This window comes from Medicago sativa, chromosome 2 (genome assembly GCF_051527215.1).
Source record: "Medicago sativa cultivar Bolivia chromosome 2, Bolivia_mono, whole genome shotgun sequence".
Lineage (NCBI taxonomy): Eukaryota > Viridiplantae > Streptophyta > Magnoliopsida > Fabales > Fabaceae > Medicago > Medicago sativa.
Window position 1 is genome coordinate 71,530,891 of NC_140750.1, and position 144,179 is coordinate 71,675,069.

At 33.1% G+C, this 144,179-nt stretch overlaps 11 protein-coding genes, 3 long non-coding RNA genes and 1 other non-coding gene across 24 annotated transcripts; 9 read left to right on the plus strand and 6 right to left on the minus strand.

Annotated features, from left to right (window-relative positions):
* Window positions 1-179: 179 nt before the first annotated feature.
* Window positions 180-841, minus strand: LOC146950357 (uncharacterized). The gene has a single exon (XM_085746275.1). It carries the CDS (start codon window positions 662-664, stop codon window positions 293-295), a length of 372 nt encoding a protein of 123 aa, XP_085602401.1. The 5' UTR covers window positions 665-841; the 3' UTR covers window positions 180-292.
* Window positions 842-24,136: 23,295 nt separating this feature from the next.
* Window positions 24,137-32,953, plus strand: LOC146950358 (aconitate hydratase, cytoplasmic-like). Its single transcript, XM_085746276.1, has 20 exons — window positions 24,137-24,433; window positions 25,485-25,589; window positions 25,768-25,928; window positions 26,030-26,122; window positions 26,386-26,571; window positions 26,675-26,836; window positions 27,031-27,175; window positions 27,258-27,400; window positions 27,482-27,538; window positions 27,633-27,712; window positions 27,806-27,881; window positions 28,493-28,678; window positions 28,843-28,910; window positions 29,049-29,167; window positions 29,318-29,439; window positions 30,740-30,838; window positions 30,935-31,414; window positions 31,935-32,033; window positions 32,148-32,390; window positions 32,568-32,953. Exons 1-20 carry the CDS (start codon window positions 24,187-24,189, stop codon window positions 32,634-32,636), a joined length of 2,940 nt encoding a protein of 979 aa, XP_085602402.1. The 5' UTR covers window positions 24,137-24,186; the 3' UTR covers window positions 32,637-32,953.
* A 471-nt stretch (window positions 32,954-33,424) lies between these two features.
* LOC146950359 (uncharacterized) lies at window positions 33,425-33,731 on the plus strand. Its single transcript, XR_015027509.1, has 2 exons — window positions 33,425-33,564; window positions 33,654-33,731. It is a non-coding gene; the product is annotated as an uncharacterized LOC146950359 (long non-coding RNA).
* Window positions 33,732-36,005: 2,274 nt separating this feature from the next.
* LOC146950360 (glucose-6-phosphate 1-dehydrogenase 2, chloroplastic-like) lies at window positions 36,006-40,351 on the plus strand (the record flags this gene model as incomplete). The annotated part of the gene is made up of 12 exons (XM_085748633.1): window positions 36,006-36,070; window positions 36,423-36,572; window positions 36,659-36,779; window positions 37,093-37,322; window positions 38,149-38,281; window positions 38,364-38,435; window positions 38,567-38,744; window positions 38,825-38,955; window positions 39,106-39,407; window positions 39,509-39,570; window positions 39,689-39,795; window positions 40,085-40,351. Coding segments are annotated over 7 exons (849 nt in total), but the record flags the coding sequence as incomplete, so codon positions are not given.
* A 6,166-nt stretch (window positions 40,352-46,517) lies between these two features.
* Window positions 46,518-47,215, minus strand: LOC146950361 (uncharacterized). Its single transcript, XM_085746277.1, has one exon. The coding sequence runs from the start codon at window positions 47,120-47,122 to the stop codon at window positions 46,715-46,717; it is 408 nt and encodes a 135-aa protein (XP_085602403.1). The 5' UTR covers window positions 47,123-47,215; the 3' UTR covers window positions 46,518-46,714.
* Window positions 47,216-49,513: 2,298 nt separating this feature from the next.
* LOC146950362 (APO protein 2, chloroplastic-like) lies at window positions 49,514-54,221 on the minus strand. 2 transcript variants are annotated; one of them, XM_085746278.1, is made up of 4 exons: window positions 54,194-54,221; window positions 53,928-54,159; window positions 50,980-51,272; window positions 49,514-50,697 (listed from the first exon to the last, which is right to left on the minus strand). In XM_085746278.1, exons 2-4 carry the CDS (start codon window positions 54,144-54,146, stop codon window positions 49,866-49,868), a joined length of 1,344 nt encoding a protein of 447 aa, XP_085602404.1. In that variant the 5' UTR covers window positions 54,147-54,159; window positions 54,194-54,221; the 3' UTR covers window positions 49,514-49,865. The 2 variants fall into 2 exon arrangements, with proteins under 2 accessions (XP_085602404.1, XP_085602405.1); XM_085746279.1 differs by having other exon boundaries at window positions 53,928-54,221.
* A 5,835-nt stretch (window positions 54,222-60,056) lies between these two features.
* Window positions 60,057-66,149, plus strand: LOC146950363 (protein DETOXIFICATION 40-like). The gene is made up of 7 exons (XM_085746282.1): window positions 60,057-60,495; window positions 61,250-61,881; window positions 63,421-63,477; window positions 63,764-64,002; window positions 64,112-64,230; window positions 65,679-65,765; window positions 65,870-66,149. The coding sequence occupies exons 1-7, from the start codon at window positions 60,169-60,171 to the stop codon at window positions 65,933-65,935; spliced, it is 1,527 nt and encodes a 508-aa protein (XP_085602408.1). The 5' UTR covers window positions 60,057-60,168; the 3' UTR covers window positions 65,936-66,149.
* Window positions 66,150-71,298: 5,149 nt separating this feature from the next.
* GLR5 (glutamate receptor 5) lies at window positions 71,299-76,604 on the plus strand. The gene is made up of 6 exons (XM_085746283.1): window positions 71,299-71,709; window positions 72,294-73,642; window positions 73,778-74,055; window positions 74,153-74,184; window positions 74,720-75,123; window positions 75,997-76,604. The coding sequence occupies exons 1-6, from the start codon at window positions 71,451-71,453 to the stop codon at window positions 76,414-76,416; spliced, it is 2,742 nt and encodes a 913-aa protein (XP_085602409.1). The 5' UTR covers window positions 71,299-71,450; the 3' UTR covers window positions 76,417-76,604.
* Window positions 76,605-77,271: 667 nt separating this feature from the next.
* LOC146950365 (uncharacterized) lies at window positions 77,272-81,213 on the plus strand. The gene is made up of 5 exons (XM_085748634.1): window positions 77,272-77,379; window positions 79,701-79,783; window positions 80,348-80,769; window positions 80,869-80,990; window positions 81,199-81,213. The coding sequence occupies exons 1-5, from the start codon at window positions 77,272-77,274 to the stop codon at window positions 81,211-81,213; spliced, it is 750 nt and encodes a 249-aa protein (XP_085604760.1).
* Window positions 81,214-89,358: 8,145 nt separating this feature from the next.
* On the plus strand, window positions 89,359-90,537 carry LOC146950366 (uncharacterized). Its single transcript, XR_015027510.1, has 5 exons — window positions 89,359-89,487; window positions 89,706-89,916; window positions 90,028-90,077; window positions 90,204-90,278; window positions 90,421-90,537. It is a non-coding gene; the product is annotated as an uncharacterized LOC146950366 (long non-coding RNA).
* A 9,083-nt stretch (window positions 90,538-99,620) lies between these two features.
* On the plus strand, window positions 99,621-104,113 carry LOC146950367 (glutamate receptor 3.4-like). 6 transcript variants are annotated; one of them, XM_085746285.1, is made up of 7 exons: window positions 99,621-99,816; window positions 100,195-100,544; window positions 101,020-102,359; window positions 102,533-102,810; window positions 102,929-102,960; window positions 103,053-103,462; window positions 103,658-104,113. In XM_085746285.1, the coding sequence occupies exons 2-7, from the start codon at window positions 100,262-100,264 to the stop codon at window positions 104,111-104,113; spliced, it is 2,799 nt and encodes a 932-aa protein (XP_085602411.1). In that variant the 5' UTR covers window positions 99,621-99,816; window positions 100,195-100,261. The 6 variants fall into 6 exon arrangements, with proteins under 6 accessions (XP_085602411.1, XP_085602414.1, XP_085602412.1 ...); XM_085746288.1 differs by having other exon boundaries at window positions 101,028-102,359; XM_085746286.1 differs by having other exon boundaries at window positions 99,621-99,652.
* On the minus strand, window positions 100,097-111,432 carry LOC146950368 (uncharacterized). The gene is made up of 2 exons (XR_015027511.1): window positions 110,719-111,432; window positions 100,097-104,487 (listed from the first exon to the last, which is right to left on the minus strand). It is a non-coding gene; the product is annotated as an uncharacterized LOC146950368 (long non-coding RNA).
* A 933-nt stretch (window positions 111,433-112,365) lies between these two features.
* Window positions 112,366-112,491, plus strand: LOC146950369 (U11 spliceosomal RNA). The gene has a single exon (XR_015029565.1). It is a non-coding gene; the product is annotated as a U11 spliceosomal RNA (small nuclear RNA).
* Window positions 112,492-113,754: 1,263 nt separating this feature from the next.
* LOC146950370 (hexokinase-1 protein) lies at window positions 113,755-115,300 on the minus strand. Its single transcript, XM_085746295.1, has 3 exons — window positions 115,107-115,300; window positions 114,382-114,461; window positions 113,755-114,081 (listed from the first exon to the last, which is right to left on the minus strand). Exons 1-3 carry the CDS (start codon window positions 115,221-115,223, stop codon window positions 114,003-114,005), a joined length of 276 nt encoding a protein of 91 aa, XP_085602421.1. The 5' UTR covers window positions 115,224-115,300; the 3' UTR covers window positions 113,755-114,002.
* Window positions 115,301-118,413: 3,113 nt separating this feature from the next.
* On the minus strand, window positions 118,414-125,270 carry LOC146950371 (homeobox-leucine zipper protein HDG2-like). Of its 4 annotated transcripts, none has more exons than XM_085746292.1 (13): window positions 124,897-125,270; window positions 124,138-124,399; window positions 123,356-123,597; window positions 123,089-123,206; window positions 122,807-122,995; window positions 121,889-122,329; window positions 121,631-121,732; window positions 121,291-121,491; window positions 120,996-121,170; window positions 120,584-120,855; window positions 119,760-119,855; window positions 119,053-119,441; window positions 118,414-118,950 (listed from the first exon to the last, which is right to left on the minus strand). In XM_085746292.1, exons 2-12 carry the CDS (start codon window positions 124,243-124,245, stop codon window positions 119,070-119,072), a joined length of 2,316 nt encoding a protein of 771 aa, XP_085602418.1. In that variant the 5' UTR covers window positions 124,246-124,399; window positions 124,897-125,270; the 3' UTR covers window positions 118,414-118,950; window positions 119,053-119,069. The 4 variants fall into 4 exon arrangements, with proteins under 4 accessions (XP_085602418.1, XP_085602417.1, XP_085602419.1 ...); XM_085746291.1 differs by having other exon boundaries at window positions 123,356-123,609; XM_085746293.1 differs by having other exon boundaries at window positions 123,356-123,617.
* Between the last annotated feature and the right edge of the window lie 18,909 nt (window positions 125,271-144,179).

Consider the following 144,179-nt stretch of genomic DNA (forward strand, 5'->3'; position numbering starts at 1 on the left):
ATTTCCAAACGAATTAATTAATTAATCAAACACATGTTATACCAGAGAAATTAATCAACCGCTTTTACGTTCATAAATAAAGACTTTATCATAGAATCTAACAGTATTCAAATCCAACAATAATCACGGCGCTATTAACACCACAACCATAATTAAAAACGGCAAAAACATAAAAACAATTATAAAATTGAATGCACTTTATTAATTCCACTTCTATTGCAGTAATTTTTGCACATAATTAAAACGAAAAAACAAAATTCACGCTAAATCTACAAATTTAAACAAAGAACGTTCAATTAGCAGCGATAATATCGCCGCCAAATGATTCAAGACCAAGATCTGCTGAGTCAGCAGCAGCAGGACTACCAGGAACAAAGAAAACTGACTTCGCAGCAACGAGTTTCTTCCGTTGTGGACATCGAGGACCGTAGATCCCGGAGAAGAAAGAAGGGAACCCATCGGCAGCTGCGGCGGTGGTTTGAGGCTGATCGGAGGGTGGTGGTGGTGGTGGTGAGGCTGGTGGACGGTAGATTGAGATCTGAGAGAGGGAGTTGAGACGGTGAGATCTGGCGGTTATCTTTGAGTCACGGAGGCGAGCTAGGGTTCCTGGTTTGAGGAATTTGTGGAAGTGGTTTGGTAAAGTAGGTCTTGTTCTCTGCTTCATGGTGATGGAAGAGAGAGGGAGATATTTGGGAGAGAGGTTTTAGAAAGAGAGAGAATTGGGAGAGAGAGGTTTTAGAGAGAGAGGAATGGGAAAAGAGAGAGATAGGGAAATTATTTAAGGAGGAATGAGAGAGGCGGGAAAGTGGTGAGAGCGGGGTTTGTGTGATTTTTTGGGTTTAGGTTTTGAAAGACAACAAAACTAGGGATAGAGGCGGGATCTTGATTCTTTCTTCACACCTTGTTTTTCTTCATTTTTGGCTCCTACCATCCTACTTTGTTTATATTTTCATTTTAATTTTACTTTTTTTTCCACTTTTTACTGCAATATTTTTTTAACTAGAAACTCTTACTTAGTTACAATCTCAAATTTAAAATATTTAGGCATATATCCACAAATGAAAAAAATTAAAAGAGAAAGAAATTAATCACATCACTTTTTACTTTTATCTTTGAATTTTTCGGGTGAAGATCCTCTCCATTTATTATCCTCTCCATTTCTACCATTTGAAAAGATAAAGACACATAAAAAAGTCAAAAGTAATTAATCATGGTGGGACCCACTTTATGGTAGGACCCACTACCTATTTTATGTGTCTATCTCTCTCCAAATTGCATACTTCCATTTATTTTCTAAATGGAGAGGATCTTCACCCGAATTTTTCTTATTCAAGTGTGTGCGCCTAAACATATTTTATTTTTATTTATGACCAACTTAGATTTTTCTTTTTTAACTTGATATCTGATTCAATGAACGATTAATCTAAAAAATCTAACAAGAGTTCAATTAAAATCAAAGTAAGCAGATATGATATTGGTTGGTATTTAAAAGATTCAAACTTAAAATTTAGAGCGGAGCATATTTTTAGATAGGTGTATTATTGATTAACATGCTTTGTTTGTTTACTATCTAACTTTATGAAAATGAAAATGGATTCTCACCAAAGAAAAATTGGAATGTTTATCAATTTTCACTTTGTATTATTCTCTTTCCATGTATTGTGTTTCATTCCGATCTAACTTTAATGAAAATGGATTCTAATTTCTGAATAAAAGTATGCGTGGATTTATTCCAAAAATTATTATGGTTATTCATCAACATGCCTTGTTTGTTTAATCTCGTATAATTTTAATTAAAATTGGATTTTCTCAAGTTTTACCTTTAATTATTCTCTTTAAAAAAAAAACCTTTAATTATTCTCTTTCTTTTCATCGATGTCATCCTTGCTGTAGTTTAATTGTTAATTGTCTGTTTGAAACTTCGTCCAAAGGACTTCAAATGCACGACTACAAAGAAATTTGGAAATTTTAGCTTCACAACATTCACGTTCAAAGGACGTTGAGACGCGCGAAACTTGAAGAAAACGCAAATCCAAACACAAACTTTCATAAAAAAATCAAAGTTTTCGATTGTTGGAACAAAATGTGTTTAACAATGAACCTTAAAGAGTTTTGATGATAACAAGGTATTAAAAATTGTAAATTGGACTAGCTAATATTTGTTCAAGTGTACAGGACCATAATTATAAAGTCACATCATCATTGGTTCTGAATGAGCAAATAAAAAGCAAAAGAAAATGAAGCTTAGATGATTCTGAAGGCAAAGCGCTCCTGAAGTCAAGCTGCTCCTGAAGAAATAGCGCTCCTGAAGTAAAGCTGCTCCTGAAGAATAGTGCTTCTGAAGACAAGAGGTCCAGAAGCCACATCATCAGAAGCTGCGTCATCAGAAGCTGCAGAAGTCATATCATCAGAAGCTGCCTCATCAGAAGCTATTTCACCAGAAGCTGAATTTCAACTGGATTTGCAAAGAATCAAGAATTGAAGTTTTATCAATGCAAAAGCTGTCTATTGGATTCGAAAACACAAACAAAGGATTAGTGGAATTTGCAACGGTCATTTCAAAGGTGTTTGAAGGCGTGTGCTTGCAATTTGGACGAAAGCGTTGACATTGTACTTTGTACGAATTGTACAACCACGTTCTCCACTACTCTGTTTTGTGTCCACGCTTCAAGACAAGAAAACAGCTCCAGAATACGGTCTCGCCTGCATATATGTTCCTTTGGATAAGGAATGGATTTCAAATTGGTTCTTCATAGGACAACAACCAAATCAGGCAAAAGATCATTGGTGAAAGATCAAGCTTCAACTAACGACTCTTTGGTGTGCTGGCAATTTCATAACGTCTCTTTCACACCTCTATATAAAGGAGTGAAGACCTAGAGAATTGGTAATGCAAGAACGCTAAACGAAAGACTCACAAGATTTTCACAAGTACCAAACCTCTGCTGAAATTGTTCTGCATTCACTTAGAATTTCTGTGTCTCAAAGTCATATCTTAGAAATTCTTAAGTTCATTGAGTCTGTATCTGATTTGTATTGTGAGCACCTCTGATTGTATATCAAGTGTTCAACCTTAAACAATTTTCTGTGTAATTTTGTTTAGTTAGGAAGTCTCTTGCAGTTGTGCTTGAGCAGGAAGTCTCTTGATTGTGTTCTTGAGCAAAGGAAGTCTCTAGCTTGTGTGCTTGAGCAAAGGAAGTCTCTTGCTTGTGTGCTTGAGCATTTGTAATCAGATATTACTCATAGTGAAATCTCCTTGGAAGTGCAAGGGGGACTGGACTACTTCCGGATTGTGGAAGGAACCAGTATAATTGCTTTGTGTCGTTCTTCTTCTCTCTCTCTGTTTTATTCCGCTGCATTTAGATTCTGATTATCACTTCAGAAGCTGTCTCACCTAGCTTCTGATCAGTGTGTTCAGTTTTTAGGAGAAACGAAGAATTTTTCAAAACACAATTCAACCCCCCTTCTTGTGTTTTTCTCACCTTCAATTGGTATCTAGAGCCTTGGTCTGTTGTGTAACACTTAACCGTGCAACAGTCAAAGATCTGAGAAAAACATGTCTACTCCTCCTCCTACTGGTTCTAGTGATACTAGCTATAAACATGTCTCACATGATTATAGTGATAGTAAGAAAACCAGTGTTGGAAAAGTTCCAAAGTTCAATGGAGATGCTGAAGAGTTCTCTTGGTGGAAGACCAACTTTTACAGTTACATCATGAGCCTGGATGAAGAATTATGGGATATTCTGGAAGATGGTGTTGGTGATTTAGTCCTTGATGAAGAAGGAGCTGCTGTGGATAGAAAGAAACATACTCCAGAACTGAGGAAACTTTACAAGAAGCATCATATTATCAGAGGAGCCCTTGTCACTGCCATACCCAAAGCAGAGTATATGAAGATGAGTGACAAATCCACTGCTAAAGCTATGTTTGCTTCTCTCTGTTCAAATTATGAAGGGAGCAAGAAGGTCAAAGAAGCAAAGGCTCTCCTGCTTGTACATCAGTATGAGTTATTCAAGATGAAGGATGATGAAACTATTGAGGAGATGTACTCAAGGTTTCAAACCTTAGTTTCTGGGCTACAGATTCTAAAAAAGAGCTATGTTGCTTCTGATCATGTAAGCAAGATACTCAGAAGCTTACCTGCCAGATGGAGACCAAAAGTGACTGCCATTGAGGAAGCTAAAGATTTAAACACTTTAAGTGTCGAAGATCTTGTTAGTTCTCTCAAAGTTCATGAGTTAAGTCTTAATGAACATGAGTCTACTAAGAAGAGTAAATCAATAGCTCTTCCATCCAAAGGCAAGTCATCAAAAGCTCTCAAAGTAGTTGAATCTGAAGAGGAAGAACAGTCAAGTTCAGATTCTGAACCAGATGCTGCTGAAATGGCCATGCTCTCAAACAGACTTCAATATCTGGCCAAGAAGAACAGAAAGTTTCTCTCCAGAAGGGGTAACTCCAGAAGCTCAAAGAAAGAAGATCAGAAGGGATGCTTCAACTGTAAGAAGCCTGGACACTTCATTGCTGAATGCCCTGATCTTCAAAGAGAAAAGTCAAAGGACAAGTCAAAGAGGTCTACATTCAAACCAAGCAAACTCAAGAAGCAGATTAAGCAGAGTTTAATGGCAACCTGGGATGATTTGGGTAGTGAATCTGGATCTGATAAAGAGGAAGCTGATGAAGATGCAAAGGTAGCTGTTGGGTTGGTAGCAACAGCAACTTCAGAAGCTGGATCAGATTCAGACTCAGAAGATGAAAACGAGGTATATTCCAAAATTCCCAGAGATGAACTTGTTGAGTCACTTAAAGAACTTCTTACACATTTTGAAGTAAGAACCAATGAGTTGAAGGATTTAAAAGAAAAATATGCTGATTTGGTACAACAGCAAAAATCAACTCTATTGGATCTGAAAGCTTCTGAACAAGGACTTAGGGGCTTTGATTTCATGTGTAAAACATATGAAGATCAGCTCAGGTTCTTATGTCAGAAGCTACAAGAAAAGTGTAATGAAAAACCTTTAAGTAACCATGAAATTGCTCTTGAAGATTTTATTATATCTGGCATTGACAGAAGCAGAGTAGCTTCTATGATTTATAGCATTTACAAGAACAATGGCAGAGGAATTGGTTTTCCAGAAGTGAAACTTGAGAAAACCAATCTAAAATCTTGTTGTGAATGCATCAAGGAAGGTCTGAAAACATTCTTTGTACCAGAAGGGGCTGAGTTGGAAACTGTTGTTCAATCAGAACCTGAAGCTTCTAGTCCTAAGGCTAAGATTACTTCAACGCCAAAGAACTCTAAGTCAAAGGCTATGATCAAATCTGATTCCAAGACTTCAAAGGTCAGGATCCTGAAAAGATCAGAACCTATTCCTCAGAGTCTGGTGAAACCAAAATCTGGGGTTCTGAAGTCTAAGTTTCAGAAGAAGATAGTTACTGCTTCTGAAGTACCAAAACCTAAGGTGATGGTTAATCAGAAGCAACCCAACTCACAGCACAAGGTACAAGAAGTGAAGAGTAAAGCCTTAAGTACTAACCTTCCAGGACCCATAGAACAATGGGTACCTAAATCTAAAAATGTCAATGATGCAGGTATGTCTAAGAGCAGTGCCAAAGCAAAGATCATGGTACCTAGACAGCGGTTGCTCAAGACACATGACAGGAGACAAGTCCATGTTCCTCAGCCTAACAATGAAAGAGGGAGGAAATGTGAAATTTGGGGGCAACCAGTCAGGCAAGATCATAGGTACAGGAACTATTGGTAATTCCTCTACCTCAATTAATAATGTATGGTTGGTAGATGGTCTTGAACATAACCTTTTGAGCATTAGTCAATTTTGTGATAATGGTTATGATGTGCTTTTTGAAAAACCCAACTGTACAGTAATCAACAAGAAAGACAAATCCATTGTGTTCAAGGGAAAGAGAGTTGACAATGTCTATAAAATTAATTTTTCTGAACTGGCTGATCAGAAGGTGGTTTGCCTACTATCAATGAATGATAAGAAATGGATGTGGCACAGAAGGTTGGGACATGCTAACTGGAGGTTAATCTCTAAGCTTAGTAAGTTACAACTTGTGAAAGGGCTACCAGACATTGACTATCATTCAGATGCACTCTGTGGTGCATGTCAGAGAGGGAAAATTGTGAAATCATCTTTTAAAACCAAAGACATTGTTTCAACCTCCAGACCTTTAGAATTACTCCATATTGATTTATTTGGACCAGTGAGTACTGCATCCCTATATGGAAGTAGATATGGATTAGTCATTGTTGATGATTACAGCAGATGGACTTGGGTGAAATTCATAAAGAGTAAAGATGTTGCGTGTGATGTATTCAGTAGCTTCTGCACTCAAATTCAATCTGAAAAAGAATCAAAAATTTTGAAAGTCAGAAGTGATCATGGTGGAGAATTTGAAAATGAGCCATTTGAAGCTTTTTGTGAAAAACATGGAATTTTCCATGAGTTCTCTTCTCCTAGAACACCACAACAAAATGGGGTTGTAGAGAGAAAGAATAGAACTTTACAAGAAATGGCCAGAACCATGATTCATGAAAACAATTTACCAAAACATTTTTGGGCAGAAGCAGTGAATACAGCATGCTATGTTCAGAACAGGATCTATATTAGACCTATTTTGGAGAAAACAGCATATGAACTCTTTAAAGGAAGAAAACCCAATATCTCTTACTTTCATCAATTTGGATGTACATGTTACATTCTGAACAACAAGCTCTACCTAAAGAAATTTGATGCCAAGGCCCAAAGGGGAATCTTTTTAGGTTACTCTGAAAGGTCAAAGGCATACAGAGTGTATAATTCAGAAACACTTTGTGTTGAAGAATCTATGCACGTTAAATTTGATGACAAGGAGCTTGGAGATAAAACTTCAAAGCAAGGTGAAAGTTCTGCAGAGATACAGGTTCCTGAAGCTACTCCAGAACCTGATCAGATAGCTGAGTCTGAAGACAGTCCAGAAGCTGAACCCACATCAGAAGCACAAGATGAAGCTGCTTCTGATGAAGCACAAGATGGCTCACATCAAGCAGATCCTCCCAGAAACACATTCAAACACAAGTCTTCACATCCTGAGGAGCTAATCATTGGAAACAAAGATAGTCCAAGAAGAACAAGATCACATTTCAGACAAGAGGAGTCAATGATTGGACTAATCTCAATGATTGAACCTACAACAGTTGATGAAGCACTTTCAGATGATGGATGGATCCTAGCTATGCAAGAAGAGTTGAATCAATTTCAAAGAAATGATGTGTGGGATCTGGTACCCAAACCTCAGCACAAGAACATTATTGGAACAAAATGGGTATTCAGAAACAAGCTGAATGAGCAAGGTGAAGTAACAAGAAACAAAGCCAGGCTTGTTGCACAAGGGTATAGTCAACAAGAAGGCATTGATTACACTGAAACGTTTGCTCCAGTTGCAAGATTGGAAGCAATCAGGTTACTTCTTTCCTATGCAGTTAATCATGGCATAATATTATATCAAATGGATGTCAAGAGTGCTTTTCTAAATGGTGTCATAGAAGAAGAAGTGTATGTCAAGCAACCTCCTGGATTTGAGGATATTAAATATCCTGACCATGTTTTTAAACTGAAGAAATCACTATATGGCTTGAAACAAGCTCCCAGAGCTTGGTATGATAGACTAAGTAATTTCTTAATCAAAAATGACTTTAAAAGAGGACAGGTTGATACTACACTCTTTAGAAGGACCCTTGGGAAAGATATTCTTGTTGTGCAAATATATGTTGATGATATAATATTTGGTTCTACTAATGCATCTCTTTGCAAGGAATTTTCTGAGTTGATGCAGGATGAATTTGAAATGAGCATGATGGGAGAGCTGAAGTTCTTCCTTGGCATTCAAATCAATCAATGCAAAGATGGAGTCTATGTTCATCAATCAAAGTACACAAAGGAGCTTCTGAAGAAGTTCAAACTTGAAGATTGTAAAGTGATGAACACTCCAATGCACCCTACGTGCACCTTAAGCAAAGAAGATGAAGGAGCTAAAGTAGATCAGAAGCTGTATAGAGGTATGATTGGTTCTTTGTTATACCTCACTGCATCTAGGCCAGATATTTTATTCAGTGTATGCTTGTGTGCAAGATTCCAATCAGATCCTAAAGAATCTCATATGACTGCTGTCAAGAGAATCTTCAGGTATTTGAAAGGAACAACTAATCTTGGACTCCTTTATAGGAAATCCTTAGATTATAAGCTAATTGGATTTTGTGATGCTGATTATGCTGGTGATAGGATTGAAAGAAAGTCAACCAGTGGCAATTGTCAATTTCTGGGTGATAATCTTATATCCTGGGCTAGCAAAAGACAAACAACTATTGCTATGTCTACAGCAGAAGCAGAATACATTTCAGCTGCAAGTTGTTGTACACAACTACTCTGGATGAAACATCAGTTGGAAGATTATCAGATGACTGCTAACAGTATTCCCATTTATTGTGATAATACTGCTGCTATTTGTTTGTCTAAAAATCCAATTTTGCATTCAAGAGCGAAGCACATTGAAATCAAACACCATTTTATCAGAGATTATGTTCAGAAAGGAATTTTAGATATACAATTCATTGATACTGAAAATCAATGGGCTGATATATTTACTAAGCCTTTAACTGTTGAAAGATTTGATTTTATAAAGAAAAATTTGAACATGCACTTTGTATCTGATTAAATGCTTGCTTGCTCCTGAATAGGATTTTAGGTTCTGAAGTTAGTTCAGAAGCGGTAGTCCATCAGAAGCTCTTTATTGAGGTTCTGAGGAAAACTCGCTTCTGATGATGACGTCAGCATCTGAAGTCCAGAAGCTGGATTTGTTGCTTCTGAATAGTTGAATTAGTGGAAACGTTGGAAGTTACCTTTTAAAAAGTAACTTCTGGCCCACTAACTTGGTAGTCACTCTGTGAACTTCTTACGTGGCCTGTATGTGTTGGTGTATAACTAAAAGGGCAATGATGATTTAATAGCTTTGAAAGTACTTTTCACGCGCCCCCAATTTTGTCATTAATGTTATGTTTGTTTGTCTCTTTTGAATTGCAATCGTTTTACTTTTAACACTTTGACAATTCACACACTACTCACTCACAACAAACACATTTGCTCTCATCAGAAGCTGTACAGGTATTGAAATCAGGTCAAGTATTTGTGGTATTCCAGTAAGAATTGCGGAATGGCAGATAGAAGCTGTACTCTGTAGAGAGGCCTCTGGAAAATACTCTGGAATTGATCTCTCAAATACAGCTGAAGAACGCCTCTGGAAAGAGAAAGTAAACTTGGCCCTGTACAACTCAACACAAGCAGGAAAGTATGCTGATCTAAGCATGGATAAGAAGCTGCTTCTGAAGATTCAGAATGAGGACTTACTTCCATGTGGTGGAAGTGAGAAACCCAATTTGGCACAAAAGGTCTTTCTTCAACACTTCATTAAGAAGGAGAAAGTGAACGTGCCAAAATATATGTTCAAATACTTGATAGAGTGTCTGAAACAGAGTCAGCTGCAGAATAGAACCTGGGTACCTTATGGAAGACTCTTGTCAGAAATATTCTATCAAGGAGGAGTCTTGGACAAGCTAAGCAGTGCTGAAGCCTTCACAGACGAGTTGCTTGATACTAAAACTGGAAAGTTCATTAATGCACAAACCCTCAAGAATATGAAGTTGATCCCTGCTGTCACCAAGCTTCATACAGATTTGAGTGAATCACTTGTTAAGTCTGATCTTATGAAGGACTTTCCACCCATCTGCAAGAAGGATCCCATTGAAGTGCAGATGTACTATATAAAGGAACATTTTGAGGCAACCAATGAGAGAATCAGATTGGAAGATATTCCAGAGGAAATGTATGGTGGTGCTCTGCCACGAGCCAGAGGCAGAAAGTCAAAAAGAAAGATGACTGCAGAGCAATATCTAGAGGTTGAACAATCTGCTAAAAAGGCAAAAGTTGCTACTGACAAGCTCAAGATTGGTAGTTCATCAGTACCTTCTATTGAAGAAGCCATTGAAGACATGGATTCCAGGATGATCATGGATGTTGGCATTACTCTTGATCAACCTGCATTACCAAAGAAGAAAAGGAAGCAAGCAGTAAGGAGGACCAAGAACTTCCCTCATGTTTCTAAAAAGACTGAAGCTGCTACTATTGTGTCAGAAGCTATTGGAAAAGCTATGGAGATTGCTGCTGAGCTACAAGAGTCTGTAGTTTCAGAAGCCAAGCAACTGTTGCTGATGACCAGTGAGTCTGTTAAAGAGGATTCTGATCCTGAACCAGAGAAGGTAATTAATATATCATCAGATTCCGCATCCACACCATTATCAGATTCTGATGATTCTGATGATGATATACCCTTAGCCCAACTCTTTCAAAAACCAGTAAAAAGCCAGTCAACATCAACCAAAACCAACAAAAAGCCCTCTCAGTCAACTACTTATGAACCAGTTGGTCACATAATTAATGAGAAGTTGGCTGAAATGGCTGTGCAGAGAGAAAGAGTCATTGAGACTATCTTTCGCCTTAACCCTCAACCCCTTAACATTCAACCTCTCAACATGATTCCTCCAGAAAATGTTGAGTTTACCTCAGAAAAGGCCTCTGAAGCAACTCCAGAAGCAGTTGCTTCTGAAAACGCTGTTTCAGAAAACCCCCATCAACAAACACCTGAACCACATAAACCCACAACACCCCCACAATCACCAACAGCTACCATTGACCCCCAACTCAACACTCAAACATCAACTTCACCACAACAACCACCAACTGAAATTGAACACTCCCCACAACCAACTCCCATGGATGTTGACATCTCTCTAGTCAATGTTCAAGCCTCAACCTCTACCACTCACATTGCCTCTGACCAGCCTTCATCTTCAAACACTCAAACACACTTTACCATTCCAATTCCTAACCCTGTTCAAGATCTGGAAATCAGTGATTCTGATCTTGAAATCCTTGAACAACCACCCACAAACATCCTGGAATCTGGATATATTAATTCTGAGCTTCTGACAATCCTTAGTAGATTGCATAATCTTGTGGATCAACGAAGGACAATTGATCTCACAAGTGCATATGAAGACTCCTGGGCATCTCTTCAGAACCGGGCAGCTGAGCTTATTGAAGAGATCAAGGCTAAATGCATCAGAGTCAAGCAAGCATCAGTCAGAAGGCTAATGGAAAATCTGAATCAGAGTCTTAGAGTAAGAAGTTCTACACTGCTCCTGGCAAACCAGCCTTTCTTCTTAGAAACGGATTACTTGACCAGAGAAGCAAGGTTGTGTAAGCTTCTGAAGAAACAGATGGCACAGCAGCAGCAAGAAGCTAAGGAAAGGGAACAGGCTCTTCTCCAGAGGCAACAACAGCTTGAAGAACTGTTGCAGAAGAAGATTGAAGAAATGGAGGAGATGAAGAAACAACATCAAACCAACACTTAGTTGCACACCCTTGTGTTTTTCTTTTTGTTTGTTGTTTGTTTTGAATTCCTAGTCCTTGCTTCTGAAACCATTCTGTTTTAATTCTCTTTGCTTCTGAATGCTTACTGATTCTGACTGTTTAGCTGCTTCTGATATTTTAGATATTCATGTTCATATATTTTTGATCTGATTAATTTCTTGTATACTCTCTTTTTGTCTTTTATGTTTTTTTTTATTTTTTTGATAATGACAAATGGGGGAGTATATGTGACAAGTATTTAAAGGCTCTGAGCCCCATTAATGGCATTTGAAATTTTTTGAAAAAATTCTATCATTTTTTTACCTTATTGGTATAAGCTATGAACGAACGAAGGAGTATCAAAATTCAAGTAAAATTAATTGAACCATTCTTCTTATCTATAAGTTAATTCTTTCAATGATTCAATTTTGTTTTTAAGCTCTGATATTTTTTATTGTGCGAAAAATGAATTTAATTAACCCGGATAGAACTTAGGGGGAGCTTACAAACCTCACCTTAAAGACTATCAGACTCAAGGGGAGTTTGAGCTTACAAACCTCAGATTCTGAGCTTACAAACCTTAGAACCCCAAAGTCAACTTGTTAATTAGATTAACAACAATTGATCAATTTTAAATATTTTTGTTTGTCATCATCAAAAAGGGGGAGATTGTTGGAACAAAATGTGTTTAACAATGAACCTTAAAGAGTTTTGATGATAATAAGGTATTAAAAATTGTAAATTGGACTAGCTAATATTTGTTCAAGTGTACAGGACCATAATTATAAAGTCACATCATCATTGGTTCTGAATGAGCAAATAAAGAGCAAAAGAAAATGAAGCTTAGATGATTCTGAAGGCAAAGCGCTCCTGAAGTCAAGCTGCTCCTGAAGAAATAGCGCTCCTGAAGTAAAGCTGCTCCTGAAGAATAGTGCTTCTGAAGACAAGAGGTCCAGAAGCCACATCATCAGAAGCTGCGTCATCAGAAGCTGCAGAAGTCATATCATCAGAAGCTGCCTCATCAGAAGCTATTTCACCAGAAGCTGAATTTCAACTGGATTTGCAAAGAATCAAGAATTGAAGTTTTATCAATGCAAAAGCTGTCTATTGGATTCGAAAACACAAACAAAGGATTAGTGGAATTTGCAACGGTCATTTCAAAGGTGTTTGAAGGCGTGTGCTTGCAATTTGGACGAAAGCGTTGACATTGTACTTTGTACGAATTGTACAACCACGTTCTCCACTACTCTGTTTTGTGTCCACGCTTCAAGACAAGAAAACAGCTCCAGAATACGGTCTCGCCTGCATATATGTTCCTTTGGATAAGGAATGGATTTCAAATTGGTTCTTCATAGGACAACAACCAAATCAGGCAAAAGATCATTGGTGAAAGATCAAGCTTCAACTAACGACTCTTTGGTGTGCTGGCAATTTCATAACGTCTCTTTCACACCTCTATATAAAGGAGTGAAGACCTAGAGAATTGGTAATGCAAGAACGCTAAACGAAAGACTCACAAGATTTTCACAAGTACCAAACCTCTGCTGAAATTGTTCTGCATTCACTTAGAATTTCTGTGTCTCAAAGTCATATCTTAGAAATTCTTAAGTTCATTGAGTCTGTATCTGATTTGTATTGTGAGCACCTCTGATTGTATATCAAGTGTTCAACCTTAAACAATTTTCTGTGTAATTTTGTTTAGTTAGGAAGTCTCTTGCAGTTGTGCTTGAGCAGGAAGTCTCTTGATTGTGTTCTTGAGCAAAGGAAGTCTCTAGCTTGTGTGCTTGAGCAAAGGAAGTCTCTTGCTTGTGTGCTTGAGCATTTGTAATCAGATATTACTCATAGTGAAATCTCCTTGGAAGTGCAAGGGGGACTGGACTACTTCCGGATTGTGGAAGGAACCAGTATAATTGCTTTGTGTCGTTCTTCTTCTCTCTCTCTGTTTTATTCCGCTGCATTTAGATTCTGATTATCACTTCAGAAGCTGTCTCACCTAGCTTCTGATCAGTGTGTTCAGTTTTTAGGAGAAACGAAGAATTTTTCAAAACACAATTCAACCCCCCTTCTTGTGTTTTTCTCACCTTCAATATAATAAATACATAAACTTTCATAGACAATAAACATAGTTTTGTGGTATTAAGATTGAAACCATCACATGCTCTCATAATTTTTCGTAAAAAAAAAAAAAAAAACATCTGAAATTATTGAGTTAGAGTGTGTTTGGTAAAATTAAGCTATAAGCTAGCTGATAGCTGATAGCTGAAAAGCTAGCTTATACACCCTCCGGTCACAAATATAAGCAAAAATTGACTTTTTAGATTCATTCAATAAATGATGTATGTGGTCTATTTAATAGTCCACATGCATCATTTATTGAATGAACCTAAAAAGTGAATTTTTGCTTATATATGTGACCGGAGGGTGTAGCTGATGGTTGATAGTTGAAAGCTTATAGCTGAAAAGCTAGCTGATTGAAATTAAAGTGTTTGGTAAAATTAGCTGTTGAAGTGGTTGCTAAATATAAAATGACATAAAAGAACATATTTTTTTTTTGTTTTTTCATAAATTATACATATAATAATTTTTACTTAATGTATTTCTTTTTAATTATTTAAATATATTTTTAAATATTTTCATCTCCAAAATGATAAATGTACTTTATGAATTCAATTTGACATTTTTGATTGAACAATTTTTTTTAATGAATTTTATTTAACTAAAATTGGTTTACTATTTAAAAAAAAATAGTAAAGCAATTTCTTCTCATTTCTCTCCCCCCCTCTCTCTTTTGTGAGCCATCAGCTGAAACCCTAATTTCTTCTCATTCATCCACCAAAGAGGGGTGGTTTAGGGTCAATTTTTGACTTCAAATCACCCCACGTTGTTTGTCTTTTCTCTCTTGTTTAGGTGTTTGTTCGGTTCAGATTGTCAGATCAGCTTCGTCCAGTGCAAATCCAACCAATGACTTTGGCGTCATCAACGTTGCAGATCCGGAGGCAAGGCTATTTCGGAGATTTTAATATAGTCATATTTGTAGGCTTATGTACTTTGCTGTTTTATGCTATTAACATGGATGTTGTGAGTTTGTTCAGAGATTCATCATTTTTGTTTTTAGCGAATTTGTATTGCATCGATGTACTCTATCAATTTGAATGAATGAATGTCGTTTGTTTTGTGTAAAAAAAAAAATTGCTTTACTATTTATTGTAAATTAAAAAAAAAACGAACAACAAAAATATAGGAGTAAAAAGCAGATGACATAAAAAATGTCCCCTAAAGAAAGGGATATAAAACTTCCACTAAAGAAAGTGATATCAAGCGTGGGTAGTTTACCTTGCCTATCAACGTGGTGTTTATTAAAAAAATAATAAAATTAAATTAATAAGGCTAAAATTGGAAGAGATTATAAAAAACTACCAGCTATAAGCTAAAAAGCTACTTGAAATAACTTTTCAAAAAACGCTATAAGCTAATGAGAAAAACTTTTTACTAAACACGTTTCATTCTTTCAAAACAAGCTTATAAGCTAGTCCAAAAAGCTATAAGCTAACTTTTTTGCGTTACCAAACACAGCCTTAAGCGAATAATTCTCTAAATAATTATAAGCTCTAATGTTTTATAATGTAAAAAAATATTAAATATATAATACAAAGTATTTTTTATAAATCTTTTACCTGATTACAACTTTTTATTGAGGGGTTGATTACAACTAAATATTTGTTTCCCAAAAACGAATCGACGTATTTGTGATTATTTATCTAAATATGTATGATTTTATGGCGACAAAATATATTTTTTAACTAGTTTATGATGTTTATTTTAGATGATATGTAATGATCAATGAATTTCAAGAATGGACTTATTAAAATATGTTAATTTGTCCAATGATTTTAAAAATTTTACAGGTGTTATGGGTTTTTAATTTTCTTTGGAGATTGAGCCATCTGATCTACTTAACAATTTTATTTTACAGGTTAGCAGTTGTGATCATTGACGGTGGAATTTGATCAAACAGTTGGTTACTTTGACAATGGAACTTATCAGTTGTTTGTTCAGTCAATTCCCCATGTTCATATTCATGTTGCAGATTTTCTCTGGCACAAAGACATTCTTTTGAAGGTAAATGTGTTTGCTTAATGTCTTCTCAGAAATTGGTTTTCTACCAAGGACAACATATTTAGGTGATGCATTCTTGATCAAGACTCAGCTTTTAATGAGCGGGCGTGGTGCTTCAAAATCGGCTAATCACTTGTTTTTTAATTGTGATTTCTTCAGCAGCATTTGGTGGCATGGTTGGCATTGGATTGGTTTCTCTTTGTTTGACCCTTCATGTATTTTTGATCATTTTATGCAGATCGGTTTTTTACATACAGTTCAAAAGTTCGACGATATTTTATGTATGTTATTTGGTTTTCTTGTGTTTGGGTAATATGGAAAGAGATGAATAATATAATATTTAGCCAGAAGGAAGTCTCTATCCATAGTATTTTAGATATAGTCAAGTTACTTTTCTTTTGGTGGCTGAAGGCAAAATATGTTAATTTAGCTTTCGGTTATCATGGGTGGTGGCTTAGCCTTTTTCTCTTATTTAGGCATTGGCTAACAATACTCTTTCTTTTTGTAAGACTATGATGATTCTCTTTAATACATCATGTGTTATGAGGAACACTTTTTATTGTCAAAACAATTAATTTTGGCTTGTTAAAAAAAAGGGTTATACGACCGAGTCATCTGGTTTAATCCAGTTTTGTCATGCAATTCAATCAGTGATCCAGTGGTATGATAATTGACCATTGAACAAGTGACCCCTCCGGGTCGATGACCGATCCCATTTTTTTATGCCAAGTAAACCTCCGTCCACAAAAAAGGAAGATTAAGCAATAAATTATCATCAATAAGTTTATTAAAATGATTGAAGTAATCTCGACGAGATCCTCCCTTATTCTTTATTACCTCTTATGAATGAATAACATTGAAGTTGCCACATTCTTGCGGCCATATTCACATGGAGCGTACATATTGGCGATGCAAAACTTTTTGTCACTCTTAACGAAACACCCGAGAATAATAAGAACATTTTTTTTTTGCAGTCATGATCAAAATTTTGTTACCTTAGATGTCTTACATTCATCTGGTTACAATTATCTTGATGTGAGGTAATCAACAAAGGATTGAGTTTCACCAATTTCCTTCTTCATTTGCAATTTTCAAGAGGAATGCATAACACACCCTTAAAAAGAAAAAACTCCAGTCCTTTTCTTTCTTTTGCCCCTTTGAATAGGTCAGTGGAGAAATTCAACAAATGATAACTAAAAATAGTTAAGTACACATTAAGGTGTAGCTTGCTAAAACACTCCCACATAAAAACTAGTGGGTGTGTTCTAGCAAACCCATATATATATATATATATATATATATATATATATATATATATATATATATATATATATATATATGATGTGTTCCAAATGAACAGGACGGGTGAAAATCCTGATTTTGTTAACCAAGTTGCAACAATATGTAAGAGTGAGGATCACTTAATTGTGGTAAGAACCTTTTAGCTCTCTAAAATACAAAGCAATATGCATGTATCATAAAATAGGCTGATTTTTTGCTATAATGGATTACAAATTCAGGCTTGCAATAGTGGAGGAAGATCAAGTCGAACCTGCGTTGATCTCCATAATTCAATAAGTCTATGACTATAACCAACCTCAAATTCTCAATTTTTTTTTTAAGGACAAAGTTCAAATTTCATCGAGGACAATTGTAAAATAATCGATATTTTATCATATGTTCACGAAAGAACATTGTAAAATAATCGATAGTTTCCCTCGAATTAATAATAATTGTAAAATAATCAATAGTTTCCCTCGAACTAATAATAATTTTCTCTTTCACCGATTATTTTTAAAACATCAAAAATTGAAATGTAATATCGTAAATCTATACATACATATACAAATTAACTTTTAATCTTTTTTGCATCACTTTTGTCTAAAATCTATAGTATATGTCATTTGACGTGGAAAACGCAGGGATTTAATAATATTGTTAATTAACATGAGGGGAGGCTACTCTGCGTGGGTGGACGTTGGATTTGCAGGTGATGACAAGCCTGCGGACGAGCTCAAAACAGCTTGCAAGTTCCGTCCATAATTTTATATGTATGAATGTGTATTTCTATAAATCCATGTGAACTTATGTAATATGTGAGTGTTTGTAAACTCACTTGAATTGGTGTGGTGTTGGCTTGAGTTCTTGGAATATCCTCTTAAGATTTGATGTTCGATCTTCTCCAGTGACAATTTCAACGGGCTACTCTGACATATTCAAAATAAAAATAAAAATTTGAGTGTGTGTATATTCATCTTTTCTAATTTTATGTTATGAATATTGCCTAGTATAATTTTAGGTGAGGTTTAATCTACTTTAAAAAATCGTGGATAATTTGCCAACAACTAATCAAATCTAGGTACATAAATAAATTTGCAAATAGTATCCACAAGCTAATCTTTGCCCAATTGGCAAACATACTCATGTGTTTAATTTTTATTAGTTGATCGTTAAATTATCCACATTTCTTTAAAATAATTTAACAAAAAAATGTTAAACGGTGTTATCTTTCTTTGTGGAATAAGTGGTACTCCAGTAATCAAGTTGGGCCATGAATATTTTTCTATAATAATATGAGCATTTACAATAGAGTTTCCCACTTTCATTGTTTAAATTAATCTCGTATGTATTTATAACTTATTTTACAATTTTTTTAGTGTTATTATTTAATAAACATTTGATCTCTCAAACCAGCACTTAAAAGAATTACAAAATTGGTCTTAAAAATAACTTTATATTTTTATATTTCAACAAATTTCATTTATTTTAATAGGGTTAATTGTTCAAATTGAACATGTAATATACACGATTCTAACTCTATAATATGATATATTCTTCCTATTCTTTACCTCATATTTATTCACGTAGACATAAAATCCAGAAAAGTGACTTAAAAGTTGATTTTTTAAATGATGTTTTACATGCACGTTTAGAACGATGAAATATAGTTTTCCACTACTAAAAAAAGATAATTTTCGGACGAAATTTCAGACGGTTTTGGAACGGAATTTACGGACAATTCCCACGGAATTCGGACGGAAATGTGTTTTTACATGTCCTTGTCGACAAAGACATGATTAATAATGAATTTTTAATAAGGCGTCAAAAACTCAAAGAATAAAACAACGGAAACCTCGACCTAGAAATCAAATTTTGAGCTGGTTCTTTTTTCAGAGACATCTACAAAAATATATAGAAATGATTTGAAAAGTTTCATAGCACTCTAAAGATGCCTATATATATTTTTTTGACCTAAATGTGTAAAATTGCAATTTTTCCACTCGATTTGCAGAGCTTAAATTAGTTAATTGCTTCTTGTCGTTACTATTGGATTTCTACTTCTAGTGAAGTACCAACATCATATCATGGGTTGCTTGGCTAAGTGGAGAGAAACTGATGATTTTGCCGAGTTGGTTGATAGCGTGTTGAGTGGGTTTAGACAAGTTTATATAGGTAATGGAGGAGAGTATTTTGAAGAAAAAGACAAAAAAAATGGGTCCTAACATCAAACAATGCCTTCGTAAGGTTGTTGATTGACACTTCACAACAACAGTGAAAGTGTTTGGGTCATCAGAAGTAGCCTCGTATAATGAAGATACTATTAAGATTTTGGAGGTCAAACACCTGTATAAGCCACCTCTCTCTATGCCAGCCACCATGTTTTTTGAAGCTCCCATTGCGGTTGAAGTTAGCACCATTCTCATGTGCATTAAATCGTTCCCTAAAGGGACATCTTATGGCAGAGATGTTTTACGAGCCCAACACCTATCAGATGCATTGTGTGGAGAAGGTTCAGTTGTGGCTAGATATCTTTTATGTGCTATCACTTTAGTGGCTAACTTATGGTTAAGAGGAAGATATACCTTGAGTTTGGCAGAGTTTGTAGCTTATGCACCCTTGACACCATTGTTAAAGCCTGATGGTGGAATACGCCCTATTTTAGTAGGTACTCCCTCCGGTCCTATTTACAAGAGAAAGTTGACTTTTTAGATACATAGAATAATGTATGTATCTAGTCAAGAACCTAAACCAAATACATAAATTATTTAATGTATCTAAAAAGTAAATTGTTTCTTGTAAATAAGACCGGAGGGAGTACTATTTAGAGGCATCTGGTATCCAAAGGTAATATGAAATAAGTTGGTAAAGATATGGCTAAATATTTCAATGAATTTCAGTTTGGTGTTGGCGTTTCAGGTGGGGCGGAGGCCATTTTGAACAGTGTCAATATGGTGTTAAACCTACAACATGAAGATGGTTCCTCGACTATGCTTACAGTAGATTTTTTAAATACCTTTAACTTGGTAGACAAGTCGACACTGCTACGTGAGGTGAGATTTAAATGCCTATCTATTTCTTTATGGGTTGAGTTTCTTTATGGATAGGCTGGGATGTTATACCTTGGTAATGGATATATTATGTTTGTCACTGTAGTGCAACAACCCATTAAGGCAATCCTTTTTGCTCTTGTGTTACACTCTCTTATTCATCAGCTCAGAGATAGTTGTAGGCTTCTTCTTCATGCTTGGTATCTTGATGGTGAGACTCTTGTAGGGGGATTCAGAATAGGTGGCTAAAAGCTATGGACATCATTCAGATTTTTGGGCCATAATTGGGCATGTAATTGAATATTCGTAAGACTGAGATCTTTTGACCTTCATGTGATGGTAATAACATTGTGGGGGGTTGTTCAATGTGGGTATTGGGAGGCCGACATTAGAGGTGAAATTGCTCGGAGGGGTTGTTAGCCAAGATAAAGGTTTTATTAAGGGGTTGGCTATGAAAAAAGCTTTTAGGGCTACTGAGTTAATGCATCTTCTTCCACAATTACAAGATCCTCAGATTGTATGGGTACCACCAAACTTTTCTTTGGCCTAAAGACGTGCCAACCGATTTACATGGAGAAGGCGGCTATATTATTTGATAAAGAGTTGCGTGGAGCGGTTAAGGACATTGTGGTTGGTGAAGGTCCTTTCATTGGGGACCTTCAATGGAGGTTGACTTCTTTACCAATATGTTTTGGGGGGTTGGGTTTGTACTTAGCAGTAGAGGCTTTGTCGTACACTTTTATGGCTTCTAGGGCGCATTCTTGGGTGTTGCAAGATCATATTTCGAGAGACAGTGGGATATGTGGTATGGAATCAGATTTTGATAATGCTCTGGATGGTCTTCGTGGTACGATTCCAAATTTTGACGTTAGCGGTTTTACTTGCAAGGACACCGTCCCTCCTAAAGCACAACATGTTTTGGCGAGTGCTCTTTTTAGTATAGGAGTTCAAGATATGGAAGTTAAATTTGACATGACCACTAGACAAAAGGCAATTTTAGGATGTTTACAAGCAGCACATGCTCAAGATTTTCTTCTAGCTATCCCGATGGATGAGTTAGGTCAGCATATGTTACCAGTGGAGTATTGTACTATCCTTAGATATCACCTTATGATTCCACTATTTTCTAACAATGAGGTGTGCCCTATTTGTCGTAAGGTGTGCCTGTATACTTTTGGGAACATGTCGTTCATTATATTGTAAGGAGCTTATCGACTTTAAGTACATGCACGACTTTGTTAGGGATGTACTTTTTGATATATTCAGGCGGGCAGAAGTATTAGTGAAGAAGGAGGCGCCTGTGAACTTCATGACTGAACCACTAGATAGAAGATCGACATTTAGGCCTGCAGATATTATGATGTACAAATGGGTACGACGAAAAAATACATGTGTGGACTTAATTGGGATTTCACCACTTGTGGGATTAAGAGTCAGGGCTTTTACGGTAGGACAAACAACCCTAAAAACTTCGTCAAGCAAAGTGATCAAACATGAGAAAATGTGTTCTGACAATCAACATGCTTTTATACCATTTCCTTTTGACACTTTTGACCTCCTAGCGTCAGAGGTTGTTGACCTTCTACATAAGGTTCAAAGGGACATGCATATCAATGTAATGTCTCCTAGGCAGGGGCGGACCTGGACTCCCAATATTGGTGAGGCACAACTTTTTATCAAATAATTAAATACCGAGCATGGGTTAACTACCGTTTGCAACGAGCGGCAGATAACTTGCATCACGGTTATTAGAGTAAATTTTGGGTGTAAATGAGTAATTTTCAAAGTGAGAAGATTAATTTTCAATAACATGTGCAAATATGAGGCCCAAGCCCATAACAACAAACACACCTAACCCTAAATACTTATACTCACACAGTCACATAACAACTAACAGAGTGGCTGTGCTGCTTTCTGCTTCTTCTTCAACACATTTCTTCATCCTTTTCCTTTCTTACTTGAAGGTTCCATGGTTTCTGCAAGTGATTTCTTCTTCTTTTCCACTAGTACTTTGCTTGTGATTGAGGGATTTAGTTTCAGTTTATTGTTTCAATTCATTGTCTTCATATATTAAAAAAAAAATCAGCTTGATTTGGTGTGGCACTTGCCACACCAGGACCTGTTCAGGTCCGCCCCTGCTCCTAGGTCCAGGATTGTTGTGTTTACAATGATTAATTTTGCCATACAAAAAGGCTTAGCGGCATAGCTTGTTGTCTGTTTGTCTTTTATCCATGTGTAACTATTCATTTATATAATGAAAGAGTTGTGTTATTTGAAGAACCATTTCAATGACAACTTATAAGACAACCATAATTTACAATGAAAACGAGGTATTGACACAAAAACTAATGTAATAGATAAAGAAAGTAAAAACATAAATTGAGTATGAGAGAAAAAATTGTCACAAAAATTGTCAATAAATGATTTTACAAATATAATTTTTCATAATGAAAATATAAATCAAATATTTTAACCAAAAATAAGTAATCTTTTAAAAAAAAAATATATATCCTAAAATGTAAGGACTCATCAATGTGTATGGCAGGACCTCCTATCGAATATTATTATCGGTCTAACCTCGGTGGCAGAATATAATTTGGCTTTTCAAAAACCCTTTCACATGAAGAAAGGGGACCAAAATATTATACAGTGCAGCGCAGGTACTTGACTCTCATCAACCATAGTTCCATGCCATTATGATCCTTGCACTTTCAATGGCTAGCGTAGGATGCATAGTTTGCGGCCAAGTGAGGTGGGTGATACTGACAAACGACATGAACCACATCTAGCTCACTAGCTGCGATCCTCACTCTCATTATCATTAACTGAATATGGACACGAATAATGAGCTACTAGTTCTTTTTAAACAAAAAAAATAAGTACTGGTTACTATAAAAAGAATGATTCGTTACGTTGATTAATGATAGACGTAAAATCAACGTGGTTGAAGATGCATGGCCAATGGAGCCATGAGAAGTTTCTTGGTGAAGGGATGAAAAATAAAATAATTGAACTATGTATACAACTTGAACACCCCACTTGAAGATAACATACTTTTTTGTTAGTTGTCAAAAGACTATAAAAAGTCAAAACTATAGAGTAATGATATTTTGACATCCATTTGATGACAACTTTGTTGACAACCTTGTTCTCACTTCTTATTGGTCAAAAACAATGGAGAGAGAAAAAGTAAGAGAGAGGATAACAACATCATGTGAGTATGAGAGAGAAAGTTGTCCAAAAGTTGTCAAAAAGTGGTTGTCAAAATATCATTTCTCAAACTATATTCTCTTTTAAGTTAATGTAAAATTGATTATAAAATATCAATGTTATCTTGTAATAATAAATTCATTATTCTTATGTTAAAATAAATAAATTCATTTATTCTATTATTTTGTAAAGAATATTATCATAATTTTTATTTACGTTTTAGCTGTCTATACTTTATAATTCATACGTTTTAGCTGTCTATACTTTATAATTCATATTTGTCTACAACTTTATATAATTTAAAAAGTTTTTTCTTTTTACAAAAATTTACCTAAAGATTTCACTTTTTTTCGACACACTTCAAAAATAGTTTTCTTGAAAGAAAAAAAAACTATTTTTCAAAAATAATTGTTATCTCATTCTTCCATGGTAAAATCATTAAAGCAATACAATATCGAGAGAGTTGACAACATAACTCTTATAGACAAAAAATTTGCCTCGTAGCCGACTCGAAAATCAGTTCAGTAATAGACCTAAATGACCAAACTCATGAAGAAACATTTTCTAAAGGACCAAACTCGTGGAAATACATTTTGAGCTGCTCTCTCTACAGTAGAAGATCTTAATTATTGTAAGTTATATAATTCAATTAAATAAAATAATCATTTAAATATTTTAGTGATACAATTATTTTTCATACAATTACACTAATCAATTTTTTACCTGCTAATCATTGTTTGAAAATGTAGATATGAATTTTTTTTCGTGGTTTTTTTTTTGAGGGAATTTTTTTTTTCGTGGTTAGTGTGGTAATGATTGGTCATATTATTAATTTGTTAATTAAGTGGTCAGAAAAATAGAAACATCCATTCCACGGTAGAGCGTTCCGCTCTAAATTGTCCTAACGCAGCCACTCAAACGCAAACCAAAACAAACTCAAACACTATATTTTTCTTCTAGAACTAGAACTAGAAGAAAATATAAAGCACGCTACCCTAGTTCACATTCGTTCGTTAACCACACGCCACTTCCATTTTCATTTTTACATGCGCGATTTTCATCACCATGGCTTCTCTCAGAGCAACACGTTCCAAACTCTTCCCTCTTTCTAGAACCTTCTCTTCACCTCTCTCTCGTCCTTCTCCCGTTCGATCTCCCGCTTTCACCTCGTCCGCCGCCGCTAACGCCGCCCGTTCCACCGTTAACCGATGGAGTCACGGCGTTCTTTGGAGATCTCCTGTCTCTCTCCGTCCTCAGATCAGAGCTGTCGCTCCTTTCATCGAACAGTATCACCGCAAGATCGCCACCTCCGGTATAATCTCCGATCAGTTTTGTACTTCTTTTTAATGATTTCATTGATCTAATTGAATCGATATCTCTGAATCTTTCATTTCAGTTTTTTTTTTCCGGTCAAATGTTAACCGTGTTTTGATTTTTATTTTTTAATTTAATTTTGGAATCTTACATTTCAGTATCGGTGAAGAAAATAGAAGTATAGAATTTTGGAATCTTTAATTCCGTTTTGCGTATTTAAATTTTTGAATCTTACATTTTAGTATCAGTGAGGAAAATTGAATTGATTAGGAGAATGATTAGGACGTTTATGTTATGATTTTGTAGAAAATTTTGCCGTCTATTTAATATTGAAAATTATGTTCCTTCAAAAAAAAAATATTGAAAATTATGTTTGATTGATATGAAAGGATCGTGGATTCATAGAGTTTAATTTATATTGTATTTGTATTTATAGAATTTGTGGTTTGATTTATAAGCAATGTTTGGTCATGAATTCTGTGTTTTGACTTTGAGCTCTACAGCACCGCTATATCTCATCCAAGGCGTGTCCGGTGCCGGACATGTGTTGTGTCTGACACTGACACTGACACAAAACCGACACATGCGATTAGGTTCAAATAATTATTTTTCTCAAATTATTGAAGTGTCAGCAATAGCATATTAGTGTCAGTGTCGTGTCTGGTGTTAGTGGCTATGTCAGTGCTCTTTGAGCTATGTAGCACGGACATCTCTGATCAAAGGTGTGTCTGGCGTCGGACTGTGTTGTGTTTGACCGGACACGGACACATGTGATTACGTTCAAGTAATTCATTTTCTCAAGCTATTAACGTGTCAGCATATTAGTGTCATCTATGTCAGTGCTTCATAGGTTTTGAGTGGTTATTTGATACATTTGCCACTGCAGCTGGTGAAAATCCAAAAGCATCTTGAGTGGATTTTTGATATGAAAGGGTCGTAAAGTTTGATTTATATTGTATTTGTATTTATATAATTTTGTAATTTGTAGTTTGATTTCTAATTACTAACATTTGGTGCTGAGTGGTTAATTGATATATTTGTTATTGTAGCTGGTGAAAATCCTTTCAAGGGAAACTTGACAAGTCTTCCCAAGCCTGGTGGTGGTGAATTTGGAAAGTTCTACAGCCTTCCTTCTCTCAATGATCCGAGAATTGGTAATTTTTAGCTTAATTTGGCTTTTGTTTCGTTATTTGAATTGTGTTGTTGTTTTTAGGTCACTAGAGTTTTGGTTGAAATGTGTGGTATTGGTAATTTTGTTCAATTATCATCTTTCTTATAAAGGACCAGTCTATTCTTCTTGCTGATGTTGTCAACTTTTTGGGTATATGACAGATAGGTTACCGTATTCTATCAGAATTCTCCTGGAATCTGCCATTCGTAATTGTGACAATTTCCAAGTTACTAAAGCAGATGTTGAAAAGATTATTGACTGGGAAAGCACTTCTGCAAAGCAAGTTGAGATCCCTTTCAAGCCTGCTCGTGTTCTTCTCCAGGTACCTTGTTCAATTCTGGATGCAGTGTATTGTGATTCGTGAATGGGTGTTATTAAGTGATATACATTGTTCCTTGAACCATTTCTTATTTCTTTTCCTAGGATTTTACTGGAGTCCCAGCTGTTGTTGATTTGGCTTGCATGCGTGATGCTATGAATAGGCTTGGCAGTGATTCTAATAAGATCAATCCTCTGGTATAAATCATTTTATTTCCTTTTTGTGATTTCGTTATATTGGAATTCATTTTATGGCAATCACCAAGTGAATTCAAAACTTTAGTTTTGTACCTGTAAAGAGACTCGTTCCTTTAGCTGATAGGAATGCTCTTATGAATCAGATTGAAAATATCTGTATAGTCTTTCTTTCTTTCTTTTTGATGAAGTGGTGTAGTATATTTTCTAAGTTTGTTTTTTCTTTTGTATAAGTGGCTCTGAGACTGACCAACACTTGTTGCCAGGTTCCTGTTGATCTAGTTGTTGATCATTCAGTTCAAGTTGATGTAGCAAGGTCAGAGAATGCAGTGCAGGCTAATATGGAGCTTGAGTTCCAGAGAAACAAGGAGAGGTTTTCTTTTCTTAAATGGGGGTCCACTGCTTTCCGTAATATGCTCGTTGTTCCTCCTGGTTCTGGTATTGTACACCAGGTAAGTTCAGAGTCGGGCATATAGAACATGTCATGGAGTATATTTTACATCACCGTAATTTTTCGGTTATCGATACTGGGACTTATAATGTCTTGGATGCCAGGTCAATCTTGAATATCTTGGACGAGTTGTTTTCAACAACGAGGGATTACTCTATCCTGACAGTGTGGTTGGGACTGATTCCCATACAACTATGATTGATGGGCTTGGAGTCGCTGGATGGGGTGTTGGGGGTATTGAAGCAGAGGCAGCAATGCTTGGCCAGGTACATTTACTTCTGAATTTTGATTTATCTGTAATGATTAACGAATGACTGTTGATTATATCCAAAGTAATGTAATGAATGCTGACGGTTCATTCATTAGAATTACATGTTTGTATCCTATGTGTAAAACAAGCATGTGCTGTAGTTTAGTTACAGCGATGATACTAACGTTGCGTGCTATGTGATAATGACAGCCTATGAGCATGGTGTTACCCGGTGTTGTTGGGTTCAAGTTGTCTGGAAAATTGCGCAATGGTGTTACAGCAACTGACTTGGTTCTAACTGTCACACAAATTCTTAGGAAACATGGTGTTGTAGGGAAATTCGTTGAATTTTATGGTAATCAAGATCTCTTGCATTTCCTCCTTATTATCAGCTTGTGTCTGTCTATTTACCTGGTTTCATGGTTTCTTTGCTCCAGGCAATGGTATGGGTGAATTATCGTTAGCTGACAGGGCCACTATTGCCAATATGTCTCCTGAATATGGAGCAACCATGGGTTTCTTCCCTGTAGATCATGTAACATTACAATACCTCAAGCTAACTGGAAGAAGTGACGAGACTGTGAGTACCTGATCATTATTGTTTCCCAATGGTGTGAAATGCTTGTATGACTACTTGACCTATATTTTTGGCTGAATGTAGGTGGCAATGATAGAGGCCTATCTCAGGGCAAACAAATTGTTTGTCGACTATAATGAGGTAATACCAGTTGAATACACACTCCATTTGAACAAAACGAATGTGTGCATATGTTAAGGTTATGGAATGCTGATTTGTTTTTACATTAATTCAGCCTCAACAAGACAGAGCTTATTCATCATATCTTGAATTGAATCTTGACGAAGTCGAACCATGTATCTCAGGACCAAAGAGGTAAGATACTGCCCTTTTACACACTTCCTAATAGTTTAATGTGACTATTGTATCATCTACATAATAATTCATGCTAAATTATACTCATGGCAGACCTCATGATCGGGTACCTTTGAAAGAAATGAAGTCTGATTGGCATTCTTGTCTTGATAACAAAGTGGGATTCAAGGTCAGTAATGATGTGTTAAACATTTTTTCTCATGTCTCTCAAGAAATGATGTTTTGATAGTTGGTTATTATATCTTGTGACTTGTATTTGTTCTCAGGAAAAAAAACACTATTGTCTGCTCATTTAGTCATTTGGTTGTTTTTGCTTTGCGAGAATATGCTAAACAGGATAACTTTGGTGTCACTTTCTAATTGTGTTTGTCTGCATTTACTAGCATACTAATATGTCCAAGTTAAAGTTGTTGTATCTTTATGCAAATTGGTTCACTGTTCAGAAAACTAAATGACTTTTGGCTAACTTGAATAATTCAAAAGGAAAACATTATGTCTAGGGAAAAGAAATCACCTATTTTTTAAAACAGAATATAAAGCGTTTGATGTTACTGGAAGTCAGTCCAATTTCCAGACCATTCATCTGTCTCGTCATCTTTCTCACTTCCTATGATTGTTGTAAACTTGTAATAATTAGAATGCAATGGACAAATCCTTTTTCTAATACTAGTACTTCTGATTGTTTCAATTCGTTGACCTTCAACATGAAGACACATCACTCATTTGGAAGCGCAAAACATGCATTAATGTAGTCATCCTTAATGTTTGCTTTGAATACAGGGGTTTGCTATACCAAAAGAAGCACAAGACAAAGTTGCAAAATTCGATTTCCATGGGCAGCCAGCTGAGCTAAAACATGGCAGTGTTGTGATTGCTGCAATCACAAGTTGTACAAATACATCAAACCCAAGTGTTATGCTTGGGGCTGGTCTTGTTGCAAAGAAGGCGCATGACTTAGGTTTGAAGGTTAGCCACTGATTATATTACGTAATAAAGTTATTGCTGTTTTTCAATACAACATCCTTACTCTGATGTGCTCCACATTCCTGCCACTAATAAAAAAGACATTGTCTTCCGTGTATGCTGTCCTCATCTTGATCGTAACTGTAGATGTTTTCACTGTTTCTCAGGTTAAGCCTTGGGTAAAAACAAGTCTTGCTCCTGGTTCTGGAGTTGTTACCAAGTATCTACTTCAGAGGTATTTCACGCTTATTTATATTAGATCATTAATTCTCTCATTTGTAGCATAGATTTATAATGTACTTTTCCCTCTGCAGTCTTCACAATTTTGCAGAGATGTATACTGAATTTGAATTTGTTTATTTAATTTTTGCAGTGGTCTACAAAAATATCTGAATGAGCAAGGCTTCAATATTGTTGGATTCGGCTGTACCACATGTATTGGCAATTCAGGGGATCTTGACGAATCAGTTGCTTCTGCTATCTCAGAAAATGGTATCTGAAAGATCATATGAAATACAATGTCTATATCTAAAGCTGATTTTTATGCATTCGTTACTCTTTTTTTCTTTCTTGTTTGTAAGTTGTAGATCATATTCCGCTTTAAAATGTTGTGTTGATTTAATCTTGTATGGTTTGGTGCAGACATAGTAGCATCTGCTGTGCTGTCCGGGAACCGTAATTTTGAGGGCCGAGTGCATCCCTTGACACGCGCTAACTATCTTGCCTCCCCTCCATTGGTTGTGGCTTATGCTCTTGCTGGCACGGTATGTATGCCTAATTCATTTACAATGTGTATTATATGTTATATATGAATGGTTTCCAGTTTTTGTTTTTTTCCCATATTCTCTTGTTGTCTTATTTTTATAAATGCTTCAAAGATTATTAATGCCAAGGAGTAAAGGACTTGGTCAGACAAAACAAAACTGACCAAGTGTTAAAATTATTGGAGGCTAATCACAAGAATTGATAGTTTTTTTTTGAATGGCAAATGTTAAGTATGTTAGTTAATCATGTTAGTTATTTGTTGTGGGTAGGGGTTGAACCCACAACAGCCTTATTCCTCCACTCCTTAACACCCATATCTCCCGAACTAAAGTAACATCTAAACAGGGCCACCCAGCCTTGACCATGTATTGATACTGTCTGCTAGTTATTTCATGTCCAACCTTTTCTTTTATGTAATGTATCGGACTCGAGCTGAATCCAATGCTTTCTACCACATCTACTTTTATTTTTGCGTTAAATAAATTTTAGTCCCTATAAAATTTCCAAATTTTTCTCCCTCTAAAAATTTTCTTAAATTTTTGCTCTAAATATTTCCTATCACCACTTTTGCTCCCTGCTTTTAAGTCATGTCATGTGTATCCTTCATATTTCTGAATGTTTTTTTCTTCTTCTAGGAATGTTTAGAATACTATAAGAATCTCTTCCAGAAAGTTTTAGATTTTTTAACAAAACACGAATTAAATATGAATTTTTAAGCGCAAGAAACATAAAAATTCATATTTAATTCATCATTGTTAAAATATTATACTTTTGAAAGAGAGGATTCTATAACATACTACTAAACATGACCGTAAAAAAAAAATTCAAAATTTTGAATGATACACATGATTTGACTTAAAGCAGGGACCAAAAGTGGTGACGGAAAATATTTGGAGGACCAAAAATAGAAGAAATTTTTTAGAGGGACTAGAAGCGAAATTTGAAAATTTATAGAGACCAAAAACTTCTTTAACCCTTTCTTATTTAATTTTTTAAGGTTCTCTCCTTTCAAATATTGCCTTAGTCCCAGTTGCTTTGACATTCACCTTTTTTTTCCTAAAATAATTGCTTGCTTTAATATTCTCCTTTTTTTTTTATTTTAAAAAAAAATATTGCTTGAATATTCTCCTGACTTGAAGCTTTATTATATTGAACCTTGTTGACGATGGTCGGATGCATATTTTATTTACTATTCCATTTAATGTTGATGAGATAGAGTTGAGAATATATGAAGATAATTTTTCCTCCTAGTGTTTTTAATTTTAACCTTCATCATTGGCCTTCTGGACAAATTTCCAGGTTGACATTGACTTTGAAAAGGAGCCGTTAGGGACAGGAAAGGATGGCAAGAATGTTTACTTGAGGGATATTTGGCCATCCACTGAAGAAATTGCACAGGTGAATGATGCCTGGTATTATCATTATGTTAAATTACTTATTGAGATATGATGATGTGTACAGAAAAATTAACTCTGGTTTTTGCTTGATTCCTAGACTGTCCAATCCAACGTGTTGCCTGACATGTTCAGAAGTACATATGAAGCTATTACTAAGGGTAACCCTATGTGGAACGAATTACAAGTTCCTGCTGAGAAGCTGTATTCATGGGACCCCAACTCAACATACATTCACGAGCCTCCATACTTCAAGGACATGACCATGGATCCTCCTGGACCTCATGGTGTGAAGGATGCCTATTGCCTGTTGAATTTTGGTGACAGTATAACAACTGATCACATTTCTCCAGCTGGAAATATTAACAAGGACAGTCCTGCTGCACAATACCTTATGCAGCGTGGGGTGGAAAAGAAGGACTTCAACTCTTATGGAAGCCGTCGTGGCAATGATGAAGTTATGTCTAGGGGAACTTTTGCCAACATACGAATTGTAAACAAGCTATTGAACGGCGAAGTTGGCCCCAAGACTGTGCACATTCCAACAGGGGAGAAGCTTTATGTTTTTGATGCAGCAGAGGTGAGTTATGCTCTAACCAAGAGGGACATGCTTTTTATTACTGATTTTGAGTTCTCCAAGTGTCATACATAGTTTTTTCCATATGATGCTTTGCAATGGCCTTACATAATCTGCTTTCCTAAATTTAATCTGATAATGCAACTTTTTATTTGAAGAAAACAATCTTTGCTAAATTTTCTTACACCGCGCTTTAAATTGTGATTTATTTTGTATCTGTGAATGTATCAACTATTAGGTCTTGCTTACTAAGTAGTTGATCATCAATTCATAAATTATGGCAATTGTAGCAAGGCTTGATATTTTTGCTATGGGGCTTGTGAACTTTATTTTTTGGTTTAGTGCGACCTCCTCCTTTGAGGATGTTAGGGTATTATCATATATTCCAATCCACTAGGTTCTCCAATGCATACACTGCAATTTCTGTTCCTTTTTCTCATATAAAAAAGAATTGGTGGGATAGATGCCTTTGATTTTAGCGCTGTTAAGTTTCTGATCCCTTGGGTTTATTCTCATCTGACAGAGATACAAGGCTTCAGGGCATGCCACCATTGTGCTGGCTGGAGCTGAATACGGCAGTGGAAGTTCCAGGGATTGGGCAGCCAAGGGTCCCATGCTATTGGTAAGTCCCTCCATTTGTTTTAGCATGTTATTTGATTTGCTACAACTATATGGTTTTCTTAATACATCTGGGATACCAATATTCCTGACATATCTGATGTCATTTTTTTGATAGGGAGTCAAAGCTGTGATATCCAAAAGTTTTGAGAGAATTCATCGCAGTAATTTGGTAGGAATGGGTATTATTCCCCTTTGCTTCAAATCTGGTGAGGATGCTGACACCTTGGGATTGACTGGTCATGAACGATATACCATTGACCTTCCAAATAAAATCAGCGAGATAAAGCCCGGCCAAGATGTCACCGTCACAACTGATACCGGAAAATCTTTCACATGCACAGCTCGCTTTGACACAGAGGTAATTGAAGCATGTCATTGATTAATGTGTATGTGTTTTTCTGATGCAACTTACATCCTAATGTGGTCCATCATTGGGATTTCTCAGGATAGATCATTTATTTAGCGTTTCGAAAAACTTGTCTCAGAAATTTATATCTTTCCTTTTGCCCGTTTGTTAACCTCCTCCTATTTTCAGGTGGAATTGGAGTACTTTAACCATGGAGGCATACTTCCCTATGTCATCAGGAACCTCATTAAGAAGTGAAGTCATTGTTGATTAGAAATATTAAATGCAATTGCCACTGACGTGTTCACCTTTCAAGTGGTAATAAAATGTGAGAAATGCGAATAATTTCCTATAAGTAGGAAATAATCCCTTCTTTAAGGAGGGCAATTTTTTTGACTCTTCCAGGTGTTTATATTAGGCCTGTAAACATCGAGTGCATTGATTTAGTTTTCTTATTTACAATGAGAACAGCGTGCCCATTGAACAATGGGATCAAATGTATTTTACACAAGCTGATTTGATCCCTGCTTGAGGCAGTGAATATTCTTTTTATATGCATCACCAATCCTCCCTAATCCCCGACTCAAAACACATGCACACTTCTGGAGCTTGCTTTTTAATTAACAATTCCACTTAATTTTCTTGCTACCATGGATGAGTGGAGCCAATAGGATATGATTAGTTGCTAAATAGTATGATTAGAACAGAACAAGTAGACGTATTTTGTTAGTAACTTAAAATCATCTTCAAGAACAGAACAAGTAGACGTATCTACTAAACTAAATAAGAAAATCAATGTCTGTTTTTTTGACCATTTTACCCTTATTAGGGACATTTTGGTAAATTGGTAATTGGTGAGTGTTTATACTATATATAGGCTAAACCACAATTAAGATCATTTTTCCCCTCATTTTCTCTCTCATCTCTCACGGTTTCCTCCCTCTCTTCTCTCACGGTTTCCACCTTCTTCCTCCCATCTCTCTCTCGGCCCTCTCATTCTCAACCCCAAAATTCTACAATCCTCACCCAAACCCCATGAAAATCATCATGCAAACTCATTTTTGAAACCCTCATGATGAATTAATCATCAATCAAGATTCAATCCTTTTCTCCTCTTCCAGTTCTGTCCAAACTGAACCCTAACCCCATCCTTCAATCTTTCAATTCATTCATTCCAGGTAATTAGGTTTAATTAAATTCTCTTACCTTTTGATTTGTTTTACTGAAATTGATAATTTTAGGTTTGATGCTTTTGATTTTGGTTTTTATCTGTAGAAGTAAAGTGATAGGAGAAGTTGCTGGTGGGAAATCTCTATTCATGAAGGATGAGTTGTGATAGATAGATTGTTGAAGGTATCATCTTTGCATGTTTTTATTTATGTATTTTTGTTTTGTTTTGTTTTGGATTGTGGCTGGAAATTTTATTTATGTATTTTTGTTTTGTTTTGTTTTGGATTGTGAAAAGAAAGAAAAAAAAAGGGGAGAAACGGGAACGGGAGGAAGAAGAACGGGAACGGGAAAGGGCCGTCACAACTGCGGCGAAAAACAGCGGCGCCGGTGAGGAAGAGTAAGAGAGAGACGGTTGTCTCCAATCTAAAGTCATGCATGCATAATTCTCTCTGGTTTGAGTGCTGAATCTAATTCTAATCTTGCATGTGGGTTTGATTGAAAATTTGTGATGGATTTGTGAGAAGAATGTTAAGTTTGGGTAAGAGGGATCTGAGGTCGAGAGTGAGGCAGAGGGAGAAGAGTAGAAGAAATGGAATTAGGGTTCTGAGAAAGAAGAAGTAACTAAAGAAAAATTAGGGGTTTTCAAGACTGAGTAATTGGAGATGGAAGCTAGGAACTTAAGGAAACAAGAGCACCAGAGCTTGCTGCCATCACCATAAAGAATTAAAGGTGGGTTTCCCTTTCCCTCATCCCTCATGCATAATCTAAATCAACTAATTTAGGGGTTATGAGACATGAAATTGATTGATGAAAAGTAAATTGTTCATTATGCATGTTTGATTTTAAGAATTGAAGTTATTGCATTGATTTGTTTGTGTATTTTTACTAAATTGATTTTGTGTGAATGATAGCATGATTGAAAGGTTTATTGATTTAGCCACTGGAATAATTTGATTGAATGGGTTTTATGGTGAAGTGATTCTTATTGTATATGAAAAAGGAGATTATAAAAATGAGCTAGGTTTTTCTTAAAATTACTGCAGAAAATAGCTTCAGTGCAGGATTTTTAATAATTTATTGATTTTGAATTTTTAGACGGGACCAGTTGCATAAGTTGCAGTTATAAGCTGGCTGCATACAGTAAAATAATCAGAAATGTTTGATTTCATATGAATGATTCAATCATAGGTTTTATGGACTGCTGTGCTGGAATTGGTTTCTACAGATCAGTTTTAGTGTTAGATTTTTCTGAAATTGATTACTTTGAATTTGGATATGGGACCAAATGCATTATCTTCGTGTGAGTATTGGTCACGTATAGAAAAATTTACAAAAATTTATAACTTCAATTTATATGTCTTTGTTGCTTTGAATGACAGATGATTAACTCATTTTTTTTTATGTTTCACATATATTGCTTCTACTAATTGAGTGAATTATATGTTCAGGTTCCTCCAGAACTGCAAGCTTCTTTTATTGCAGCAGTTGATAAAGGAAACATAAGAAGCATGCCAACATAGTGAATAAAAAGGTTCTAAAATATTTATCTAAGATTTGATATGTTATGGATCATGTTATTTTATAATTATATGCATGTAATATCTAAATTTCGAATCAGTTTACCTTTAAGCGTATAAACAAATATGTATTTGCGAACAAAATTATCCGAAAAAAAGCAATCCACCCCGTTGACAGTTTACAACTCAACAGGGTTAACAATCTCGCATAAACATATATGTTGGTTGATAATCTCACATAAACATATATGTTTGCGTGAATTGTTTTCATCTTTGAAAGAGTTGCTTTATGGTGTGACATTTAAAGTTATCTCATTATTATTTTCTTCCATTTCAAATATGTAAGTTATACCAAACTAAATATAAACATGGATCCGGATATTATCTTGGAAATTTTGATTGCAATGAGTTCTGCGTCTATGGCTCTTTAATTATTGCAATTACCATTCCTTCATGCTGCTCATTCTTCAATATTTCCTAATGATATGTTCCCTGTCACTTTTTTTTTATTTTGACAAAATGTTTTCTGTTACTTGACAGGGATGTTGGCAGTAATATCGCATTGAAAATTCTGAAGCGCGTAGAAAAAGGTTGGGGTCAAGGAAGTATATCGAGTTTGCTGCCTCAAAAGAATGATTTTCTTGATTACTAAGGTAGCAGTTTATGTTGGTTTGAGGTTATGAGATGGTTATTGGTTTGTTTTGTTGTTTGATTGTGGTTTTGGATACACTTTGATCATGTCTATGCGAACTGCGTGCTGCAATTTAGAACTATATGATTTGTACTAAACTTTTATTTTATTAATATGTTTTATTTGGTATGATGATTAAAGGAAACTGATAAGGTTGGTGAAGCAATATGGTGAAAGAAAATGGGCTCAAATAGCTGAGAAGTTAGAAGGAAGGGTTGGCAAGCAGTGTAGAGAGCGATGGCATAATCATTTGCGTCCTCAGCTGCTTTAACAAGATCATTCAAGCGGTATCTGACTGAGGATCAAATTTTCAGGTTTTCTAACTACACTTTGACTGTGTTTGGATATATTAAGCGCTTATACCATTCACACTTATCATATAAGTGCTTATATATAAGCTATTTCTATAACAAGATAAAAAAAAAGTCAAATTGTTTTCATATAAACTATAATCTATTTTCATAAGCTATATTGGAGAGCTTATGAAAATAAGCTGAAAACAACTTACAAACATGTCATAAATTGTTTCCTTGAGCTCCTTCAAACAATCCTAGAAGTGTTTATGGCAGTGGATAAACTCAAACAATCCAATCCAAACATGGTCTAATTATCTGTAGATTTTAATGATTGTAAAGTGCTTTATTTAAAATGGAAAATATTATATAGAATCGATCACTATCTTGGAAAAGAGCTTGTGGAAAATCTTTTTGTTCTCCGATTCTCAAATCTAATTTTTGACCCTTTGTGGTCGAGGCAATACATAAGAAATGTACAGTTGATATTCTCAGAAGATTTTGGTACTGAAGGACGTGGCAGGTAACTTCTCTTCCTTTGCAGCATTTACACTTTTTATGATCTTAAAATGGTGATTCTCATATATTTCATATCTGTTCCATGTGTAGGTACTTTGACAATTATGGTATAATTAGAGATATTATGCAGAATCATCTACTTCAAATACTAGTCCTCTTTGCAATGGAAACTCCTGTTAGTTTGGATGTAGAGGACATTAGAAATGAAAAGGTCTCATATGGTTATATACTTTTTTTATAGGCAAATATTAATTTTTAGTATATTACTCCCTCCGACCTTAAATATAAGTAGAAAGGTTCATCTATTTGATACAAATACATGTACCTTTTTCGGTCAAATATAAGGCCGGAGGATGTATATGCTAGAAGCCAGAGTTTAAAACCTGGACTTTCTTGTCAAAATCATTTGGGTGGTTTAGTTCAACCACTTGAGCTACGCCTCAGCTCATGGTTATGGACCTTTAATTCATCTGTTTTAAATAATTGTGATTTTTCATGACTTTCAATTGCTTAATGGATGTCAGGTCAAGGTTCTTCGTTCTATGAGACCGATTAAACTCGAGGATGTAGTTTTAGGCCAATATAAGAACCACACCAGAGGAGGTGTTGCATATCCAGCCTACATTGATGACAAAACTGTACCAAAGGACAGCTTAACCGAGACATTTGCCGCGGCTGCCCACTTCATAGATAATGCAAGATGGGATGGGGTACCTTTTTTGATGAAGGCTGGGAAAGCATTACACACCAAGAGGTAAGTGAAAGGAATAAGTTTTGCACAATGTTGTCAATAGCAGATCGTGAAAATTTGCGGTTTGTTGAAATTCTGCTATGCTTACAGTGTTGTAGTGCTGATATAGCTGCTATTTTACAACCTTTTGTACTAAATAAAGTATCGCCAATATATAACATCAAAGTCAATAGTAGGTATATAACTTGCCAACATCAAACCAATGTCACAATACAGAATACAATCTCAATGACTACAAAATTTTGGACTGCAGAATTTCACCTCATTTGATATAAAATAAGAATTTGTTTACAATACACTATTGTGAATCTCATCATAAACTTAAAATAGAATGTACAATTGTTTTTGCAAACTAGCACTATAACTATACTATCTACAAGTATGTGTTTTATATGTTTTGCGCCTATATGATGCATAATAACAAGTATGCAAGAGAGATTTTTAAGTATTTGAGATGGAACACTGCCAATATTTTCCCATCTCTTTTAAGCTGAGATCAAGGGAATAATATCAGCTTATGTAATGCCAGAATAAGTGTTTCTTGGTTATTTTTTTTTTTTGCTAAATTAGACGGTCAATAAGATTGATCTAGAAGACAATATTATCTTGCATTTTTATGTCAAGATGTTAAGATAACTACAAGTTTGAAAAATAATTATTTAAACTGTACTGGGTAGATTTTAGTGATAAGTTGGATGATGGCCATGGTCATTAGCCCCTATTTTGAACAATGTGTTTTGGTCATGTGACTATTTGGTGTAAGGTTTTTCACTTGGATTTTAGTTCATAAACCTGGAAACTGCAATTAACATATCTTTTCTAATTTCAGGTTTACTGATAAACAAATTATGAGGCTTCAGGAGACACCTGACGAGATACCTGAGGGAGGAACGCCTCACACTGTTAGCTTACTATTGCATGACAAACTGGTGGATACTGGAAAGCCAGGTGACAGAGTTGAGGTGAGACTATACCATGACACTCTGATAAATAGATATTCTCATGTTTGTTCAATGGTCCCATGAGTGTTTTGTTGTACATCAGGTGACTGGTATATACAGGGCTATGAATGTCAAGGTGGGACCAACTCAGAGAACTGTTAAGTCATTGTTCAAAGTATGAGTTATCTTCTCAAACTCTTTTGCATTTAGAGCTTCGCCTTTGCATTTTTCATCTTGTCTAATTGACATTTGTTTTGTTCTGTTTGGCCCTTAAAAGTTGGCATGATTCATTTCATTGTTCTAAAGGAAAAATGTGTTGCTATCATGAAGGAATCCCTGTATGATAAATATATTGATGAGCATGGGGTTGTTGATTTTGGTTGAAGCAGGGGGATCAGTCAACAGAAAGAGGCAAAACGCTTTCTAAATGCTCTTAATAAGCAATCAGAGCTGGAACAGAAAGATTTCTTTTCAGTATCTATATGTACTTTCTATTTTTCCCTGCATTTGTTGTCAATTGTTTTTGTTCTCGACAAAAGACGTATGTGTTGTTTAATTTTTCAGGAAATATACAGTCTGGCTGATACCTGATATGGATACTTTCATCGAAAATTTAAACAGCGTTGGTTATCTACTCAAAAAAGGACCAAAGACATATCAGGTGCGATGAGATTTTTACGCTCCACTCTATAGAGGTTTGTTTGATGATTTCCATCTTATTAATGTGCAACTCTTTCATACACCAAGAATCTATAATGCCTTACCTATCCCTTCCTAGCCACCTCTATAAGGGGAAGAAAGGTTTTAAAATTTTGGTGACAAGACAATCCTTTTGACACATGCAGGTATTATCCTCTTTGTACTCACGGAGCCAGTCGTCTAGGTCAAGGGGCTAAACTGAAGTTGAGTTATGTACATGTCAGTGATTAAATGTAATAGCTTTTCGTTAATTTATTGTGTTTAAGAATCCGAAAAAAGGGTGTACCTTATCTTATACCAAAGTTCCCTTTCCCGGAATACTTTAAGAATGTGCTTTGTCTTGTGATGATTGTCATCGAATATGCAATTTCAAGGGGACGAGAAAATTAATCTGATAATCTCGCATGTAATTATACGACAGTTTTGCTGTATTGTGAAATCTTTAAAGGTAGAAAGTCCTTTACCAATCAGATTTTTTTCATTCACAATAGTTAGAGTTTGAATCCTTAACCACTTATCTATTTGCTTTTATGCAAATGGTTGCTGCAGATTGGTTGAGATCTGACAGAAGGGAAGATGATCTTGGTGGCCGTCCTGGGAGCATTATGCAGGTTGACTTTGGTGTTTTGGTTCTTAATTTTGATTATATTTAGCCATCAAGTAATTACTTATATATATATTTTTATATTATGAAGAAAAATCAATTTGATGAATTTTGTTAACTTGCAGAAATATGCAGCACAGGGTGGGCCTGAGTTTTTCATTGTAAACATCTGTGGTGTTGTTCTCCCTTTGAATCCTTCTTTTCTTAAGATCATGACTCAGCCATATCTAAAGTAGGTTTCTTTTCTAATCAATGAAACTTAATCTTTATATAATGTGCATCTCATTACTTTCCTTTTTAGTAAATCATGGATTTAATCATGAAATTGCAAGTTGGCTAATCTGAGTCTTTGAAATTGGCATAATTTCGGAGACTAAATTAATAAAAGTTCTCAAGTGGCAACGGATTTTCAATTTCATAGCTATTATTATATTTGGAATACGTGATTTTCTCCATTCTAATCTTTTACTGTTAAATTATATTTACATAATCAAAACTGAAATTAATGTTGTGCCTGTCAGGGATATAACTATGGCATTTCCCAACTTTGTTTTGCACACCGAGGTGGAAGATTAGCAACAAACAATTGAAGATCAATGCACTTGAAGGATTAAAATTTGCAGCTATAGAATAGAATGTATTGTAATTGTATATAACGTGTTTAAAGCAAAATCAACCACTTCAATTTGCAGCTATAGAATAGAATGTATTGTAATTGTATATAACCTTAGGCAATTATAAGTTGCCTTTGCCTAATTAAAATCAATGGATTCACTTGATTGTATGCATGATATATATGTACCGAACCCAGTTAAGAAAAATTGATATGCCAATGAATGATCAAAGAAACTACATAAATAAATATAAAAAAAAAATTGTTTGGAAATTGTTGAGTGATTTTAAATCAACAGGCATAGATTTATTTGCATCAGCTTATAATTATTTTATTTATTGTGACATAAAATTTACTTCCTTCATGGCCGTGTCCCCCAGCTGTGATCATCGTGTTATAGATGGTAATTATTCTTAATCTGATGATGTTACTTATGCTATATAATTTATTGATCCATGACATATATTACTCTACTGTTTAGTCGAGCTAAATCCCTTTTGTAACTCAAATTTAACCTTATTTTTGTGATCATGGGTTGAATCACCATTTGTCCTTAATATTGTGATTGTCTGAGACTGACAATTTAGTCCCTCAAATATAGGAAATGACAATTTAATCCATTGAATTTAAAAACGTCAATTAATAGTCATTTTCTCAAATTTAACACCAAAATTTTAAATGTTCTATATTGTCCAACTCTCATGCATGCAAGAGAGAAGCTAATATGCAGGCATTTCATAAGTTTTGATGGATGTTTTTTAAAGTGATATTTTGTTGGAGAGACTAAATTGATTTAAGTTCTCCAATTTAAGAGCTAAATCATCCGATTCCCACAATTTTATTAACCAAAATGGTGATCCGCGCAGAGAAACATACTAACAATATGTTTATTATTTTGTTCAGTGGCGATTGGTGTCGAATGGTTGAAAGCATTCAAAGGCTGTATTGAGAATCCATAAACCATGTTGCTGTAAAAGTAAATAGAAGGCTCCGATGAAATACTCAATTCCTTTTTTCCAGTGATATTGTATGCGGGATGTAAGATTTGATCACCTGGTATTTACCCATTTGGTTGAAATTTGTAATTTTTTTATAAATGAGGGTAGATAAGGCATTGAATTTTTAGTCCTGAAATCATCTTCTTAGAAGAGAATCTGCCCTTTATACAAGCAAACGAGGATCTAAGATTTTCTTTGTTAGATGGTGTGAATAATTGAAACACTAATTTTATTTTATTGGCATCTCACCTTGTGTTGATCGAGTATGCATTTCGGTCAAGTGACGAATGTGCGAACTTGAAATCATCAACTCAATTTATGTCTAAGGTTATATGATTGTTGAACAATTACTGAAGTTTTCTATTTATTCAAACCCTAATTATAGTTTGATAGTGTAACTATTTGATATATGAGTATGAGCAGTTAAAACATATGCAATTTGTCGAAACTCATTGTGTGCTTTTCTTTGCTCATATGAATAGTGTTTATTTCAGTGACTTACATCATAAGTTATTTAATGTTGTGCATGTTTGTTTGCTTTTTTCTTTTTCAAGCTGAGATCAAGGGAATAATATCAAGATTACCGAATAACTTTAGCTTTACTTTTAAAGTTCTTTTATTAGTTTCAATTTTAAAATAGCTTTTAGTTCCAAAATAAACCTGGTAATACAGAGCCTATATTTTTTCTAGAAAGTTAATCCAAAAATGTGTCATCAATATAATGTCATGGACTTTGGCTAAAAATTCTGCAAAAGAACCATGTATTTTACCGAGCTAGATATATAACTGTTTTCTATCAAATGCAGGTGGATTGTTGAAAATAGACTAGACAAATTAAAATTTGCAAGGCACGGGTTGTACCAAAAAATAAATAAATTCAAAACTTCATGGGTACCCATGGATACCTGAATACCCACGAGTACCCGTATAGTGGGTACCCACGAGGTTAGATTGACTCTGCATAGTGCAGGGGTGGGGGATCAGATTAAGTACACAATTTACAATTATTCTACTAAATTAACTTTCCAGTTATTGAGTTGTTGAAAGCCACTACTTTTTCAATGCACGTTTAGCCTTCTCAATTGTTGTCTTCGCTGCAACTTGCTTTGTATCTCTCCACAAAAAAAGTCCTTGACGTTTTCATTTGTTACTCGTGATAAGCCGTTTTGAACATTTCATTTTCTAACGCGTGATGCAGGAGTGCTCTAAATATTGTGTTATGGTTTATAATTATCTGTCATTTTGCAATCTATCTGTCCGATATAATATTTTGTCAAAAAAGTAGCTAACCCCCGTGCGAAGCACGGGTTTGTAACTAGTTTTGTTAGTAACTTAAATCATCTTCAATACACATTCAGAATCAAATTTGTGTTGATATTTGAGCTCACTTACTCATTACTTTCAAATGTACGAATCGTGCTTTTATTCTTAATTTACTTTATGGGGTTCTATGATTGTGTTAAGAATTGTCGAACTGTAGGAATTGTTCTTACGGAGCTGTGATAAAATTAATATTATTCTTGGTAGTTTTAAAGAGAAAATGATATTTGTACAACCATTTTTGTGACAAATTTTGTGACAATTTTCATTCATACTCACAATATGTTTTTACTTTATCTCTCTATTGCTTTGGTTTTCGTGTCAATACTTACTTTTTCTTTGTAAAACTATGGTTGTTTATTAATTAAATAGTTGATCTCAGTTTTAAAAGTGAAGAATAACCCATTCTAAGAAAAAAATGTTTAGTTCATTATGCTCTCATGGCTCTGCAGACAATATTCATGTTAATAACTCTGATTTTTTTTTTTTTGACCAATGTTAATTACTGATTAATCATTAAGTATTATAACTTTCTGCAATTCCAAATTAGTTGAAAGATTATTATATATATCATCGTTTATATTGTGGTAATGTGTAAAATTACTAACAATATTTTGCATTTTTATATTGTTATAAACTATACATATATATTTTTCAATAACATCAACAATATAAAAAATATAATATAAATTCTTATCTTTTTGAATAACACAGACAAAATACATTTTTATAGTCAAACTTATTTAAAAGTATAATTGAAAGTGAAAAACGCAACCAAAACCATGTATGTATTATATAGGGAGTATATATATTTTCTCGTCAAATGAGTTTAGTTGAAAACATTAGATTTTTTAAATGAACAAAGATATTTGAACAATTATTTAATGATAATTTTGGTGACAATCATGTTTTTATCTCTTCTTGTTAGCCAAAAACAATGAAGAGAGAAATATAAAAAAGAAAGGATAAGAACATATCAGTACGAGAGAAAAATTTGTCAAAAAAATTGTCATAAAATAATTGTATAAATATAGTTTTTCTTTTTAAGTTGTCATATCAGGGAGCTTAGACCTTTTTAGCTATTTTTAATGACTTTTATTGCAAGTTAGGCTACTATAACACCCTTGTACTTGTAGTGCAGATATGTCATCATCATCTTTGAGATAGATTCCACCTTAGTCGCATTTTTTTGTCCTTCATGTTTGTAATACGAAGAATCTCTTTGAGATAGATTCCACCTTAGTCGCATCTTGGATATATTATGCTAGCTAAGAAGAGCCATTTGGCACCCTTTTATTTGGTTATAGTTATTTCCCCGTCCTTTTATTTGGTGTCCCTTTCCCAATTTATTTTGTTAATAAAATGCTTGTCTTAGAATACATCAAAATAATACAAGTCAAACATGAGACATACGTCAGTATAATAATATGTATTTTGGTTTCAATTATCACATGCAAGTAGTATATTGTTATACAACCTGTATTTTATTATGCATATGTCATATTCTCATATATATTTTGCAAATTCTGTTTTTCTAAACACAAAATAAATTAATACATGGTTTACATATAATTTAGCAGATGTGTAACTGTTTTATTTGTACCAATGCGGTAATAAAAAAAAACCGTAAAGATCATAAGTATATATTATGTTGGATGATTCAATGACTCCGGTCTCAAATATAAGAAAAAAAAAAAAAATGCACACATATTAAGAAAGTGGATTGACCACATTTAAGTCATTATAAAAAGTAGTATTATTTTTCTAATTTTACCCTTGTCTTGGAGTAGTAAAGACATTAATAAAGTGATTTTAACGAGGGTAAATTTGGAATAGTGACATTTAATAGGTTCATTTTACTATACTTTTTCTTATATTTAAGACCATCAATTTTATTTTTTTGTTTCTTACATTTGAGACCGGAGGGAGTAAGTTTTTGTGAATTAATATTGTGTATGTTAACAAATACCTCAAGACACTTATTAAAGAATTAAAAATAAAAAGAAAAGTTAAATACTGCATTGAAAAGAACGCTTTTTTAATTTTTATAAAGTAAAATATATAATTTTTAAGGTAATGTTTTCTTTTTTAATTCGTTAACAAGTGTTCCGGACAATCGTTAACATTTTCTTAGATATTTAATAAGAAACATCTAATGATTCATTTCCTCTAAAAAAATTCTGATGACACATATTTATTATTTTATCAAAAACCAAAAAATGGTGGTTTGGGTGACATGAATCTGATGGCCTTGTGGCTGACTTATATGGCAGACAAATGTTTGGGTTTCAATCTTACTCCTTGGTCTCTAATCGTAAGACCATTTACAAAAAAAATTGTTTATCTTTAAATATAAGAACCTCTACAAATTTCTAACCATAGTATTTGTTACTCTTATTTTAAATCTATCTTTTATTAATACTATTAATTTGTATTTGAATATGAAAAGTAACACAAGATTTATATATATATATATATATATATATATATATATATATATATATATATATATATATATATACGGGGTTTGTTAGGATACACCCACTAGTTTTTAATAAGGTGTGTTTTAGTAAAGATATAACTAAAAAGTTGTTAAATACACCTTAAGGTGAATGTTGCTAAAACACACCTTCTAAAAAATAAGTGGGTGTATGTTAGCAACTCCTATAGGCATTTGCTAGGATACACCCACTTATTTTTTAGAAGGTGTGTTTTAGCAAGTTATAACTAAAAAGTAGTTAAATACACCTTAAGGTGTAGCTTGCTAAAACACTCCCACATAAAAATTAGTGGGTGTGTTATAGCAAATCCCTATATATATATATATATATAGTCACGTGCATTTCAAACAAATACTATTCTTCTAACAATTTTCCTAAATCCGTTATTTTTGTTAGATATTCTTATAAAAAGGGAAGGGATGGAGTGTTTGAATGAATTTGATTTTGAAGACAAAATACTGATTTTTTTTTTAATTAAAAATAGTTTAAATATACCAAACTAAAAGTGTATATTCTTTTCCTACCCAACTAGATCTAAGCAATGATATTCTGAATCTCAAAGTTAAGGTTGGACGAACAGTAGTACTTGTGGAACCATTATTTATTTTTTTGTTACTGTACTTGTGGAACCATTCAATAAAACATTACCCGTGCTTAAAATAAATAAAAATAAATAAAAATAAATAGAGCATTACCTATGGAAAAGAAAACATAATTGAATCTGAGATAAGAAGTGTTGCTTCACAAATTCATAAGGTTGAAGAGGGAGCTTTGGAATAAGTTGTATTTCTGTACAATTTTCAAGTTTGAATAAGAAACTCTGAAACCTTAAATGGGTTTTACAGAATCCTAATAGTTTTGATGGGATTTTCTATTTATTTAAAATTATAAAATTTTAATTAGTTTTTGTTTTTGTGGTTAAAAATTATAAAATTATAATTATTTTTTGTTTTTGTGGTTTTTTTTTCACTAAAAGTTTAGTTGGACATTTCATACTTGCTCCATAACATCCAAACCATTATCGTAAAGATTGGTCAAATTCTTTACAATCATGAAAGTTGAATGACAAATTATTATTTTTTACTTATAGATTTGAACACTGCTCTTTTAATTTATTAGCCTTTTTAACCTTTAATTTAAAGCAGTTGAGTTACCCAACCTTAAAATTAAAAGAAACAAAAACTTACTTGATTAATTCTTTACAGTAAAATAACTAAAAGCACCACAATTTTTTAAAAAAAAAAAAAAAAACTAAAAGTACCGCAAGAACAATTTGCCTAAAATTAATGATATGAACTCTTTAACGTTACAAAAGCTAAATGATCTATTTAGAGAAGAAAAATAATCACAAGCTCCCTCTTCTAAAAAAGCTTGTGATTATTGGTATTTAGAGAAGAAAAATTAATGATATGAACTATTTACGTTACAAAAGCTCTTATGAAATGCTTCTAATTCATATCAATAAAATAAAGAAGAGTCTTAAGTTCATATCTTGAAGATCGTAGAAGCATTTCATAAGATCTCAATACCAATAACCACAAACTTTTTTGACTCAATGAATAATCAGAAGCTCAAGCTTCATTTTTACATATATATTACACTAGTCAAATAGATTATAGAAACCTACTTAATTCATATAGAATTCAATGCACTATCAAATAAATAAAAACATATATTGTCTTTATTTACACATATAGGATTGGTTATAACAATTACTACCTATAGCTTTATGGAGTGATCCTCAGGAATACTATCTAAAGCTGGCCTCCAAGCATCTAATCCCCCATCATCAATTTCTTCAACCCTAGACACACTTTTTTCTTTCAACTTCATATCTTCTAGCAACTCCTCCAAAGAAGTATTCTTAACACCATTCTCAATATTCTTATTGCTCAACACCCTTTTCAACTCTTCCTTGCTCACAACTAGCTTAATCCTCACAATCCCATTTGTAGAAGAATTAGCATCACTTCCTTTATTACCATCTTGTATTTTGAACCTTACCTTCTTCTTCAGGCTATCTTCTCTTCTTGATGAATTAGGTGCCTTCATCTTCTCAACTTTCTTTATTTCTTCATTCTCATATTGTGCTGATGATATTTGGTTTGTTCCAATGCAGTTTCCCATGTTACTAATCAAGAATTTAATTCAATAGGACCAATAATGAGGGTGTAATGTATGCAAAGTGAACTATATATACAAAGGAAAGAAGAAAATGCACATGGATATCCGGTAGTTACGCCGGTTACTTCAAATAAAGAAATAGAAGAGAATTATGATTTGATTCTCTTGCTTGAAACCGACACCATAATGAATTATGCTTTTGGATACTTATTTGTTTTATGCTATGTTAATATTTTATTTGCAAAGCCGTCCGTTAATTAGTAACAATATTCAAAGTTTGTTTTGATTTTTTTTTTTTTTTAACCGGGTATACTCTATGCACATCTCCATAGACTAATTTCTTGAAATAAGTAGTACCTCTCGTCAAGCTAGAAAAGATCTCTTACTATCTCATTTACGTGTTCTTAGGTAGTGTTTGCTTTGAATTGTTATAAGCTTTAGATGATTTTAATTAGATTTTTGAATAAGTCCTTAAATTAAAAAAAAATGTATTTGAGTCTCTAAATTTGTCCAAAAAAAAAAAATTAGCTCCTTAAACCCATAGAAAAAACTAAACTATATATTCTCGCGGAGCTTTAGTTTAGAGTTTAGCACCGCGGAGCTTTAATTATTAAAAATACACCCATTATGGATAAGTGGAAAATTCAGAGTTCAAACCTTCTTCTGAATTAAAATTATTTAAACTTTAAGAACAACCATAAAAAACTTTTTACTTTGAAAACATAATTTTAAAGACCTATTTAAAAGTAACTAAATAAATCAAGTATTTCCTTTTCCCCACAAAATATGGGTCATTTTATTAAAAAAAAATTGTCCTAATTTATATGTTGTTTTACGATATCAATTAGTGAAGCATGAATGTTTCTTTTCTTCAAAGATCATGGGCCAAATCTCACCTGCATGCGATAGTAAAATGGTCATTAGCACCACCGTTTTTATCATACTTTAAATGAATTAATGATAATTTTGTAAATTGATCACAATTTGTTTTTTTCTTTCTATAGAATATTAACTATATTTGTAATATGAATTTGTCAAAATTCCTTATATGGTTTAGAACGGGGATAATAGTACAGAGTAATAAAATCTTGTTCTGTGTGTACGTTGTGTAGTCATGCACCTGGTCACGAAACAATAGATGGAGTAATGTTTCAAGTAAAGGATTTTTTAGTTTTATCATTTTGAAAACACAAAGTAAAGGTTTAAAACTTGAATTTTCTGTCTTTAAACTCGAAGTTGATGCCCCTTAATCACTGCTAAGAAAGTGGTACATCTCCTTCAACAGGAAAATTGGTAGCCACGACAACATTAAATAAAGCAAATCCCGTTAATTGGGTCAATATTTGACAACAATGGTGTGGCAGAAGAAATCAAATTACTATTTCAATTTCATCATAAACAGCAAAAAAATGGTTGTCTTAAGGAATTAACAACCTATCAAATAAGTATTCAAAAAACAATTTAATGATAAGAATCCGAATGTAAAAAAACAAAAAAGAAGAATGAGAATAAGAATAAACTAATAGTAGTTGAATATATTTTCCTTCTCGATCCATGATCATGCAAATAAAAATATATCGATATTTCTGTACCAATAAAATAAAATATATATATCGACATTTTGATCACCGAACTTATAAAGGCCGATCATTTTGATTCCTGAAATTTACAAATAGGCAAAAACTAGGAAAATACTTGGTGACATAATGTCACCGTGACATTAAATCTGGGCCACATAAATGTACTCATGGATGTGTTGTGTGGCCCAGATGCAAATGGCAATGTGTGTTGTGTGGCCCATATTTAATGTCACGGTGACATTATGTCACCCAAGTGCTGTCCCAAAAACTATGTAGCTATTTTATAGCTACTTTCGTGTGTATGATGTGACACATTAAACGTCTATGTGTGTGTTTGGTATGACGTCACATAAAATGAAATAACGGTAGAATAACATTATCGTGAAAGCTTAGAATCCCAGCTTCTCAGTTTTCACGTCCATGAAAACTAAAAACGTGAGTTTGACGCTTCCATTACTAAACCAAACAGATGCTATGTAAGAGAAATGATATTTGTAAAACTCTTACATGGATGTAACAAAGACTTATTTGTACGACGATTTTTGGGTTACAATTACTAAGCTTAAACAAGTAAAAATAATTCAACAAACTCTTAACTTTTTCCCATAATATGTTTATTTTTTCCCATAATACGCAACCTCTTATTCTCAATACAAAATCTTTTATCTTCCTCTACATATCAATTAGAATATCTAAGAGTCCGCTTGATAGATCAGAATAGATAGAGACGTGATAAGATATGAAGTTGAATGGAGACACGATATGATATAAACAAGATAAACACTTATCTTTACAACAAGTGGATCTTGAAGCATTACAGTATCAAAGTACTAGCCTTTTCATAATTGAGATTAATCACGGAATAACAATTCTTTTTGTAATGTCCAGCAAGTAAAATATTTCCAAACAGGTACCCTCCTAGCCTTCTAAAAAAGTTGACAGGAAATGTTTGCAAGGAAGCTTGGAACAAGTTATTTTTGCTCCATCAACCTGACACCAATTTTATAGATCTTCTTCAATGTGCTGAGGACAGTAGATGACACAAAGTGTGTTTTAACTGAAAAAAATATCCCAACCAGAACTAACCACATAGTGTTATTCTAGTATTTTTCCCAAGTGCATTCATTTTGACTTTCTACATAAAACATGTAATTTACACTTAAATCTCAAACTACCATTTCAGCTTCTTTAAGAGTCGAAGGGATCCCGACGTCAAGGCGCATGGTTGATTTATATTGTTCTGGTAAAGCAGCACCAGCCTGAATGCACATTTCCACCACAGCCGGAGCCTGTCCGTAGAAATTCTTAAGCTCTCGTTCCAGTGGTGGTCCGTTTACATCAGGAACATGCCACACAAATCTCGGCGGTATCAAGTCATCGAGCACTGCAGATTGCCAACCATGCTGCCCATTGCGTTGTTGATGTTTGTGTGCCCCACAGTTTTGAGCTTTGTGCCCGCTGGGGCCAACATGAATTTCAGGGCAATATCCACAGACCCTCACGTGGTACATCCTCATTAGTCTCTTGGTGCCTCTCCTCATTTGTTCCCACGCTTGGAGTGTTTCCTCAGCAAGGTGGATTACTTCCTCCTTGTTCACTGGAGCAACTATATCTGAATCCGGTATTTCAGCTAGCAACGGTGGTGTAGGGTTATCTGGGACTTCATCTGGTAGTTCACTTTCATCAGCATCCACAAATTCCTTCTTCCCAATACGGATTATTGGCTTTCTTCTCCTTTTTGTGGGAAACTCTCGAATTTTAACGCCAGCTTGAATGCAGAGCTCAACCACTGCTGGAATCCGAGGGATGGAGAATCTCTGTTCATGAGTAATCCGCTTTCCAAGACGATCATAGAGGTGAAATGCGTCAATCGGTATTAATATGTCTTCCACATGTGCATTTGTCCATTCATGAATGCCCTTGCGGATGTTCGACTGTGTACCTTTACATGACTTGAATGGATGTCCAACAGGGCCTACATGGATTTCACTGCACCACCTGCATAATTTTTCCAACATGAGTAAGAGGCACATTTTTTGAGTAGGAGGCATTAAACTACGTTTATTCAATGAAAATAATATACAAGACTTAAATGAAATACAAAAAATTTATTGGCAGGTCTAACATTTTTGTTGATTACATAAAGTATCTGGAATATCTTATGAAGCCAGAAACAATAGCGGTCTGTATTACCACAGCTACTCAATCAAAACCAAAACATGAAATTTTGTGTAGTTTGTCAATAGTATGCTAGAGGATAGGAAGGAATAATATAATTACCCACAAGCATGCACGGGTACTACTTTGAGCAGCTTTTTCAAATTATTAATCAAAGTGATCCTAGCATTATACACATCATATGCTTCTGGTATAAGGTTCTTCACTAGCAATCCATTCTTTGGAGCTGGCATTGGTTTTCTCCTTGGCTCATCTTTCATCTTCTTTATCCTCTCCCTAGCTGCCCGTCGTAGTTCAACAATGGGAACTGGAAAAGGCTTTTTCTCCTTTCTCGAATAATGCCGAGGAAAATCAGCATTTTGAGGCACTTCATTTCTATTCTTACTGCCACTGTCCTGCTTGTAAAGTTGAGACGAAGGAAGAGTAAAACAAAACAGTTATATACAGAGGAATCAAGAGTTGAACCTAATTCTAGCCAAATTGTATCCATTCTAGAAGGCTAATTCTAGTGAGGGCAACACCAAAACTCTGAAGGCACAACGAATTGAAAGCTAACTCAGAGACACATTAAAATAATGACAAGAAAACACAACAAAGCTCTTGTTGAAATGATTTTACTTTGTTTTTATATTGGTTGTGTTTATAAGCAGTTCGGTTGCAAAAGAATTGCTCTCTAATAACAATAAAACACGAGGATTTTGCTTTCTATCTATTCTAAAATAAGTCCTCCTCTAATGACATGTGATGGAATTTCACATTTCTATTTTTCATCCTTTTTTTTTCCCTACATCTGCAATATTGCACGGGACTTTTTACTAGTGCATAAAAAATTCTGATAGCCAGTTTATCATGGCTTGTCATGTTATGAAGACAACTAATTTAGCAGAGCACTTTTTTTAGTGTGTATTAAATGAAGCAATTTTCATTTTAGGCCAAATGACAAAAACTCAATGAAAACTTGACCGGATTTATAATGGTCAAAATGTTAGGTTAAGCAATTTGTTTCTTCCCCACCTCAATCAAGCAATATAAATATGCCAGAAGTTGTATCTGGTATCTCTGAATAAGTGAATATTTGTTTATTATTTTAAACATCCAATTCCTTTCAACCAAATAGTTTTTGCTATCCTTATATATAATCAGTATCCCAGGATCAGTTTAATTGTTTACTTTCTTTTGACCTCAATTCCATAGCTGCCTCAGTAATTTATGTTCGTATAGGTTGCTGGTTTCCGGATCGAGTTACCAAAGAATCATGCTTTATTAAAATTTAATAACAAACAAAATCACAACTACCAATTAATATACTGATATTGATAATGTAATTCACCAAATCCGGATGATAAATAGATACAGAAATACCAAGGAGTTAAAGAACAATTTCACATTAAGTACAACTAACCAATGACATGATTCTGCTAAAAACCCCATCAAATATACAAATAAAGTTCCACCTTAACTTTTAAAAGGAAAACAGGTATGTTTAGAGAGAGAGGGGGGGGGGGGATGGTTTGGATGGAGGGTTTTGGAAGGGTAAGTATATTGGAGATTTTGAAAGAATTAAAGAGTTACATGTCAGATGACCATACAACATTTCAATCACACATAATTCATGTTTTAGAAATTTTTTATATCTTTGTTAATTTAGAAAAGGAAAATCAGTCTTGCGCACCTCTCCAAAATCCTCCATCCAAACACACGCTTTAGGAAAAATCAAAGGCTAACCAACTCAGCTTGGAAAAACATAAATAGGGCACAAACATATACATCACAAAAATCACTCTAGGGATCACCCCACATCTACACTCTTGTGGCTAAAGTATTTGCTTTGAAAGATTCAGTATGTGTCAGCCCCATGAGACTAGTGTGTGATAACTAGTCGACTATGTACCTATCTCTCCATTAATCCAATTTTTTTATGAGAGGACAAAGCATATAGAAGTCATATGTCATTGCCATCAAATAAAAAAATCCTCTCTTAGATCATCAAATTTCCCTTCTTTTGCTCTACGGATCAGCTTGTTGATTGATATTGTTAGAAACCAGAAAACTAACAGTAACAGATAATTGATAGAAATGAATCAATATGCCAACCAAAGAGTGTATTGTGGAAATAGAAGGAAAAACGCCGAAGGGTGTATAGGCCTACTGTCCACAGAGCTGATCCTGAGCTCCAACAGAGAAAATGCAATTCCCCAGCCGCGACTAACAATAACGATTCTCATCATACCCCACTCTCTCCCCATAGTACCTCATAACAAAGTTCCCTCACACTAAAGCTCATTCCTCTTCTCCTCTATACCACCTGATTATTTTTGGTTAGCTTCCCCTTTTTTCTTCCTAACATAGAGCCTCCACACCGTGGGCTTGCGCTGCTAAAGCACACTCAGAATTGAAAAACATGCATCAAATGGAAGGAGTACCGGAAGTTTAGATGTCATGTGCTTGGGAGACTCATACTATTAGTATTAGAGTATGCAAAATAGATTCTGTAAGTGTGGTTTTCTAAGGAACTTAATTCACAGTACTGTATGACAAGTTCTCACAGAAGAAGAAATGAGTTAGCAGCACCGAAACCCCGTGCCCTTTAGAAGAGTATGCATATCTAATAATTCTTATCTCAATATATTTCAAAAGTCTCCAAGATACAAGAAGCCCAACAACAAACAACAGACCAAGGTATGCTCTGATACCATCTTAGAATTTTGGGTCGGGCCTAATTAAACTCATGTTCAGACCTTATCTCATCCAATGTGGTACTCTTAACACACACCCTCACCCCCAGGACTAAGACATCTGGAGTGTGACCCGAGTGGTACAATAGCAGAAACCTGATTATAAGGTGAGTGTTGCCCAAGCTTTACAAACACTAGACAATGTGGGGCCCCTTCACACCCAACACAACAAAGGCAACCCAAATGTCACAATTAAGCGGCTAGGGGACGACGCAATAAAGGTTTTAAGGAGCTCAATTCAATTGTATCGATTAATCATTATACATGCACATAACATTGATAACATTGAGGAAAGAGAAAACAAAGTTAACTAACCTTGGAAGCTGCATCATAATCACTTTTATCGTTGTTTTCCATTCTCCCTCCAGAAAGACAATATAACCGAAAACATCTATGACCGTATCCAATTTTTCGACGCGAAAATGTGTTGATTTGAACTATATTTTTTGAATTGTAGTTAAGTTTACCAATATTGTGGTTGTGTTTGGTGTAACACAATCCGATTGTGTTTGAGAGAGAGACCGTTGATGCCATTGGCTTCCCACACGCATATGGAACTACACGAATAGGGAAAGAGTTTTGGGTTTCTGACAGAACTGGTTTTGTTGTGTTGGGAGGAATGGATGGATAGAGTTTTGTTTGGGTTTTCGACAATCAATTGCATAAAAATCTAGTAGGCCAACAATCTAATCTACTCAACAGTGTTTAAGTTATTTTTCCCTGTGGTCGAGGTTTAAACCCCGCACCTTACATTACATTGTCTTTGTCAATTGAGTTAAGTTTAAGATAAAAATGTTTAAGTTATTTGATGAACAACAAACCGTTTTTAGTTTTTTTTCGTATTTATTTAATTATAATAATCTATTATTTCAAGTATTTTTTGTAACACTTGGAAACTTTAACTTATTTATTTGAAAATTTTAGGTCTGAAATAACTTACATTTATATAATCTGAAATCCTTCAAATTTTTACGGTTAACTAATTTAAAAGACCTAATTGGTACGAACAAAACTTAAAACCAACTTGTTACAATTAATTAATTTAAATGACTAAAGTGGTACGAAAAAAACTTAAAATTAATTTTTTGCAATGAAATAACTTAAATATTTCTGTTGTAATTCAACCTTTTTTAGGATAAACCGTCATTTTCGTTTGAAATTTAGAAATATTGCTTGATTGTTCACTAGTCAGTCAAAATAGTCATTAATTTAAAATGGTTTTTCAATGTCAATAATAACTCTTTTATTATAAAGATGGATATGACACTAAATAATTATTTATAAAAATAGTATGATATTAAATAAAGTACATTGAGAGACTCATATGACAATATTAATAAAAGATTTTAATGTCATGAATTATTTTGACTAACATAACGTACGAAAATGACTATTTTTAAATTTTGATACATTGAATGACTATGATAACTAGCCGTTACACATTGAGGAACAAAAATGACTATTTACTCCTTTTTTTATTATAGATTAAATTGCATTTTTGACCCCTCAACTTTCATAAATTGGTGACTTTAGTACTCAGAGCTCAAACTTTGAAAATAACTTTTAGCCCTCCAACTTTAGTCCCTTTTGTAAAAGTGGTGTCCTTTTTGATTTTGATCGGATCAACGCATACATGAACACCAAATTTAATTACTTAGATATCACATGTGTATTTTATTCTTTGGCTAAATTGCACTTTTGACCTTCAACTTACACAAACCAGCAAAACATATGCAATTAACATGGAGATATTTAAGCGCCACTAACATGAATTACTCTTCATAGGAAGCATATTTATGAAAGATTATTTGCTATAGTTATTTTCTCCAAGTTTTTCCGGTTAGTGGGCAAAGAAAACATCGAGACTTCATCATTGCGCTAACATCTTAGAGATAATTCAAAGTTATCTGATTAAAGATTGAAATATCCATATTTACAAACATTTTAAAAGAAGGAAACTCTCGTGCAGATATTATTATCAACTTAGAAGTTATTCATAATGGATCTCTTGTGATGATACATGAGTTGTTGCCTTGTCTTTGTCTAAGACGATGTTAACATATGATGTAGGGGTGTCATTTATTAGGACGTAATTTCCTTTTTCTTTTTGCTTTCCTCTTTATTTTTATTTTTCTTTCTCATGAAACTATTTTTTTTAGAAATGATATTTTTACAACCATTTTGTGACAATCGTTGGATAACTTTTTCATATTTACATTATATTCATATTCTCTCTCTCTCTCTCTCTTCCCTTTTTTTTTCCCTCTCTATCGTTTTTGATTCAATAAATGTCGAGAACATATACGGATCCAGACATTTGGTGCATGTGGGGCTAAAAATCTAGCTAAGTTGCTAACACTTGCACTTGCTATCGACAAAAGCAAAGTCAACTTCAAAAGCTTATAAATCACAACAAATGTGTTGCATTTATTTAATTCCACAAGTTTTGCACAAGGTTGTTGACTCTTTGGTCTTATTCTTAACATATTGTGTTTTATTTATAAGGAGTAATAATTATTTTGGTCCCTGAATGTGTAAGGAGTAACCATAATAGTCCTTCATTGTATCAAAATTTTAAAATAGTGCTTGATTGTGCACTTTGCTTGTCAAAATAGTCCTTAACATTAAAATAATTTGTTAATATTGCCATATTAGTCTTTTAATATATTTATTTATTGTCACTTCAGGGCTATTTTGACTACCAAAGTGCAAAATCAGAGACTATTTTAAATTTTTAATACATTAAAAGACTATTATGACTACTCGTTACACATTCAGGGACCAAAATAGATATTAACCTATTTATAATATAAAAAAATAGGGAAGTTGGATGTGGGGCTTTAGCCCCACATAGACTTGTAATGGATCCGTCCCTCGTCGAGAAAAATAAAATTATCTCAAAGTTATCACATAATTGTTGTGCAAATATCTATTTTTTAAGGGATGAAACAAACAAATACATCTATAAAAAAAAAAACTTTTTTATAATTTAATTTTTATAAATAAAGCGTTCATCATGGGTTAAGTAAATTTTATTTAATATTGATATATCTATTTAGCTCTCGTTTAGTCAAAATATTAGCCATCATTTCCTCAATAAAAAAAAAATATAAGCCAACAATTGAGCAAGGTTAAAAAATCATAGAAAGTTGTTAGACATACATATTGGTAACCGGGTTCATTTCCGTCTGATGCCTGGCTACCTTATGGTATTATTCTTCAGAAGGTTGTAACGCAGCCACTTGAATCGAACCAGCTATTGAAGTCTGTTTTTTCAATTTTTTGACCGTCCTTATTGGCCTTATTTGTCAAATGGTGTTTTTTCAACAAAGCCTGCATATGATTACGATTACTTATGTGCTCGAACCATAGTTGAGAGTCCTACCTGGAATAATGTTTGAAAATGGGAGGAGCCTCAAAGAATAAAATGCTTTCTTTGGTTGCTTTATAATGATGGATTGAATAATAATTATAAAAGATGTAATAGTATGGATTCAAATGTGTTATGCCCTCTGTGCTCTTCTCATGTTGAATCTTCTCTTAGTTTTTTGAGGGATTGTGTAAAAGTTCAAGTTGTGTGGCAGCAGATGAAGTTTAGTTTTTCTAATCAGCCTAATTAGGAGCTTAAGGAATGGTTGCAGCAGATGAAGTTTAGAAATTAATTAGCATATTTGTCAGGTAAAGCTTTTGATGATCATGCAGTATGCAGTCAAACTGTCTTACTGATGGAGAAAGTTACCTAACATATGCGAAGAATCCTTTGCAAGGTCAGTATTCTACATTGCGGTTTGAGTGAAAAGTACCAGACATAGGAGGTTTTAATTGTAATACAAATGGGGTTGTTATAGCTGGTAATTACAAATGTGGAGGAGTTTTTAGACATGAATTAGGTGCGTGGTTAGGTGGTCTTGTTCGGTGCTCATGTCGAAATTGTGGGGAATATACTCTACTTTTCAACTTGCTTATGATAAAGGATATCAAATGCTTTCTCTTGAATCTGACTCTACTCTTCAACGATTTCTAAGATGGTTTCAGAGTCTTTCCAAGATCCATTGGACAACCTGCTATCGGGCCACACACTATTTATGTCCACGAACTAAGTCCAATAGTGTTGGTCGTGAGGGGTGTGTAGAGTTTCACATTGGACAAAATATGACTTGATCATATGTTTTATAAGTAGGTTTACAAGCCGATCTTATAAGGATGAGTTAGACCACAATTTCAACACGGTATCAGAGCTTGTCGATTCAAGAGCCACCTACCTATGCACGCACCAAGCCCAGAGTGGTGAGTGTGTGAGGGTATGTACTGGAAAAAACTCAAGTCTCGCATCAGATATATAAGACTCTTGATAAAAGTTTATAAAAAGGTTACACTCCTCACTTTATGAACCAGTTTTGTAAGATTGACTTATGTCCCAAATTTCATTGGCAGATTAGCGTTTCTCATATGTATAGACAGTCAAACCTGATAGTTGAATCGTCTGCGAGTTGTACCCTTTTTATACATGCGAGCACTACTATTTAGACTGTCGGGTTGTGTTAACCTTTTATGATTGACGTCAGTGTTTATTTTAATCATCGTATTAGTACGTAATTTTGCAAAACAGCCTCCTTTGTATAAAATAAAAAGAGTAAATGTACCAAAAAATAATAATACAAAAGTAATATAATATGCGGATACGATCCAAATTATTTTAGTTTTCCAACTCAAAAGGTAATTCCCGCCACCTACCACCACCTACAATCAATTGCATTATTTACTCGTTTTTTGTTGATTTTTTCTTTTTGAATGGACTCTGGTTTTGTTTATAAAATTGCATTATTTGTTGCTGGGATAATAATAGGCCAAACAGGTCTATAGGGCTTACATTGAAAGACAAATTGTCTTTCCCTGTTAAGCGTGGAAAGCGTGGGTACTTCACATTGAAAGACAAATTGTGGCATTGTGCTACTTGAAAATGCTCTAGTTGTGAGGCAAGGAACTTGGGTACTTTCATTTCACAATGAAAGACAAATTGCCAAAGGTGTGGAAACTAACATTTAGGTTTGATATTAAGGATATCAACAACGTTTAGATGTTTGCCAAAGCTGTGTGCTGTGGTTTAGAGGCTTTGCGGGTTGTTGGAGGTTCCTTGGTTTTGGTGGCCATCGGTGTTGACGCAGGGGTATGCATGTGGGCTGTCATTTGTATATACCTGCGTCATTACTCTTTTGGTTTGGTTCTTTTTGGTTCCTTTTGTTTTAGTGGTGGTTTTTTAAAGGGGTTTTTGTTCGAGCCGGTGTTGGTGTGACAACCGATTTCCCCTTCTTTGTATTTTTTTTCTCCACCCGGGCTTATTAGTGCTTCTTGCACGGGCTTCCGGTTAATAAAATATTGCCGATTCAAAAAAAAAAAGATATCAACAATTTCATGGTCAAATTTGATCTTGAGGCTGACATAATGAGTTATAGCATAATGAATTTGCTTTTTACGGTTTGTGATTCTATTTTCAGTTAAGTATTGGAGGGAATTACAATAATGAATAATTATTAAGTAACTATATATCATATCATATATTTTTTCGCATATATTGGAGAGAATTAGAGTAAATAAACTAATTATTAAAATGACATGATACTTTGCTTTTTACGGTTTAAAACTTTTTTTTGTAATCACTTCCATAACTAACAACTTACCCTTTTTTTTACTATGAGAAAAATTGAAATTTTCATTTGATTAAAATAGCAAATTATTAAAATGATATAATAGTTCTTGACCAAAAAAAAATGATATAATACTTTACTTTTTACGGGTTAAAACTTTTCAATAAAAGAAGATTATGGTAGAAAATATGGATATTATGGCAGAAAATGAAAAAGATGGAATTGAGGTGAATATGGGAAGAAGAGAACAAGGAAAACACCGGAACAATGAGACAACGGAACATAGACGGGAAGGATGGTCTAGACCGTCAAAGGAAGCAGTAAAATGCAATGTCTATCCAAAAAATTTAAGGATGTTATGGGGTCATCATGTATCTTAGATAGGGGATCGAGGGGAGTACATTGACGAGAAGACAACTTGGTTTAAAGGACTCCCACAACCCATCAAGGTGGAAGCAATATTTTTAAAAAATGAAATAAATTGGCTTGACAATTTAAGATTTTCTTCGATGTCCATCAAACTTATTATAAACAAGTGGTTGAAGATATCTTATGTTAGTTCCCAAGTTCATATTCCTAACAAATACAAATATCAATATTATCAATAGTCAAAAAATTTAGTGCCCTCAAAAAAAAAAAAAAAAAAAAATTAGAGATGTCTATCTATGTTTTTCTTTTTACACTGTCATTACATCAGCACCAAACAATTGTTGTACACATATAAATAATCTGTCATCATTGATTACATCAGCACCAAAAAAGGTACTATATATATATATTCATTACACACTGATCAATTACAAGATGTATGTGGTAAAGAAGCAGCCGCATACACTATAAACAATTCATTTATAACGTTCCACCAATCCAACAAGCCTTAATTCCTATCGTTGATAACAATAATTCACATCATGGCTTCAGTGAAGCAAAACAGTGCTGAAGAACCACTATTGTTCAACCACAGTGGTACATCTCAGAAGCACCACCATGAATCTGATGGTGAGCTTGAAAGGATACTATCAGACACCACCGTGCCATTCTTCAGCCGTATCGGCTCCGCCACATGGATTGAGCTCAGACTTCTTTTCTTGTTGGCTGCACCAGCTGTTTTTGTTTATCTTATTAATTATGTTATGTCTATGTCCACACAAATCTTTTCCGGCCACCTTGGTAATCTTGAGCTTGCTGCGGCGTCTCTTGGAAACACCGGGATTCAAATCTTTGCTTATGGTCTCATGGTAAGTATTCATCTCTTTCAGCAAATATTTAGTTTCAAATAAGTTTGCCATAACAATTGTTGTTGCATGGTGATTCTTGATATGTTAGAGATAGAGCAAACTCAATTGTGATTTTGTTCAAATTTTGATAGTATACAAAATCATTATGTCACAATTATAAAATTGGGATTGCAAACCATTATTTCAAATCCTGATTTTAAATCACTATCATGATTCTTAATTTATCTGAAGAATCGCAGTCAAATGCGATTTTTAAACTACGAGCATAATAAAATTATCTTCCTGTCTAGATACCTTGGCAGTTGAAACAAAAGTCAAAATTTATTTGGTCTGGGGTAATAGTCAAAATGTATTTAGTCTGAATTTAAACTAAATACATTTTTTACTTTTGTTTATATTTAAGACTGAAGTATAGAATCGTGGTGAATGTTGTTTTACAAGATCAACACCGTACCTGTGGTACAATTAGCGTAATTTTAACAAATTTATTTTTATCATTTTCATCATTTTTTCTAGTAAAAGAAATCATTTTTTTAAATGTATTTTGTATATTAAGACAATGTAATTTTTATTACATATATGTTCAATCAACTTCAATCTTTTTTTACACTATTATTAATCTATTATTATTATTATTATTATTATTATCATCATCATTATTATTTTACTAAGTTATTATTATGAATATTTTTAGAGGATGTTATTATTATTAATATTATTAACATTTATATTAATTAATTTACTGTTGTTACAGCTGGGTATGGGAAGTGCAGTTGAGACACTATGTGGACAAGCATATGGAGCAGAAAAATATGACATGCTAGGAACATATTTACAAAGATCAACAATTCTTCTAACAATAACCGGTTTTTTCCTCACAGTTATTTACGTATTAAGCGAACCAATCCTAGTATTCATTGGACAATCACCAAGAATAGCTTCTGCAGCAGCACTTTTTGTGTATGGACTTATCCCACAAATATTTGCTTATGCAGTAAATTTTCCAATCCAAAAATTTCTTCAAGCACAAAGTATAGTTCTACCAAGTGCATACATTTCAGCAGGAACTTTAGTTTTTCATCTAATATTGAGTTGGGTTGTTGTGTTTAAGATTGGTTTGGGACTATTGGGAGCTTCATTGGTTTTGAGTTTTTCTTGGTGGGTTATTGTTGTGGCACAGTTTGTTTATATTTTGAAGAGTGAAAAGTGTAAGAGGACTTGGAATGGGTTTACCTGGGAGGCGTTTTCGGGGTTGCCGGAGTTTTTTAAATTGTCGGCCGCGTCGGCGGTTATGCTTTGTTTAGAGTCTTGGTATTTTCAGATTTTGGTTTTGCTTGCTGGACTTCTTCCTCAACCTGAGTTGGCTCTTGATTCTCTTTCTATTTGGTAAAGTATCTCAACTTTGTTTTCTTCTGTTTTTCTTACTTTATTTTTTTTTAATTTATGATTCATAATTAGTTGAGATTTCAGAGTTTCGCTGTTTTACCTTAGAAATGTTTGAGTTGTTGGTGAAATTATCAAAATTTTAAGGATTTTCCTCTGTAAAATTTGTGTCTTTATTTAAGGAGTCAATGTGACTTTGAGTTGACTTTGAATGCATTGAAACGTATTGAATTTATGTTGATAAAAAATGTGATGATGAAAACGCAAGATGCATGTGAAGGGAAGGTTGAGAAACAAAACAATATGACTTTAATATCACAATGTGATTTTTGGTTTCATAAATGACTGGTCAATACTAGTACTAGGTAACTGTAAAGAGCAATGCTATATCTCAAGAAAAATAACATCTAAAATTCTTCAAGAATAAAGAGCAGCCAATCACAATGCACTATTTACCACAATTCAAGGAGGTGTGGCTGAAAAATAGGAAGTGAACAAATAAATCATGCAATTAAAACTTGTCAACTGTGTCTTGAAAAATTCTTGATGCTATTTTTCTAGATAACTAGCATTTTCCAACTGTAAAAGTAACTTATATATGTGGTCCTTGCTCCTTACTCAATATGTTACTGATTTTCCTTGAGGAAAATAAGGAAAATTATCATTCAAAGAATCAAATTAGGGAATTTGGGATTTGCACACAATATAACTGATTTAGTGATGCAGCAGATAGACACATTTATTAGTATAACTAAAGTGATTATAGTATGTCTTTTCTTGAGTATGCCCCATATTTTTGGCTTCTTGTTCTTTATTCAGCCAGCACAAGGAAAACTACATAATATAGTGTCACTTATATATAAATTCAAGTGTATGTATACCATTATTCTGCAATACCATGTGCACAATCCTTATCCTTATCACTACCAAAGGGATGCACGCAAAATGGTTAAGCTAAGATCAAATAGGAAAAAAAACAAAGAAGATATGGAAAAAAAAAAGAATACAGCTCAAAAGTTAAAATTGCACACTCTATGTTTTCTTTTGTTGATATATAATTTATATAATCTCCCCCATCATGACTAGAATGACACAAATTAATAAACTTGTCCTGTTATTCAGATATGGGGCCATTGGAATTAGGTGCCTGTTTTGTTTTAACCATACTATCACATGCCACCTTTTAATGTCACGTGAGGAGATTCTAACTTGTAAGGTTTTAGGTTCAATGTTTGGTGTTAATTTGTGATAGTCATACAAAACGAATGGACACCGTCGTTAATATTGTGGTCCAATAACCAATTTGTTCTGGCGCAATTATTGATAACATGTTTGTGATCTTTGTATATTGAAAAATGCTAAATATAGCGACTCTTTCTTTGACGAATGTTGTTGTTTATTTTGGTGAATTCATGTGTAGTCTAGAATATATAATATTAGATTCTTATGAAAAAAAAGTATATAATATATTAGATACACACGTACACAAACAAGTTTTCATTTGTTTGTTTGTTTGTTACTATTTGTGATTTGTGATTGCAGTACCACAGTTTCTGGATGGGTGTTCATGATCTCAGTTGGATTCAATGCAGCTGCAAGGTTAGACTCTAGTCAATTAGTTTACAAATTTTGCCTAACTTGAACATATATTATTTGAGTTACCTACCATCGGCACTTTAGGTCGAAGATATGTTTGAGTGTCTAACATGTGTCGGTATCTGATACGACACATGCACTAAATAACACGCTAGTGTTCATGTGTCAATGTAGTCAGTATATTGTTTTTTTTACTAAATAATGTAGCTAGTATATGGTTATATAACTGAAATTGTACTAAATAACCTGATATTAGACATTTTATTAATTACATAATTAACATGTGCAGTGTGAGAGTGAGCAATGAACTAGGAGCAAGAAATCCAAAATCAGCATCATTTTCAGTGAAAGTGGTGACATTGATATCCTTTCTCATATCAGTAATAGCAGCACTGATTGTGCTTGCATTAAGAGATGTTATTAGCTATGTTTTCACTGAGGGTGAAGTGGTGGCTGCTGCTGTCTCAGATCTTTGTCCACTTCTCTCTCTTTCTCTTGTCCTCAATGGCATTCAGCCTGTCCTATCTGGTAAATCCAATACTACTTAATTACTGACTGATTTTGTTTGTTTATTATTAATTACCCGGTTAATTAGTAACTAATTGAATATACATATATTAATTTTACATGAATGAAGGGGTGGCTGTTGGTTGTGGATGGCAAGCTTTTGTTGCTTATGTGAATGTGGGTTGTTATTATATAATTGGTATACCATTGGGGGCGGTTCTTGGCTTTTATTTCAATTTTGGTGCTAAGGTATGTTATTTATGATTATTTTTTATTTATTTTGGAGTAATAGGTGTTTCTGTATATTCAATTTAAGCAATTTCTAATGGTGTTTTACTAAAAGTTGAGAAAAAGATTTTTTTTTAATTAATTAAAATGACATCGATGATCAATTTACCACTTTTTCCAATAAGATATGGACTTCATCCTATCTTGAAGGAATTTGAACTTCATCTTTAGAATGTTAGGTTAGAACGTCAAACTCTTACAAGTTACAACTAAATTAGTAACTCAGGAACTTCTAGTCTTCAACACATGTTTAATTTTTTGTATATGTATGGTATCTGCTATATATATATATATATATATATATATATAGAGAACATATATAATGAGAATGACTTTTTTATATGAGAATGTGAGAATATGTTATGAGCCCTTGGATTAAAGTTGATTGGTTGAGATTAAAAGTCTCATTTAACAACATGTGCCAATCAATCTCACTTAATTCCTTCTCTCTTCTCTCTGTTAACGATTCTTCTTCTTCCCCCACTGATCTATTCCGGCAACCCCAATACTCATCGGCGTCAAGCATGCCGTCGCCACCACCCACCACCGGTTTGTGATCGGAATCGTGCCGTCGCCGCCGATATGTACCCGTTCGCGGTCGGAATCTGTCCTGTGAATAGTTTCAATTCAATTTTTAAGCTTTCTATTACCAAAAGGATTCAATCTCAGATACAGAAACAATCACAGATCCAATTTTAAGCTTTCTAGCAATTACGAAAATGATTTAATCTCATAGAACCTGTCCTGAACCTGTCATGTGTATAGTTTCAGTTCAACTTTTTATGGAAAGAAAAATTATCAACAACCCAAAAAAATGTTGGGAAAGAAAACAAAAATCATGACGGCGGTCGGATTCCGATGGGGATGAAGAAGTAGGTACAGATGCTGGAAAAATGATGTTGGCCCCAAATAATAATTAAAAAACTTAATTTTGCGATTACACATGAACAAATAATATCACAAGGGATAGTAGCAATTTTGTTGATTTCCGTAAAAAAAATGTGTTGATTGCAATTTGAGAAAAAAATCGTGACTTGAAAATGATGTTAGCCCCAAATGTGTTGATTGCTGGAAATGCCAGACTGCGAGGAAGAAGTAGGAAGAAAGGTTTAAAAGAAATGATAGAGTTGAGAGAGGCATATGTGTTGTTAAATGAGGCTTTTTAATCTCAGCCATTCAATTTTAATCTAAGGGCTCATAACGTATTCTCACATTCTCACATAAAGAAGTCATTCTCACTAGATATGTCCTCTATATATATATATATATATATATATATATATATATATATATATATATATATATATATATATATATATTAACTGAAAACAAATACATTTCATTCTATCTTAGTCATAAAATTTAAAACATATAAATATTATTTTCTTAATGGCTTATCTTTGTAATAGGGAATATGGCTAGGAATGCTTGGTGGAACCACCATGCAGACAATTATTCTAATGTGGGTCACATTTAGAACGGATTGGAACAAGGAGGTAAAAGACAACTTTGCAATTATTTCATTTCTATGATGACACTGTGCAGGAAATGGGAGAATCATTGTTATTGTGTCTAATAAAAAAATATGTCTTCTTTGTAGGTGAAAGAAGCAGCCAAGAGGTTGAACAAATGGGAGGATAAGAAAAAGGAGCCCCTTCTAAACTAAAAAATTGGATAATTGTTTTGTGTAGGGGTTTGAAAGTTGAAACCTAATAAACCATTTTTTAAATGGAATCCAATTAGGATTAATCCTATAAACTATAGAGTCATAAGAGTTTAGTATTTTTTGCTGCTGATAGATTAAGCTACCATTCATGTGAAACTACATAGATCAATTTTTTGAGGTAATTGAAATCTATTTAAGAAATTGATCTCTTCAATCGTGTGTTTTTCATACACTTCATATATAGATCAAATTTATGATGAAGGGGTTACGAATATCAAATACTAACACTTTTCTACATTCAATTTGTGAAAACGTGTTTCAAATTAAATGTCTTCTAAGAAAAAGAAAAAAGAAAAAACCTGCATAATGGACCGGCGCTAATGAAAGAGTATAGTAATAAATTATTTATTGAGTAAATTACTCTCTCATCTCTTTAAAGATAATAATATTACAACTCACTTTCCCCATATTTCAAAACATATGCAACCTTCTCTTCAAAGCTGTTGAACATTTTGTTATTTTATCAAAATAATCTTTTTTGTTCTAAATACCTATCGGTTTTCTTGGCCATTAAAAGAGTAGTAATTTCTTGCTCTTGAAATATTTGTCTCTATAATTCAGTCTATAAAGTATTTCTTTTAGTAAGTATATAAAAATGATAAGTAGTTTTAGAAGTATATTGTCAATTTAGTCTATAAAAGATATAAAAACCCGTCATATTGATCTGCAACAATTTTTTTTTTTAAATTTTTTAGACGAAATGACAAATATCACTGAAAATTCACACATACACAAGTGAGAGGTTTCAAATTCAAACAATACCGACATTGTTAGTTGAAGCAGCTCTTACATAGGATCTACCATCTACAATGGAGAGTCCTTCCCCTATTAAGCACCATTGTAAATAAGCACCCCCTTTGTGACACCAATTAATATGGTGCTTATGAAGGTGGGTGCTTGTATAGGCACCCTCTCTTTCCTATTACTCATGGGCCCCACATGTACAATTAATTCTATTTTTTTATATATTTAATTATTGTATTATTTTGATATTAAAAAATAATTATATAATAGTTGTAAATAATAGTTGAATTTGATTCCCTAAAAAAAATAGTTGAATTTGAATTTGCTTGTAGCATAGCCGTTGGAAATTTTAGTTGACATTTCTTGTATTCAATTACTCCTTAAAAAAAATCTGTTCTTAATTACTTTATTTTTTCCTTCTTTGAATTTGTTTGTTTTTTTAAATAATTTATAATTAAATTATTTCAATATTTTAAAATTATATAATTATGAATGAGTATAAAAATTGTTGTTAAAATGTAATGATATAGAGTTATTGCTGGGACCCAATTAATAATTATTTTGAGGTGCTGGGTTGGAGAGATTGGGTGCTTATTACGTATTAATTATAAAACGAATGACGTGTACAATCGGGACCCATTTAAGCACCCAAATGGGGTGCTGCATTGTGGATGGTCTAATATCTTAATAACATGTACTCCCTCCGGTCCTTATTATAAGAAACAATTGACTTTTTTGGTTCATAGAATAATTAATGTATCTTGTTATAAATATAGACTAGATACATCACTTACACAATGAACCTAAAAAGTCAACTTTTTCTTATAATAAGGACCGGAGGGAGTATTAAACTGATGAGTTCTGGTCAAACAAAAATTGGCAAATTATATGACCGGGGTTCGAACCCCGTACCTCCACTTGTGTGTGTGAGTTTATAATGGCTTTGCCATTTCGTCTATCTACCAAAAAAAAAACACTATTTATTATATTCCTCTAAAAAAACTATATATATTACTAAAAAAAATCATATTTATAAAACCATACCTTTTTCTTTTTGAACCTGAATTACAACATCATCGATTCTCAATATAATCTGCCCCAAAATAATTGGGGCTTCCTGCCTTTTTTTTTTTTTTTCTTCTTCATATCCAGAACCATAAGATCTTGCTTGTTTTTCTCACAAGTGTTCTATTTAGCACTAGATTTTTCTCTTCTATAAACACTTGTCCCTCATGCCCAAGTTCTTCAGCAAAGTGTACACTACTTGTGAGAGTGATAATTTTGGTTTCTCCATCCAGATATATTGAGTTTTGAGACCTTTGAGATAACTCAGTAAAGGTATTTTGGTTCAAGTTTGTAAGTGTCTCGTTGATATTTGGCTCCTCCGTTTGCTTTAATGTATGATTGATAGGTATGGCAGAATCATGATGACTGATCGTGATTTTTCATAAACAGCAGTAGATCAACGTGATTCTGACACATCCAATGTAATACCAAACACATGCTTAGTCACTGATGTCACAAACAAAGCATTTTATAGATGATGTCCCAATTGAAAAGTGAGGATCACCTTGATCCCTAATTCCCTGTTAGGGAGGATCAGAAACATAGGGTTAGCCACAAAATTGACAAGAGAACGAACAAATGTCTCTAACTAGTATCTCTTAGTTTTTAGTAAAGGATATTGGTTGATGGACTAAATTGACCCGATTTATTTTTGTAAAGGATTAAAATGAGATGCCACATGTTATGATTCAAAATGACATATAAAAAATTACACTTGGCAAAATATAATTGGTTGAGATAAGTGAATATATGGATAATGACCCTGAAATCAAAAAAGTTTGGATTGTGCATCAATAGAGAAATGATTATCAATTTAGATATTAAGAAAAGTGTAATGCTAATTATAGCAAATTGGAATTTCCCTAAGCATAGCAACGTGTGTTCCACAAAGTCATTATTTATTTACTTTTCCATATGACCTCTGAATTCTGCTGAAGCTAGCTTTCTCATTGGTTGAATTCGGTTTTGTGATACCCTCGTGGGAATTATTTCGATATAGCATTGTCCTTCTTAAGGGAAATGCTTTTTAGTGCGAAACATTTGAAACGAAATTCAACGAAAATGTTATATTCACTAGTTTTGTTTCCACCCACCCATGTATTCCTTTATATGGAACTATTATAGTATTATTATTAATTAAAAATTAATTTTGACTGTAACCACTCCCGTGTGTATTCCGTAAAGTGAGTGTTATGTTATTAGCTTACAATTAAAGAGTCACAGTATAGTGCATCCAATACACGGGTTCGTCACTATTCGCACAAAATGTTTCGCACCATATAGCACTGTCCTTCTTAAGGGAAATGCTTTTTAGTGCGAAACATTTGAAACAAAATTCAACGAAAATGTTATATTCACTAGTTTTGTTTCCACCCACCCATGTATTCCTTTATATGGAACTATTATAGTATTATTATTAATTAAAAATTAATTTTGACTAAAACCACTCCCGTGTGTATTCCGTAAAGTGAGTGTTATGTTATTAGCTTACAATTAAAGAGTCACAGTATAGTGCATCCAATACACGGGTTCGTCACTATTCGCACAAAATGTTTCGCACCATATAGCACTGTCCTTCTTAAGGGAAATGCTTTTTAATGCGAAACATTTGAAACGAAATTCAACGAAAATGTTATATTCACTAGTTTTGTTTCCACCCACCCACCCATGTATTCCTTTATATGGAACTATTATAGTATTATTATTAATTAAAAATTAATTTTGACTGTAACCACTCCTGTGCGTATTCCGTAAAGTGAGTGTTATGTTATTAGCTTACAATTAAAGAGTCACAGTATAGTGCATCCAATACACGGGTTCGTCACTATTCGCACAAAATGTTTCGCACCATATAGCACTGTCCTATTCTTAATGCTTTTATGTATTAAGAATGTCAATTTTAATTGATTTCTCATCTTTGTAATTAATTTTACAATTATCTATTTATTATATTAATTTTGGGAACCCTTACACTAATTTTAATGGAAGAGATTAAAACGAGTCTTCCATCTTTTTCTCATTATCTGAGCAGCCATACACTTTTCACATGATAAACACAAAACATGAATTTATGTCTTTCAACGCAACTTCTTGTAACGCACTTAAAGGGGGGTTGAATTTGTGTTCCATCCATCGGTGTCAACTACTACAATCATTTTTGTGACCACGAGGGAAATATCATAATACAATGGTCCAATGGCTGCAAACATTTAGAATATTTGTTTGTTATCCTATTTGGCATTTTAAATTATAAAAAATGTAATCAAGTTAACAAATAGTGTTCCAACAAAAAACAAAAGTAACCAACATATGTTTAGTTTAGGGAACGAAGTCGGTCGCTTTCTTACAAACTAAAGTTTAAATTTCGACTTAAAAATATGTCCGCACATAGATTTATCGTTTAACAATATCTCAAATATATTTTACTTTATCTGTAATACGCATAAAATTCGTATCAATCCTACTAGTGTATTTATGATAATTTTCTACCACCTTATATAAGGCTCATTTTAAAAAATGATAGAATTTACATTATCATTATAGATTTTTTTTTAATATGGATTATCTTCGATCTAGTACTTAAAAATGTTTAAAACTCCAACGACAACATACATCCTTTCTTAGTGATTGATGCTAATAGAGAAAAATGAATATGTAGCTCTTATTAAACCAATATTAATCAAATCACCATTTTAATCGTGATTATATTAAATGTCGAATATAACAAGGTCATGAATTTTTATTTGCAAATAACATCATCTATCATATTTAAAATTTCTGATATTTTAAGTAATGGTTCACGGTTGTTTTTTGACACAAACTTATTTTTCCATAATAAAGTTGAAAAAGTATTAAAATGAGTAATTTTTGTTGACTCAATTAATGTAATCTATGCAACCACTTGATGAGACTAGTTTATTTATTACTCCCTCCGTTTCAAAATGAGTGTCGTTTTAGCCAAAAAAATTGTTTCAAAATGAGTGTCGTTCTCAGTTTCCAATGCAATAATAATTTTTTCTTTTCAATTGTACCCTCCAATTAATACTCAACACACTACTTCCAAAATATTACTTTTAAAACTAACTAATAGATAAGGATAATTTGGTAAAATAATCATTCTCTTTCTTTTAATCATTGCATTTCTTACATGTGTGTAAACACCTAAAACGACACTTATTTTTAAAACATTGTTACAAGTGGGACCAAATACTACACATTTTATTACTTCTTTATGCAAGTGGGACCAAGTAGTACACATTTTATTACTTCTTTATGCAAGTGGGACCAAGTAGTACACATTTTATTACTTTTTTAAATGTGGGACCCGTTAGTTACCCAGGAGAGAGAGGGTCCTTATATAGTTGCCCGTTCCTTAACGGGGACTCAATTTTTCTTCCTCCAATAGAGAGTCCTTAACGGGGAGTGGTCCTTGTTAAGTAAGGACTCCCCATCGGAGATGCTCTCAAAACACCTTTTTGCACTTGTTGGGTTTTGTATTAGTGCTTTTACCAACTTTTCTCACCTCATCAAAATGTAATCTTTATTCCATTTCAATAACTTTTCACTTCTTTCAGAAGTTGGGTATGAACAAGTTTTAATCATTATTGTAAAAATTTGTTTGGGTTGCTTGAAAATTGAGTAAAAAATGAAGCACTTTATGGTTTTGTACCTTATGATTTGGATTTGGGTAATTTTAGTTTGTAGTTTTGGTCATAGTGAAAGGCCTGAAAGTGTGAACATTGGAGCAGTTTTCACCTTTGATTCAGTCATAGGTAGAGTTGCAAAGGTGGCTATGGAAATGGCTGTTTCTGATATCAATTCTGACCCAACAATTCTTAGTGAGACTAATCTCAACTTGATAATGAAGGATGGTATGTGTAATGCTTTTCTTGGATCAACTGGAGGTAACAAGCTTCAACCTTAACATTTTTCTTGTTCTTTCTCTCTTTATTGGTTTTTAAGTTTATATGATATAAAAATGTGAAGTTTGATATTTACTAGTATATAGTAAGTTTATGTTAGAGACAATGTTTTTGATGATTAGATTATGCTACTTTAATATGTTGATTTTTATTTTCTTTTAGGATTTAGTCTAATTATGTTATTTATTTATTAGAGTTTTAAGATGTAGTGGAACAAGAAATTCCTGACCTTTTTGCCGTTTCGAAGTTTAAGCTTCAAATCTGTCTGTTAGTTTCTTATGTTGTTGACTTGTTTCCTCTTAAACTCTCAGTCAATATCTAAATTTGTCTATTCTGTTGGATTGGATCAAGCTTTATTACCTATGAAGCACCGACAAATAGATGACACTGACACGTTGACACCAGTAATAATTTGAGAACGCAAAATATTTGGACGTTACCATGCGTGCCTTTAATGTGAAGTGTTGGTGCAACATAGTTATTACTCTTTGGATGAGAATTTTTCCAAATTTAAATTTGGATTTGTATAATTTCTACCATCTGATTTGAACATTATCTGTTGACAGCTTTTCAAGTACTTGAGCAAGGGGTTGCAGCCATAATTGGTCCACAATCATCTGCCATAGCTCATTCGATTTCTCAAATAGCCGATGCAGTCCATGTTCCCCTTATTTCATATGCTGCAACTGATCCAACCCTATCATCCCTTCAATTTCCTCTCTTTTTCCGTACCATACAAAATGACTCAGAGCAAATGGCCGCAATGGCCAATCTGATCGACTTTAACGGATGGAAAGAGGTCATTGTTATATTCTTGGATGATGACTATGGAAGAAACGGAATATCTGCTTTGAGCGATGAACTTGAAAACAGGAGATTGAAACTAGCTCACAAACTAGCTTTAAGTATTCACTACGATCTAGATGAAATCACTAAGTTGCTCAATCAATCCAGAGTATATAGTCCTCGTGTTTTTGTCGTTCATGTTAACCCAGATCCGAGATTGAGAATTTTTTCCATTGCTCGTAAACTTCAAATGATGACTAGTGACTACGTATGGCTTGCCACAGATTGGCTCTCTGCTACCTTACATTCAGTTTCGCCAGCGAATCAGAACTCTCTTAGCGTTGTCGAAGGAGTTGTTGCTCTTCGTCAACACGTTCCCGATTCTAGAAAGAAAAGAGATTTTATTTCTCGATGGAAAAAAATGCAAAAAGGTGCAGCAAATACAAGTTTGAACTCCTATGGATTTTTCGCTTATGATACAGTTTGGACAGTTGCACATTCAATTGATAAATTTTTGGAAGTATATAATAACATTACTTTCTCTCTTCATGAAAACAATATGGTACCGCATACGGAAGGAATTGGTATTCAGCTTGAGAAGCTCAAAGTCTTCGCTGGTGGATCTGATCTTGTTAACATATTATTACAGTCAAATTTTAGGGGCCTGAGTGGTCAAATTCGGTTTAGTTCGGACAGAAATATCATTAGTAGTGGCTATGATATTATCAATATCAATCAGATGAAAATTAATAGGGTTGGTTATTGGTCTAATCATTCAGGATTTTCAGTTGTACCTCCCGAAGTTCTTGCGAAAAAGAAACATCGCAGGGTTTCCGTAGATCAGAAGCTTGGCAATATAACTTGGCCAGGTGGGAAAACAGAACGACCACGCGGCTGGGTGATTGCTGATAATGCGAAACCGCTGAGAATTGGAGTGCCAAAGAGAGCAAGTTTTGTTGAATTTGTAACTGAAGTGCAAGAGAGTCATCAGATGCAAGGGTATTGTATCGATATCTTCAAGAAAGCCTTGGAATTTATTCCATACGAAATTCCTTATGTATTCAAGCCTGTTGGAAACGGTAAAGCAAATCCAAATTATGATGCACTTGTCAAAAAGCTTGATGAAAATGTAAGTGAAGACTTGCCATGAAAAATAAAGTTGTCTCAAAATTCGCTAATCAATAATTTATTAGATACTAGTCATTCGTGAAATCGTGCTTTTATGTGTTCAACAACAATGCTTTTATATGAAAGTTTGTTACAGGTATATGATGCAGTTGTTGGAGACATTGCAATTGTTACAAACCGCACAAAAATTGCGGACTTTTCTCAGCCTTTTGCATCGTCAAGCCTTGTTATAGTGGCTCCTATCAACAGTTCAAAATCAAATGCTTGGGTATTCCTTAAACCATTCTCTGCAGATATGTGGTGTATTATTGTTGCATCATTTATGATGATCGGAGTGGTTATATGGATTCTTGAACACCGAGTCAACGATGACTTTCGTGGTCCTCCTAAGAGACAACTTGTAACAATGTTTATGTAAGCCATTTTTAGTAACTTCATGCAATTTTCCTATATAATTATTTTGATTATCTTGTGTTTAAGATTCTAATTCTGCATTTTATTTCTTTTTCAGGTTCAGCCTCTCAACCCTGTTTAAGACAAATAGTAAGAAAAACTCCAAACTCTAATAGTTCCTTTATTGCCTTTTTTTCTTTCTTTCTAGAGGTCATCATATATTTGTACTTGAATTAGTGCATTTTTAGTTTTCTACATAGAAGCTTCATTTATAGTAGTCAATGCAACAATGCTAGGTCTTGTTTGGATAACAATTTAATTAAACACTTATAGCAGAAGGGCTTATTAGATAAGTGCTTATTTATAAAGTATTTCTAGAACAAAAGATAAAATAAAGTCAAACTGTTTTCATATAAGTTATAAGTTGTTTTCATAAGTTATCTTGGAGAGTGTGTGGAGTTAAGCCAAAAACAATTTATGAACAGGTCATAAGCTATTTCAATACCCTTCCAAACAGTCTCAAAAGTGCTTATATCAGTTGATAAACTTAAATAAGTCAATTCAAACAGGCCTCTAGTCAGCTGGTGTCTTTTACTTGCATCATGCACAGATAATCTTATTCAACTATGCTAATTTCGTTTCTTACACATCAATCTAACAAACTCTCGCATTGTCTTCAAATCAGATAATACCGTAAGCTCACTTTCTAAAATGGTGTTGATAGTATGGCTTTTCCTACTGATGGTGATCACTGCTAGCTATACAGCAAGCTTGACTTCAATTCTCACAGTGGAGCAGCTATCGTCGCCGATCACAGGAATCGATAGTTTGATTGCAAGTAACTGGCCTATTGGATACCAAGTAGGGTCATTTGCTTACAGCTATCTGACAGATAATCTTTATGTATCAAGTTCAAGACTTGTTTCTTTAGGCTCGCCTGAGGAATATGCTGTAGCACTTCGGAATGGACCGTCCGGTGGTGGTGTAGCAGCTATCGTAGATGAGCTTCCGTATGTTGAGTTATTTCTGTCAAAAGAAACTGATTTCGGTATTATCGGTCAGCCGTTTACTAGAAGCAGTTGGGGATTTGTAAGTGCTATCTAACTAGATCTTCAAAGTAATTATCTACATTAAAATGAAGTGCTTCAGATTTCCCTACATCAGTGGTAGAATAGATTGTTAGGGATGTACGTTTTTAATAGGAAAAATTCTAACATTTTTTTTCCCAATGTTTTATATGCCTCAAAACTATTTTGATACAAAGGCCTATCTTTGTGCTACAAATCTTTTATTAAAATAATCCAAGACAGAATTGCGGGATATGTCATGCAGTTCTGCTAATATAACATTATGTTTTCATTATCTGGTAATTCTGTTGTGTATGACTCATATTCGCTGATATGTGGTCGTATATTTGATAAGTAGTTTGTTGATAAACTTTTTTCTTATCATTCATTGGTTAGTTATAAGGTAGTTTAGTTCGGTTTGTTTCTGTTATTGTTTGTTAAGGGATATTGGGAGTTATTCATCTTATTTATAATCCTTGGTAATCTTTGGTTCAATCAATTGATTAATGATATGAGTTAATTCAGAAAGTTTATTTTTCATTCATCAAGTAATAACATACTCTCAAGCGTAGCGAGTATTGCATCATAGAAAACTATTATGCAACCCTGCAATTTGGTCCATAGTATTTAAACACAACTTTGTAGCCCTAAGCATTGCATAATAGAAAACTACAACGATCACTCTGTTGTCAGAGTCATACGCACAATTGACCGAACTCCATGATCAGTTGTTGTGTTCTCATTCGTTTAATTATCTGTTTACTTAGAGTCAGGTGTGCTATTCTAACAGGTTCGGAACAATGAACACTTTAAAACTTCTTGGTGATCTTAATTATTTTTGTTATGAAATGCTTATTTGTGGCACTTCCTAACTTATTGTGCAACAACATTTCAGGCTTTTCAAAGAGAATCTCCTCTTGCACTTGACATGTCAACAGCAATTCTAAAACTAGCCGAAAGTGGAGAGCTTCAAAAGATACATGAGAAATGGTTTTGTAAGATGGGTTGTCCCGGTGAAAGGAAACGCGACTCTAAACCTGACCAACTTCACCTGAGCAGCTTTTGGGGTCTATATCTCTCGAGCGGCATCATCTCTGTCGTCGCGCTTGTTCTGTTTCTGCTGCGAATGGTTAGCCAATATGTTGGCTTCAAACAAAGTCAAAAGGATGTGGTTGCTTCATCGTCAGAACAATCGGAAAGTCATTGTTCGCGGGTTGTTGTTAACTTCTTTAACTTCATTGATAAAAAGGAAGATGCCATCAAGAAAATGTTCACTCAATGTGACAATCCTCATAACCCCAACTCAGAATTATGATAGTGACAATAATGATAATCATGTATATACTACTTGTAAAATTTCAAATATTTATTTAGTATTTTTTCCTTCTCTTTTTGTATAAGCTCCTCCTCTTAAGAAATAAGGATAATTTGCTACATCACTCGAATCAAATGTAATATTGTGATTATCAATAAAAAAAGATGCAACATGTTGTGAAATTATATACCTGAGTAACTACTTCACCCCCCACCCACGCACAAAAAGACGTCCAAAGAATTCCAAGCATTTTCAAGCTGTGGATGCTTCCATTCCATGACTTTGTAGTAGTTTGATGAATAAATATGTTTGATTCTTAGCAAAAATCACCAATTTAGTCCATTAAACGTATGGATTAGACAATTTAACAATATTCTAAAATAATTTATGGCATTGAAAATCTTTAATTATGTGTGTTTGTATGGGAAAAAAATCTTTAATTATATGTATGTTAATATTCACTTTATGAAATAAAAGGTGATTTTAGAAACATTAAGTTCATATTGGCATATTTAGATTTTTTATCCCATTGTCATTAGGAAAAAGAGAAGCATTTTATCACTTACAAGAGTGAGGTGACATGTTCTTAGATAAATTTCTTTTTTATTAGGAAATCACACATGAATATTTATTTGGATTGTAAAGTCATACTTAGAGAGAGACTAACCACCCAACATAGGGTACTGGTTATGGATGTACAAGTTAAGAGGAGTGCGGAGAGAAGAAGCCACAATGGGACTCAACGAATCAAGTGGTGGAATTTAAAGGGTGAAAAACAAAAGATTTTTCCAACACAAGATCTTAGAGGGAGGTTTCAAACAACCACAAGGAAGCACAAATGATATTCGGGACAAAATGGCGCATGAGATTAAAAAAATAGCAAAAGAGACGTTGGGAGAATCAAGAGGTTTTGCACCTAGGGGTAAAGAATATTGGTGGTGGAATTACGGTGTTCACGGTAAAGTTCGAATCAAAAGAGAATGTTTTAAAGATTCGTCTACGTGTAAAAATGATGAATCTTGGGATAAATATAGGAGAGTTGTAACGCCCCATTTTTGTTCTAATATTTTAGTAGATGTGTGAGTATTTTTATATGATTTTATTTATTATATCTATATGTGATTTTATGTGAAATATATGATTTATGTGGTTGTATATTATTTAAATTAATATGACTTTATTATTTGTGGAAATATTAGGAGAAATAAAAATAGGAGTAAAATATTAATATTTTGGTTAATGGGAGTTAATCAGTAATTATGTTAGTTTAAGGGAGTTAAGAAAAATAAAGGAGAGGTTATGTTTATTGGGAAATAGAATAGAGAGAAGGCAGAAACATTTTTCACGTACAAAAGAAAACATAAGCTTTTGGGAGAAGAAGGGAAAACCTAGAAGAGGCAAAGAGAAGAGGAGGAACAATTCTGTAAGCTTTTGATTCATCTAAACTAAGGTAAGGGTGGGATTCCTTTCAATAATCATAATATAGAATTTGAAAATTGATGAATTTGTTGTTCTTGGTTTTTAGGGTTTGAGAAGTTATGTTAGATGATGAATTATGATGAAACTTGTTGTTGAATTGCATGATTATATGTTGTTTTATCCCCTATGTTGTCTAATAAACCTGTAAACATGTTTCTAATTCATTTTGGGTGATTAGGGGATCAAAAATTGGGTTTTGGGGTGAAAAATGGTGCAAAAATCGTAATAGCCTGTGCCAAATCGTGCTCCGATTTTGCCAAATCGTGCTCCGATTATTTACGAATGAAAATGCAAATTTTGACCCAGAAAATCGTACTCCGATTTTCCAAATCGTACTCCGATTTGACAGCTTTCCCTGTTTCGCGTTCTTGCATCTTTTTCACCCGTTTCTGTTTTGAATTAGCTTTCGGTGTAAACATAAAAGTTGTAGATAATTGAGTTAGCTTTCTAATGGCTTTGGAGTGACTAGAAAATTATCTGTAGATTTTGAGTTATGATGAAAATAGTCCAAGTGGGCCTTCAGAAACTTATGGTTGGTTTCCCAACTAATCCCAAGTTAGTCCAAAAACTTATGGTTGGTTTCCCAACTTCAAACTTAAGTGTTAGGGATTTAGTTGAGGTGTTTTATGGATATTTGACTTATGTTCTATTGATCAAAACTTAATTGCTTTTGGGGGATGTTTTAGACTTTGAGATGAAGGTAATTGATTTATACATATGCTATGTTGTTGATTTCCGTTGTTGATGTTGTTGTATCATCTGATGTCGAAGTTGGGGAGTGTGTCATAATTGTTTGAGGCACATATGTCGTTGTTGTAGTCGTTGTTGAAGTTGTATGTTGATATACACAAGTTGAGTCCATTTGCATACTCACATCTGTTGGGGGCTTATGCCCTGGAATGTTCATCATTCACTTGTTGGGGGCTTATGCCCTGGGATGCTTTAACCATCCAAATTGTTAGGGGCTTATGCCCTGGAATGCTTAGCATTCAACGCGCGTAGATTGGTACCACCTGCATGATGCATTAGTCGTTGTCGTTGTCGCATTGTCGAGTTGTTGTTGTCGTTGTCGCATTGTCGAGTTGTTGGTGTCGTTGTTGATATTGAAGTTGTTGTTGCTGCTCTTTGTTGCTAAAAATAATTATATTGTTGCTATATGTATTCCTTATATACAATTATAAATGATGTCTGTTGTGATATGCTTTGTTGTTTTCATTAATTTGATGAATTATATATTATTATTATTGGATAAGTTTCTCACCCCTTCTGCGTATATGTTGCCTCGACCGTGGGTAATGTGCAGGTACTGATGACTTGTAGGTTTGGTCGGCTCAAGTGTCTAGGGCTCTGATACATACTAGGATGGGGAAATCGTTGCGAATGTCTTCTCATTTCTTTTATGTATCACATATTTTGGAAAAGACTCGCTATTAGAGTTTATCGTTGTTAAAAATAAAGTTGAATTATGTTGGGGCCTTTGTGCCAAGATTTTCATTGATGTTGAATTTTGGTTGAAATTATATTTTTAAAGAATTATTCCGCTGCAGTTTATTAAGATTCTTTATGTTGGCCTTAAATAAATAGATATTTTCTATTTATGAATTTTTGAAAAGTAGTGTGACACTCCGTTGTGTGATTACTCCGATTTATAATAATTAATATTACATTGTTGGGAGAACGGGGTGTCACAATTGGTATCAGAGCAGGTCGGTCCGTCCGGCCAATTAGTAGAGTCGTGTCGAGCCATGTAGAGTTGTTTGACAATTTATATTGTCTTAGTTGTGCTGATTTTTGTTGTTATGTAGAGTAGAGACCTGGAGGCTGCGAATATTATCTGTTACAAGAGAAATAGAATGGCTGGAAGAAACGATGCTGCGGTGGCTGCTGCGTTGGAAGCTGTAGCCCAAGCTATAGGACAACAACAAAATGTTGGTGCTGGTGTTAATGCTGACGTAAGAATGTTGGAGGCCTTTCTGAGGAATCATCCTCCTACCTTCAAAGGAAGGTACGACCCTGATGGTGCACAGACATGGCTCAAAGAAGTTGAAAGAGTTTTCAGGGTTATGCAATGTACTGATGACCAGAAGGTACGTTTTGGTACGCACATGCTAGCTGAGGAAGCTGATGACTGGTGGGTGAGTCTCTTACCTGAATTAGAGCAAGGTGATGCAGTTGTGACTTGGGCTGTGTTTAGGAGAGAGTTCCTAAACAGATATTTCCCTGAGGATGTTCGCGGAAGAAAAGAGATTGAGTTCCTTGAGCTGAAGCAAGGAAACATGTCGGTGACAGAGTATGCAGCCAAGTTTGTGGAGCTGGCTCAGTTCTATCCACACTATACTGGAGACAATGCTGAATTTTCTAAGTGCATAAAGTTTGAGAATGGTCTGCGTGCTGATATTAAGCGGGCCATTGGTTACCAACAGATCCGTGACTTTTCTGCTTTGGTGAGCAGATGCAGAATCTATGAAGATGATACCAAAGCTCACTACAAGGTGATGAGTGACCGTAGGGGTAAGGGACAGCAGAGTCGTCCGAAGCCTTACAGTGCCCCTGCTGACAAGGGCAAACAAAGGATGCCTGAGGAAAGAAGACCCAAGGGAAGAGATGTTCAAGCTGAGATAGTTTGCTACAAGTGTGGTGAGAAAGGCCACAAGAGTAATGCATGTACTCAACGGGATGAGAAGAAGTGTCATCGTTGTGGCAAGAAAGGGCATATGATGGCTGAGTGCAAGCGTGGTGACATGGTTTGCTTCAATTGTGATGAAGAGGTTCATATTAGTTCTCAATGCAAGAATCCTAAGAAGACTCAAACTAGTGGAAAGGTGTTTGCATTGGTCGGTACACAAACGGCTAATGAAGATCGACTTATCAGAGGTACTTGTTTCTTTAATGGTACTCCTTTAATTGCTATTATTGATACTGGTGCTACACATTGTTTCATTGCTGTTGATTGTGCAAATAAGTTGGGTTTAGTTATGTCAAGTATGCCTGTGGAAATGGTTGTTGAAACTCCAGCTAAGGGTTCAGTAACCACATCGTTTGTTTGTCAGAGTTGCCCTATATCCATGTATGGTAGAGATTTTGAAGTTGATCTTGTATGTTTGCCATTGACGGGTATGGATGTGATCCTTGGTATGAACTGGTTGGAATACAACCATGTGCATATTAATTGTTTTAGAAAGACGGTGTACTTTTCTTCTGCTGAAGAAGAGAGTGGAGCAGAATTTTTATCTACCAAGCAGCTGAAGCGGTTAGAGCATGATGGAAACTTAATGTTTTCCTTGATGGCGTATTTGTCTGTAGAGAGTTAGTCGATAATTGATAGATTGCCCGTGGTGAATGAATTTCCTGAAGTTTTTCCTGATGAGATTCCAGATGTGCCACCAGAGAGGGAGGTTGAATTTTCGATTGATCTTGTACCGGGTACGAAGCCTGTGTCGATGGCTCCTTACCGTATGTCAGCCTCCGAGTTGGCAGAATTGAAGAAGCAGTTAGAAGAATTGCTTGATAAGAAGTTTGTAAGACCGAGTGTCTCACCTTGGGGAGCGCCGGTATTGCTGGTAAAGAAGAAGGATGGTAGCATGAGGCTGTGCATAGATTACCGTCAGTTGAATAAAGTGACGATAAAGAATAGGTATCCACTTCCGAGAATTGATGACTTGATGGATCAGCTAGTGGGTGCACGTGTGTTTAGTAAAATTGATTTGAGGTCAGGTTACCATCAGATTAAGGTGAAGGATGAAGATATGCAGAAGACGGCTTTTAGGACACGGTATGGACACTATGAATATAAAGTGATGCCTTTCGGTGTTACTAATGCGCCGGGTGTGTTTATGGAGTATATGAACAGAATTTTTCATGCTTTTCTGGATAAGTTTTTTGTTGTATTTATTGATGATATCTTGATTTATTTTAAGACTGAAGAGGAGCATGCAGAGTATTTGAGGATTGTTTTGCAGGTGCTGAAAGAAAAGAAGTTGTATGCAAAGTTGTCAAAGTGCGAGTTCTGGTTAAGTGAAGTGAGTTTCCTTGGCCATATTATTTATGGCAGTGGAATTGTTGTAGACCCGTCGAAGGTTGAAGCGGTATCACAATGGGAGACTCCTAAGTCAGTTACAGAGATTAGAAGTTTTCTTGGTTTGGCTGGTTATTACAGAAGATTTATCGAAGGATTTTCGAAGTTGGCACTTCCATTGACTCAGTTGACCTGTAAAGGTAAAGCATTTGTGTGGGATGCTCAGTGTGAGAGTAATTTCAATGAGTTGAAGCGAAGACTGACGACGGCTCCAATTTTGATTTTACCAGAGCCAGATAAACCTTTTGTTGTATATTGTGATGCGTCCAAGTTGGGCTTAGGTGGTGTGCTTATGCAAGATGGTAAGGTAGTGGCTTATGCTTCTAGACAGTTGAGAATTCATGAGAAGAATTACCCTACGCATGATTTAGAGTTGGCTGCTGTGGTTTTTGTGTTGAAAATTTGGAGACACTATTTGTACGGTTCCAGATTTGAAGTGTTTAGTGATCATAAAAGTCTGAAATATTTATTTGATCAAAAGGAGTTGAATATGAGGCAGAGAAGGTGGCTAGAGTTGTTGAAGGATTATGATTTTGGTTTGAATTATCATCCGGGTAAAGCCAATATGGTTGCAGATGCCTTGAGTAGGAAAACATTGCACATGTCGGCTATGATGGTGAAAGAATTTGAATTGATGGAACAGTTTAGAGACTTAAGTCTTGTTTGTGAATTGGCACCTCAGAGTGTGCAGTTGGGTATGTTGAAAATTAATAGTGATTTCTTGAAGAGTATCAAAGAAGCACAGGAAGTTGATGTGAAATTAGTAGATTTGAAGGTTGTCATTAATCAGACCACAGATGGTGATTTTCAGATTGATAATCAAGGGGTGTTGAGATTCCGAGGCAGGATTTGTATCCCTGATAATGATGAATTGAAAAAGTTGATTTTAGAAGAAAGTCACAGAAGTAGCTTGAGTATCCATCCGGGAGCTACAAAGATGTATCATGACTTGAAGAAACTGTTTTGGTGGCCTGGGTTGAAGCGTGATGTCGCACAATTTGTTTATGCCTGTTTGACTTGTCAGAAATCGAAAGTTGAACATCAGAAGCCTGCTGGTTTGTTGACGCCTTTAGATGTGCCGGAGTGGAAATGGGATAGCATCTCCATGGACTTTGTGACGAGTTTACCAAACACTCAAAGAGGGCATGATGCCATTTGGGTTGTTGTCGATAGATTGACTAAGTCAGCACATTTTATTCCGATTAATATCACCTATTCAGTAGCTCAGTTGGCGGAGATTTATATTCATAATATTGTGAAGTTGCATGGTGTCCCGTCGAGTATTGTGTCGGATAGAGATCCGAGGTTCACTTCGAGATTTTGGAAGAGCTTGCAAGAAGCTTTGGGCTCTCAGTTGAAGTTGAGTTCAGCTTATCATCCGCAAACAGATGGTCAGTCGGAAAGGACGATTCAATCATTAGAAGATTTGTTGAGGGTGTGTGTGCTTGAGCAAGGTGGAGCTTGGGACAGTCACCTACCGTTGATAGAGTTCACGTACAACAATAGTTACCATTCGAGTATTGGTATGGCACCTTTCGAAGCTTTATATGGTCGGAGGTGTAGAACTCCTTTATGTTGGTTTGAGTCGGGTGAAAGTGTTGTGTTGGGACCTGAAATAGTTCAGCAGACTACGGAGAAGGTCAAGATGATAAGAGAGCATATGAAAGCGTCGCAGAGTCGACAAAAGAGTTATCATGACAAACGTAGGAAAGACCTCGAGTTTCAAGAGGGTGACCATGTGTTCTTGAGAGTCACTCCTATGACCTGTGTGGGTCGTGCTTTGAAGTCCAAGAAGTTGACTCCAAAGTTTATTGGTCCTTATCAGATATCTGAGAGAATTGGTACGGTGGCTTATAGAGTTGGTTTGCCACCACATCTTTCGAACTTGCATGATGTGTTTCATGTGTCGCAACTTCGGAAGTATGTAGCGGATCCTTCACATGTTATTCCTAGAGATGATGTGCAAGTTAGAGACAATCTTACGGTGGAGACTTTACCTTTGAGGATTGATGATCGCAAGGTGAAGACGTTGAGAGGTAAGGAGATACCTCTAGTGAGAGTTGTTTGGGGAGGAGCAACTGGTGAAAGTCTTACTTGGGAGTTGGAGAGTAAGATGCAAGAGTCATATCCTGAGTTGTTTGCTTGAGGTAATATTTCGAGGACGAAATTCTCTAAGTTGGGGAGAGTTGTAACGCCCCATTTTTGTTCTAATATTTTAGTAGATGTGTGAGTATTTTTATATGATTTTATTTGTTATATCTATATGTGATTTTATGTGAAATATATGATTTATGTGGTTGTATATTATTTAAATGAATATGACTTTATTATTTGTGGAAATATTAGGAGAAATAAAAATAGGAGTAAAATATTAATATTTTGGTTAATGGGAGTTAATCAGTAATTATGTTAGTTTAAGGGAGTTAAGAAAAATAAAGGAGAGGTTATGTTTATTGGGAAATAGAATAGAGAGAAGGCAGAAACATTTTTCACGTACAAAAGAAAACATAAGCTTTTGGGAGAAGAAGGGAAAACCTAGAAGAGGCAAAGAGAAGAGGAGGAACAATTCTGTAAGCTTTTGATTCATCTAAACTAAGGTAAGGGTGGGATTCCTTTCAATAATCATAATATAGAATTTGAAAATTGATGAATTTGTTGTTCTTGGTTTTTAGGGTTTGAGAAGTTATGTTAGATGATGAATTATGATGAAACTTGTTGTTGAATTGCATGATTATATGTTGTTTTATCCCCTATGTTGTCTAATAAACCTGTAAACATGTTTCTAATTCATTTTGGGTGATTAGGGGATCAAAAATTGGGTTTCGGTGTAAACATAAAAGTTGTAGATAATTGAGTTAGCTTTCTAATGGCTTTGGAGTGACTAGAAAATTATTTGTAGATTTTGAGTTATGATGAAAATAGTCCAAGTGGGCCTTCAGAAACTTATGGTTGGTTTCCCAACTAATTCCAAGTTAGTCCAAAAACTTATGGTTGGTTTCCCAACTTCAAACTTAAGTGTTAGGGATTTAGTTGAGGTGTTTTATGGATATTTGACTTATGTTCTATTGATCAAAACTTAATTGCTTTTGGGGGATGTTTTAGACTTTGAGATGAAGGTAATTGATTTATACATATGCTATGTTGTTGATTTCCGTTGTTGATGTTGTTGTATCATCTGATGTCGAAGTTGGGGAGTGTGTCATAATTGTTTTAGGCACATATGTCGTTGTTGTAGTCGTTGTTGAAGTTGTATGTTGATATACACAAGTTGAGTCCATTTGCATACTCACATCTGTTGGGGGCTTATGCCCTGGAATGTTCATCATTCAACCCGTTGGGGGCTTATGCCCTGGAATGTTTATCATTAACTTGTTGGGGGCTTATGCCCTGGGATGCTTTAACCATCCAAATTGTTGGGGGCTTATGCCCTGGAATGCTTAACATTCAACGCGCGTAGATTGGTACCACCTGCATGATGCATTAGTTGTTGTCGTTGTCGCATTGTCGAGTTGTTGTTGTCGTTGTCGCATTGTCGAGTTGTTGGTGTCGTTGTTGATAATGAAGTTGTTGTTGTTGCTGCTCTTTGTTGCTAAAAATAATTATATTGTTGCTATATGTATTCCTTATATACAATTATAAATGATGCCTGTTGTGATATGCTTTGTTGTTTTCATTAATTTGATGAATTATATATTATTATTATTGGATAAGTTTCTCACCCCTTCTGCGTATATGTTGCCTCGACCGTGGGTAATGTGCAGGTACTGATGACTTGTAGGTTTGGTCGGCTCAAGTGTCTAAGGCTCTGATACATACTAGGATGGGGAAATCGTTGCGAATGTCTTCTCATTTCTTTTATGTATCACATATTTTGGAAATGACTTGCTATTAGAGTTTATCGTTGTTGAAAATAAAGTTGAATTATGTTGGGGCCTTTGTGCCAAGATTTTCATTGATGTTGAATTTTGGTTGAAATTATATTTTTAAAGAATTATTCCGCTGCAGTTTATTAAGATTCTTTATGTTGGCCTTAAATAAATAGATATTTTCTATTTATGAATTTTTGAAAAGTAGTGTGACACTCCGTTGTGTGATTACTCCGATTTATAATAATTAATATTACGTTGTTGGGAGAACGGGGTGTCACAAGAGCTAAGAAAGAGACCAAGAAGACAGTGAGCCAAGAAGAACTCAAGCTTTTGATGGATTATACCAATCTTTTGGTAGAAAGGAGGGAGAAAAATCTATATATAAGCTTGCTAAGGGACCAGAAAGAAAGACAAGAGACTTGGATCAGGTGAAGTGTATTAAAGATGTTGAGGGTAGAGTTTTGGTTTAGGAAAAATATATAAAGGATAGATGAGAGGAATATTTCCACGACTTATTTAACGAAAGATTTTTGATCTTACCAGACTCTAACATGATAAACATCAGATGAAAGGATTGGAACTATAAGTATAACTACCATCACTTTTTAACGAGATTATGAGAACAAAAAAATGTCAAATGAATGGAGAAGAAGCACTTTAATTTCGATATATAAGAACAAGGGAGATATACAAAATCGCGCGAATTATAGGAGAATTAAACTAATGAGTCATACCATGAAATTATGAGAAAAAGTGATTGAATTGACTAAGAAAACAAACTTAAGTTACTGATAACCAATTTGGTTTTATGCCTGAGAGGTCGACTATGGAAGAGATCTACTTACTTCGACTTGTGATGAAGCGATGTCAGACGGATAAAAAAGATTTGCAATTAGTTTCATTGATTTGGAGAAGGTGTATAATAGAGTGCCTTGAGAGATCGTGTGGAAATCCCTAGAGAAGAAAGTTGTTAGGTTTACTTATATTAGAGCTATCAAGGATATGTATAAGGGAGCTTCAACTAGTGTGAGGAAACACGATAGGGCTACCAAAGATTTTCCCATACCAATAGGATTGGACAATCAAGGATATGTATAATAGGATTTGCAATCAAAGTTGTTAGGTTTACTTATATTAGAGCTATCAAGGATATGTATAAGGGAGCTTCAACTAGTGTGAGGAAACACGATAGGGCTACCGAAGATTTTCCCATACCAATAGGATTGGACAATGGGTCAACCTAAGTCCTTATCGTTTTACTTTAGTTTTAGATGTACTTACGAAACACATCCAAGAGTTAGCACCAAGGTATATGCTTTTTGTAAATGATGTAGTCATGGTGGGAGAGTCGAGAGAGGAATTGAATGGGAGGTCAGAGACTTGGAGATGAGCCTTAGAAGCGTATGACTTCCGCTCGAGTAGAAGTAAGACATAGTATATGAAATGTAGTACATCATCAAAAAACAAAGTAATTATACCTTTGAAGTGAAAGTTTGTGATCATATCATACCTCAAGTTACACATTTTGAATATCTTAGCTCCATAGTATAAAATGACGGAGAAATAGAAGTAGATGTAAATCATCGTATTCAAGCTGGGTGGTTGAAATGGAGAAGAGTCTCACGTGTTTTACGTGATAAGAAAATACTCCTTAAGTTGAAAGAAAAATTCTACGAGACAATGTTAGACTGACAATGTTGTATGATACAGAGTATTGGATGGTTAAGAATCAACACGAAAATCAAGTAAGTGTAGCGGAGATGAGGATGTTGTGTTGGATGAGTGGTAAGACGAGACGAGATAAGGTTAAGAATAAACCATTTGAGAGAGAATTGGGGTAGCACCTATACAGTAGAAAAGATAGTAGAAAATAGACCTGAATAGGCAGAGAAAAGACTTGCATATGTTGTAGTAAATCGTGAGAGTCATATCAAAAGTGGTTGAGGAAAATCTATAAAAAAACTGCAAGAGAAAATGTTATGAAAGATTCAGCGGTCAATGAGTTGGATTCAAATATGATTTATGAAATAACATTATTGCGTAATTTAATCTATATAGCTGACTCTACCTAATGAAATAAGACTTAGTTGTTATTGTTACTATCTCTAAAATAAGACTCGGTCGTTGTTGTTATACTAACTTGGGATTTGGGATTTGAAGTTTTTGTACCAATTAGCCGAACTATGGTCTAAAATTTATGATTGAACTCTTTTTTTATCTGAATATATAACATAAAATCACTTTTAACTCATTTTAAGTACCTGTTTGGCATAGCGTTTTCCCATCTCAAACCGGAGTTTAGAGGCTGAAACGCAGTTTCAACATTTTCTTGAGTGTTTGGATAACTGCAAATGGGATTCTACCAAACGTGGATCTAGCCCCCAACCGGCGTTTCTTAAAAGCTGGAAAATGAAGCTTTTGCGGCAACTAAAAGCTGGTTTGGAATTTAATCTATGATGACAAATTGGAAATTCCATAATTACCCATGACTCAGTTTTCTATTACCAGTTTCCTCCATTTCAACAGCACGAGCCACAACGATCCTTAAACCATCTCATAAATTTGGAAATTTGTAATATTGTTTCATGGGTAATATATCTTATTTTTTTAAATGAAGTACAGGTCTGCCCTCAAACCCTAGATAAACCCTAAGAAAGCTCCACAATTTTAACCTGCCCACAACCCTGGCGGGAAAACCCTAGGACTTCTGTTAGGAAAATGACTGCATTACCCTTAAGTTTAAAAGTTGTGAAGTGCAATACAGCAGGCGGCAAGTTGGTTAATTCAAAAAACCAATTCCATCTGACACACGTTAACTAGGCCTATAGGCTTCATGATGACTATTGCATGTGGGTGAATTTGTTCTATACAAGCCCGTAGAGTCCCTCCTTCAATCTCTATTTTCTTTGTAACTTCTTCTTTTCTCCCTTTCTCTTTCTCTACAAAAACTGAATAGAGAGAAACCATCACCACCTTCAATGGCTTTCAACTGGTATCAGAAGGAACACGATGAACAGAGATTGAAACCCTTTTGGGTTTGCGTTTTTGTTGGCCGTCCACGCTCCGACGACGGTCACCGCTGTTTAGGATCTGCTTCCAGTTCGGTTTTCTGAGTAGTTCTCTCTCTCTATCTCTCTCTCTCTCTCTCTCTCTCTCTCTCTCTCTCTCTCTCTCTTGGAGGTAACTGGTAAGCCTGTTTCAACCATTTGGGGTTCCATTTCTCTCTAATTCTCTTACTGGGTTCCTGTTTTCTGAATCATTTCTGCCCTCTACGATCTTCTTTCACCATTGTGTTGATTGATTTATTTATGATTCATCTGTACTGGGCTGATAGATTCGATTCTGAATCGTATCAGAATTGGGGGGTTGAAATAAGAGATTTGTTTTATTGATTAAACAATGTTGTTTTTGAGAATGAAAACTGATAAAAAGAATTGTGGGGTTTTGTTTAAGTTACAGTAGTAAGGCTATGTATTTTGCAACCTAACAATATGTTTCTTTTGTTTTGACAGGTTGTACAACACAGTTTGTTGCTGAATAATTTCCTTTGTTTTGACAGGTTGTATAATTGAGGAAGAATGTTCAGGAGTTGTCTGGATCAGGAAACAATTTATTCAAAGCTGAGAAGGGAGGAAAGGATTACATGTGGTATTATTCACATATTTGAAAATATCTAACTGAATTTACATGCCTTTTTTTTTGTTTCCTTCCTTGATTTTTTTTAAAGGATCCTTCCTTCGAATTTATGTTATATTAATTGAGATAAGTAAACTGGATTTTCACTATAAAATTAATGATAATCTTGATTTTGGTGTGGAATTTGTTGATGTTGATGTTAGAATTTCGATTTGATTTGTGTCTGACAGAGTGGCCGCATACAAATTTGGACGATGTGTATGAAGTAGTAGCCAAACCTCCACTGGAGTTAGCCATGGAATGGCATCAAGATTGTAGAAATGGGAATGTGATGTTTTTATAGCTGTACGAAATTTAGCATCAAGTATGAGTCATTTACTTTGATAAAAGCTACTTTGCATTCGAACTGTTTGATAAAAGGATCACTAGAACTTAATCGAGGCAAGTCTCATTCCTATTTCCTTATATGTTCATTTCTTTCATCTTTTTCGTTTTCTCTTTTAGATTTATGATTTTTTTTTTTTCCGTATCTTATGATGGCGGTGCTGATAGGTTTGAGTTCAAATGTTGAAGATGATGGAGAGTGAAGCTTTGATGAGAAGGTGACCCTTTGTCAAGTTTCTTTCCACTTTAGTTATTTCACTTTTTCCTTTTTGTTGTTCTGATTTTGTTTTTTTAGCTTTTGTCTCACTGTGTTGTGTCTTTTTTGTCTGGTATTTTATTTTCAGAATTTGAGGCAGACGAAGTGAGCGTGCAAACTGAGTGAGTGTGACAGCTTCTTCGATGCTAAAAGTATTTTTACGGTAATAGGTTTTCAGTTTTTTTATTGAAAATATGTGAATTTAGTTTGCTTCTTTAATTCACCTTCTTGATTGTTCAATCTATCTTCATTTTTATTCTTTCCTTTCTAAAATGAAGTTACTAAAAAATCCATATTGTTGGCAGAAAGCTCTCTGTGCTAGCTTACACAGGTTATTTTCTGCACTGGTTGAATATTGTTGTATTGTAGCTCGTGGTGACAGTTCATGCAGTGGTGATTACCTATAGCAGCTCGCAGTAATGGTATGTTTCACAATGGTATACTTCTCTGTCGTTGTACATCACTTAGGGTGTTTACTTCTCAAATTTCACTTTTTTGATTGTTTCTTACTTTTACTAAATTTAATTTGTGACTTTGATTGCATATTCATTTGCGTTGATGCAAAAATTGAATGTTGCTGATCTACGTCTCTGAGATTGTGCATGTTTGTTACTTCACAAATATCACTTATTTTGATTTTGATTGTTTCTATTACCATATATATTTCAGGAATCACAATTTGCCTTACTATGCATATCAAGCTACTTCTTTTTGCATAGCTAGATTTACACTAGACATAGTCATGTAGATTAAATCATTTTCTCATTTTGAAGACATTTTTTTTTTCCTTTCTATTCTTCAATCTTTAGCTTATTCACGTATGTATTCAATTTCTGTAATTTTATTGTGTGCTATTGATATACTCTATCTTACAAGTTTACCACTCAATATTTGATATTCACAATATATTGTGCATATTGGTTCGCAAGCATGAGAAGTTTCTTTACCCGTGACATCTATAATGGGAGGCCATATGAGTTTTTATGCATTTTGTATTCAATTCTTTATAAGTTGACATATTAAAGATGACTACTATGCATCTAACTATAGATAGATAAATGTGATCTCTATTGTGATCATGACTTTATAGTACTGTTGTTAGTTTCTCCAATTTCTTCAAAAATGTGTTTCTCCAATTTCTTTTCATTATTTTGTAAACAGAGATTCTGCTGATCTGTTCATTTTTTCTATGTCATTTCTTCTCTAATAAGTTTAGTTCTTTACTTACTTTGTTGTATACTTACAGGTAAAATTGTATATATCATACACTAATCTGCATTTGTCCATCCAAGATAAAATTAGTAGTTATAATTCAATTAGGTATACATGACATTATAATTGGTATTGGTAGTGCTCTTACTTGAGCTTCGTGATTGCAATTATTCGTTCCAATTTCTTTGCTTTTTCTATATATTTCAGTTCTGTATGTGATTGGGTTCTTTTGTATATGAATGAGAAGTCAATTGACAGGACACTTACATCCTTTTATGGTATTCATCATTAAATTTCTACCATTCTCTTCATTTTTGCACTTGGAAGCCCTCATAAGCAAGACAACGATAAAAGATGCAAACGTATTCGCACCGGTGCCAGTTGGATGCTTAGATGTTTTTTGAAGGAAAATGTTTAGCTGTTGTTGTTGTTAGTGACTGATATTATTACGTGTACGCACGGGTGTAGAATACTTTGTTGTATTTAACGTGTCTGATATAATGAATTGTTAATTCCTGTTATTGTTACTCATGTGATTTTGTAATGAAATTTCAATTAGATTATATTTAACATGCTTTTAATTTACTGTGTTCATTATCGACCCGAGCGAAGCGCGGGTGCACCATCTAGTTAATTATAACTCTTATAAATTAATATTATATTAAAATGAATTGACTTAATAATGCAACATAAATTTGAACCAGTATTCATTTTTTAATTTATTTACTAAAATACAATTTTCATTTTGTGTTAAAAGTTTTATTAATCTACAAATAATTGACTTAATAATGCAAAATAAATTTGAACCATTATATAAAATAAAAATGAAGTTTATTAAAGAAAAATGAAGTCTAATTTTAAATAGATATTAATACCCCTTTTGGTAATTTTGCGTTCAAAATCAATTTTGATTCAAACTATCCAAACAACATCTACTCATAAGAATCACTTTTAGTAAAGTGTATCCAAACATAATCAATTCACATTCAACTCACTTTTAACCAAAATCAATTCTCTCAAACTCAATTCTATCAAAATCAATTCTCCCCACCGCCATACCAAACACACACTAAATCAAAATTTTACAAAACCAATTTTTTTCTATAATATACAGTAGTCTTTCCTGGGCAAGATATGCTAACTGGACACATAATTGTAAACACAATACAGACACCATATTAGAATACGTATTTCTTTAGTTTTTAATTTGTCTTTTTCCTCTTCCTCTCTCTTCTCTCCTTCCCCACTGCTTCGTGTCCCTTTCATCTCCCACCACCACCAACAAACCATGGCTGCTCTCTCTCCGACCATCGCTTCCTCTCTCTTCTCTTTCACATTTTTTAAAGAATTTAGTTAATTTGAGAGGCCAAGTTAATCGTCCTTACAATTTTAAGAGTTTAAAATTCACGATTCAATCTTAGTTCCTACAAAGGGTTATTTTTATTTGGAAAAAAAATGGACACAAAATATGTGGTACCATGCAAATACTTGCTAGTTGACTTCAAAGTTGAAGTCTTGCTCCTTGGCCTAGTGGGTCCTCCTATACATGGCCATGTGCTCCATTATTGTTAAGATGCTCGGATGGGTAAAACCAAGAAGTGACTACGTTATTTGAACAAATTTTCTTTTAGAATAATTTGTGGAGCAACTAAAATATACAAAAACATATAGATATTGATACAAAAGTTAAATCAATATAAAAAACTAGAATACAATGTGAATATGCGGAAAAATTCCTTCAAATATACTTAAAAAATAGATGTATAAATATCATTTTTAAAAGTAAGTTAGTAAATCATTCTGATCACAAAAAGAAATTCTGACGTCAAAATACATATATTAGTGGACATGAGATAAAAGAAAAAAGCAAACGAAATGACAAGAGAAGAGGACTACCATGTCCTTAAGAAAGACCCATATAGAGCACCAACTAACAAAGTTATGTTTTTTTCCGAAAGAAGCACAACTAACAAAGTTGAAAACAGATTAGTACGAGATTACTGTAACACATTTAAATTATTTAAGTATACGTTTGGTTTCACTTCTAACGAGTTTATAATTAATTTTGGTGGTGTAGAATTGATTCTTGACTTGTTTGATTGTTTATAATTGATCTTATTTTTGGATTTGATTCTACTTGAATCAATAATTTGTATTTTTTTATTCTAAAATTAATTTAGGTCACAAATATATAGTTCAACTTACTTTTATATAAATATATACGAATACAAATAACTTTACCTTCAACTCATTTTTAATTTGAATCAATTTTACATAATCAATTCAGTCAAAATCAATTTTTAATATCTAAATATATTCCTTTGACGCCATCTCTCTCTCTCTCTCTCTCTCTCTCTCTCTCTCTCTCTCTCTCCCCTTATTTTCTACAACTTACATCGGTTAAGGAATCTATAAATATAAATTTTATCTTAAAAATATAAGTGATTATTTTTTATCGATTAATAATTACACAATTTTTTTTATAAAAGCTTATTTGTTTTAGTTGTTTAACCAATACCCTTTTGACAACATTTAACATGCTTCTTTTAAAAATACATCTCATAGTCGACATCACAATTATGATGTCAAAAACACCATTTTTTTCTAATGGAATAATAGAGTGAGTAGACACTATCTTATCTCACTAAGAATGCTATAGCAACCATACATTACGAGTCTCCATCTTTTATTAGTGATTTTTAGCTGAAAAGAACAAACACTTGATTCGTATAATGAAAAGGACAAACACTTGATTAGGATAAATTGTCCCAATAGTGAATAAACAGTTCCATTACCCATGCATATTTATTTACGTGCGCACTACCCTCAAATGAAAATAGAGAGACGTGGTTCCATATTGCAACACATAAAGCTCATACGTTGGACCAGTGGGTCTACATTTGTTGGCCATGTCTCTATAACATTTTTCATCGATATTATATCTTCAACAACCCTACAATAGTACAAATAATTGAAACCTGTAGAAATTAATTTCTTTCATTAATTACAGAAGATGTATTTGGTTGTGAATGTCATAGCCCCACTTATATAAAAGAGTTAAATATATTAGCTTTTAAGTTTACTCACCGTAAATTTTCTAATTCACTTTTAGTTTTTATTTGCATTTTATAAGGACTAAAAATATCAATTTTTGTAAAAAAAAAATCAAAATAAGGACTATTCTTACAAACTACTAACTAAATTATCATTAAAATTTTATAGGGATTAGACTTAAAAACTCGTGATTTTCTAAGGACTAAAAACATATGGGAAAAGCTAACTTGTGCCCTTAGGCACAAGTTAATAAATTAAGGGTCATGTTAACTTGTGTCTTTAGGGCACAAGTTAAAGAGCTTAAAAGGAAATTAAAAATAAATTTTATATTGAAAGTATAACTTTTGCAACTTTTAAGACATTGAATGCACAAGTTCCAAAAAAACTTTCTACATTTGCCTTCTTAACTTATGCCCCAAGGGCACAAGTTAACATTTCCCATAAATCAAATATAACATTTTTTTTGTTGGAATGTGTACATTGAATTTAATTTTTGAATTTATAATAAATAGAATGCACAAAACTTGAAGGAATATTTCTACTTTTGGATTCTTTAACATGTGTTCTAAGTGCACAAGTTAGCATGACCCAAAACATATTTATCTATACATAAAATCATAGAATTACTAGCAGTTTGTTTCATAATACTCGCTCCAGTTTTTATTATAAAAAAAATTTCAAAAAAAAATATGGGCCTATTTATAAAAAAAAATGCCACAACTTTTAAAATGTAGTTATTGCTTTAAAAACTTTTGCATCCCTCATTTAATGTTTGTCTTTTTATTACTCTCTCCATTTCACAATACTTGTCGCTTTTGGAGATTAATTTTGTTTCACTTTACAAGTCACTTTCAAGTTTCAATGCAACAGTAATGATTGATTTGTCACTAATACTCTTACCTATTTATTGTAGAGAGATAAATAATAAAATGAAACAATAAATAGTTAAGGGTATTATAAAAACACACAAAATTTTATAAAAAATAACAAAATTTATTTGATTTATCGATATGTGTAAATTTCTCAAAAGTGCTAGTATTATGAAACAGAGTGAGTATTAGTGAATTTATTTAATGTTTCATAATTTTCTAAGTATATTTGTAGACACATTCAAAAAATTACAATAATTATAATGACTACATTGATTTTGGTGTTTTTATTTTATTTTTCTTCTTGTATTAAGGATCAAAGGGAGTAAGTACTGAGTAGTATACATTAACTCCTTCATATTTTTTTTCTTAATTTTATATTCTTAGAGGAAAATTGACGCAGTCAGAAGCGGAGGCTAACAAGCATTAAACTTAGATTGAAAAGAAACAAGTTTGCAAGTGACAAACTTGTGAAAATAGGGTTTATGAATCCATAAAAAATTGAGAAAACTCTCTAAATATTATTAAATGAATTAAAGTTCTCTCTTAGGCTACAACTATTAAGCTTAAATAGGGAAATGACAAAACCCTAATGACCGAAAATCCAAAATATAAAATAAAATATACAAATAATAAAATTGGGACGAAATAATAAAATACTAAAGAAACTATAGAAATATTATGGAAACTCTCATATATCAAAAATGGTCTTATAGAAATCTAAAATTCGATGAATTCTTTTATTTTTGTTGGATAGAAATGGAAAAAGCTTTGAATGATTGTTTTAACCAAAGATTAAATTTAAGTTATCTCGATTGATTCAAACTTAATTGAAGTTTGTTAACGACTTGAATTAAACTACTTGATTAATTTTCTCCATAGTTTTACTATTGTTTTTTGGGTCATGCTAACCGGTGTCCCCAGAGCACTGGTTAAACATACAAAAAAAGGAATTTATTACCATAAAAGAAAACTTTGTTAACTTATATATGACCTAGTTGCACAATTTTCAATGCAATAATTACCATATAATTTCATTTTTTAGTATCCTTAACCAATGCCCGGAGACATTAGCAATTCCCTTGTTTTTTTTACAAAATCTCTATTTCTTTTTCTATCCCCTCTTCTTCTTCTTTTTAATTTTTTTACCTGTCTAAGGTGGTGCTTTGTTCTCTTTTTTTTTTTTTTTTTTTTCAATGGCATCATTTATGGGAGACAATCATATTTGAAGCACCTAGACATTAAATATGAACTATTTTTCAACTCTAGTGGTGGATGGCGTTTGTTTTACCTTATATGAATAAGTTTATAATAATAATATTATATTATAATTTTAGTCCAAAGATTTTTTTGGAAAATAACAACCCTTGAATTAGAATCATCATTCACAGAAAAGACGGGGTCAAGGTGTGGCCTACAATCACACAAGTCTATTTTCTATATATCATGAATCTTTGATGTGCAAACGTGGTAATCATGATTCATATATTTTATTAAGAAAATGTTAAAGAGCGTTTTCGTGGTACTTTTTAAAGACTTTTAATAATAATTTCTTATGAAAATATGCGTATTAATGCATTAAAATTTGTAATATTTAATATTTTGAAAGAATGATTTTTAAATGTCCTCGTGAGCTTAGCTCAGTTGGTATAGACAATGTATAAAATATACATACAAAGTTCAAGGTTGGAATCTCGGCCACCACAAAAAAAAAGATTTTTAAATATGAATTTTTAATGAATTTTTAAATATTGTCTCAGAAACATTCGTTCACAAAATCCATTTTATTATTGTAGCCTGATTGTGTGAAAAGGGCCCTAATTATTGTCCGTTGGAGACGAACATTCACTTCATTGCTGTTAATTTGGTCAACTAGAAGTGAAGATAAGGATAAGATAAACAACAACAAAATAAAAACGTATTAGTAATATTTCCACTACTTTTTACATTGGTCCATAGGCGATGTAAATACTAATAACTATGCTTTCACATAAATAACTGGTGGGAAAACTAGTTTTTTACATCGATTATATTTCAAGATGTGTAAAAAGGTCTTTATCCTGCACTTGATGGTCTTTTCACCCGACCACTTTTAGCAACCGACGTAAAAAAAGACCTTTCTCATTGGACATAGAGATGATGATGATTATTCATGGGCACGCATAGTAATTATCAATTATTTGCTCCGTTGAATAATAATGGTTCTTACGCCCATCTCATATTTACGTGGATATTAGATAGACTGATTTTTTTTATCGATTGCCCATCTTATATTAGATTCAATTCATTGGTTGTCCATCTCATATTGGATCAGATAGACAAATATTTAACATATTTTTAAAATATTCATGGGTACTTTTGGATATCACGGATATCATTTAAAGAAGATGCATTTTTTTTTTGTAATTACGTTGGATTTATTCTTCATATTTTACAAACAAAAAAGAGTATTAGCAAATAAAATATTAGTACATTGCACTCACACTTTGACAAAAAAAAATATTAATCAAACAATAAACGTAAATTAGAAAATTAAGTAATAGTTTTTATCATATGAGGAAGTGTTTTGGACTGAACCTACACTCAATCCATCAATAACCTAGCCATAGATGCATGACCAATTTAAAGGGTAAAATTTCTTAGACACACCAAAAATGACAAGTATGGACAAAGGCGAAGATAGAGGTATGGACAAGGGAAAGGGTCAAGGGATCGTTCTCAACTGTTATGATCACAACAATAAAAGTCAGACTCCTCGGAGGCTTATCATTTTCTATAAAATTATTATTTTTAACCAAAGAGAGAGATACACAATGTCTACTCCAACATACCTCATATTTCTTCTTCACTTACTTACTTGGACGTTGAAGTGTTTGGAGATACCACCTCCCATCAACATGTGTGAAGTGTTGTTCGATCGAGTTCCTCAAAGTTATATTCTCGATCCATTTCATATCAGGAAGTTTTACATTTAAGTAATAACATGTTTAAGTAATTTAAGTAGTTTACAAACAGGTATGTATACCATTACATCCACCTCTGTATCCATTAACTAACGAGTAATTGAAATATTTATTAATTTTACTTGCACATTGAAATATCTGTTGATTTTACTCATCTTATGCCTACGGTGGACTTTATCCACATATACCCACGAATAAGATTTTCTTTTGCCATCCCTAATCAGACACTTCTACCAATCGACGTAGAAGGTAAGATTAGCAGAATCAACAATAAAACCTCAATACAACAAAACTGACATAAAAACATATCAAAACACTAATTAATGGTACCATTATGACAGTACAAGTTATACTATACTAATGTAAACAAGTCCATTCATGAAATATCTTAATGTCTTAATGAACAATACATATATTATACAATCTCTCAAAAAAAAAAATACATATATTATACAAAGATTTCTTAACAAACAAATGACACGGCAATGAACCATTACCAATTTCGTTTTGGAAAACACTGTTTGGGTGAGTCAAATAAAGTTGTCTTCTGCTGGCATCGTTATCCTCCGTATTTCTTGTAATCAAAGTCAATTAAATTCGTTCACAATTGATATTTTTTTTTCTTCATAAGTTTTTTTTTTGAGGGATTTTCTTCATAAGTTTATTCTTTATTTGAGAAAAATTAATTTGTGTTTTTATCACTTCTCGCAAGTTGCATAAACGATTAAGGTAATTTTTTTTTTTTGCATAAACGATGTATAATTAGGAATAATAAAAAAATAATTAATACAATTAAAAATTTAAGGGGTCTTACAAATGTATGTTTGGTTCCATTTTTGGAGGAGTCAAAACGATTTTAGAGATGTAAAATTAATTTGATATGTTAGGTTCTTCTAAAGTAAAATTGATTTTGTTTTTAAATTTGATTTTACTTGAAGTTATAAATTGTAGCTTCTAATTCTATAATTGATCCGTAGACTCAATTTTATTGTTCAACTCACTATTACATAATTGTATCTTAATATAAATCTTTTTACTTTAAAGTTAATTTTTATTAGAATAAATTATGCATAATAAATTTACTCAAAATCAATTTTTTTCGCATGCTGAACAAAACATACACTAAAAATGACAAAATCTCAAAGAAAACTTTTATATTTAATATAGTAAATACTATAAGACATAAATTCACAAGTTTGCAAATATTATCACACCACTTTTTAAACATGTGACATGAAAATCTTTACAAATTAAAAATCTTTACAAACATGTCACCATCGCATAACTAATATCATCATTGGTTCCTCTTTTGATCAATAAAACAAATAAAAATAAAAATGTGTGACAATCATGTAATAATAATAGACTAAAAAGACACATAGAGATGAAGCCATCTCTAGCAAGAATAACGTGGGAGGACAATTTGATTCTTGAAAAGGGTGTGTAACTGTGCATAATACTTTGCTTTGAGTCTTCAAAGTTCAATCACATGCTTTGATATACATCATAATTAATGTTAAGAATCTTTGCAACTTGAAACCTTTTTATACATGATGCAAGTTTAGCTTTGAGGTTTTCTTAGATACTCTTACTTGTTTTAGAGGTATTTATTTTACAGTTTATTAAATTCTTTTTTCTTATATTACAAATTTAATATGCACGTGGGTCTTCACTTTGCTACCACACCTACTTATTAATCCTGTTTCAGCTTTTGTCTTCACTTTGGAACCTTGATTGGTTTATATATGGCTTCATCATAATTTATTCATAAGCTCATATTTAATACATGAAATAAAGTCTTGATCATGCTCATGGCTTATTTTTTTATATCCAGGTATGTCGGTATCTAAGTTTTCAAGTCTAAAGTTTCTTATTCTATGATATGTTTGGTTTTTTTTTTTTTTTTTTTTTGTTATGCAAAAATGAGTTGTTACCTTTGTTTGTGACTTTGTGCTGATGTTGAAAAGGTTGTACTTGACAGGTGTTGAGTTCTGATGTTGGTTTAAGGTAGAACAAAAATTGCAGGATTTCAGAGGTTTTTCTGAAAAATGGAGGTGTTAGGAGTAAAAGGTTTTGTCCTCTTGTTTTTCTGTTTGTGGATTCCAAATGAAGTTGTGGCTATAATTGGAAACTCTACTGTTTCTTCTAGACCAACTGTTGTGAAAATTGGAGCACTGTTTACTGTTGATTCTGTGATTGGAAGATCAGCTCAACAAGGAATCAAAACTGCAATTGATGATGTTAATGCTAATAAGACTATTCTTCCTGGTATTAAAATGGATGTTATTTTTCATGATACAAATTGCAGTGGATTTATTGGAACAGTTGAAGGTATTTGTCAAAAACTTTAATTCTTAATGTTCAATTTTAGGTTTAATTTTGGGGAGGAATATACAAACATACATATATGATATTCATATATTTATATTTTGAATGGTTAGTGTCTTTATTTATCAAGAGCAAGTTATACACTTCCTTATTTTTTCATTACTTAGGCATTTCTGGTATTTTTTTTGTCTTAAACCTTCGGTTCTCACGGGAAATAAGTAAAGTAAAGCCTGAGAGATAAGTAAAGTCTGACCATTAATTGTTTCAGTTAGGGCTCAAACTCGAGTACTTCTGTTCAATTAGACCTTAACTAGAACTCATTAACCACCATCCATTTCTAGTTTAAGACTAGTAAGTATATAATCTTCCTCTCATATAGGATATAATTTAGAGAGGAATTTCTTATGACACCCTATCTGCAAGTCTCTGTGTTTGAAAAAGAAGTGAACAAGCTTCATTAATTTTTTTGATGATGTAGCTTTGCAGTTGATGGAGAATGAAGTGATTGCCACAATTGGTCCACAATCCTCAGGAATAGCTCATATCATCGCTCATGTAGCTAATGAACTCCATGTACCTCTTCTTTCATTTGGGGCAACAGACCCTACCCTATCTTCTCTGCAGTTTCCATATTTTGTCCGAACCACGCACAGCGACTATTTTCAGATGTATGCAATTGCAGACATTGTTGATTTTTATAGATGGAGGCAAGTAATTGCCATTTTTGTAGACGATGATTATGGAAGAAACGGAATTTCAATACTCGGAGATGCGCTAGCAAAGAAACGCGGCAAGATATCTTACAAAGCCGCATTATCTCCTGGAGCCACCAAGGATGATATCAGTATCTTGCTAAATAGTGTGAACTTAATGGAATCAAGAGTCTTTGTTGTTCATGTAAATCCCGATCATGGTTTGAATATTTTTACTATTGCCAAGAATCTTGGAATGATGACTAGTGGTTATGTGTGGATTGCAACAGATTGGCTTGCTTCAAAGTTGGATTCAATGGAGCCAGTTGATACTAACACATTGAAACTCCTTCAAGGTGTTGTAGCTTTGAGGCATCACACTCCTGATACAAATCTCAAAAAAAGTTTTTTCTCTAGGTTGAAGAACGCAAACGGCACGGAAACTACAAGCTTCAATTCTTATGCTTTATATGCATATGATTCTGTTTGGTTAGCAGCTTATGCTCTTGATGCTTTACTCAAAGAAGGTGGAAACATATCTTTCTCATCTGACCCTAAGCTGATTGACACAAAAGGAAGCATGTTGCATTTGTCTTCGCTTCGCGTTTTCAATGGCGGTCCGGACTTTCTCCCTACACTTTTGAGAATGAACTTCACTGGTTTGAGTGGTCAGATTCAGTTCAATGTAGACAAGAATCTAATTCGTCCATCATATGATATCCTTAACATCGGTGAATCTGGTTTCCGGAGAGTCGGTTATTGGTCTAATTACTCCGGTCTATCAGTTTTAGCTCCTGAAGTTTTGTACAAGAGACCACCTAACACTTCAATAAGCAACCAAAAACTGTTCAATGTTTTGTGGCCTGGAGAAACTATAGCTACACCAAGAGGATGGGTTTTCCCAAACAATGGAAAGCCTTTGAGAATAGCAGTGCCTCACAGAATAAGCTACCTCGAGTTTGTTTCTAAGGACAAGAATCCACCAGGAGTTAAAGGCTATTGCATTGATATCTTCGAAGCAGCCATAAACTTGTTGCCTTATCCCGTTCCGCGACAATATATATTATTCGGAGATGGTAAAAGAAATCCCGACTACAGCCAGCTTGTTAATCAGGTTGCACTAAATGTAAGTTTCTAAATCTAATTTGCAGCCTCATTTAGTGATTCAATGATCATATGGCTCAGAACAAGGCCCAATATTTAAATGCTGTATCTAGAATTGAGTTTCCGATTTCCAAGGGAGTTTCAAGTGTCTTCAAATTTTAGTAGTTATGTTGATTTACTTTTTTCCTTTTTCAGAACTTTGATGCAGCTGTTGGAGATGTTACAATTGTCCCAAACAGAACAAGGATTTTGGATTTCACTCAACCTTTCATGGAATCAGGGCTGGTAGTTGTTGTTCCTGTCAAGGAGATCAAATCAAGCCCTTGGGCTTTCCTTAAACCATTCACTGCTCAAATGTGGTGTGTTACCGGCGCCTTTTTCCTTTTTGTTGGTGCTGTAGTATGGATTCTTGAGCACAGGCACAATCCGGAGTTCCGAGGTCCACCCAGGAAGCAAATTATGACAATCTTTTGGTTAGTATTTTTAGCTTAATCATTGGAAACTCCAGAGTTTCTCAAGCCATTCTTGATGCACGGCTTGCTTTAGCATCAAGTAACATATTTTTGCTGAGATTTGTTCCTTCTTTTGCAGGTTTACTTTCTCAACAATGTTTTTCTCACACAGTATGTGTGCTACAGATTCTCATTCATATACTTTAAATTTTTGCTACATAGTATAAATTTCTGATTTTCTTGGTTGCTATGATTTGGCACAGGAGAAAACACTGTGAGTGGTCTTGGGAGATTTGTGCTAATCATATGGCTTTTTGTAGTATTAATTATCAATTCAAGCTACACAGCAAGCTTAACATCCATCCTCACAGTGCAGCAGCTATCCTCACAAATTGAAGGAATTGACAGCTTGATATCAGGTAATCAACCAATTGGAATTCAAGACGGGTCATTTGCAAGAAGGTATCTGATAGATGAACTCAATATACAACCATCTAGGATAGTTTCATTGAGAGATCCAAAGGTATATGAGGACGCCCTTACGCGTGGACCAAATGGAGGAGGGGTTGTAGCTATTGTTGATGAGCTTCCTTATATTGAACTCTTTATGTCTGGTACCAACTGCAAGTTCAGAACCGTTGGAAATGTGTTCACTAAAAGTGGTTGGGGATTTGTAAGTATCTCTAATGGCATGCTTTACGGTTTTAATTCCTAAACCCTTCTTATGTAACTCTTATGTAAAGGGATTTCTGAGCTAAGTTTATGCATATTGAAGCTGTTTCTTATGTACCTCTTCTATGATAGTGATTGTTATGTATATATCTTGCACAACAATATGTTATTCTTATGTTCAATACCATGATCACAGGGATTCCAGAGGGACTCTCCCCTTGCTATTGATATGTCAACTGCAATTCTTCAACTCTCAGAAAATGGTGACCTGCAAAAGATCCACGACAAATGGCTTTCAAGACAGAACTGTGGTGCAAAAGTTAACGACACTGATTCAAATGAACTCTCTCTTAAAAGCTTCTGGGGTCTCTTTCTTATATGTGGCATTGCATGTCTCATTGCTTTGATTGCATTCTTTGTTAGAGTGTTCTGTCAATACATGAAATTCATCCCAGGGAGTGAGATGGAAGTTGACCAGGAAAATCCGTCACCTAGGCCAAGAAAAACATTTCTATCTTCGAGAAGCTTCAAAGACTTGATTGTATTTGTGGATAAGAGAGAGAGAGAAATAAAGGAGATACTTAGGCAGAAGAGTAAGAAAAGGAGACGTGACCAGAGCTTAGATGATCAGTTTGATTCACCACCTACCTAAGTAAATAACAATATATATGTATATTTTTGTCCTTGTTTCTTTTATTTTTGATATTTTGGCTTATACTATAGTAACAGTATTGACACAAATTTGTCTATACTAAAATATTTAGATTCCATCCTTCTTGGCTAGGAAATTATTGTTGCAAGATTAATATTATACACAGTGTAGAAAAAAGGCAAGCAATCTTGGTTTATATTGTTGTAAAATAATGACATATGAATTATCTCAAAATAATAATCAGCATAAACATATAAGCATTAAAATCAATAAGCAAAAGAGAGAGATCATTAGACTTATCTATCTTTAAAATTGCGTTGATTTGAAGCTGGTAATGAAGAGCAAACAAACACGAAACCATGAACGGCAATAACCTGCTGAATAGTAAACTATTATCTAACCTGAGGCGTGACATAGTCATTGTCCTTGAGGATTTTATCCGCCTCATAAGCGCATATCCTCCCAGGATACAACAGTTCTTCTCCGTTATGAATCATAATCGGAGGTGACAGAACAGCTCAAATTTATCTCAAAGATAACAGGAGAAGTAACCTAGAAACTCAATATTTTGGATGAGGGAAAATAATTTGTGTATTAAGAAATATGAAGTGAGAGAGTAAATAAATGTATGCTATGTGCAGGTTCATAATTTTCTGTAGCAAGCAAGCTTCCTTATATATGTCAATAAAACATGATGGCTAAGTTACGTGAGTGAAACAAAGTTTATTAACCACCCATTAATGGACAAAGTCAAAGGCAGATATTTAGTGCCACATATTCCACAAAACTAGCCACATGATTAAATCATTTTTCAATTGAAAAATATATGCAAGGCTTTATTGACAAGTAAGAAAACCAAGTCATAGTTAGCTTATTTTGAAATTGATAAAAACGTTAAAAGCAATATTTTGGAGAGACTTGGTTATATTTAACTTTTGAAATATAATAATTAAAAATATACAACAATCCCCCACATATTTCAAAAGTTAAAATAAAAAGGTTAAAAAGAGTTTTCTTGGGTAAACATCGTAGATGTAATGCATCGGAACGGTATAGCAAGTTATGGAACCCGTCCTAGACTAATAAGACTTAACACACAGTGAATTGGTTTAGCAAGCTATGGAACCCAAGACACTTGTTGTATGTTAGAGGTCTCATAATCACATTACACCCCCACAATTCTTGCTGTTACGCGGTTGTGCGCTAATAGGCCATGCGCGTGCCTGGTATTCATGAGTGCTCTAGAGATTTTGCCAAGATGTCATGCAAACGGCCCCACTTGACACTCATATAGGCGATTTCATCAAGTGTATGCTGCAAGTCATATACCACCCATAAGGGATATGATAATCGTTGAAAGCATTATAGCTTATCCTCTCAATATTGCAGTGTCTAGCACTTACTCAAATACACCATAGGAAAGAGACTAGGATTAAATTTAGCGCTAGCAGAACTAACATGTGACTTGTTCTTACCACATTGAACCTTCTTCATGGGATCTCCAATCACAAAGGTTGGGTTCCTATCACATGTCAATTTCGATTGGCTTAAGTCTCAATCCCCTCGATGTTCACAAATTTATTTCATCCCAGGGGCTTTATTAGTACGTACTTTACACACATTGATGAAGATAAAAAGTTCTTTCATCAAAGAATATTGACTAAGACGTCTCTCAGTCAATTAATCTCATATTTACCAAGTTAACAATTATAAACTTAATCTTCATAATAAATTCATACAGGTCTGCTTAGTTGTCTACTAAGCGACAACATATTCATCAATAAGATAAATCTACTTATATGAATACAATGGTTTATCCACTTTTAAACAATATCTCATATATTGTCAAATTGACTTTTCGATATATGTCATCGGGTCTACTTAGATAAATTCTAAGCGACAAACCTCCACATTGAGAAAATATATCTCTGTGTGGATTTATATTATACAGGTCTACTTGAATAATTTTCAAGTGCAACAGTTCCACGAAAAAAAAATCCCATACATTTATATTTTTTCATATACAAGTTTCATTAAACATCATTACACTATATTGCTCTAATACAGTGACTAATATAATCTAAACTTATACTATAATTTGGTCCATTCTTCTCATTAAAGGACAACGAAAGCAGTATACTTGGTCAAACTTATTTCAGATATACAGACTCTATTTTTCCTTTCCAACACAAAATTGAACTACTTGTAATATTCATTTATCAAAAACAAAAATTACAAATTTCTTTGTACTTTAGAGTTGCAACTGATAAACTCTACTAAGACCAACATCATTTTAATTTTATTGCACAAGACAACCAATAATTTATGCTACTATTTCAACTACTAGGAGACAGACATCACGTTCTTAATAAAGAAAGAGTACTGAGCATATAGTTCAAAATAGAATAAAATCTCACAATGTCATTACATCTTATATTTAAAGAGAACCAAGGCTAAATTACTCTCATGAATAAATCAATTTTGATTTGGGAAAATAGCAAAGATAAAGAACTAAGATACTTATAATAAATTCATTCTCATGACCACACTATCAACCAAACTTTAAATAATTTATGATAACATGCATGGACATGAGAGAATTACTACACAGTAATACAATTCCACAAAAATTCAGCATTATTAGTCATGGATTCAACTTTGGCCAACAAATTATACCTATCAATTTTCTTCAATCAAGTATCATCATATAATTGTAAGGAATGCTAAACAGTTTAACTTTAAGCTATTCAAACTTATTGAAAAGTTTCTCAATATTACATTTCTTTATATAAACTAGCGGAAAGACAGACACTATCGTGCCCGTATGTCCGCTCTTTTTACTGCGCTAACACATGTGATTATTTTATTATGTTTGTTTGTATAATTTTGGTTAAAATTTTAAAATTTCAAAATATTATGGACATTATTGATATATTAATTTATAAACAAAATATTGTCAAGGCATATAACAAAATTATTTTTGAACTCAACATATTTTAGTTTGCATACATATAAAATTAAGGTAAAATAATGATCATTTCTTGTTTATTCTAATAGTAATTAGTAACATCATAACATAAATGTGTGTGTTGTGTAAAAGAAACATCATAAATAAATGTATAAATGACATGTTATGTAAAAGAAATAATGCTATGATTGCGATAAAAGAATATCTTTAAAAACTACATTTTTTCGTAAAGTCTCCATATTCTCCTTCTATTTTTGCTTCTTTAATGAGAACTTTTGTTGAATTTTGAGAAACTCTTCTTGATAAAGCTACATATAATTGACCATGGCTGAAAACATGTCATGGAAGATAGATTCCGACATTGGAAATGGTCGGCCCTTGTGACTTATTTGTGGTAATAGCAAAACTTAGTCTAACGGGAAACTGTTTTCTACTAAGCACAAAGGGAAGTCATGAACTCACATTTGTTTTTAATTTAATTCTGGGCAAGAATGTTCTTTTTCCAGCATTGCTTCGTGTTAGGATTTCCACATCCAACATATTCTTAAATAAACCACGATATAACAATCGTGTTCCATTACACAGGCCATATATAGGGTTTATGTTTCGCAACACATCAAAGGTGCACTTTTTTTTACCTTTAAAATATGTGGTGGGATACTTCCTTGAGCAGTTGAGTTTAGGAATTCCTGTTGATATAAGTTATGAGTATCCCTTTCAACCTCGTTAAATGACAACAAATTATGCTATTCTCCTGGAAACTAATTGATAATTATGTCATTCAATTTTTGAACATCATCATCTATAGGTGTGATTATGGCTCTTTTGACCATATATGAATTATGATATTACTCCTCGCCTATGAATCACAAACACTCCTCGTATTAGATGTGTCTGAACACGTGTGGCATCCGCATCCACGAATATAATTACCCTAAATTATATGATTTTCTCAAATTATCAACGTTATTGGCGTGTCAGTATCCGTGTTGTATCTGGTGTCGGTGTTCGTATCCATACTTCTTAGCGGTCCTCTCTTTTTATAGCCTCTCAGATGGTGCTTTGAATGTAATCAAAAACAAAAGATGATGGTTTGAATCTTTCTAGTGTTTTTGTTTTTAGTTGTTGGTAAAATGAGTGTGATTGTCATTTAACAATTTTGAATTGTTTAAATGGTTTTAACACTTTGATTTCATTGTATTTTGTTGGATATTGGATGGAAGCCATGGGAGCAGTTTATCAATTGTATACATGCAAAACGTTTGGAATCATAGAAAAAAGCAATGCTTTTATTCCTTTAAACTGCAGTGGAAGGAGCTTAACGACAGGGGATGTTATTGCTTATTTTCCCTTTATTTAATAATTTAAAAAAACCACGGTTCTCTTTATATAAAAAAAAAGCGACGTTATCATAGTTTGTATAGGCATTATAAACCAGTAAAGTCAAATAATTCTTAAAATTAATTGTAAACAATTTGAATCATAATCGCTTATAAACCAGCAAAGTCAGATATATAATCCACAATATTAATCGACTTTGGTTAGTTGTAACATGAAAGAAAACGAAAAAAAAACTAAACAGATTAACTCTGAATTCTGATGCAGAGGGTTGAGAAAAACAAAACAATGCGGGAACAAACTATTAACCGTGAGAACCTTGCTTATTAATATTTAATATAGTGCTAACAAATCTGTTTCTAAAATATTTTGAGTCCTAATATTTTTTTAGAGGATTTAAAGTCTAATCTTTAACATTATTTTTTGTTCACGTTTGCTACTAATCTTTTTTTTTTAGAGGATTTAAAGTCCAATCTTTAACATTATATTTTATTCACGTTTGTTACTAATCTTTTTATCAGAAGATTTAAAGTCCACTTTTTAACATTATTTTTTGCTCACGTTTGTTACTAATCTTTTTTTTTTGGAGTATTTAAAGTCTAATCATTAACATTATTATTTTTTGCTCACGTTTGTTACTAATTTTTTTTTTAGAGGATTTAAAGTCCAATCTTTAAGATTATTTTTTGGTCACGTTTGTTACTAATCTTTTTTTAGGGATTTAAATTACCATTCTTTAACAATATTTTTTGCTCACGTTTGTAACTAATCTTTTTTTAGAGGATTTAAAGTCCAATCTTTAACATTATTTTTTACTCACGTTAGAACCCTGCTTATTAATATTTAATATAGTGTTAACAAATCTTTTTCTAAAATATTTTGAGTCCTAATCTTTTTTTAGAGGATTTAAAGTCTAATCTTTAACATTATTTTTTGTTCACGTTTGTTACTAATTTTTTTTTGAAGGATTTAAAGTCCAATCTTTAATATTATATTTTGCTCAGGTTTGTTACTAATCTTTTTATCCGAAGATTTAAGTCCAATTTTTAACATTTTTTTCCTCCCGTTTTTACTAATCTTTTTTTTAGAGTATTTAAAGTCTAATCATTAACATTATTATTTTTTGCTCACGTTTGTTACTAATCTTTGTTTAGAGGATTTAAAGTTCAATCTTTAACATTATTTTTTGGTCACGTTTGTTACTAATCTTCTTTTTATAGGGGATTTAAAGTACAATCTCTAACAATATTTTTTGCTCACGTTTGTTACTAATATTTTTTTAGAGGATTTAAAGTCCAATCTTGAACATTATTTTTTGCTCACGTTTGTTACTAATCTTTTTTTAGAGGATTTAAAGTCTAATCTTTACCATTATTTTTTGCTCATGTTTGTTACAATTGATCAAAAGCTAAGGAAGAGTAACTTATATTAATAAATTAATAAAATAATATGGAAATACTGTTTTTTGAGGAAGTAATAAAATAAATATGGAAATACTGTTTTTTGTGGAAGGGATATGAAAATACTTGGCAATCTTTGTCGGTTGTATTGAGGGGAACAACATAGATGTACAACATAAAATCATCTGATAAAAAAGTAACATGAGTTTTTGTTTTGTGTTAGTTTTTTGTGAGTTTGATATGTGGTTAACGGAGGTAAAAGATGGTTAACGGGGACGATTAGTGACATGGATTAGTAATCCGCGTGTTATTTTATAATTGGCTAACAGTAAGAACAGTACATAAGGACTTGTGCGTAAGTTTTCTCCTTAAATTAATTTTATTCTTTTTTTTTTGAAGAATTAAATTAAATTTATTCTTATCTATTTGTTACATGTGTTATTTGTATTTAAAATTAAAATTAAAATTAAGGGTATTTTTGGAAAGAAAATTTCAACCCAAAAGTGTGCTGAAAGGGGTAGTTTTCTTTATATATATAGTATAGATTATGTACGGGCTTTTATAACTTTCTCAAATCACAAAAAATACATATATTCACTCATGGCAATTACATATATGCACAAGAACCAAATTTTAAAATAGAAGAATTACTATAAAAGTGTAAAAGAGACCACATAAATAATTGTAGCGTGCAGAAAAATATTTCAACTTTGTTCACATAAGCCTATATGTCACAAATCCTCATATGCTATATGTTCTGATGGATTAAGAATATGTGAATATATACACACACAAAATTCATGACAAAATAATAATCATATCATAGCATACACATAGATCCTGTAAGTGATATACTTGCACATTCTAATAAGACTAAAATAATGTAAAATGCAACATACCATGCAATCCACGCATTGTAGTGTATAAGTATCCCACATACCATGAATGACATTCCAGCCGCCACGTTTCCACCAAAACAGGACACTACATCCTTCACTGATCAAACAGAAATGTATCAGTATCAGCTTGAATATCCACCTCCTAATTCCATTAACTAGCTTTTAGGGCTTTTTTAATTTGGGCACTTAATAGCTTAAATTTTTTGAATTCTTGAACAAGATGATGACATTTATTATCAGAACCATTGATATCGATAATATTTGAATTGGCAGATTGATTCTGAAATTAGGGTACAAATAATTCCATTAATAAAATCCTCAAGATTGTTGTAAAATAATGACATATGAATTATCTCAAAATAATAATCAGCATAAACATATAAGCATTAAAATCAATAAGCAAAAGAGAGAGATCATTAGACTTATCTATCTTTAAAATTGCGTTGATTTGAAGCTGAAGAGCAAACAAACACGAAACCATGAACGGCAATAACCTGCAGAATAGTAAACTGTCATAAGCGCATATCCTCCCAGGATACAACAGTTCTTCTCCGTTATGAATCATAATCGGAGGTGACAAACAGCTCAAATTTATCTCAAAGATAACAGGAGAAGTAACCTAGAAACTCAATATTTTGGATGAGGGAAAATAATTTGTGTATTGAGAAATATGAAGTGAGAGAGTAAATAAATGTATGCTATGTGCAGGTTCATAATTTTCTGCAGCAAGCAAGCTTCCTTATATATGTCAATAAAACATGATGGCTAAGTTATGTGAGTGAAACAAAGTTTATTAACCACCCATTCATGGACAAAGTCAAAGGCAGATATTTAGTGCCACATATTCCACAAAACTAGCCACATGATTAAATCATTTTTCAGTTGAGAAATATATGCAAGGCTTTATTGACAAGTAAGAAAACCAAGTCATAGTTAGCTTATTTTGAAATTGATAAAAACGTTAAAAGCAATATTTTGGAGAGACTTGGTTATATTTAACTTTTGAAATATAATAATTAAAAATATACAACATATATTTCAAGCCAACATACACAGGATTTAGGCAATTATACTTTCATATATATAAGTTTTGAGTTCAAGTGCTCAACTCTGTGCTGTGAGCTATGCTTGGTTTCCTCTGGTTTTGAGGAAGAGATTTATTCAAGAATAAGGGAGATTTTCCATTCAGAAATTGATATTCATAATAAAATTACTATTTCTTCCACAATTGCTTGTTTCAGGTAGCAAAATTACCGTCTTATAGGCTTATATTGCATGGTGCTCCTTTTGTAAAATTCAATAGTAGTGAACCTTTGATCAATACGTATATGGCAAGGGTTCAGTGCAGCATATTCAATCTACTTTATGGCGCAACACACTTAAAATTGTTAACAATATTACTGTAAACATCATATCTACTACTTATATTTACCAAGAAGCAGCTTTTGCATGAGTACAGTAATTTATTGAATACAATTAGTTAAAAAAAAGCTTGTGTTGAAGTTATTTTAATATTATTTAAGTTTTGGGAAAATTAGATTCCTTTTTTTCAAGAAAGGTTTGAATCACACTTTATCCTCTTTTGTTAACATCTACATGAAGTAATATTAGTTATTACAGTTGAGTCTATTTCAACATATACAATTAAAAAAAAGCCAGTTTGCTAATTATGCCACACTCATCATTTTGATGAGTGTTGTACGGCTATCAAGACATACTGCTGACATAATCTTTGTGAAACAATAGGGTTGACACGTTAAGCCGACCCTTTTTGAAAAACATATACAATCCTTTTAAATATAGTGAATAACTTCAAATGATCATTCCAGAACTTCTTTCTCTACTTGTACGACATTTTTTTTGGTGGTGGTCAGAATTTAAACCCCGGACCTTGCATATATTATGCATTGTCCAAACCAACTGAGCTAAGCTCACGAGGACCTTCTTGTACAACATTTAATTTTAATGGTAACAAACTTTGAACATTTTGCGACTTTAATATGAAGTTTTAGATGCATTTTTTACAAAAGGCCAATCTCTAAATTTTGTACGATGGACATTTCCACACTCCAACTTCAGTGGTGTTGACACAAATGGTCTACATCTTATTCTATTTTGAGATTTTACATTGACAAGTGATATTACAGAGAAAATGGTTCTAAGAGAAGGACAGCCTTCACTCCATGAGTAAGCTTTAAGGGTTGTGTAAGCTCCACACAAATTCTCAAGTGATATCAGAGTTAAATTTTACAGTTGTTGACCATTCATTATCAAGACACCTACATATATTTAATGCTGCAAACTTCACATTGACTAGTGACATGACCAAAATAATAATTATAAGCAGTTACATGCATGTATTTGGGTTCTCTCAAATTGTGAAAAAACGGTTAAGTGGATGATCTCACCATTAAAATGCATCGAGTTATAAAACTTATAAAGATTATATCTGGGGTCCAATGCATTTTAATGGCAAGATCATCCACATAATCCTCTCCAAAAATAATTACAATTGAGAGAATCCAAATCCGTTACAAGGTTTTGTTTAGAATTCAGCTTTACCCACCTCCATGTTTTTTAAAAACAGCACAAGATTTCAGAAATACACTTCTGAACAGAAGAAGAAAAAAAGGTTCTTTTATCAAGAAATACACATCCGAACAAAGGTAATCTTAAATAAGTTTTAAGTAGAAAAAACCAATTTCTAAAGTTTCAAGTTGTTGAATGTACTATTCCAAAGATAAAATTTCCTTTTTGGACTTCTTAAGAAGTGCTCTTAAGGGTCTTGTTAGCATTTCCCCTTAAACAAATACAACCAGAACTGCAAGACTCTGCCATGATTTTCAGGTAGAGTGTAAGGCATGTACTATCACATTGATTCCATATTTATTTCACCTCATGCATCATCTTACCAGAGCATCTTAAAGCACCACTAATTGATTTACAAGGATGTAATAAGACTTGGAATTTCCCACACATAATAATGAAACCCAAACACTAACTAGCCAACATAAACTAGTGGGATTTCTACAATCATACAAGTAATCAATAGACTATCATGTATATTATTAAAAAACGAACCTAGCCATGTTTTATTTGGCAAGTGCATCAAAGTGCAGAACAAAGGCAAAGGGTGTCTACTTTGCCAAAGACAATTTAATTACATATAATCTTCACATAAACCATCCACAACATGGATGAAAAAGTTGAAACCACAAAAAGACCATGCAATACTCAAGACAAAACCACAAAAAGTTGTTCCGGAGGCATTTGGGAAAGTGGCACTACTCATGTTTCACGGGTTGTGACTCTCTCTTCGGAGGATCCAAATCCAAATAGGTAAATGGCTCAGTTGGTTCCTCGCTGCAATAACCACAAATGTCGCAAGCAACATAAGGAGCTTGTAAAGGAAAAGCCAAGGCAAGGTGTGCAAATAAAGTAATAAAGGTGAAAAACTAAAACTAGAATAGCCAACTTTAATGTATAATCATCCCAAGCAGATTTCAACAAGTTATACCACTGTTAATGTATGTTATCTTGATAAAGATAGCACTCTTTTAGTTTGCTACTGTTTAAATCTACACCAAAACATTCAGTGGCATGGTTCATAAACATTGATTTTCCTAAGAAAATACATAATTGCAAGCTAGATAATAATCTTACCCAGGTTTAGAACGCATGCACTGCCAGAAGAGCTTGAAAGGTCCTGGAACAGTCTTGAATGGGTTTCCCTCGAAGCAAGCCTACACATTTTACAGCCTTTAGGACTTGAAGATAACAACATCAAATTTATTCCTAAGTCCCGATAAAAAAATTTGGAAACATGTAAAAGTATAGAGAACAGGCTAAAATGAGCACAGACCTCAAACCATGCAACCAATCTATCTATTTTAAGAAAAGTCTTTTCGCTAATGACATGACATATGAAGAAATTTCACGCCTTTGTTCCCCACGATTCCATACTCTTGCACAGGATCTTTACTACTAGTTACATCATAATAAGTTGAAGCCGGTATAGTTTCCCTAGGATGACCGATGATCTCTCATGCTCTTCTCCACATATGTGTGTAATAACTCTTATTTGGAAGAGCTTATGGAAACAACTTATGACACGTCCATAAGCTGTTTCGAGCTAATTTTCATATGTTCTTTAATATAGCTTATGAAAACAATTTGATTACATAAAAAGCTTCTACATAAGCGCTTATTTTATAAACGATTAATCCAAAAGTAGTACAATCAAATCAATTAAGCTATGTAATAAAATAGATAGAACAAATGCTATAATGCTTGTAATTAAAATGTTGAATTATAAAACAAAGTATCTGAGAAATTAACAAAGTATCAGATCCCAGTAATAAGAATAATGATGATTTTGAAATAAAAACCTGAATAACATCTTCAACACGGTCATTGCAACGATGAGCTTTGGGTTCAGGATGATTCTCTCCTGTAATTCCCCATGGACTCTCACGACGAGGCACTGGTCTTGTCTCGCTGCTCATCTTCTTCTTCTTCTTCCTTCCTTCGCAACTCAACTCTCCTTTGTTTGTAAAGCTTTCTCTACTTCTCTGTTGGACCAAAGCCCATTTTTAGAGGTATTTTTGTCTATTTATCAAAACATGGGGGTGAAAGAACTAAATGAAGGGTATAAAAAAAAAATTCTACTTTTCACTTGATTATCTTATAAAATAGCTGTTTGTAATTTTTGTAACTTGTAATGGTTTATAATAATAAAAGTAAATTTTTGTGTGTGAAAAAACATCTATTTGTTTGTAACATAATGTTATGTGTTCTAACTAATGAAATGAAAGTTTATCTAACAAAAGAGGTAAAACTCTCGTAACGTGGTAAACGAACGAATGTTCACATTCTAGTTAAAAAATATATTCACACTACTTTCAATAAAGAAAGTCTACGAAAAAACACAAAAGAATGTTTCGTCTATCTACTTCATTGAATGATTGAGTTCAAGGCTAGTAAGAAAATGTGAAACGTAAAGCATAACTAAAAACTATGCATGCTCCTTCAAAAAAAAAAAAAACTCTGGATGCATGCTCCTCGGTACCTTTTTTTAAAGATTAAAACAAAAATCTTTGAGCATATGAAATAAAATTAAACTAAAATTGAATGTAAGACGTATCCTTCAATATCTTCTTTGAGCATAACAATTTTTTTTTTAGGGATTGAACATAACAACTTAGGAAAACCTTTTTCATCTCATGCATGTTTTTAAAAAACATGTTTTTAAGTTTCCGGTTGGGTTGTCCCAATTCATGTGATCAGGGACGGGAGTAAAAGAGAGACCAACAAAGGTTAGGGTTCTCCCAATTTTTTTTTTTTTTTTTTAATATAGGTGAGTTATTATATTTTTGAGTGAACTCTATATGAGATCATTTATTAAGCCTTTTAGGCTTAATTAATTGCATTAATCCTTAGCAAGAACCCTTAGCCGCAAAAAAAAAAAAAATAGTGATGTTTCGTATGCAACTTTGTCAAGAAGTTTCAACTCATTGCCTACAGTTTTATTTGCACACTATCAATGATTCACTACTCAATATTTCATCGTTAAGTCATCATATGAATAATGAATTCATCCTCCTTTGGATGTATCTTGTAATTTCTTGTATGTGTTGTGCATTTGAATTTGTTTTACTAAATTATTCTCTTAAATGAGGTCCCCTCTAAGCTTAATTCCTGGATATGTCCATGCATGTGGCCAAAAAATCTTCAGGAAAATCTCTAGACATAGTTCATGGTAAAACTCATTTTATGTTGATTCCAGTCATGCTTCAAAAATTTGCATCGATTTTTTTTTTCTTTTTTTCTAGACGACTTGACTTGTCATGGTATAAAAATTTGGTTTGAAAAAGTTCCTGGACAGGAGGAATTGATCATGTTAGAAAATTCTTAAGTTCTAACTGCATGACTCGAGTCATAAAATATTTTGGAAAATGCTACTTATCAAGAAAAATAGCTTCAAGAATTTTTCAAGACACAGTTGGCAAATTTTAATTGGATGATTTATTTGTCCACTTCCTATTTTTCAGCCACACCTCCTTGAATTGTGGCAAATAGTGCATTGTGATTGGCTATTTTTTATTCTTGAAGAATTCTTGATGTTATTTTTCTAGAGATATAGCATTGCTCGAATATTTTTAACGTAGACTTGAGGAAATTTCGTAAAATTTGTTTTTACAATGACTCCTCAATCATATTTTCACTTGCTTATAAATCATTCTTTCACACTTCTGATATTAAAAGACTCTCATTCCTTCTCTAATGAAACTCTTTGTGTAACTCTTAGACTACATCATTAGTTATCCATGTGAGCTTAGCTCTGTTAGTAGGGATAATGTATATTATATGTAAGGTTTGATGTTTGAATCTCGGACACCACAAAAAAAAGACTACATCATTAATTAGAATTCATTATCAAACAAAATTCTTTGTGTAACTATGAGAAGCTTGTTGTGGTCATTGAAGAGCTTGGGGGATACATCGAGGATAATTGATAATATATATATTTTAGTTTTGATATGCAAGTGTTGTTAACTTTTTGTGCAGAATTGACAGATAAAATTTTCAGAAATCTTCATTACGTCAAGTTGGCTTTTATTAATTCTTAGATTTTTTTTTTTTTTGTTGGGTGGTATATGTTATCTTAGTTTTGAATATTGTTTTATCCTGAGATTCATATCATCTAGATTTGTAATTGACAAATCAAATAAACAATTCAACCGATTGATCATCTTCATCCATATATAGGTAACTTGAATGCATTATCCTTTTATTTTGGTTACATTGAATACATTATCCAGCTGCGTATAGTTTTGCGATAGATTTTTTAAAATATTCCTTGTTCAAAAAAAAAAAAAAGATTTTTTTTAAATACTCTAATATCTTAAAAACAACACTACTTTGATTTTTTTTTTTATGGTGGCCAGGGTTTGAACCCCGACCTTGCGTATATTATATTATGCATTACACTAATTTGAATTTAACTTCTCCGACAGAGAAGAAAACTATTTTTCTTGCATTCTTTTGTGATTTACAAATTTGAAATGAACCTAGCCATTCTAATTGACACATCGGCATAAGAAGCTTTTCAATACAATAAACAGTTTGCAATCGAGTGAATACATTTTTTATTACAAATAAGTATAAATAAAATTTGGTAAGTAGACATTGTACTTTTCCTCACATTTTTTTCCAGATTAGATAAGAACAAAATAGATGAAATTAATTCTGCAAGTATAATTTAAATGTTTTTTTTAAAGAAGTATAATTTAAATGTTAAAACGTGAAACATTTGATATGTTAAAATAAAAATTTAAGTATGTAGAATACCCACTTCTCCACGCTTTGTGGAAATTCAAAATAACATACTCTAATTTAACTTATTTCCTTTGTGGGTGAAATCCATGGTCAAAAAGTGAAGGAATTACACATCAATAACCTCATATTTAAATCTATACACGTCAGTTTGATATAGAAGCAACCTGCCCATAATTTGATTTTTAAGGTAAACTTACATTTACCTCATGTTAAGATACTTACACAGATCATTTGTCGATCATAGACATTTTTTATTGCGTGACACATTAAACTACATAACTTTTTCCAACATTTATGTCATAAATAATGAACGCAATACTAATAATCAATCAAGAAATCTAAGTTACTGAAATTGAGTAGACAAAATGGAATGTATCATACATTTCAAAACCTTAAAGAAGGATAAAACGGATCATGTAATGAGAAATTAACCACTGTTTGCATGGTAGTGCAAGATCTAATTAAAGCACAAATGACAATAGAAGGAACATGAGAGGTTACATCAAATTAAAGCTACAACTTAATCATAATCAAAATGATATCACTAACAACTATAGATATATTGTCTTAGAAGGTGAAGAGAATATCTTAAATTTAGCTCTTACTCCATATAGTCTTGAATATAAGCCAAAAAGTCATATGTATTTAGTTTAAATTTGAACCAAATACATTTGACTTTTTATTTATATTTAAAACGGAAGGAGTTGCATTTACTATTATCTAAGGAAGTCAATTCCCGAACCTTAATCCTCTCAGTCCTCAGTTGGTCGTTCTGAGAAGGAAATCTTGCAAGGTGCGCTCTTGACTTCTCACCGTCTTTTTTATATAACCCTAAGTTCTCTTGCCTCCTCATCATCCAAAATGCAATGCTTTTCCCTTTGCCCTTCTTCTTAACTGCACAAGAGTAACAACATCATTAATATGTGATTTATATTTCAAAAATATTAATATGTGATTATTAATTAAAAAAACTAATTAGGGTACAGTATCCGTTACATTAGATGACTTGATGGTCAAGCAACTTCACCAGACAAAGAAGCCTTAATCCTCTCAACAGTACAAGCAATAAGATTATTAACCGTAGCAACCGAACCAAGAGAAAGTTTTGCCGTTGGAACCGAATCAACCAATATTTGAAATGCAACAGTCAAAAGAGATCCACCACCATGTCCAGTTTCACCAACACCTCCTCCATTTGGTGTGGTTGTCCCATCTGGAAGTATAGCAAATCCAGATGGAAGAAGTGCTACATAATCTGGATCCCCTCCATTTAGAACCACATTCATTGCAACTATGTCTACAGGTGCATATATCACAAATGATCCTGTTGAATCCGTACAACTCTCTTGTAATATCAACATGTTGCTTTGGCTTGAATTTGCACTCTACATGAAAATAATTTAATATAGCAAATATAGTTTAGTCAAAATAACCAAGACATTTTCAATTTAGATTTTTCATAGGGAATTATGCATTCACACATTTGGAACATCAATGAATATTTGATCAAAATTGGATGGTGCAAATTTTTGTTTTAATTTTGTAATTCAAAATACCGAGTTTGAATTGAAAAGTCCAATTTTGATCAAACCGTTATAGATATTTGAGCCGAATGAATGTGGGAATTTGCATATTGACAATAGCTTTCATATTAAATAAAAATAATTAAATATATTAGTAAATATGGCATAAAGTCAACATACATTCACTCGAAGTAGAGAAACACAATTTCCAGTATCTCTTCCATTAGCAATATGTGCCATTTCTTGGACAACTCCACCATTGGAAAGGATATCCCACTGTTTTCGAGAGTTGAAAATTAGTTAGATGAATCATATATAAATAATTTATTTAATCAAGATGAAGATGAAGATCAAAATGAAGATGATAATATTATTAATCAGCAAAAATTTGTTCAAGAATTTGGTAGCCTTTTGGTTATTTTTATACCATTTTTATTTTTATATCATTGTGTAATTGGATATTTTATGGAGTAGTTAAAAATGTACACTTGAACAAAAGAAACCCTAATTTGTAAGAAAAACTATAAGGACGATATAATAAAAACAACATTGATGTAAATGTACTGATTTTTTTACTAGGGATAATACATGATTGAATAATAATTTGACAATAATTTATGAAAAAGTCAGATGACATAAGATAAAAAAAGGGAACAAAATTTCATGCAAAAGTTATTATAGAGTCTTCATTAAAATGAGGAGTCGGTGTCACACTTTGTTTAGCAAATTGACAAAGATGTATTTATGCAATTCAAAGCAATTGATATAAGATGATGGAGAGTAGAAACTAGACGTATGCTAATATAAAATCATATAAGATGATGACTTCATATGAGCTTAGTATAGAATAAATACGTCATACACTATAAACAAAGCAATTTTACTTAATCAAGAATAATCTAACAACCTATGATAACACAGTAATGCAACCTAAAACTTTAAGATTAGATGATGATTGGTGCATAATTGTTTTTTCATTTGAAATAATTCCTTAGCTTGCTTACCTCACTTCTTGAGTTTTCATCTCTAAGAAATTCAAAAACTCTTTTTGGTGGCACTGGAAGCCAAAAAGAAGTTGCAGCACTTAGAACAATGCCAGCTGGTCTTCCTGGGTCATCTACACTCTTACGGGTCATGACCCTTACATCATCAGCTCCTGTGCCTGAAAGTGTTGTCCACGTGTGTGCTGTTGAGGCACTCACTCCAGCACAGAAGCTTATGCACATTCTTTCAGCTAGTTTCAACATACTCTTTCTCCCATCTTGGTTTGTTATCACTAACATTACAATATCACAATTAATCATGAAAAATTCCATCAAAAGGAAGAAGAAAAAACTAGATGAAAAGAAGAAAAAAAAAACATTAGAGATGTTTGTGTAACCAAAACGAGAAAGAGTAGTGTTTTTGTATTGGTACCGCCAACATCGACTGTGGGAATGTTTGTTGCCATGGCACTAGCAAGTCTTTCACATTGTCGATCTAGGGTTGCAATCCAACGTTTTGCACCAAATGCATGTCCAGAACTAACAAGCTGCTTGTATAGATTATGAACACCTCTATCATCCACTTCAACATGCTCAACCCATATAACCTAGGGGAAATTTTTTTTAAAAAATAGCCTATAGTTAATCCACATAGAGAAAAATAATCAAGTTGCAAATGTAAACACAATCTTAATTTTGTACTAAAAGAATATTGTGACAAAAATAACCTTTGAGTAGCCATTTGGCATTTCTTGAATTAAGCAACCAGAAGGCCTTCTTCTGGATCTGGCAGAAGGACTAGGGCGTAAATTGTCCAAAGAAACATCCACTACTGCCCAAGTTCCATCAGCATGTTGCTTACAATACCTCACAAAATAACTCTCTCTAGTTGGCACAAGTGGTGAAGGTACTTGCAGTTCTGCTGTCATCTGAAAATTCAATTGTATTCATTTTCATCGTTAGAAAAAATGTATTAATTAATTATCATATAATTGTGTCAAAAAATAATAATTATCATATAACAAAGAAAAATAAATATTTTATACAATCAATCATATATGTACATACCACTTGTAATGCACCATTGTAGTTCCCTGCCACCCCAGTTGATAGCACTTCCAGTGTCATTGCTCTTGAGACAATGCCAGAGAAAACTGTGGACCATTGGTTCTTATAAACCACAAGAACAAAAATAGTGTCAAAAACTACAAATAATTTTTTTTGAAGAAGAAAAGACTACAAATATTAAAAAATATGTTGCATAAGTTCTAATACTAATGTAAGATAAGAAAATATTTTAATTATGTAAAGCTTGTGTATGCGTACCACATCCATGAGAATCTCAACAAGGTTAACATGATTCATGATGACAACAGAAGATTCTCTTGAAGCTTCACACTTAAAACCAGCTGGTTTTGGACCAATTCCTCTAGGAAAAGACCTAACATATTCCTCTTCATTGAGTATGGAACCTCCTTCAAGTGTAGGCAACCAAAGTGGATCACCCATTTGTGCCATTCCAATGAGTTCCTCCATAGCAGCAACTGCTAGCTCAATTATCATTGGTTTATCAGCTTCAGTAGGTCCACTTATTGATCTAAGAAGATCTCCAGCTCCATACATATCTCCTCCCATTCCTGGTTGTCCTCCGAAACCACCAATGCCGAGTTCTAGAGGGCGAGGAGGAACCGATGAAGGGGAGAGTAGTGGATAGCTCACCACTGGCTTTCCTACGTACTTGGCAGCAATGGCAGATATCCTATCAATCTGAAAATTAACACCAAAATTAAAGAAGGTTAAAATATAGTTAATCATGAAGAAGATTTTTTATCATGATAGAGATAGAATAACAATAGGTCACTCACTTCATTACGAAATTTTGACAAAAACAAAATAGCTTTTTTTTATCATCAAGACTTAAATTGAAGTCAAAGTCACTTTGCAAATTTTATTCTTTAGTGAATTACAATTAAATTAATATGATTGATGCGATATTAATTTTGGTCGAGGAGACTACAAAACCATTGTTCATTTCAATCTCATACTTTTTTCAAACGCCCATAAATATATAGGCTTCGATCCCCTACATTAGGGTCGCTGCACCGTGCAACTGTTGTAGGGGATCCAAGACCTTGATGTATGTTTTAACTGCGTTTGGTTCAACAAGATTGATCTTGATATATGTGTCTATCAATCGCACCATAAACTTGGTGTAATTTCTGAATCAATGCGATGAATGTATACCTCTTCTCTAAGGCGGGAATTTTCAAGCCTCAAGTGATGTTCATCAAACGACATTTCTCCGATGGCAGTTGGTCCACCACAATTAGGACAAGAAGCATTACTTAGAGCTTCTCTAAACCTCATGTTATCGGCACGAAGTTTCTCATTCTCAGTTCTAAGTGAAGTATTCTCGTGCCTCTCCTGTTGAGTCTGCAAACCAAAAAAAAATATCATTCTATGTCCTCTTCATTTTTCAACCAAAAATAAAATAAAAAAATCCTCCAAATTAATAAAATCAAATACCTTCATTTGAGTACGTTTGTTCTGAAACCAAAACTTCACTTGTAATGGCTCTAACCCTAACTCTCTGCTCAGTTCCTTCCTTTGCTTGTCATCAGGGTGTGGACATTCCTTAAAAAACCTAAACAAACAAAACCACATAAATTAATTTAACAAAAAACCAAAAAAGAAAAAACAGTTAAAAATTTAAAATTTAACTACTTTTTACAAAAAAAAAAAGTAAATAAATAAAAAATGGATTATGTTTTTTTTGTTTTTTTTTCTTCTTACGCTTCCATTTCTTGGATCTGATGCTGTGTATGACGGTGATAACGTTTCTTCTTAGCACGAGGCTCTTGATCTTCACCTGAATTAGCAGCTTCTTGATTTTCACTGTTACCAGATTTTGTAGCACTGTCGAATAATTCATCTTCACGGATTCTTGGAACATCACTTTCTGAAGTGTTGTTGTTGTTTTGTGTCATGTCAAATGGCAGAAGTTGATGATGTTGTCCAGCTTCCATTAGATTTGGCTGGAACATTTTCTACAGATCTTTAAGATTCCAAATGCTTATTGTTTTCAATCTAACAAAAACAATATAACACATAATATATATAGTATAGTACATACATAGTACATAGTACATTCAACGACAACAACAACAACAACAAAATCAACAAAAACTCATTTTTATTTGTTTATTTATTTTTTTGTAAATAAATTGGAGAAACTTGATGAAAAAGAAAAACATGTGAATTTGACCAAGGTTGATGTTTTTGAGGAAAATGAGTTTAAATAGTGAAAAAGTGAAAAGGAATAACGCGGTTTCCGAATAACGAGAAGGATACTTGGACTGGTAAAATACAAAGAAAGGTTTTTTTGTTTGTTTAGGTTGTTCTTTCACTAAAGACCAAATGTTGACTTATAAAAAAAATTACCCTTGCAAAGATAAAGTCAAAATAGATGACCCTTTATCAAATTAAATTAACATTAGAACAAAATTGTTATTATTATAAATTTAATATACTAAAATTTTTGATAAAAATGTTATGGAAAAAAGAAGAAGATTCACCTGGGATAGAGAGAGAGATGAAGATAAACCAAAGACACCAACGTTATTGTTGTTTCTTCCGATCATTGAATGCATGTTACTAGCTGGAATCATTAAACCAGCTTGCATATTTCACAATCAAAAAAGCTTCAACTATAAAATCCTTCTTTTAATTTTTTTTCTCTCTCTCTTTTGTTAGATCCTTAAATGGCTTTCAGATGATGAATTCTTTCTTAGATTCTTCTGTCAGCTTTAGCGGTGTTTCAACGAGATTAATGTGTCACTTCAAAAAGGAAACAAAAACGTAAATAACATGAGAGAAAAAAAATTACTCAAATACAAAAACGTGACCTCACTTTATAAACAAAAACTGAAAAATATTGGGGTGATCAAAGTCCAGATTTTTTTTTCTTTATCATTAACAATTCTTAGAAGCATATGCTCTTTATATGACATAATTAAAATGCATGTTGAATTTTTTTGTTATACTTGAAATCAGCATAAGAAAAATCGTTGTATCGTTGAAATACTATATAGTTAAATTCTTTTGGTTCTTAAAAAAAAGAACAAGCATAATCAGATAAATAAAAAGATGGGAAAAAAATAAAAAAAATAAATAAATATATGACATTCTAGCAACCCTAACTATATGGACGGAGACATAAGTTTTTTTGAAAGAAAAAAACTTGTGAACCGATTTAGTTTTACAAAAACAATGATATTGGTGTGAATGAGATGTGAAATGAATTTATGATAACAAAGACTTTTTTTCCCACTTACCAAGAGGAAGGGTAGTTGCTATAGAGAGATAGAAGCTAGAAGAGGAAGAAAAAATGTAGATCTACTATGGTGCACAAAAAGAAGTAAAAAGAAAAGACACTTTTTTCAAAGATGAATATGAAAAAAGAAGGAAGGTTTTTTTGAGGAAGTTATGGAAAGTTGGGTATATGGTAATAAATTAAGCAACGAAAGCTTGATGAGTGTTTTTGGACGGTCTAGCTTAAAAAAGGTAGTAGATTGTTTAAAGGGAGAAAGAAGAAGAAAAGAAGATGAAGAAGATGAAGAAGGTGAGAGGACAAAGGAATTGAAGGAAGAGAAAAAGAAATAGAGTGAACGGATGGAGAGGAAAATTGTGGCAGTGATGAGTTATTGCTGAGTGTATTGAGATGGTGCAATTGCATTTAATGGTGGGCGTAAGAGGTGTAGTAATTGCTAGTAGTGTACATGAGAGAGACTATGAGAGAGAGAGACTTTGAGAGAGAGGGAGAGACTATGAGAGAGAGGGAGAGAGAGATTATTGTGTTGTGTAGTAAATTTTTTTGGCTTTGGGAGAGAGTAGATGGTGCAAAAGATGACGGCTACCAAACTCGTTAATTTTTACTCTTCCCTACTAAATTTACTTATATTCGTTAACGTACTCTACGATAATGTAAATATACTCTAATTATACTAGTAGTATATTGGTATTTGAGGAAAAATTCATATATAAATACATTCTGTACTTTCAAAGATCTTTATTTTTATTTTTTTACGAGAGAGGGCAAAGCCAAAAAAAATAATAATAGAACTAAAAAGCTAATCGAACATTCTTAGGCATGCAAGCTCTGAAAAAAACATTAAAAAGGATTCTTTGGACCTCACTAGAAGGAGACTCCAACATTAGTAAATTAAAGTGATCCGTAGAAATGCTTATGTTAGCGAACCAATCAACACTCTAATTTCCGCCACATCCAGCAATAACCCACATATCCTTGCAAGCACCATCACTGTTGAGCTTGAATCAACCTTCTCGAGGTCGCTTCCAACTTATATAGATGATGTCCTTCAACTTTGGACCAATATGAAGATGCTCCAAGTTACAGTCTTCAATATCTTGGACGAATCTCCGAATTAAAGAAATTGGGTTGTTCGGCCTGATGAAATCAGCTTCAAAAATAGCTATATTCCTCCACTTCCACAAATACCAACATGTCGTCATGAAAGTTGTCTTTCAACTTAAAGTATTCGTCCCACTCTCTTTCTTATTGAGGTTATCGAAGAACCAATCCCTGAATCGAAAGAAAAGAAATTGGTTATAAAATCATAATGAACGATGTAAATATGATTATTAATTTTTTACACATGGTATGATTTTTTTTAAGGGTACACAAGGTATGATTTAAAAAGTACTTACAGTAGCATTTGTATTTTTTTTGGTAAAAAAATAAAAAATACTTGTATTTGTGATGTATAGACTCGCTAATCGTATATTTATGCCCCATTTGGTTTGAGCATATTTTGAGCTTATGAAAAATAGCTTATGTAAATAAATAAGCTTTAATTTTAATTTATAAGCTCTCACTAACGAAAATTGTATCTTCATATACTGTTTTTTTTTCATAAACTACCTTAAAAACTTATAAATAATACATAAAAACTTATTTATTTGCATAAGTTGCTTTATATAAGCTCTAAAATAAGCTAATCCAAACATGCTTAGTTGTATAATTTATTATATAATATTTTTAATTTAATTCAGTAGTATCTTTTTTTTAAGAGAATTCACTAGTAAGTAGTATCTTTTTATTAATAGAAAAATATATTTTATTGAATAAGATGAGATGAGTACAATTATTCAAAAAAAAAAAAAAGATGAGATAAGTACACGATATCTTAATCTAAATTTATTTGTCAATAATCATGTTTTATATTTTTTTAAATTTGAATTTGGATGGAACTGTATTGTTGTTAAATTTGTAATTTGTTTAATAGTCCTATTTTATAATCATAATTTGTTAAATTATGATTTTTTTTAAGGTCCTATTTAATTATGATGTATATTTACATTTAATTTTAAAAGAACAGTGTTTTAAGGGTAAATATAGTTAACTTTTGGATCCATTAAGTATAGATTATACTTATTATTTGTGAGAAACTTTTTTGTTTTGAAATAGTGGCATAGAAGAGAACAAGTTAGACCGAGTTTCGCAATGCCTTCTTACTGTGTGTGAGTGTTCCTTGTTGTGTGAAGAGTGGTCATAGAGATATTAGTTGGATGTGTTGGAACAAACTTACTCTATAAAGTAATCATGGTGGCATTGGTTACTCTATACATTATGTATTCACTGAACTTAAAAAATACATTTTCTTAAAAGGTAGATATTTTCCCATCAAGATTTCTTGGAAGTTTGGCTTGGTCACAACCCAAGCTACACATTGAGAAGCCTTTGGAATTCTCAATCTCTATTCAACTTTTTCATAAAAATCTTCATGCTGAAATTTCCATCTATGCTACGGTTGAACTAAAACAAATCTTTAATTATTATTTTTATAGAAATTAAATCTTTTATAAAATCCAGATAAATCAAAAAATCAAATCAAATCTTTACTTTTTTTTATATAGAAATAAGATAAAACAAGTTAAACTAAAACAAATTTAGAAGCACAAAAACTAAACCAAATCCAATTTGATGGGTTTTCCCGCTTTGACTGGTTTTGGGTATGGGTTTGAGTTTTTCTCGATTGCAAAATATGGGTATGGGACGGTAATGAAAATATATGTACTCACCTCAAACCCGTCCTGAAGGAGAAAAATCAATTTATCATCCATTTTACATAAATAGAAACTCAAACCCTAAATCATTTCATTTGTACAATTAGAGTCTCAGTTTATTAGATGACACTCATTTTTCTAATTTCTCTCTCTTCTCCTTCCACATCTCACAACCTCGATCTCTCCCTTCTTCATCACCATAGCCATCACTCATCATCATCTCTTTGTTGGATAATGTATGACAACATTACGTTTGGAACTGAAAAATACTTTTTTTTAATTAAAAAAAATATGCACTGCAGAGATGGGGCAGGGATACCCAAACCCGTCAAGGACGGTGATGGGGTTTAATTTATCATCTATGTTGGGTATAGGGTAACAGGTAAGTATATGAGAGTAAGGTATGGGGACATAGAAGGTAAAAGTCGTCTCCACTCCGCCCCATTAGCATGCCTATCCTGGACAACATTAGTCTCAAAAGAACATTTGATGGCTTATATACAAAAATAAATAAAATTGATGGCTTGATCATTTATTTAGTTATGCTCGGCTCGACTAGATAACAATTGGATCGGCTCGAAACTCGACTCGAGTTCGTCACAAACTTTTTTTCAACTTGAATTCGACTCGATTCAAGTAGATGAGCAACTCGATTCGACCCGATAGCTCAAACCAAACTAACCTAAAAGGAAAAAAAAAACTATCAAACCAACAAAAATGAAGGTTATTAATAGTCTCAACACCACTTAAATGGGTGACAAAAGCATCACTCGGAATTTTTCGTAAGAACTATTGATCTACTCCCGCAGTTTTTCATGGCATGCTAATAGCTATTCATTTATAGAGAAACTCATTCTTTTTAAAAAAAAAATAATCCATGTAAATTGGTATCGAAGATAATCGATCATAAGACCTCGAGGAGAAACTCACTTCAAAATTCAAATCAAGATCATCATATCAACATAAATAGATTAGAAACCGCTCTTTATTGTACACAAACTTCCCACGTGAGACTAATTTATGTTTCACGCTACTTTTGTTTTCCTCACCCAAGCAAATGTGCTATATTATTCATGTAGCTGCTCTTTTTTTTAACAGCTATACTCACTCATGTAAATGTGCTATATATTATAACACCAAAGGTGGTATTGTGACAATAGAGATAGTTATATTTCATGTAGCTTGCTCTTTTTCTTTAGAATGAAAAGTCAACAAAAAAATTTAATTACATTGTAAACAAGAAAAATGTTAAAGAGTGACTGCGGAACACTAATTAAAGACCTTAAATAGTAACTTTTTATGAAAGTTTGTGTAATCAGTGTATTGAAAATTGAAAATTTTGACTTTTTTAAAGAAAAATTACTTAATTTAAAATTTTTAAAAATGCCCCGGAGACACTCGTTAATAAGACCCTTCTAACAATAAACGATTCATATATACCAACTCGTAAATATGTTACTATATCATAAGGAATTAATATGATCTCTTGTGAGTGTAAAAAAATCCACACTGCCAATGGGTAACAAACTTCAAATTCAGTCCTTTCTCTTAAATTCAATAAGTTTCTTTCTGTAACTGTGTTTGTTTCTTTAGAAAATGACATTTGTATTCAAAATATGACATAATTTTTAGATAGTTTCTAATTAACTTGATGTGCATGTATATATCGAGTTGGTTCATGAATCAAACAAGTGGAACTATACATAGTTTAAGTTTAACAAATTTACTTAAAAAACTTAATTTTAAACTCAAGTTCGACTCATTTGATTCATGAACAAAGTTCAATGATAAAATAAATGTATGTTGTTCTTGGGTTAAAAGAAATATGCCAAACTTGAAAAGGAAAAAATGTATTTTTCAATTAATTCTCATAGGTTAGATTTCCACATCTTCATTAAAATAGAATGATATAAAAATATTTTTTTTATGTAGTTTTACATTTATCACGAACCGTTAATTTAGCAAACACTTCAAGTAACTTATTAATTATCGATCATCAATTATTGATTATAAACTATCAATTATCAATTATGAGTTATAAGCTATAAACTATCGGTCAGCTCATCAGTTATCTGCTATTTAAAAAAAAAATATGGTTGTTGATTTCGTTAAAAAAAAAACATAATACTCCATTACTCTTTCAATACGATACGTGGAGGTATACGTTACATAGAACTCCCACATGGATTTGGTCTTTTGTTTTTTGAGACAAGAAAGAGAACGAATTTTCTCTTGTTCTGATCAATCAATTTTCATCTTAATACGAGTTTTTAGACTCCTAATTTTAAATGTAAATATAAAGTGATACTCTTCAATTTTTATTTATTATTATCATTGTTGTCATAAATAATTGCAACCAATTCTTGGAATGGAATCAGATCATTAGATATGTTTCATATGCATAATACATAGTGTATTTAATTTAACACACAGAATGTGCATTAAAACCAAAATATTTGGCGAAATAAATGAACCAAACAGTGTTTGATCATTAATATTAATGATTTTGGTATTAAATTACAACTCTGTCAAGATGCAATATCGTTGTCGATTATAAAGAAGTTGAGAGGCAATTGAAGATTGTATAACTGCATAACTGCTAAACACGTACATATGAATATTACATTTATTAAAAAGGAAGAAGGCTTCACATTTCAATTGACTAAACAATCATTTTAATCTTTGACATCTATAACGTCTGAATCTATCAAAGTTGCAAATACTAGCATCTATAATGTCTCTTTGTAATTTTATTGACTAAATTGATTAAAAAAACATATTTAAGGATCAAAATAATTAATAAATAGTGCATGCATTTGATGATTAGAATGACTAATTATAGAGACGTTTGATGAAATGTTTGCAATTTTGATATAGATTTTAAGATTATATATACTCTCTCGCCTCACAAAGTGACTCATTTGACAATTTCACATAAATTAAAAATAACATATAAATAAAAGTAGGGTCTTGTTAACTAATGCCCTTATGACACTAGTTAAAGATTCAAATATAGAAATAATTTACAGATTTTATGTAGATAAAGTTACTTTTTAAACTTTCAATGTGTTGAATACATCATTCCCAAGATAAAATTTTCTTTTTAAACTTCTTAACAAGTGCCCTAAGGGCACTTGTTAACATTTCCCATAAAAGTAATAGAAAAATGTTTTTACTAAAGCACCCAATAGATTATTGACCATTACAATAAGTGCAAAGTGGAAGATATCAAATTGAGAATTATGCAAGTATTATTAATTAAGAAAAATGTATAAATAAAAGTATGAGAAAAATATTTCTACTAAAGTACTTTATCGATTATTGACCATTACAATAAGTGCAAAGTGGAAGATATCAAATTTGAGAATTATGCAAGTGCCTTGTTTTTTCTTTGAGGGATTATTTTCTTTCTTCTCCTTGTTAGTCTCACTCATTCCTCGTTGAATTAATACATATTGTTATTCTTTTAATTCATACACAAATACAATTATCATAAAAAAAATTATAAAAAATAAATTAATAATAAAATAGTTAGATATCGACCATTAATAAGTATTTCAAAGTCCTATCTAGTTTTTTTTTTTTTTGAAGGAAAGTCCTATCTAGTTTTAAAATTCCGATTAAAAAATGTTTTTTAGGAAGCTATTATCGTTGTCAAGGGCTTCTAATAGTCTATAATTAACAAGAGACAATGAAAAACTTACATTAGCTTCATCCAATTAAAGTGTGAGTGTTTAAAACATAGTATATGTATATTCTTAGAACTCCTCCTTTCCTTTTCATAAAACAATCACAAATACTACTGATCAAAGTTACATGTGGTTTGGACATTTGTAGTGAAGATCAGTGAAGACTTCAATATTTTTTAGAGACTGATGGTTTATCTTTAGGCGTAATATAACATCGTTTAAATTATATATGTAACCCGCTACAAATAATTCGATAATTTCTTTTTTGAAGAAAAAAAAGCAACAAAACAATTCGATAATTAGTCGGTGTTGCTGTAAATTAAAAAATACAATTAAATTTGAATTTGAGTTAAACTAAATTGAAACTCCCTTATATAGAGTCTTTTAAGTTTGTGGTGTTGCCGCTAGAAAAGACAACGCATCAACCTATGTAGGTCGCTGCGTCCCTCCACGAAAGGTAAGCATTATTCATCTACTCCTCACTCTCGACCATATATTAACTTCAGCGTTGGAATGTTTATAATTTCACAAAATCATTAACAATGATAACATTAGAAGTAAGGAACAAAGATAAGAGGAATCTAGAAATATTACTTAAATAGCAACACATATAGTCATAATCGTGACAGTGTATTAGAATCTTGACAGTTTTGGAAGGATGGTATCTTGGAAATGTCCTAATTAGAAGTTCCTTAAGACTTTGTTTGCGAGTTTGGAGGGGAAAGGAAGGAAAGGCTTGGAAAAAATGAATGAGCAAGTGGAAGAAATAGAGGAAAATGGGAGGGGAGGGCTTTCGGGGTTAACTTTTCTTCGTAATACAAAACCCTTGGGGAAACTAAAAAATTGTATTGGAAATTGGAGGGTTTATATGAATTCTTCAAATTTAATCTATGTTGTTATATTATTTTTAACATTAAAAATATTGTAATCATATGCATTAGTTTATCATTCTCTAAAAAACCACTCTTTTAAATTTTTTGAAAGATTTCTCCATTTTCCCACATATTTTCAACCCCTTGTAGCCTTCCCTTTCCCTACCCTCCAAACTCGCAAACAAAGCTTAAAGTAAGTGGCATAGCGAAGTTTCATCAATCTTATTCCAATAAATGGGTTTAAGCACTTAAGGTGGTAAAATCTCTCAGCTGAATTGACTATGAAAGCCGGGACATATACAAGGGGTAAAACAGGTGGGTTGCAGCCCCCACCCCTACATCATATTATTTATCTATGTTTTACTAGTTAATGATACTTTTTTACATACTATTAATAAAATTTGACTTATGTTATTTTTAGTGTAGATGTAACCACCTACTAGTAGTGAGAAATGAAGAGGCTTAGTGGTAGAGAAATCAATGTTATGGAAGTAACGAAAAAGTAGGATCGGTTGACCTTGATGCTTGGGGATGTGTATGTTACCTAACTGATTTCTTAAAATGAGATGGTTATCAAAAGATCTCTCGACATTGATAACTCTTACTGCGCTCACGAAAAACCTTGACGCTCAGAAATCGTGTACGATGCCTAATAATCGGTACCCAACCAGGGAAACAAGCCCTCGTATGAACACCGAGTTTAAGGGACCAAAGGGCAGATGAAGCTTACATATAGATCGACTAAATTGACTGGCCTTTAGTCTGGCAGACCAACCTAGGACTCATGCAACTATAGAAGGTTGATCAACCACCATACGACACTGACCACAAGTACTACTAACAAATTGTACTTAATAATTTCTAGAAAAAGGACATAATTCCTTGGGTTGTCACCTTAAAGCGGGCACTATAAAAGCGGGGACTTAACTTCTAGGGCAAGGGACGAATCACTTCACACTCAATACTCATCCAAAACCCTAAGTTGTTATCCTTAACCATAGGCGAAACCTTAAGACGGTGTTTTAGTCTAGAACAGCCTCTAATAAGTATATGCATCATTTGTGCAAAGTTTTTTTTACACTAGTAATCAATTGTATTCTTCAAAATATTAAAAACGTTTAAGTTTAATCATCCCCGCTCTAAACTCAGATGTAAGATGTTTTTAGATTCATTGATCACACATGTAAATTTTTACATATACAAAGCTCATTGATCGTCTTGTCTTTGTACTCCTTGTGTTTAGGGTAGATCCCTTCACTTTATTTTGCTTTTTAAAAAATAAAATAAAACTCTATTCAATGGTTAACTAATGAGAATGTAAAAGACTAACTAAAAAGTTGACTCTTTCTCCTTAACTCATTTAAGTTATATATGGGGTAATGAGGATTGAGGGGTCTTCTAAATTCCATTGGATGAAATTAAATAAAGTGTGTTTTGAACGGGGCAATGGAATGCTAAAGCATAAAAAAATGATATGGCCTAATTTAAAATGATTAGGAGTGAAGATTTGTTGTGATCCCTTGTAATTTTCTCGCAACTTAATTTAGTATTCTACACACAAAAAAATACTCAACTTTGTCCTGGCATTTTTATTCTGGAGATAAATTAGTTCATATGTTTTAATGAATTAGCGACTAATTTATCCTCTATATAAAAATATCATAAAGTAATTTACAAGGGATCAAAATGAATTTTGCAAGTAAATTTTTTAGAGTAGATGAATGCTAGTGTACTACAAGTTTTCCCTAGCTATCGTCGGGCCACACATATTCATTGCTCGTATAAGATTCACATTCATTCTTTCTCTTTCTTTTTCTCAAGGAAATGCAAAGCAAATCAAAGCAATGGGGCTTTCCAAATTGAAAGCATATCACACGCTCTCTCCCTGCAGATTTGCTTCCTATATTAATGACTCTGTCTCACGCAAGCTGGCTCTGCTACGCCTAACACCATTTACTACTATCATGTTTATCTTGCTCACCTTCATGTCTATTTATTTTCATTTTTATTTGCATTTCAAACATATCATTTCTTTAAAAGGAGAATATCCATTTGTATACATAATTATTTATACATATATCAATTCGGAGTTTTGTCGAAAGATAAACAGGGTTTGGTCGTCAAGAATTGTTTCATTTAACAATTAAACTCAGACCCTCCTAAACAATTTGTATTTTAATGAAACTTGCTATTTATTTTACTTATATAAAAATAGTGATTTTATAAATTGTAAGTTAAAAATCTAATATGAAAATATAATTTCTATTTTGAAAATACAGTAACTTGAAGGGAAGATTAGGAAGGTTTTCATTGAAGGGCGTGAAAGAGTATGGGACCGTAGCTTAGGTTTGGACTAGTGATGGCTGGAACGGTCCCCTCCCCGGTTGCTCTGTCTGTACGTATTTAAATAACATGTGTTTTTAAATTGTCTCCCTCTCTTTTTTTACACTCAAGTTACTGATTTTTATAATCATCATTTCAAATATTACAATTGATATTTATATTTAATAATAATATTATATCTTTATCTTAAAAAAAAAATTATATCTTTATAATGTATTTTTCATAGGTTTCTACGTAGATAATATTATTCGAGACTTGACATACACTTCTTTTTTTAACATCAAAAGCAAATATATTAGGGTTTAACAAAGGTGACGATAAGTACAAGTAGTACTCAACCCATTCTATTTGATACATAAAAGTAGCTCGAACCATCCCCTCTAAAATAAATAAACTAAACGGTTTCGCTAACTTTTGAGATTTTCAATTAAGAAATTATTCTTTACAAATAAAATAAAATAAAATATAAAACTACAACACCACCAGACCAACCCGAGTGGCTAAGAATAAAATAAAATTATTGCGAGTCTTCCTAGTTCATAATAATATATGCCAAATCAACATAAACTCATTTCTTCTCTTACCTGTGTTGTAAATGTTTTGGCAGACACTAAATGTGTCTTAGCCATATTTCACTCTTGATTCACTTCAGTGACGGATCCAGAGATTTTAATAAGTGAGGTCAAGTTATATAATAAAAAATTTATAAACACGTAAGCGTGCGAAAATTATACAAGTTATATTTATAATTGCCCTAAAATGTTGATTTTTTTAAAATATTTGTCCATTTCTAGCAGGGTATAAATAATATAACCATAATTTATTATTTTTTCACCACCAACGTAGCGCCAGTCACAACATTTTTCAACAAATATGAGAATAGTTTATATTATAATAATAGTTGTATGGTCTTGCTAACGATATGCTCTGAGATAATTGGTTAAAGATTTCGTAAAAGAAAATTTTATCTTAAAAATAAGCATTATTTGTATTGATATAATAATTATAACAACTTTTTATAAAAAAAACTACTTATTCTGATTTATTAAATAGTGCTCTTAGAACACTCGTTAGGATCCTTCTTAGTTTTGTAATATTTTATATGTAATAAATAGAGTATGTAAAGACAATAATATTATATAAAGAGGGGTCAAACTAAATATATATTTAAATTTGGGTTAAAAAATACAATACACGTGTGGAGGCAAGTGGGGTCGCTTGATCCCATTGCCCCCACACTAGATCCGTGCCTGATTCACTTGACGGGGGCTGATGTTTTGGACGAAGTAATCATCTTCGAGATGCTGTCACACAACTTTAGTTTATGATTTTGTGGAAGATTGTTATTACCTTCTTAAATTAAATTGTGTGAAATAGTTTTTACGTCGATGTTAGTTGATCTCTTCCAATATATATTACAAATAAACTTTATGTGATATTCATTAGAAAAACATCAGCTAAGAGAATGCACTGGTTAGCAAGACCCTTAAAATGCACTCGAGATTTGAACTTTAAATTATAATATTAGTGGAAGATTTTTCAGAGGCATTCCCTTCTTCTATGTGTTTCACTCTCCCATAAATGAAATCTTCCGTTTATTTTGAGAAAGTGAGATTGAACATCTCAACGACCAAATGGCTCCAACCATCATCAAATATTTTTTGTCTTTACAAAAATCGTGTTTACTTCTCTTCTCTTTAAATAAATTTCTCTTTATTTATTTTAAGAAATAAAGACAATCATAACTCAAACTTATATGGATGATAGTTCGCAAATTTACTCAATGTAAACATGTTTGTTTTTATCTTTTTGACCTAAATGTAAACATTTTTTAAAAGTCGTATTTATATACTATAATTTTAACATTTTCAATTTTTTTGGGTAAAAAAAAAACATTTTCATCTTTTTTGTTTTGTTTTTTCTGTTGTCTTTCTTTAGTTTTATTTTGTTTGACACGAAAGGGAACATTAATGCAAACTTGCAAAGTCAAACGATATTGTGTGTGTGTGGTTGGGTAAATGAAGATCTGGCAAATTCAGCTACACCACAACAGTTCAACGAATTGGAAAGCAAAAAGTTGGGTGGGTCCTTATAATTTATTGATGTTAGTGTGACTGTTAGTCCAATGAGATTCACTATTTAGCAAGAATAAGATAATCTTAGAGGAAACAAATTTGATAGGTTTGTTTGGTTTGGTTTGGTTTAATAGAGATTTTAATAACGTGCATGTTTGATTTAAAAGATGAGAGGTGAGAAATATTTGTTGAGAGGTGATGAATATTAATCACATCTATGTTTGATTCATACAAAATTTTAAAATTAATTTTCCATTAAAAAAAGAGACTATATCCATGAATGAAATATTACTATTATAGGTTGACGACAAGAAAAGAAGAATTCCATTAGAAAATGACTTTGTTAGAACTACAAAACTTGGTATATTGTTCCTTAAAAAAACACTTTGTATATTGATTATGATGAATACCAGAATAGTGATACTAAGGAAAAGAACGTAGGGAAACTCCATATATATTCAACATATACTTCATATTCATTCATTTATTTATTTTACTAAAAATAAGACATCCATTCATTTCTTGTCAAAACAAAAAAAAAAAGACATCCATTCATTTAAATTGATACATTACATCGAAAACAACATAAATTCCATGTTGCTAAAATTAATTTTTGTAAGAAAAAAATGTTGCTAAAATTAAAAAGGATAAAATTAAGTCTCATTCGTTATGGTGGCTGAAAGCTTGTAAGGCTAATTTTGTATTCGGAACTCATTCTTGGTGAGTTTATTCACAAAAGTCACAAAATTAAAGTTATCGGAATATGTATGTCTTCGATTATGTAGCGTTGATGTCCAAGTCATGATTGGAAAAATCTGTAATGGAGTGAAACTGATTTGTCATTTTGATCCGAACAAACACCGCAAAAAATGAAAAATTTCAAACTACGTCATACCAAGACGACGAACAAAACAAAAACAATGCACTCAGACGACGAAATAATATATACATAACACATATTTTGATAAAAAGTGAGAGAGAAAAATGATGTAGAAAGGTAATTTCGGATCAAAAATATCTCAATCGCCGTTTTTAGATTGATGAGAAGAGAGAATAAAAAGAATGTGGAGCTTCTTTCACTAAAATCACCCCTCAATGAATATCTCACATCAACTCCAAATCAACTATATTTGTTTATTTATTTGAAAAACGTATGTGTAAATATTTAAACCACGATATTGTCTCGTACTCACCCTCACCCAATTTCTCATATAAAGTTTGTCAAAAAAAATCTCTCATATAAAGTATCTCACTTTTAAAAAATCTCTCATATAAAGTATCTCACTTTTAATATAGTTTGTCTCAAATTAATTGTTATTTTAAAAAAATCAATAAAGGATAAATTATTTTTTCACTTACTCCAAGTAATAAAGATGTTTTTAAAAATAAAACTTATTTTATCATTTAAAACAACACAATAGTACTCATAGATTCTTGTTCTTTACAGGACGATTTTATGATCCAAATGAACTTAACATTTATGTGCTCCTTCCACATGAACAATATATGCCCTACAATATAAACCCGATTAAAAACATTATCCCATTCATTTTATGCACCGATTGATTATTTTTTAACATGTTTTCCTTATTAGCTTTCTACATTTGATTTTTTTGGTGTTAACCGAATTCCAGTTATCACGAGAAAGAGACTCCGGTAATATGGAGTTTTGTCGAGAGGTAAATAAAGTATGATCAATAATTGTTTCTTTTGAAAGTATTACTTTCTAATGTTACTTTGCAGGACACTATTACTGATTCTTGGCAGTGGATCTTGGACTCGAATGGGGGTTACTCTGTTCGTGCGGTTTTTGACTTGCTGACATCTCAGGAGACTCCTCAGTTACATCATAATCTGGACCTCATTTAGCATAAAAAAGGTCCCTTTGAAAGTATCGATCTTTGCATGAAGACTTCTTCGTGGCAGGCTTCCTACTAGAACCAACTTGGCTAACCGTGGCATTATCACTACAAAGGCGCGGTTGTGCGTGGCGGGGTGTGGTCATGTCGAGGATACTACTCACTTGTTTTTGTCGTGCCCTACTTTTGGTGCTATTTGGCCGTTGGTGCGGGCTTGGATTGGTTTTGATGGGATGGACTCTCAGGTTCTTTCATATCACTTCTTGTAGTTTATTACATATGTGTGTTTGGACATATGATTTGGCTTTTGTGTGTTTGGACCATATGAAACGAACGCAATTGCAGACTGTTTAAAAATAAGGAATGTTCTATATTTCAGTTGATAGATAAAATTAAGTCCCACTCGTTATGGTGGCCGAAAGCTTGTAAAGCTAATTTTGTATTCGGAACTCATTCTTGGTGGTCAAGCCTTATTCAGTGTTTGGGCATTGGCTAACCTTTTATTTCTTTCTGACAAACTTTTGTAATTTCCGTGGTTACTTTGGCACGCCTTGTGCTGAAGTGATTACGTTGTCAGTATTAATATAATTCATTTTGGCTTGTTCAAAAAAATAAATAATTGTTTCTTTTAAAAAATCAATCTCAGATTTACCTAAACATCATTTGGTGGAATTTATTAACCACTTGAGTCTATTTACTTTGGTTAACTTTCTATATTTTAATATCATTATTTAAAGAAAACTTTAAATGAAAGACAATTTAAGAAAATAAATACTTATCCTCATGAAATTTCATCGAGCTTTCTTCATTTAATTTGTAAGATTATAGCTTACAAGACTCCTTTGTTTGAGAGTTAGAAAGAAATATACAAAATTAAATATACGACCCTTTAATTTAACCATTATTTCGGATTGGATATTTTAAGTTTTTGTTTTAAAATTGATCCTTTATCATACATTTTGTTTGCACTGCTAACTTTTAAGTTATCATCTTGTAGTATTGTAGACCTTAATGTTTTGTTTTGTGTCCGTACAAACCATAAGTTTTGTGCACAATTATAGATGAACAATAATAGGTGTCTATATTCATCACATCGCATACTATATATAAATGACTCGTCGTTTTATGTTTGTAAATTTTAATCAATCTTGCTAAATGAAAACATTGTTGCAAACAATGAGGTAGTAGTATTTTAGTTTTAAAGTTTTGGGATTTGAGAATTTAGATTTAAATAGGAAGGGTGATGAGAAAAGACATGAACATATATATTTGACAATTTCATGCAAGTTTTCTCGATATTAAAGTGTCACACATGCTTTATTTTAACAAAGTTTATTAAAATGGCTAACCGTGAAAGTATAAATGATCAACTCGACAAAATAAAAACTATCAATCCCAAAAAAAAATGTCAAACTTAAAGGACCAATAAAAAAAATGGGATGATTTTGAAATAGAGAGGAGAAAGGAAAAAAAGGAGAGAAATCATTCGCCTTGTTTGAAAGAGTGATTGAGTGAAGGGTTTTGACTTTTGATCGAGTGAAGGAAAAAACTTTGATGCAACAAGACTACTCTTCCGTCTCCTTTTCCTTTCCACTCTCAAGATCCGTTGGAGTTGGTCCTCGTTATAAGTAAGGCTTGGCTTTGGTTTAGTGTTATGGAGTCTTTAAAAGTTGCAAAACAATGTAATTTTCTAATCAAACCACCACAAGCAGAGAAGCTAGTACTGCTCTTATGAGATTCGTCCACATTTACATTGAGAGGGCTTCTAAGACATATACTTTGTTAGGACCACCATATATGGGGGAAAGCTTTTAAATTTTCCTTTTCAATAAGTTGAGAATTTGCTGGAGATATCAAACCACAAGCCATTTTCAAGGTCATATTTACCCTAAATAGTTAGGGCATTGTGGTCCTTTCGGGATAGCAATTGTTGACACAATGAAGATGTAATAGACCATTTACAAGGCATTGTGCCAAAATTATCACGAGGCAAGTTCCAAACATCCATTGTTTCAAACTTAAGAAGTCAGTCCATTCGTCTAACTCGGACGATTTATTTTGATAGTTATTAATCGGATCACATATACGAAGCACTTGCCTAATACTTCCTCCGTATTTTTTCTAGGAAATCGTATTTTATTATAAGTTGTTTTGACATTTTAACACATTAAAAAATGTAGTTAATTTTGTATTGAAAAGTGAAATTATGAGTGATTTTACAAAATTATGTCTAATTATTAAGATGAAAACAAATATATTAAAAGAATAAAAAGAAGAGAGTGTAATAAAAGGTAAATGTTATGATGCATTGCTCTTATAAATGGGACGTCAAGGGCCTCTAACCCCATGTATACTATGCTATTGCACACTAACAAACTAGCATAATATATATATATATATATATATATATATATATATATATATATATATAAAATATGTTGATATCAAGTATAAATCATAAGTTTTGTAAATAATTTAATAAATAATCAATACAAACATTAACTATAAATATTAAAATTATAATCTTATTTTAATGCGGAATAAACATATAAGCATGTATAGAAACTAGTTAAGATCTACGACATGTTGATATATCAAATATTATAGGAATACCTAGATAGATGAATCATTGATAGCAACCTCTTGGTGATCCTGAAATGCAAAGTAAGAAGAAACGATGACAATCATCAGTTTGCCTTTTGGTTCTTCCTCAACCTGGACTGTTTATGCCTTAGACACTATTCAGACGGGGAGAAGAGACAATATATGGTGTGTCCGACATATTGAAGATCATAGCCTATATATAGTGTGATGACTAGTTATGTTTTTTATTTTTTCAAAATGGGTCATCCTGACATTTACTCAATGATCTCATATTAATTAAATAAATATATAATTAAATGGGTCATTCTTTGTTCTTCCGTTTACTCGCAACATGCACCTTCATTATATAAGTGGACTTTTCGAGTTCTCCAAGGTACAAATTATTCTATCATTAAAATGTATACTGATTCAATATACTGATTTAAACGTCAGAGTATGATACACCTTCTGTCGTTTCAGCATCCAACTTGCAACAACCTCACTTCACTAGACATAGTTCTTCTGGTCAGATAAATCAATACCATTAACAAAGTAGCAGATCTATATCAATGATAGCATGGATCTTGTTAGTATCAATTTTGTTGATATTAATGAGAGTCCTACAAATGAGGCAAAGTTTTTTTCTCCTATTTTTGGTTGAAGAACCCTTATGAGTTTTAGTACACTAAACACGATGTCAATCAAGCAAGAGGGAATCGTGACCCATCATCATTAACCTCAAAACTTCAATTCATGGTTACGGAAAATATCCCCATTCTTGGTCTCTGTCACAGTCATGGAATCAAAAGATATTGTGATATAATTTTTTATATCTGATTTACTATTAAAAATATTGGTCCCTCATTCGATAGATTTCTAGATCCGTCTTGGAGAGCAAATTGTATCATCTAGGATTACGCCGCTATTTTTCTTTCCTCATTGGTTAACAACTATGAAGCCCAAATACTTATAGGACACAGATACGATACGGTACCGATACGTTGATACGGGAAAAATTTAAAATTCAAGATACGATACGCCTGAAATACATCAATAAAAAAATAAATTTGAACTACACTTTTTTTTTTGACGAAATAAATTTGAATTACATATTAAAACTTAAAATAATGAGGTAGTACTCCCTCTGGTCACTATTATAAGCAAAAGTTGATTTTTTAGATTCATTCAATAAATGATGTATGTGGTCTATATATAGACCACATACATCATTTATTGAATGAACCTAAAAAGTGAATTTTTGCTTATAATAGTGACCGGAGGGAGTATTTTAGTTTTAAAGTTTTGGTATTTGAGAATTTAGATTTAAATAGGAAGGGTGATGAGAAAAGACATGAACATATATATTTGACAATTTCATGCAAGTTTTCTCGATATTAAAGTGTCACACATGCTTTATTTTAACAAAGTTTATTAAAAAGGCTAAACGTGAAAGTATAAATGATCAACTCGACAAAATAAAAACTATCAATCCCAAAAAAAAATGTCAAACTTAAAGGTGTTGGAGTAAGCCCTAATATCCAATCAATATTGATTGGGTTTGGCTTTGTATCATGATATTGATATAAATATATATTGTGAATATATATATATATATATATATATATATATATATATAATAATAAGGCATTTCTTTATTGATTTTGTTATGTTTCAAAATAATAAAGTCCCTAGAATAGATAGTTCATGTAATGGAATATTAAGTGTGACTTAATCATGAGATTACATTATCATAAAGAACGCTATTCTTAAATGTATCCGTAGTCAAAGCTTTAATATGAATAAAGGATAATAATAAAGCGTTGAGACTATTATGTATGTAGACTGATGACCGCATCTCATGGGTCATAGATATGAGATATTAAGTCTATACATAGGTATAAATATTAGGAGTAATATTTATACTAGATTGACCCACCGTGAGAATACTACATAGTAAGTTATGCAATTGTCATAAGATATTCTCACAGTGATAATAGTGTATATCGCTCTTAGACCTGAAACCACTATGATCCCTAGATGTGGACTCAAGTGCTTTGTTGCCATTCTAACGTTGTCTGTAAAAGGATAACCATAACGTTGGTTGATGGGTACTTGATGAAGCATGCTGAGGGACATGAGTGTCCTAGATGGGATTTGTCCCTCCTCATAAACGGGAGATATATCTTTAAGCCTCTTGATGAAATATGACTGTAAAACTGCATGGCCATGCCGAACTAAGTCAATATAAGATATTGGACTTGTTCGTTATTCAGTATATTTCGGAATCAAGAAATATAAATATTGATCTATACAAGGGTGACAATATCTATGCCTTGGGATCAACAAAAATATCGAGACAAAGGAGTAATTGTACACATGAGTATTATCATGGAAAGGTTTCGTCAGATCACTTGACATTCTTGTCACTTGGGTAGCAATGATGTGTTGCTAGATACCGCTCATTGTTTATAATATTAAATGTTAGATTTAATATTATTGCCAACGTGACTAGAACCTAAAGGGTCACACACAAAGAACAGTCAAAAGAGAAATATATAAGTATGACTTATATAAGGGGTGCGTTTAGTAAATAACGTTAATTAGTTAGCAAAATTACTAAACTCGTTGTTGGGCTTACGGAAGCCCAATAGTGACTTCTAACTTGCAGAGCACACTAGAAGTTCTATAAATAGAACTCTAGTGCTGAAGTTTTTGGTTACACGTTTTTGGAGCAACCCTTCTTCTCTGCACTTCCCATTCATTGGCTAGCACCGAGTTTTGGAGGAGCACTGTTCGTGTGGACTTGCTAGAGGCTTTGCTGCTTGCTGCTTGCTTGGCTATGATCGAGATTCCAGTTTCCAGTTTCCAACGTTCAGATTCCAAACTTCGAGGTAACAATCGAATCACTGATTCATGTTTGAATTTCGTAATGATCCAAGGAAAGAAAATCAAAATTCTTCTTCTTCTTCTTCTTCTTCTTCCGCTGTGTATGATATCTTTCGATTTTCCTTCAGTGGTATCAGAGCCAATTACGAAACCATGAATCGGATTGCTTTGTTACTGCTTTATGTTTTAATATGATTAAACATTTTGAATCGGAATTAAATAAT

Coding starts and splice junctions, on each gene's coding strand:
- LOC146950357 (XM_085746275.1), bottom strand. CDS start 664: ATGAAGCAGAGAACAAGACCTACTTTACCAAACCACTTCCACAAATTC.
- LOC146950358 (XM_085746276.1), top strand. CDS start 24,187: ATGGCTTCTCTCAGAGCAACACGTTCCAAACTCTTCCCTCTTTCTAGA. Junction 27,882..28,492: donor ATAACAAAGTGGGATTCAAG/GTCAGTAATGAT, acceptor CTTTGAATACAG/GGGTTTGCTATACCAAAAGA. Junction 31,415..31,934: donor ATGTTTTTGATGCAGCAGAG/GTGAGTTATGCT, acceptor CTCATCTGACAG/AGATACAAGGCTTCAGGGCA.
- LOC146950361 (XM_085746277.1), bottom strand. CDS start 47,122: ATGGGAAACTGCATTGGAACAAACCAAATATCATCAGCACAATATGAG.
- LOC146950362 (XM_085746278.1), bottom strand. CDS start 54,146: ATGGCATCAACGGTCTCTCTCTCAAACACAATCGGATTGTGTTACACC. Junction 51,273..53,927: donor ATTATGATGCAGCTTCCAAG/GTTAGTTAACTT, acceptor CTTTACAAGCAG/GACAGTGGCAGTAAGAATAG. Junction 50,698..50,979: donor GTACCCGTGCATGCTTGTGG/GTAATTATATTA, acceptor AAAATTATGCAG/GTGGTGCAGTGAAATCCATG.
- LOC146950363 (XM_085746282.1), top strand. CDS start 60,169: ATGGCTTCAGTGAAGCAAAACAGTGCTGAAGAACCACTATTGTTCAAC. Junction 61,882..63,420: donor CTTGATTCTCTTTCTATTTG/GTAAAGTATCTC, acceptor TTGTGATTGCAG/TACCACAGTTTCTGGATGGG. Junction 64,003..64,111: donor CATTCAGCCTGTCCTATCTG/GTAAATCCAATA, acceptor ACATGAATGAAG/GGGTGGCTGTTGGTTGTGGA.
- GLR5 (XM_085746283.1), top strand. CDS start 71,451: ATGAAGCACTTTATGGTTTTGTACCTTATGATTTGGATTTGGGTAATT. Junction 71,710..72,293: donor TTTTCTTGGATCAACTGGAG/GTAACAAGCTTC, acceptor ATCTGTTGACAG/CTTTTCAAGTACTTGAGCAA. Junction 74,185..74,719: donor AACCCTGTTTAAGACAAATA/GTAAGAAAAACT, acceptor TCTTCAAATCAG/ATAATACCGTAAGCTCACTT.
- LOC146950365 (XM_085748634.1), top strand. CDS start 77,272: ATGGCGCATGAGATTAAAAAAATAGCAAAAGAGACGTTGGGAGAATCA. Junction 77,380..79,700: donor ATTACGGTGTTCACGGTAAA/GTTCGAATCAAA, acceptor GTTGTTATGTAG/AGTAGAGACCTGGAGGCTGC. Junction 80,770..80,868: donor TGAAGATCGACTTATCAGAG/GTACTTGTTTCT, acceptor AGTTGGGTTTAG/TTATGTCAAGTATGCCTGTG.
- LOC146950367 (XM_085746285.1), top strand. CDS start 100,262: ATGGAGGTGTTAGGAGTAAAAGGTTTTGTCCTCTTGTTTTTCTGTTTG. Junction 100,545..101,019: donor ATTTATTGGAACAGTTGAAG/GTATTTGTCAAA, acceptor TTGATGATGTAG/CTTTGCAGTTGATGGAGAAT. Junction 102,360..102,532: donor TTAATCAGGTTGCACTAAAT/GTAAGTTTCTAA, acceptor TTCCTTTTTCAG/AACTTTGATGCAGCTGTTGG.
- LOC146950370 (XM_085746295.1), bottom strand. CDS start 115,223: ATGAGCAGCGAGACAAGACCAGTGCCTCGTCGTGAGAGTCCATGGGGA. Junction 114,462..115,106: donor GTGTTGAAGATGTTATTCAG/GTTTTTATTTCA, acceptor TAAAATGTGTAG/GCTTGCTTCGAGGGAAACCC. Junction 114,082..114,381: donor TGCATGCGTTCTAAACCTGG/GTAAGATTATTA, acceptor TGGTTATTGCAG/CGAGGAACCAACTGAGCCAT.
- LOC146950371 (XM_085746291.1), bottom strand. CDS start 124,245: ATGCAAGCTGGTTTAATGATTCCAGCTAGTAACATGCATTCAATGATC. Junction 123,610..124,137: donor CATCTCTCTCTCTATCCCAG/GTGAATCTTCTT, acceptor AAAGATCTGTAG/AAAATGTTCCAGCCAAATCT. Junction 119,856..120,583: donor ATGAAAACTCAAGAAGTGAG/GTAAGCAAGCTA, acceptor TCTCGAAAACAG/TGGGATATCCTTTCCAATGG.